Source organism: Teleopsis dalmanni, chromosome 1 (assembly GCF_002237135.1).
Source record: "Teleopsis dalmanni isolate 2A chromosome 1, ASM223713v2, whole genome shotgun sequence".
NCBI lineage: Eukaryota > Metazoa > Arthropoda > Insecta > Diptera > Diopsidae > Teleopsis > Teleopsis dalmanni.
Window position 1 is genome coordinate 172,652,473 of NC_051846.1, and position 144,179 is coordinate 172,796,651.

General features: G+C 27.2%; 8 protein-coding genes and 1 long non-coding RNA gene across 13 annotated transcripts in view; 5 read left to right on the top strand and 4 right to left on the bottom strand.

The window, feature by feature from the left end:
- Positions 1-10,378: 10,378 nt before the first annotated feature.
- LOC119670192 (roundabout homolog 3) lies at positions 10,379-67,766 on the top strand. The gene is made up of 9 exons (XM_038080356.1): positions 10,379-10,446; positions 33,827-33,936; positions 34,291-34,476; positions 39,572-39,672; positions 43,988-44,079; positions 44,208-44,336; positions 61,595-61,714; positions 66,590-66,760; positions 67,027-67,766. The coding sequence occupies exons 3-9, from the start codon at positions 34,441-34,443 to the stop codon at positions 67,569-67,571; spliced, it is 1,194 nt and encodes a 397-aa protein (XP_037936284.1). The 5' UTR covers positions 10,379-10,446; positions 33,827-33,936; positions 34,291-34,440; the 3' UTR covers positions 67,572-67,766.
- Positions 67,767-88,602: 20,836 nt separating this feature from the next.
- On the top strand, positions 88,603-99,622 carry LOC119670193 (dynein regulatory complex subunit 4). The gene is made up of 5 exons (XM_038080357.1): positions 88,603-88,769; positions 91,362-91,410; positions 96,335-96,499; positions 96,580-96,883; positions 98,598-99,622. The coding sequence occupies exons 1-5, from the start codon at positions 88,767-88,769 to the stop codon at positions 99,514-99,516; spliced, it is 1,440 nt and encodes a 479-aa protein (XP_037936285.1). The 5' UTR covers positions 88,603-88,766; the 3' UTR covers positions 99,517-99,622.
- Positions 99,623-102,598: 2,976 nt separating this feature from the next.
- Positions 102,599-104,820, top strand: LOC119670195. Its single transcript, XM_038080358.1, has 3 exons — positions 102,599-102,844; positions 102,905-103,660; positions 104,347-104,820. Exons 1-3 carry the CDS (start codon positions 102,640-102,642, stop codon positions 104,775-104,777), a joined length of 1,392 nt encoding a protein of 463 aa, XP_037936286.1. The 5' UTR covers positions 102,599-102,639; the 3' UTR covers positions 104,778-104,820.
- A 1,844-nt stretch (positions 104,821-106,664) lies between these two features.
- On the top strand, positions 106,665-108,075 carry LOC119670196. Its single transcript, XM_038080359.1, has 2 exons — positions 106,665-107,211; positions 107,700-108,075. The coding sequence occupies exons 1-2, from the start codon at positions 106,767-106,769 to the stop codon at positions 108,035-108,037; spliced, it is 783 nt and encodes a 260-aa protein (XP_037936287.1). The 5' UTR covers positions 106,665-106,766; the 3' UTR covers positions 108,038-108,075.
- A 1,121-nt stretch (positions 108,076-109,196) lies between these two features.
- On the top strand, positions 109,197-111,111 carry LOC119670197. Its single transcript, XM_038080360.1, has 3 exons — positions 109,197-109,475; positions 110,282-110,922; positions 111,031-111,111. Exons 1-2 carry the CDS (start codon positions 109,343-109,345, stop codon positions 110,917-110,919), a joined length of 771 nt encoding a protein of 256 aa, XP_037936288.1. The 5' UTR covers positions 109,197-109,342; the 3' UTR covers positions 110,920-110,922; positions 111,031-111,111.
- A 3,647-nt stretch (positions 111,112-114,758) lies between these two features.
- On the bottom strand, positions 114,759-117,905 carry LOC119670198 (60 kDa SS-A/Ro ribonucleoprotein). Its single transcript, XM_038080362.1, has 6 exons — positions 117,502-117,905; positions 116,709-117,434; positions 115,966-116,095; positions 115,714-115,901; positions 115,471-115,649; positions 114,759-115,347 (listed from the first exon to the last, which is right to left on the bottom strand). The coding sequence occupies exons 1-6, from the start codon at positions 117,712-117,714 to the stop codon at positions 115,206-115,208; spliced, it is 1,578 nt and encodes a 525-aa protein (XP_037936290.1). The 5' UTR covers positions 117,715-117,905; the 3' UTR covers positions 114,759-115,205.
- A 4,656-nt stretch (positions 117,906-122,561) lies between these two features.
- On the bottom strand, positions 122,562-128,113 carry LOC119670199. Of its 4 annotated transcripts, XR_005251694.1 has the most exons (5): positions 127,412-127,615; positions 127,046-127,252; positions 125,557-126,974; positions 124,416-124,825; positions 122,562-124,353 (listed from the first exon to the last, which is right to left on the bottom strand). It is a non-coding gene; the product is annotated as an uncharacterized LOC119670199 (long non-coding RNA). The 4 variants fall into 4 exon arrangements; XR_005251691.1 differs by lacking the exons at positions 122,562-124,353; positions 124,416-124,825 and adding an exon at positions 127,890-128,113 and having other exon boundaries at positions 125,569-126,974; positions 127,412-127,573; XR_005251692.1 differs by lacking the exons at positions 122,562-124,353; positions 124,416-124,825 and adding an exon at positions 127,890-128,112 and having other exon boundaries at positions 125,569-126,974; positions 127,412-127,561.
- Positions 128,114-133,897: 5,784 nt separating this feature from the next.
- On the bottom strand, positions 133,898-140,343 carry LOC119670202 (probable basic-leucine zipper transcription factor E). Its single transcript, XM_038080365.1, has 2 exons — positions 139,352-140,343; positions 133,898-134,238 (listed from the first exon to the last, which is right to left on the bottom strand). Exons 1-2 carry the CDS (start codon positions 140,340-140,342, stop codon positions 134,135-134,137), a joined length of 1,095 nt encoding a protein of 364 aa, XP_037936293.1. The 5' UTR covers position 140,343; the 3' UTR covers positions 133,898-134,134.
- A 193-nt stretch (positions 140,344-140,536) lies between these two features.
- The window catches only part of LOC119670200 (voltage-gated potassium channel subunit beta-2-like), a 10,758-nt gene continuing 7,115 nt past the window's right edge, over positions 140,537-144,179 (bottom strand). The window contains exons 3-7 of one of the 2 annotated variants that reach the window (XM_038080364.1): positions 143,763-144,081; positions 142,435-142,562; positions 141,984-142,327; positions 141,698-141,916; positions 140,537-140,663 (exon numbers count right to left, since the gene is read on the bottom strand). In XM_038080364.1, coding sequence (XP_037936292.1) covers positions 140,562-140,663; positions 141,698-141,916; positions 141,984-142,327; positions 142,435-142,562; positions 143,763-144,081 — 1,112 coding nt within the window. In that variant the 3' untranslated portion in view covers positions 140,537-140,561. Of the gene's footprint in view, positions 140,664-141,697; positions 141,917-141,983; positions 142,331-142,434; positions 142,563-143,762; positions 144,082-144,179 lie in introns of both variants that reach the window. The other variant, XM_038080363.1, reaches the window with a different exon arrangement.

The following is a 144,179-nucleotide window of genomic DNA, read 5'->3' on the forward strand; positions in this document are numbered from 1 at the left end:
ATTACTAACGTAAAGGAGCAACTCTTATCTTTGTGACTAAATTTGAATCGACACTTCTCTCTTTCTGAACTTTTTAATTTATAAAGAATACAACAACATTTTGTATTTGGCGTGACTAACTCTCAATAAATCAAGTCCTTAGTATAGTTTGTTTTCTAGGCAGATAGTTTTAATGATCATAACTACGTTGGTTGAGTATAACAAAATAATCAACTTAGTAAAGTATTTTTTTCTATACTGGTAAATTAATACATTCAAAAACCTAATTTACACTAGGTTCATTATTAGTTCATTTCTTTAATTTTACAATCTCATTTTATTAACAGAACTGTTATGTGATTATCTATGATGATAGTCGACAAACAAGTCACATGCTACAAAAATTTGAAGTTGTTGAATGTTTATCCATTCACTTGAATGGATTTATCAACCCTCTAATATTTATAAGTAAAGATTTTGACCTACCTCCTAAGCAGTTGACCGGGTTTGTATCTAATAACAGTGGAAAATTCTGTGAGCTTAAATATATAGATCAATGTAATATAACCATTGTCAGTTAGTGGATGTCTTGTGCGATAGTCACCAAAATGTTTAGTTATTAACGATTTTAGCGCAACTTCAAATATATTACCGCTATAGGCATTCCTATTAACTTTGACGCTAAAAACAGTAATGTAGTATAACCATTGTTCATCGGTGATATCTAAAATACAACATCTGGTTAAGGTTACACAAGAAGATCTCACTTTTAAGTAGACTCCATAAACTTTTTTGTTTACGAATTTCTCAAAATCGCAATTTTCCCAATAAAGTAGATGATATTCGGTAACTGGTCGCAAAGAATAGTAGATGTTTTGCTATATTGAATACAGCTTACTTTTAAACGTTAGCAAAATATTGATCTTCTGAATACTTGGAAGCTGTACTTTGTGTCAATTGTTGATAGAAATGACAGAAAAACATTTGTGTAAAACCACATAGAATTTCATATTAGATTATTTTGGAATATAATGCCAAGTTTTATATATTTGTAATTAACTTTTTAGTTATATTCTTAATAGTTTTTATCATACTTGTACATATTTAAAATATGCTAATATATATTTGAAGTAAATTATATAATATTTATAAACTACTAAGAATGTATAATTCACATTTTGTCTTGTTTCTTTAATAAACATATCTCTTCATATGGAAAAATGAAAAATATACAATTTTGTATCAAAAAAAAATTTATCTACTATAATTTAATAAATTATATCTGTCAAAACATAAGTAGCACATAAATAAGACATTGTAAATTTGTAATATTGTAGTGACAATAAAAATGAAATATTGTGTAAATCATTAAAATATTATTCTCTAAAATTATTTATAATCAAATTTTATAACATAAATGCAATATAAATTGCAATTGAAGGCTTCAATTGGACTTTTATCATATCACATATATGTATATACTTACATACTTGCGTTAATATATACAGCGCATGTAAATAACAAAAAAATGTTTTTAAGTATACTAATTTTATTTTAAAAGACAAACTGAAATTAATAACAAGAATAAGTAGAAAAATATATCTGAAATTCACAAAAAAAGACAACAAATGATAATGGTATACGGACTACTTACTCTCTGCCAAAATGGCCGGTTAACTTCTACTATCTTTGAAGAGAGATTATAAGTAACTCAAAAACGGCATATTTACTTCCATCTTAAGCTAAATAATCGGAACCAAATTCCGTCAAATATCACCAGTTGACTTCAAATAGTGATGAAGTGTAAGAACATACTTAACGAAAACATTCAGTTATAGATTTTTACATTTCAGAACAGATTGGATTTTCGGCAATAACCTTAGTTTATTTGATTTATTTATAAATTGAATTAAATTATTATTTTTAGAAAGCTAATAGTGCCAAATATATATAATATATTTTATTAAATTTACACTAAAATGCCAACTGTATTTTATTATATTTTTCTACAATAACCAGAATTTAAAACTTTCACTCAAATAATATGTAAACAAAAACTCGCATTTTAACCACAAAGTTGCCACAAAGTTGCAACTTGCGAAACAAGAAAAAACTGAAAAAACCTATGAAATATAAAGAAAAATTTGAAAAATATCTTCAGGTGAAAAGAGTAAAAATTTGATACATCCACACTTCATTTGAGATGCTGCTGCACTGAGCACAAATTGTTAAACATTAAAATAAATCTCAGGATGCTTTAAGTATAACAGCAACAAAAAACGTTGCATACATTGAAGCGCAAGATGAATGACGACGCAACAACGTCATTGTGAAAGTGTTGCAAACTCTAAGCAAAATTCCACAGCAGATAAAAACCTCACAACCATGTCGGACAGAAAAAATGGCCTTATCAGTGCTTCCTGTCGAAAGTTTTCATATTTTTGTATTCTTGCCACTTACAACAACAGCAACAGCAACACCAACAACTACACGGCAAATAATCAACAACAAAACGTTTGGCGCGCGTTTGAATGAATGGGAAAAATGCTTTTCACTTTTTTCCCAACAAAATTTTTTTGTGCGTCATTTTAAAATTTTCTTTTTTTTACGTTTTGTTTTGTTGTGTATTTTAGGAAAGTTTTTATTGTAGTTTTTCGTTCCTTTCGCTTTATTTGTGCACTTTTTACGCCACAATAAAAGGCAGGAAATGCTTAAACATTTTTCTTTTAGTTTTGCATAGTGCCGGGTAAAAAATTTTCACACTTATTGTGTCAGTAACTTTTTGTGTGCAGGCGAAATGACGCATATTGAGATAACAAGTCGAAGGATATTTCAAGTATGTGCAACAATTTAAATGAAACATGTTGCCAACCCACGTACGCTTTTATTATGTCTACGGAAGTGTGGGGAAGTACATATTAGAGAGGATGTGCAGATTTCGAGAAACTTTTATAAAAGCAAATTTTAAATTGATTAAAGTATTAATAATCTATTTATGTCATTCTAAAATCTGTCTTCTGAATGCCTTCGGAATGTAATTATATTATTATATGTATAATACACTAATATGTATATGTATAGAAATAGCAATAACAACATATATATATAAAATTTATAATAATATATATTACCATTGTACATTAGGACGAATGACATTCTCAGGGACCTCAAGATTGAACTAATCAAAAAATATATAAAGGATAGAGCCCTGAAATTATTTGCATAAAATTACAGGGCTACCAACACCGCTTTAACGAAACTCAGAATGGTTACAGGCTCCTCGGGGAGGTATGCAGATCTGAGGTCAATTATTGCTTAGTCTGATGAAGTGATAAACAATAATCCAGTCAAGGCGTAGAGAGGGGTTATGAAGAAGTGCCCAGGCGCACTGACTCAACTAGCGTCAATATAATAATAATAATGTACATTGACTATTTATATTAAAAAACATACATTAATAATATATAATATGTATTAATTATATATTATTTATATTAATAATGTAATATATGTCTGTTATCAATATATCTGTTATCGAAAAATATTTGACGTTATAATATTGTAGCTAATTTATATTGTTTTATTTATTCTCTTAAATAATCTCAGTAGTATTTCAAATCGCTGACTGATACCTACTATATTAGAAGATGTAAAAATGTTTATTAAATGACGCTAACAAATAATTTGATCATGTAGTTAGAGTAGCCAATTCGGTTTTCTTAACTAAATGATCCTAAAAACAAGCAAAAATAGATAAATAAAATTAAGCATTGATTGCTGACTGACTTCTACTAAATTTTCGAATAGTTAGTTTTTCTAGTTTTTGCTAGTATTTTAGATTTGTTTGTAAAATAAAGGCAGATTCAGATAACATAGAAATTAAGTTAATTTGAAGAATTAATAGTTTTGATATTGATTGATGCTTATTTAGTACTGATAAGTAATAAAACCTATAAAACATCTTTCATAACTTATCACAAATAATTTATTAAATATATGTGTTAAACTTTATTGCTAAAAAGATATCGGCTACCAAAGAAATCATATTACATCTTAATTAACTTAATGAAAGTTAAAACCAATCAACAGACTGAATAACCTGTTAATTAGATAATGGTTTCCTATGAACTGACTTTTTCGATAGAAATTCTGTATAGAAACTTTTGTGAGTCCAGACGGATTCAGTTCAAACACGAATTGAATTCAATGAATCTAATTTACAGCGATCTCTCAAAATAAATACTTGAATAAAGAACAAAGAATAAAACATCCACATCAAATTCAGAATAAATAATAACAAACAATAATAAGTAGATAATACTTTATATTATCAATTTAATAATTAAAATTAATATATAACGAAACAATATATACTCATTTAATTTCAGTAACTAAACTTATTTTTTTTATACAAATTTTCTTATTAATTAGATGAAGTCATTTAAGAACGAACTTGTTGAAATGCATAAGTATATTAAATTAACTCAAAACTATTTTCTTCCTCTTTTATCCGAATTATATTAGTGAAAAAGTTCGGATTAAATTTAATCAATTAAACAAATTTTACTTTCAAGGAACTTCTTTCTCCTACACTTTCCTTTATAAGTTTGAAATATTCGAATGCGTTCGTCACATATGTTTTGCATATTTTAAATAAAAATTTGGAAAATTCTAACAAATCCCACTCCATCCGTTTTTACTTTTATTCATACTGTACTCTACCACGAACTGTTGTTGTGACATTTTGTAAATTACACCAAGCTGTAGCAATAATAGAAGCACAATGTCCTTGCTACCTTGTCATTTATATATACCGACATATAATATATATGTCTGTGAATGTGGAGTCGTGTAAGTAACTATATGGGCGTTAAACTGCATTTGTGTTTAAGGACTCAAGTATTTGTAGTGAAGTCTTTGATAGCACGTGAAAGTTTGTCGTTTATACATGCAAATAAGGGGGACGAGTGTGCATGATACGTCAACTCACAACCAATTTCATTTTCTATATATTCTTAGGGTTGTCATAAGACAATAAATTATTAAATTAGATCATTTTATTAATTTTAATTAAATTTATTTAGTATGAGAAGATTAATAAAAAGTAAATTTATAGAAATTAATAAGATTTTTTTTTTCATTTTGTTGTTTTGAAAAAGCCAATTAACCGATGAGAAAAGAATCTGTAATACGCAAAACTTTCGCAGAACTGATGTTTATACTACTTAATGTGGTTGAATAAGAAATTAGTACCAAATATTTTAAAGTTAATATGATAACTTAAAAAGTTAATATATTTGTACTGATTGTACTGCATACAATCTCACGTAAACACGGATAAATAAAAATTGAACCGAGATAGCATCAGATGTTAGAAAAGAGCAGAGACTGCAATCGGACATGTCTAAGTTGGTAACTGATGTACCATGGTTTATAAAGAATATCATCCTTCTCAGAAATTTGGGCGTATCGTCAGCAACAGAAGAGACTACTTGATGTAACTGATAGTTTCTGTCAAAGAAGATCAACCAACAAACAGCGTTTATTAAATCTAAGATTTAAAATACTTATTGTTAGTTTCTATATTAAAGATACAGCAAAGGTACAAAAATGTGAAACACAAAAATGGAAGGGATCCCTCTATAGTGATGGCAGATGTTATTAGGAACTATTTTTCATTTGCTTCTTGGAGACAGAGTACAGTTCTTCTTTTTAATCAAACTATTCTTCAGTACTCTTCTGTAGTTAATGGATAATAACATTAACAAAGTTTACTGAACCTTAGCCACATAGGTTGGATCTAACTATAGTGTCTACATCAGTGTTTTGCAGTACGGAGCATGTTGACTATAAGGTGACAAATTGAATGTTAAGGGCGATTAATTAACTGAATAACATTAACATAAATTGTTTCTATAACCATATGGGTTGGGTAAAAGCATACTATCTATACCAGTTCCATTTGCAGGTAAGGGGTTAGAATATCACCTAGGTATGGCATAGCTTTCATGGAACCAAATTACGAGATAGCATGCAACAGAGTGAGATTTAGAAGAATTGTTGAGGCCCTAGTAAGGCATACCAGTCGTAAGAGACGATTAAAATCACGGTGCTATTCTGACACTCTTGAGAATGTGAATGGTAGTGAGTAACATTCACAAAGAAATGTAGTAGTGTACGCGCAAAAGAAAAAAACTTCTTAATAGAATAGGTGAATAAGGAAACAATGTTTCTTCCGTCGATAGAAGACAGATTGAAGCATTAAGAGTGGCATACCATAGATACAACACAACCAGTTGTCAATGATGAAATAAATCTAGTCTATAATAAAAGAAAACTACGTAAAAAATGGCAACAATCACGATTAATACAAGATAAAAGAAACCTTAATAATGCCACTCAAAAATTAAGAAGAGAAATCAGCAATTTTAAAAATGAAAATGTTAAGAAATATCTTACAAACTTGACTAACTATTCTCTCTGGAAAGCTATGAAAAAATATAAAAGACCGATCACACATAATCCTCCATTAAAAAAAAATAATAATGAATGGGCGAAAAGCAATATTGAAAAGGCACATGTTTTGGCTGAATATTTAAGTAATACCTTCAATCAAGAAGAAACCCATCATATAGAGCCAAATAACAACATAGATGATGAAGCTATTTCGCGGATAAAAAATAAAGAAGTAACTGGGGAAATCAAAAAATTGAAATTAAAGAAATCACCAGGATATGACCTCATAACTAGTGAAGTGTTGAAAAAGCTACCTCCAAAAGGAGTAGCCAAACTTGCACAGATATTTAATGCGAGTATAAAATTAAATCATGTCCCTAGCTATTGGAAAGTTGCTGAAGTTGTGATGGTACTAAAACCAGATAAGGACCAACATTCTCCAACTTCATATAGACCAATCTCTCTCCTGCCAACCATAGGAAAACTGTTCGAAAAGCTTATCTGTAAAAGACTTGAAAAAGTAGTTTGTCAAAGAAATCTTATCCCAAATCATCAGTTTGGATTTCGGAAAAAACACTCAACAATCGAACAAGTACACAGAGTTACGCACGAAATAGAAAAGGCATTTGAAAACAAAGAAACTTGTTCAGCTGTGTTTCTGGATATATCAAAGGCTTTTGATGGGGTTTGGCACTCTGGCCTGATATATAAGTTAAACACTATCCTGCCACAGCAATATTGTAAACTACTGGAATCGTATATTGGCGAAAGGTACTATCGAGTTAAACTACTTGACGCGTATTCGAAATTATATCCTATAAATCGCGGGGTCCCTCAGGGGAGTATACTAGGCCCATTGCTGTACCTGCTGTACACATATGATTTGCCAGTGAATCCAAGATGTATTGTTGGAACTTTTGCAGATGACACGGTATTAATGGCTACAGGTCCAAACAACAAGGTGTCTACCACTAAGCTTCAAATCGCTCTTCAAGAAATTGAACAATGGACAAATAAATGGAAGCTGATAGTAAACAGTTCAAAATCTAATCATGTAGACTTTACTAACAAAAGAGAAAATCAAATTTCATTATTTCTAAATAGCGTAAAAATTCCAGTTGCAAATTCTGCGAAATATCTAGGTATGACTCTAGATGCCAAACTGAGATGGAAGGTACACGTCAAGAAAAAATTAAATGAGCTAAAAATAAGATACAAAAAGTTAACTTGGCTTATTGGAAGGAGATCTAAATTATCTCAGCAAAATAAGCTTATGATCTATAAACAAGCCTTCAAGCCGGTCTGGCTCTATGGCGTCCAAATCTGGGGTTGTGCGAAGAAACATATAATAGATATGATGCAAAGATTTCAAAACAAAGCAATCAGAGATGCAGTTAACGCTCCGTGGTACGTGCGAAATTCTGATCTACATCGAGACCTAAAAATACCTACTGTCAAACAAGAAATTCAGAAGGCTGCTAAAAAACATTATGACAGGCTGAGACAACACTTAAACAGCACCATTCCAGCGCTACTTTGTGATGTCACTCACAGACGCTTATGCCGCTTCAAACCTAATGACCTTTTGAGGCGTTTCAACCAGCAAGGAGATGACTAGTTCGTATCTATATGCTCACCCTAGATAGACTTAGATAAATTTACTTGTAATAAAAAAAACCTCTTGTTAGTCAATATGACTAGTTGTTGTAAATTTAAACTCTTCATTTTGTTTAAATATAAATAATAATAAAAAATGATGAAATTGTTCGAAAAGGCTAATTTAACTCACTATTAATTGGTCTGACCACTTAACCCAATCAACCATACTGGTTTGATTTTGCATCCAAGTATATATATGTTCGACTGACTTACTATATACAATACATATTCAATATTAATAAAATGACAGAATTATCTACCCGACAACTTAAGATCAAAGTATATAAAATAAAAACTGTATCAAAACTATTTTTCCTTAAAATACCAACTAATTAATTTTTATAAACTCAAAACGTCATTACATAGACTTTTTGGATTTCTGCTCATATTTAAAATCTTAAATTCTGTACGTTTGCAAAGTTAAAGTTTTAAGAAATGGAGAATTGAATGGTGTCGGTTCTATAAAGATACTCCCTTACTTTAAAATTTTAAAATTCAAAACTTATGGCAACTCTAACCAAACTTTTAAAACATACCATATCACGTTACTCATACAGTGATCCACGCTGTTTGTTGTTTGCAACACGTTCATTTATGTTGCTGATAAAATTTGTAAAAAAAAAAATATTGTTGCCGCCAACAGCTGCAAACGTTTCATTACATACGTGAATGTTCTTTTCGACATGAGTTTGTCGTCAACATTTTCCCTCGTTTCCCACTTAAATTTCTTGGTGTTCGTATCGGTGTTGCTGTCAACACCTTACTTGTACACCTACGAGCACAACAATTGCTCACACCTTTCGCAATACTTACATATTCAGATTCAGATTCAGATTTGCCTGCGTACGTGTAAATTGAACATAAGTTTAGAAAGAAAAGTTTTAGTTTGTCAAACTTTTTGCTGCTGTTGCTTCTACCTCAGCAATTGCCACTGCTACAAAAATTACTGTTTCTGTTGTTGCATCCAGCATTGAGCATTGCTGAGTTTTTACTATTAACTACTTCCCGTTCTTGTCTTCGGTGCAAGTTGGAACAATGTAAAGTACCTACTTGTACTTCAAATCAAGGATATGATAATTGCCTCCTTGAAAACTACGTCTAACTTTTATTCTTGCATAATTGCGTATTAATTTGACAATATTTTTATGCTGTTCTGAATTTGAGTTAGTCAGCTAAACACAATTAAATTTTGGAATATAGATAATATTTCAAACATATTGGATTAGAGTCATTTTGTCAAATTAATGAAATTATTTTCTTTGGAAGATAGTTGTATTCCAGATAAAATTGAATTAGTACCTATACTAAATAAAGTAATAATTTATTTTATTATTGGAATCAAATTCACAAAAATTTAATATTAATTTATATTATATATTCAAATGGCACCAGGCTGAAGCTGTTAGTAATAGACAACTCCCTTCAAATTTCACTACTCCAAGTTTTCAGTCGTTTGTGGAGGATCATCGGCCTTTATACCGTGATCATATTGATGTTACACCCATTGATTAAGTGTCTTTGCTCTTTTTAAATGATTCCAAACTGTCATGTGATTGATATTAAGTACCTCCGCTATCTCTTGACAACTTGCGTCTATACCAGAAGTGTTGCTATGTTGCTATACCAGATCTGGCAAATATAGTGCCTGAGCGATGACAGTGGTGCCGTGTTTGGTCAAAAAATCGCGTACAACAAGAATTTTCCATAGTAAAAATCGCTAAATGCACTTGAGGTAGTCCCACATTAACAGCGGCTGTAAACAAACTAATTGACAGATGGCGCTCAAATTTGTACCATATGTCAAGAAAGGGTGTACAAATATAACAAAAAAAAATTTTAAAAAAGGTCTATTACTTAAGGAGTAGTTAACAAACAACAAAATACCGGATACTTTTTGAGCAGAAGGTACGGTATATTTTGCATTTATTTTATTTAAAATTATTTCTTTTTTGTGAGTACAGATGTTATTGCTTCGGCACTTAGTTTTACTAAGAGAAATGCTCAGTTTGATTTATTTATAAATGCATTTTCAATGGATTATCACATTCTTATCATTAATGATTAATATTTGTTTTAAAATATTTTTAATTTTTTAGCGAAATTATTCTCAAATTGTCTGAGATGGTAGTGTAGTGTTGAAAAGAATCTCCAACTAAGAAGATCTTTAAATTAATAGCTCGAAGCAAATCATATACAAGGAAATAGTAACAAACTTAAAGTTTCGAATAATATTTAATTAAACAACGAAAATGTCAAATTTCTTTATAAACTATTATATTTATAATTTTGCTTATTTGCTTATTTGCTCTCAAATATTATTCGGCAAAATAATACCGAATACAGTAGTGTTGGGTAAGTTTTTTAACGCATTATTAATTTCTATTATTTATTTAAACAAAAAAATTATGATTAGAAAGATATGAGTATGTATGTAATAATAAGGTTAGGTTAGGTTCGGAAGGCGCGTGCTGAAAGTTGCCAGCGCTTCCACTCGGAGGCATGTATTGCCAATTGTGATGTCCTCAGAAACATTTTGCCGGCAGAGGCGAGTTGCTAACCTTTGTAATCCTTGTTAAACCATTTGGTTTAATCTAATTTAATAACAAACTATGTGAGAAACCAATTTTGGTTTAATAAGATATATAATAAGATATATAAAATGATATATAAGTTATATCATACTATGTTTACATTAAGACTTATCCAACATTTTTATCATACTTTTATGTGGACTTTTTACGGACTTTTATGGATTAAGGAAAAATTTACTGAATATCTATTAAGTGAAATATTGAGTGAAATTTTCTAAATATAACATTAATTGCTTAATCAGTGAATTTGCAAAGGTTATCGTTGTTTTCAGTATATTTTTTTCCAAAGACACGACAAAGAGACTTTTAAATGGTGCAAATTTTAAATAAAAATCAAAATAAATTTACTGATAATTTTATTTTCATTGTAAATAATTTATTGCTTAACGCTTAAAAAAACAAAAAAATATGTTTTATAATTTAACTTCAAATTGTATTGTCTTGAAAGTGATTAAAATCTTTATTATAATTTGAATTAATTTGAATCAGTTGTACTGAGAGCCTTCATATTATTGATCACTTCGTCCATCCACTGAAGATGCGGACGTCTTCTGGCGCACTTTCCAAGAGTGAATATTGAATCAAGCACCTTTCTAGTCAGAATATTATCTTCCGGCTAACATATTATTAACATATTTGCACAATATGACCAAACTAGCGAAGCGGCTGGATGTTTATGTGCTTAACTATGTCAATGAAGCGATATAGCTCACGCAACTCATCGTATTATCTAATTTGATACTCGTTGTCAACGCATAAGGAACCATAGTTCTACCAAAGAATTATTCTCACGAATTCACCTAACGCATTTTTATAATTGCTGATAATTGTCCAAACTTCTGTATCATACAGAAGCTCAGCTCTTTATCACATGATAAGAGAGTTGTAGAGCATGATTTTTGTTTGTAGAAAAAGGGTTTTTTTCTCATAAAAAAATATTAGCCTTGAACTTAATCAAAATCTCATACCTTCTACATTATTAATATGTATTCACTGATGTGTAGTTTAAATTATCCGAAATAATTAATTAGTTAAACCGATACAGTTTTAAGTATTATTTATTACATAATTTCATTCACCATGTTTTTCTTAATAACTTCAATTTTATTTTTCTAAACAAAATCTACAATAATTACAAAAAATTTAGACATCGTCAAAAGTGTCCAAAAATTTAATCCACAAATTAAACGCCATTGTGTTCAATATTTACTTGTCATGTTGCTGACAAGTTTAAGCTGCCAGTAGATACTTAAGCATTAGAGTATTAGAAATTAAACCATTTTGCGGTAAATGACAGCATCGATTTGGCTGCTAACGTCTATAAGAGGAAACTAACTGAAGTGAAGTGAAGCAGCAATGAGACTTATATTGTGACATCTATGAGTAAAGTTCTTTAAATATTGTTGTCAAAAGTTCGTCCTGGTAGAATATGAAAAATTGAATACTCATTAACACAAATTGGAAATTAGTTGTATGCACTAATTACACAACTCAAGACCACATGATGTTGGTATTAACCAAAAATAGGTTGATTAAATTTCGCTACTCACAGTGTAAATTTTGTGACTTTAAAAACAAACAATAAATTTACCTAAGATACTTTAAAAAAAAGTTTATCGAAAACCAAGCAAAAGAAAATTCCTAAAAAGCACATTGAACCAAATACGTTCGCCTTCGGTTTCAAAAAAAAAAAAATATATGTAGGTATATATTTTTCTATTTTTATTTTATAATTGAATCTACTGTTAAAGTTATTGCCCTACGAAAATTGAATTAGAGCAAACCTTACTTAATACCTAACAAGGAAGACAACGTGGAACATCTAACACGACCTACACCATAAGCCGTTAATCAACCACTAAAATGACTCCTTAAATCTGACTTGATTAGATGTAAACTTTATTTCGTATACAGCACATTAACGTTGTAAAGATGCCCCCAGCCCACCAATGTTCCACACAAAAAATAAACATAAGCCACCAAATGCCACCACAGCAGTTGTAACAATTGTCATACCATTTGTCAAAAGAGCCGCGAATACTCCTCCTTCGACTTGCCATTGCGCATGTACTTTGTAAATAATTTAAATATAATTTTTTCTGCCCTATTGCAAAGTAGCAGATAAACTAAAACAGAATCCACCATGTGCTTCTTTCTTGGCACATGGTGGATTCCATCGAAAGTATGCAAAGTTAATGTTCGAATTTCGAACAATTTAAACGATGCTCCATTCGAAGTCGCATAGTTGGATGCTGCCGACCATAAACGAAGTGATAAATTTCGTTGGCGTTCGTTTGATTTTGTATCACTGCTGCTTGATTCCTTCTGAAGGATATGCTTCAGCTTCAGTTTTCAAACGTCGTTGCTAACATTTGGACGCGTTATGTGGGAATCTGTTATCAATCAAATTCACTGATAAAATAGTGATTTTTAACTAATTCTGTTGTGGTTCGATAAAATTAATTGAAATAAATTACTTAAATTAAATAAATAGAAAAATATTTAAAAAAAATAAATAAATAAGTAAATTAATTCTTTTATATACGAAACATTCGTATATTATTTATTAATTAATTAATGACAAATAGATATAATTTATAATTCTATTAAAATGAGTTTTTGTGTAAGATAACTCCAACTGCGGTATTAAAATGACAACTGCATAAATCAAAATATTTTATTTATAAGTGTTAAGTGATCTTCTTAATGAAATAGAAATGAAATTTATTTCAAAACTTAATTTATATCGATTTTTTCTGGGTTTAATTAATAAAAATGAAAAAATGATGATCGTCTTACTACTGATCCTTGCAATTGTTAGAGGTAATTTATTTTATACTATCTATTATATGTTATATATGTAATTTTATTTATAAATTAAATTTCTTATATAAATTAAATTTATTGTAAAAAAATATCTACAAAAAAAAAAAACAGAAAATTCTCTAAATAAAGATATCTTTAGGTTTCTAAATGTTAAATAATAAAATATTATTAATTTGTTTATTTAAGAATTTTAAACTAGTTGAAATTAAATTTTAATGTAATATAAAATACAGAAAAATATTCCATAACTATAAAAATTTAAAGATAGTATTATTTAATAAAATGTATTAATAAAATGAAATGAATGGAAATCATCATTTATTATTATAAATCATACATTTTTCGAAATGCTTTAATTATTAATAAAATAAAAAATATAAATATTAATTAATTATTTATTAAAGATATATATATTTATAAAAAACTTACTGCTAATAAAAATTAAATAATTTAAGAAAATTTTAGTTTGGGTAGATCTAGCAAGTAATTAATTAATTGATATATATATTTTTTATTTTCTTAACAACTTAAACTTTCCACTTCTATTAAGGTTTTAACCAGTTGAATTGCATCTTTCTACATAATTAACTACAAATTAATAGTAACAAAAAAAATTGAGAAAATTAATTAATTTATATATATTATTTTATGATATTGAATCAGGTAATATAATTTATTGAAAATTTAATAGTAATATTTTTAACTTTAATTTAAAAAAATATATAAATTAAGAAAATAAATTAAATAATTTTATTAAAAAATTAAATTTTTGAAATCAAATTTAATTATATCATTTAAGAAAATTCTAGTTTAATTTAGCACATAATTAATTAACAAATACGTATATCTTTTATTTTATCAACAACTAAAAGCTTCAAAATATATTATTAAGAGCAATGAAAAAAAGTATATAAAATAAAACTTCCTATAAATTTAAATATTAATGTAATATTAAGCAATTAAAAAAAAAAAATTAAAACTAAAAAATAAAATTGGAAATTTTTAAAAATAAATAATAATAAAATTAAAATTTAATATAACTTAATTTAATTTTAATTTAATTTTAAAATAAAACTAATTTTTAACCAAAATTATCAAATAGATTTAAAGTACAATTTTTAAATTTATTATATAGATGAAAATAAATATTAAACAAAAAATATTATAACTCAAAATAAAAAATAATTTTTAAAAGAAGTAACGAAAAATATCGGTACTATTATTTAGAAATATAATATATAACAAATAATAAAGAATTTCAAAAAATTATAAATTAAATTACTTCTGAGTAAATAACATTATATAAGTAAACAAACGTTACATACATTACATAATAAAATATTAAATATTTATATCTGAAAGTATCAAAAAGCACTTTTGAAAGTATTGTTTTAAGTCAAAGATTGTAATTAGAAAGGTTATTAGTATAATAAACTATTCTTTATAAAATAAAATTAATATACCATATATTCATTTATTATCTTACTAAGAATAAAAAATAATAGCAAATGTTAAAAATAATATTAAAAAATATTTAAATGTAATCTCTATATATGATATAACATAATAAAATATAATATATTATAATACAATATAATTGTTTCTCAGCCTTATGACTAAAATCAAAGTGTAGTATCTCTTCTTATTAGTTTAACATTATTAATATAATATAATAGATATGTTTTGCTTAAATATTTTATTTATTGGTTATATAAAAATGAATTTTATCTTAAATTAAAAACTACCAAATTTTAATGTTTTAATTTTCAGTTATAACAAATCAAATAACATAAAAATACATTATTTGTAATTAATAAATAAAATATAATATATAGATAATAAGTTTCATATAGAACTATGAAACAAAATAATTATTCCTAAAAATTTTGAAAAGTGTATAATGTTTATATTATTAAATTAATAAACGCAAATTATTATGTATATAAATATGGTATGATTTTTGTATGAGTTATGAGTTATTATATATTTAATTAATTTGAATTTTAGTTAAAGGTTTATTTAGTATGGTGTATTATAAATTCAATTTTATGTATTATATTTTATAAAATTTAATAATCTTTAATTTTAAAATTTTATTGTAACAAAATAATTAGTTAATATTGATAAATATTTTATGAACTTTATAGTTTATAACAATATAGAATTCAATGCAATAAATATTCATAATAAATATTTTTATTGTTATTAATTTAGAATTGCTTAAATCATATTTATTAATCATGACATTATTTTTAATATTTGTTTATTATTTTTTAATATTATTGACATATAAAAATATTTTTTATTATTAAAATTTTTACATTTAATATTAGTAAATATTTTTATTATTATAACTATCAACTTCAAAATAGTGATGATATAGTATTGTTAAGATCATCCATTTTTCTGAAATTAATTTTTTTAATTAAAAGAGTTTAAATGTCTATCAGAAAAGAGTAGCCCTTTTTCAGACGATTAATAGTAATTTTAGAAATTGTAAGTCATACATTGAATTTATAACCTATTATGAAATACAATAAATATATAATTTTATAATAGGTTAAAAAAGACAGTTAAAATGCAAAACTCGAAGAATATAAGTTTTCTACTTGCTGTCATTAAATAATTAAATTTTAATTAGTTGTTAATGCTTGAAGTCTACTCTTAACATCTATTTCAATGAAACATTGGTCTCCATATAAAAATAACTTACCACCACAATGTCAAAATTTTAAGGACATTTTTTACAAGGTTTTGCATCAATTTTGCAAACGAAATAGATGTTAGCACTAGGCTTAAGATAATAATAATTTAAAAAAAATTAATACTGTAAAAAATTGTTGCATTTAGTAAAAAAATTCAAAAATCGTTGTTAGAGTGTATGTACATTTATAAGATTATTGAAGATTATTATTATTATATTATTATTTAATAATAATATAATATATTATTATTATTTGGTTTAAATACATTATATTAAATACTTATAGGTATAGTTCGATTGGATAGTTCGGCTGTTGATGAATGTGAGTGAGAGTCGAACTCTATGTCAGTTGTAACTCTATGTGTGTTTGCTTTACTGACTGATTTACATTATTATATTAATATATAATTCTTATAATAAACATTTCTAATAATAAATAGTTCTAATAACAAATAAATCTAACAATAATTAATTCTAACAGGCGTATGCAATATATATTCCTTTGACTCATAGTTAGTATCGTAATTAGTACAAACTTCTCTGAATTTTTTACCATAATATATATTAGTGATTAATATAAAATTTTTTAAATTTATTATAAATATTACTTACATATTACTTACTTATAAATTATTGCTTATTACATAATTTATAGCAAATTTATTTTTTTTATTTATATATAAATAAAAATAAATATGTGTATAAAAATATTTAAAATTATACACATTAGTTTTATTAGTCATTTAAAATTTTGATGATAATTAAACAATATTTTACTGTACGAGTATTATGGCTTATAATATATCTATAATATTTAATATGATATATAACTGTGTATATTTTAAAAAAACTTAATTATTATATTAATATTAAATGTAACTATTAATTTTTAAATAAATTATGATAATTCTACATAAAGAATCGTTATATAAATTTTACAAACTTACTACTTAGTTGGCCATTACAAACGCGAATCGTCCTTGGCCGAGTCAAGTAGCCTCTGCCAGCTAGACCGATTAGTGGCTTACTATCGCCAATTGGCGATTTTATAAAAGTATTATATACATATGATTTTCATCAAATTTCTGAAAATATTATTAAAATTTATAATTTAATTTAGTTGAATCCTATTAAATTTTTAAATTAAAATATTAATTTAAAATATAAATTAAAATATTATAAAAAAATTTAAGATATAAGCTCATAAAAGAATGCACTTTTCTATATGTAAGTCTCAATTTTAATTACATATATTTAATTTTTTTAATTTTTAAATATAATTATTTAAGTACTTTTAAATTATTAATTTGATTGCCATTCAAATTTTCGTTACAATTAAACTGAAATGCTGTATTTGCCAATTACTAATAAACCAAAAATTAAAGCACAATGTTATTTAATAGATACAAAAGATAAGCATTAGTAAATATATTAATAGATGTTTTCATATTTGCAATAGTGAAATTAGTAAAGAGTTTTTACATTAAATCTTCATGGGCAAATATTTGCAAAATGTTCAGAATTTATTTCTCGATAATAACTGAAATTATTGAAATAATAAAATAAGCCTCAGTAATTATGTGAATATTCATGCAGGTATTTTAAATTATTAAATCAAACAAATAAACCTAAAGCATGGACAAATTCAGGTAATTAAATTAAAAAACAATAAATTTTTTTTTGAATTTTTTGTACGCAGCTTTTGCTGCGTCTGTTTTTAGTAGGTGTAGATAAATTATGCGATACGTATTGCATATTTGCGATAAAACAATTAACAACTGCTCAGCATCAGCCGACCAGATTCTTATCGAAAATATTAATTCCGAGCCTTAAATACTCGTAAACATGAACAGTTTTTGCTTCCTTTTTCCATGTTAATGAGCTTTTAGCATCGAAATTATGTTATATCCTTTTAACGATACTGCAACAAAATATGTTTTTATTAAATAAAATTTGAGTTAATTTAAAACAATAAAAATATAATTACGTTAAAGCGTGTATGACTATATCGTGTAGTGGAGTGTGTAGGTTTTAATATGCGGATTACATTAATATTATATTATTTTTTTAATTTATTATAGTACATTGAATACTGCGAATTCAGTCCCATTCGCGAAAATCGAACATATTTTCTCTGTTGTTTTCATTAATTTTTGCGTACGAATATTTCACTGTGACGTAGGCAACGGAAGGTTTGCTGTTGTTTTTTCAGTTGCAGTAGCAGTTGTACGAGGATAAACAATACAACCGCATAAATAACAAAAATGCTTTATTGAAAATGAAATACAATTGATTCCAACTTAAATTTGCAATATCAATCGAAAAATTTTATTTTCAGGCATTAATTTAATGTTTAGTCAAAATTTTCGGGAATCAACGAAAAGGTCAAGTTTACATATTTTTGTGGTTTATTTTTTGTCGACATTATTTTCAAAATAATAAATTATATATTTATATATCAGTATAAACAGGAGGGATATTTTTGTATATATATCTAAAAAACTTCTTCATATTATAGTAGAACAATGTTTACTGAACAAGTAGACCAGCAAGGTTCTACACTAGACTACCAAACAAACCGGTTGTCGTAAATACAGGCAACAACTGACATCGCGAAATTACGAGGACAGACCTAGGAATCACGTTTGATAAGCGGTTCACTTCAAAAGAAGTAGTTGCGCAAAAACACTGCAATGTTTACAACCATTTTTCAAACACAACAAACTTAGCGTGGAGAACAGAAAGCTGATCTACAGGCAGATAACAAGACCAGCAATACTTTATGGGTGTGTTGCGTATAACAAAGCCATAAGTTGTTCAAAGTGAATAAAATAGAATAGATCCGGTCAAAAAATACATAAGGGACAGAGCCTTGAAGCTATATGCGAAAACCGACAGGTTGCCTTACTCAGAATAATCACTAAACACACGGGGCGGTACGCAGATCTTAGATAAGTCATTGAATAATCACGAAGATTATAAGGAATACACAAATTAGTCAGTGAGATGGGTGGGACTCTGCAAAAACCCATCAGCTATCAAAGAGTAAAGTGTCCAGATGCACTAACTCGGTAAAGGCTCAACATTATTATAATTGAAATATTATTATTTTATATAAAAATACTTTTATCCTCTAAGAAGCTTAGAAGTTTTCAAAGATTCGAAAAGTAATCGTTCAATGAGCTATGAAATTTCTGAATTTAAAAAATATAGTTTGTAAATAATATTCAGAGGACTTTTTATTAATATGTGGTCAAATAATTTGTTTTTCCCTGAAGAGTTTATAGTTTCTCAGAAAAGATTTTACAAAAAACTAAAAGGCGTTATATATATATATACATATATATCACATTTTCTTTCAACTATTTCTAGCCTTAGACGAACTTAGAAATTCAAATACTAACATTCTTATGTTTAACCTCCTGATTACTAGAAAGCAATTTCATGCAGAATTATTTTACAGTCAAATGGCTGAGATCGTGTCAATTTGTTCCTAACACGTTTATAACACGTTGATTTAACTCTTATACTATTTGTTGACTTAGTCTTATATAATCGTATTAATATACGATATAATACTAATATTATATTCTTAATATAATTATTTATTATAGTTATTAATATAATGTTTATTATGATCAGAGATTTTGAAAAACTACCTGAAAATCATGATATTTTGATGAGAGTAATAAACGAAGAAATGTTTCAATTTGAGGTAATACTCACTTATAATTTATAACAAACTCTATGTGATATGTTGTTCTTTGCTGTTATAGTATAATTCATTCATTATGTCTATCATCAATCATCCAAGAAATTCATTTTGCGAACAGTGTCTACCCCTCGAACTAAAATTCACGTATTGGGTATATACGTTTCGGTACTATCCTGGTAATACAAAATACTTCTACCGATATATAATAACCACTTCCTGCTTATATACCTTAAAAAATCTCATTGAAAGTTTTCCAGACTATTTTGATCTGAAACAGGATTATTTTTACTTAACAATAAACATCAAAGATTAAGGACTTTCTGTTTATTTTGAATTTAGTTTAAGATGTTTCGGTATCTCTTGATAATTCCATAGCGTAATATGTTTATTTTCTGGACTTATTAAATGATTTTTTTTGTCAATATATTTTAGAGCTACCTACTCAAGTTCTATTTCACATAACTAAATAGATACTATTTAATATTATTAATTTTTTAGGAAATTATTTATTATTTTAAATACTCAGTTAGTTAACTATCACTCCTTAAAGTCTTATAAGCTGAATATAGAAGCTTTTTAAAATAAATTTCAGTACTACTTATAGAAAACTTGAATTGATTTCAATATATTCTACAAATATATTACATAAATGTAATGATTTAATTATGTCATAAAAATAATATAAAAGGAATAAAGTAAAATATTGTTGTTGGTAATTATATGTATCTATAAATAAGAATATAAATTTCAATTAGAAATTATTTTCACATGATTTATAATGAAAAATTATTAACAAAAAGGTAGATAATTAAAAACAAATCACAGCGGATTTATTTTAAATCCGCAATAAAATATTAAACGCAGTACTTAAAACTGAAATGAATTCCGCTTCGTGACTGCATATACAGAAATGTTAACAATAAATAATCACTAAAGTGTAAATAATTTTCAATTACGGCAGGAAAACATATAATGATAATAACACTAAACATATGTAATTAAATATAAAAATAATTATATATATATGTATATATGGGTATATATTAATTTGGCTAGCCATGAATATACAAATTTGTATCTGCAGCTGCGAAATATTGCACGTAGCATATAACTAAGCCATAGTGTGTCATTTCCACTAAATAAAATACAAAATTAATTGCTAAATTGTTTTCAGAATTACCAATGCCACCAGGCGGCATAAATGGCGAGATGCCACTTCGCAACAAATTGCAGCGCAAATAACTTCGAGTTTATAACATAGGAACTTAAATGAAGTTCAAAATAAAAAATTTATTTCTATATACGTACTCACATGTTGGAATACCTCGTACAAAACTAGCATAAAATCGAATGTGTAACACGCCCAACGCCCACTAAAGTATTTAATGCTAGTTTCGACTGTAATGGGACTTAGTAACTTAATTGAAATAAAAACATTTACGCACACATAAATGCACGTTTGTTTACTGCGAACTGAGCATTTGCTTTTACTAACTTACATATATGCAGAAGTGCTTTTCCGTTTCCCAGTACACAGAACATTCCACTTATTTAATGCATACAATTTTTTCTCCATACTCTATTTTACACATCAACTGTTGCCTGTGGTTATCATTGGTGGCAAGTTGCATTCGAGAACCATGGCGGGAACCTGGAACGAAATTGCTGTTACTAAACGTTAGTGTCCGGTTCGTCTACCGCTAGGCTAGACCGCAAGTCGCAACCGTTGACCAACACTTTTAACTAAATTTTTTTACTCTTTAATTAAACTATTTTAACGTTAGTCCTTTAGGTTCTATTCTGTATGCGAAATTTAACTAAACGTAATTTCAGATACAACAAAGTACCGAAAATAATAAAAAGAGCTCTGTGCAAAAGTATATTCCACAGAGTGATTATATTTTACTAAATATACTTCGTTAGATAAATTAAGGTGAATTATAATTTTTATGTGTATAAAGTTATAATTTATAAGTCCTTACTCTGTTTTTGTCTTATTATAACACGAATCCAGTTATAGTATTACGAATTGGATGATAGGCTAACTTACTAAGGACTATCTAATATCAGAAAAATCTCAGCCGCACGGGGTGGTACGCAGATCAAAGATCAGTCATCGAGTAATCACGAAGCTTTTGAAGAAAACATAAATTAGTCACTGAAAAGGGTGGAAAAAACCCTCCAGCTATCAAAGAGTTAAAGTGTCCAGATGAACTAACTCGAAATAGACTCAACTCAACAAATTAACGAATAACATGATTTATTTAAAATTGTTTAAAGAATATAGTTTTTAAAAAGATAAATAGAATTCATATATCTTATACTATGTTTACAAGATCGGACATATCACATTTTCGGATTTATGTCGATAAGTCTGCAAAGTTTTCCATACAAAATCCACACAAAATTCATCCAAAGAAATGCAAGATAAGCATGTACTTGTTTTTTAAGTTCATTAGCTTAGTAAAAGCTGCCTCGAAAATATGAAGTGGCAATTATGGGTGTTTTATTATCTCTTTGATAATATAAAGAAAAATTTTCCAAGCATCAAAAGAATTTGTAAATAAAAGAAAAACTAATTATTAATATAAATAAAGAAGAAAATAAATATAAAATTTTACATGTAAATGTTGTTATTTGAATGAAAATGCTATATTTTCTTATTATTAAACATTATTTATTAAACATTTATTATTAAACAATAAGAAGGTATACCAATGAATCAAATTTAAAAGCAATTTTCCAAAAAAAAAAATTGCTTCTATTTTTTTTTTGTTAACTTATCCGTTAAGCTTTAAAAGTTAAAGTGTAAACAGTTAAACTTTTCTTAGCAAAAACTGCTGACTCACATACCATAAACTGAGTTCTGATGATGCTTTAGTATTAATAAAGGGCCAAATTTTTTGTTTTATTCGCTCTATCTAAGTACCATATGTCAAATATAACTGTGATTCAAGGTTTCATAAGTTTAGTTCAAAGATTGCCATTCTATTAAATAAATTTTGAAACATCTATTCTCTAATCTCTCTTTATTCCCTCTTTTGAGTCTCTGTCTCATCTATTCTCTGTACGTGCTTGAAATTGAGAATCAACAAACTAAATTGATAAAATCCATCTCATCTCTTTCATCAATAAAATCATACCGTTTGCAAAAAATAATGTATTATGCGCTTAGCATTAGCAGTATTGTGACTTTTAAAGTATAGACATAATTATGAGTTTATACTATAAATTAGTATAATAAATAAGTATAATTTATACCATAATTAATAGTATAATTCTTAGAAATAAGTTGAGAAGATCTTAGAAATTAGACTGTGAAAAATTTTCGGCTGAAATTGCATTCCTGTAATCAGGAGGTATTATGCAAATGTTGTTAATTCTATAGTTCAATATCTTTATTCTGTGGACTTAATCTCTTGGTAGAATCTCTTATTATTTATTATAAATACATAAATACTATCTTATATTATTTATTTTATAAAACATTATTTAAGATTTTAAGTACCGAGATAGTCAATTTTGTCGGCTCATCAATTTGAGATCGTAATTGCATTTACAGTAAAGTTAAATCACTGAATTGAGAAGCAAAGATTTGGAAGAAGAAGACTTATCTTATCTTTGCTGAATTGAGAAGCAAAGATTTGGAAGAATAAGACTTATCTTATCTCATCTATCATTAGAATCACACTGTTTAGATAAAATAACTGTGGTTACTACACTGCACCACCTAAGTCGCGATGCAACAGTATCCCACACATTAATAGCAATAATTTTTTTTATAATTCTCATGATGTTTAGTTTTTAATAGAATTTCCTCATAACATATATATCGACTGTATTTTAATTACTTATAGTTTTCATTTGTTTTATTTGTAACTATTTATATAGCATCAAATTATGGAGATGATGTAATTGAAGTATTTATTAATATTAAATTTAATAATCCAAAGAATCATACTCATCAATAATATGGTGAAGAATTGATATTTATAATATTATCGCTAGTTGAAAAGTACAGTTATAACTATTGTATATATGTATTAAAACGAATTTATTGTTTCGTATTTGTTTATTTGAATAAATTATGCAATTTTTTTTAATATGAAAAAAATATACAAAAAATTTTGTTTTATTATGATTTGAAATCCATGATCATTGATTTCCCTTTATCATTACTCATTGCAATATTTTCATATTTTAGAGTTAATTTATAATTACAATTATTTATCTTATACGTTTAACAGGTATCTACCCACTTAGTTTCAAACGATGTTTATTTAACAAAAATTGTTTGAGGTTTCAAATAACGTGATACCTACCATAACGTGATAAATAACCATTCAATAAACTGATTTAAACTCAATAGATAATCTTCCTTATATAGATGTCGGTACTACTAGCAATTTTAAAATTTTTGTTTTGAAGCGCTATTGGTTTAATTTTATTTCAAAACAAAACACGTTTTTTTATATATCGATATCCAAGAGAGTAAAAGAGAAAATGATAACTACGATATCTCTAAAAAATATCTTCATATTTTCGTGATGAACTTCTGAAATTGATACAAAGTAGTATTTTTTTTTAATGACCAACTTTAAAAAGTTAATATTGGCACTTTAGGGTAGCAAGACTATTCCAAACATGCCTTTAAATGTTTAATTTGTTTATAGTTATTTAAATATAAAGCATATTATATTACATGTATTATTATTATCATAATTATTTATTTCATACTCCATTAGAAGGTTGGGGATACAACAAATAATTTCCATCTATCTCTATTCTGCGACAGTTGTCTGAGCTCGTTAAACGATTTGCCAGTTTCAGTGTTTATTGTTCTTTGCCATGTTGTAGTGGGCCTGCTTTAACGCCGGATTCCCTAGAGGTTCCACGTTAGCGCTGATGTGTGATATCATCATTCTATTTACGCAGTGTATGTTCTATACATTTGTATTTTACATTTGTATGTTCTATAAATTTGTATCTTCATTATGCTTCTACTATGCATATGCATATCTTATACATATTACTTACATACTACTATACTTCCTCCTAGTGGTGCATTATACATATTAGATTATATTAAATTGTGATTTAATGTCCTTTTTGACGAAAAAAACTTAATTTTAAATATAAACTATTGTTTTTAATAGAGTGGTGCGTATTCGATTATATTTTATTTGAAAATCTATCTCTATCACAATAAGCAAATGAAATTTAAACTAACCGACATAAAGGCATAAATAATCGGAAACTGAAGCTACCAGTTATTTCTTTTCTATTTAATTTCATCATAAATTGTACACGTCATCCTCAAGGGACTCTTTTCATTTCAATTTTATTTCATTTCTTAACTTCTTATTTAGTCCAAAGTCAATTTTTTTAGCCAGTTGTAATAAAGTCCATGCTTAATATACTGAACTCCGTTTTTAACGAGAATACCTTAAAATATTGTAAGCAAAACTTTAAATCACAGTACGACAAAGCGGATTTAGTGAACGAAATTTATTATCAAAGACAAAGGCATAAAGACAAGGAGGCAAAAGTTCAGCATTTCATGACCTGAGCCATAATAAAATCACACCGAAATGGCATAAAAATATTTACCGAAGAAGCTAAAAAAGAAACTAATCTGAAGAGGAAAGAATGAGAATGTATCCCAAAGATACAAATCTGCATGGCACCTTTTTTATGGCGATACACATCAACAGCAGGTAAAATTCAAAACACTACAAATCCCCTCGCAAAGTAGGAATGATATGTGATAATGGAAAATATCACGAAATCAGCAATGAGCAGCCATAAAGTTTTGAACAAACTAAAGACGGTCGCTGGTATTTAAAGAGCAGTCAGGACTAAACTTAAACTTAAAGAACTGAAATTATTTGCTGTAGCGAATGTTAACACCATTAAGCGCAACTATGAGATAAAAATTAAAGTTTATATTGAGCCTTGAGAGCATTAAAATGTCTCGTCATATTTGAAACTCGAAATAATTTCAGAAAATAATGTTCAAAAATTCAATTTCAAACTCAAGCAGCTAATCTATGAAGGAAAATAAACTCCAACTGCAACTTCTTCACACAACGGCGTTAAATGACTTCCGGCTTATATTGAAATATCCTCTCCTCTAAGAGTCGGCTCTGTTGCTTGTTGCTGGCGTTCGGAAGGAAGTAAAATGTGCGACAGAAAAATTTGAATTTTACGAATTTATTCGCCATTCCTTGCTCTTTCACGCCATAGTAGTGTTATGGGGAAAACCAGTGAAGTCATTGAAAAATATCTAGAGAAACTGGAAGAGGAAAAGTACACTTAAACAAATTTAATTCAATTTGTTTTTACAAATGACATACAATTAATTTTTATTCTTGTTTCAATTTCTGCACAAAACTTTTAGTAATTTTTTTGAGTTTTCTTTTTCGTTTTGTATTAAACCACAAAAAGGATTTAGTACTTTTCTTAAATTGATTTGTAATTGTAATTGATAAAGTTTCAACAATAAAATTATTTATTACAAGTTAAATTTAAAATAATTTGAAATAAATTTAATTTTTAAACTAGAGTTGACCACTAATAAATTGGATTGAAATATGTGTAATAAATTATAAACACAGAAAGTGAGAAATAACTAAATTTTGTTTTTAATTAAATAAAAACACATATTTAAATTAAATTAATCACTACAATAATTTAATATCAGTCTTTTACAAATCAATTCAAAGTACTTGAAACTTACTATTAAATGCATTCATAATTAACAAATAGGAGACAAATTTTATTCAAAACATTTTAAGGATATAGAAAATGTTTTCTACCTATAAGGTAACCAGAATTTAACGCTATTTTTACCAGAAACTTATAAAGTGAACATCGTTTGATTAGAATATCAAGAATAGGTTCTCGAAAATATGATTACCCTATTACATCTGCGAACATCAGTTTTATGAAAAGAATCGGAACTGACAATTAGACATTCATTTACAAGTAGAGCGGGCGAACAAGCCAGAAACCTTCAGTATGACGCATGAGACAAAACTTGACCAACAGCATTAAAGTCTTATGAAAATCAAAGCCAAACTGACAGTATTATCGATTCCTGTGATATGCAGAACTCCGAATTTCTCGCAGAGAGATAAACAATGACTAATATTATTTGAAGGCCGTGTGTACTTTCTTACAAAATCGTTAACAATATGCTAACAATATAACGAAAAAGTGATAAAAAGGTATATTTAGGAACAATTCAATTTTTTATAGCATCACAATAATAAAATATCATATTAAAGTATCATTTTAAGAACTATATCCTTTACTTACAAACATCAAACCAGAGTCTATTGATAATTTACGAAATTTTGTATCATGTTTCCACTGCTTACTTAGTAAGTTACTTAAGTAATTTGAAGACTTTTCGTTTCCATTAACATAAGTTACTTATTGCATGTGAAAGAGCTTTTATGTGCGAGAAAGTTTTTAAAAAGTTTTAAGACCCCTTCTGTTTATTTAAATAAACTTCAATTAGTAATATATCACACAAAAATTTAAATACATAACTGATGTACTAAATCATTTATATATATATTTTATATATCCATAACATATTCAATTATCAATAAAAACAAAAATTTTATTAAATACTTACTTTCTTACTGTGTTTCTTTACAGCTAAACTTATTTGTTTACATTTTACATATAAAACATATGACAAATATTAAAAATTTTGGTAATTTACCTTGCGGGAAATTTATTTTTAAGTGTTGCATTCGACATTTTTGGGACAGTTTTCTTTACTTTATTTTTAAGTAACTTAAAAAGCATGGAAGCGTAACGTGATAAAGTTAACATGATTTATTAAGTATATTATACTTACTAAGTAAGCAGTTGAAACATACTATTACTTTATTTTTAAGTAAGTTAAAAATCAGGTTTTGTATTGTTAACGAAATTTGGCAGTCGAAACAAACTATTAATGAATGATTATACTTACTAAATAAGCAGTTGAAACATACTATTACTTTATTTTTAAGTAAATTAAAAATCAGGTTTTGTATTGTTAACGAAATTTGGCAGTCGGGACAAACTATTAATCAATGATTAGAAAACTTGTATAGTTAACAGAAAGCTGTATTGTTTTCTATTTGAAACATTTTGATCCTGTAGTGATTATTCTTAATAGTGAAGGAATCGTAAAGAAACCATTGGCCAAGCTTGATTTTTGCTAATTAGAATCAGTAAAAGGTTTTTTTTAAAAAACTGCTATATGAAGCATAACTGAAATGGTAGTAGTTCTAGTTTGTCTGTAGTAAACTCTGATACTCTAAAAAGCGCCGAAACTTTCAACTATTTTATAATAATCTGGAAGTTGTTAGTATTTATAAATAACCATCTCATGTTATTATACCATTGGGAAATTTCTGTTGTTTCTTTACATATTAAAAATTTTATTGAACCAATTTTCAAGCGGTATTAAACTTCATACTCAAAACTTATCGATTTTAAATATTTTTTCTAAATTTATTATTAATACAAAGATTGTATTTGTATTCTTATAATATTACTAATATTTAAGTGTTGTAATTATGGTGTTTTTTATTTTACCTTTTTTTAATATTTAGAATACATTTCTCACTATCCATATCTTAATAGATTTTGAGAAATTGAAATGAATCCTGCACATTGCAGAGAACCATAAATTTTATTAAAACTTTTTACCATTTTATTGATTCTTCCTTTAAAATGCATAAGTAAAATAAAAACGTTGAATAATGTAAAAATACATTAAAAATGTCTACAATATAAAAAAATTGTGTGTTAAATGGACTCAAACGACCAAAAGTTTGATTTATCGCATAATTTTTATGAAAGCTGAAGTAAATTTCCCATGTCCTTAACTGATCATCCTTTATCCTTACTTTGTTTTTTAATTTTTCTACATTATTGAATACTGCATAATTTAAATTTAAATTGCTTAAATTTAAAAAACAAAATTTAAAGAATTTATTTGTATTATTTGTTTTTTAATTAAACTGCACTTAATTTATATATTTAAAATTTATTATACCATATTAAATATAGAATTAATATGTTGAAAATATTTTGTTAAAAATTAATATTTAAATTTTAAATGTACAGAATAATTTTTTAATGTAATGAACATATTAAATATATATATATATATATTTGATATGTATATTTATTGTTATTACTCTTTATAGGACAGTAATTCAGAAAGTGTCTAGGTTAGCTAACTATTCGTTTCTCTCTTCACTGTACCTAATTAATTAGAATATAGTTACTATTTATATATTTTATTTTATTAACAAAGTTATATTAATAAATTGTAAACGAAAGTAGTTACTATTACCGCGACATCACTTCCTTACAACTATAGTAAAGTATCACTTCCTGGTAAAATACTACTCAGACTGTTGACAGTTTTTCTGGTGGGTCACGTCAGCTTCTGTTACTACCTCAAAGAGATATGGTTATCTAAGGATGCAGAACATTAACTCCGATTGGAGCAGTTGAGTCCTTGAATCACATTTTTTTACGATTATGCAGCTTTAATCTGGGTCGGAAGAAAAATACTAAACTCGGAGCTCCTGCCTTCGTCTGATATTAGAAACTCTCGAATGGTAGACAATTTCAGTTGTATTTAAAGTGATTAGTGTCCTTTGTTTGGCAGGAGTAATTACTACCGAAAACAATGTACCATGGTCATCGCGCTCTGTTTTGTTGGCAACCTGTTAATTTCTTTTTTTATTAGAATCTATTTAAAAGTTGTAATATATATGATATATTTTAATTTAAAAATATCTCAAAATATTAGAATGGTCTCTTTTATAATTAATATGACATTTTTTTATTAAAATCCGATCAAGCTATGACAATCTCTCTTTAAAAATTAAAAATATTAAGTTTATAAATTTAAAATTTATAAGATAAACTAAATAATTATTTTTTTTACTGAAGTATTAAATTTTATTAAATTAATTTTACGAGTATACATTCTGTAAGTAAAAATATTAAGCAACTTCCGTACAGTCTAAAATATTTGTAGCTCTAATGCACTTGTAAGGAAGGATTGCATCATTTGTCTCACTTAACTAAACAGCTAAGAAAAGGACATTTCCGTTTTGTATGCTTAGTTTGCTTGTTCGTCAATCTGTTTACGAGTATTTGTCTTCGAAAGTAACTCGTGCCAAACTGTGCAGTTGTTATGTGCAGTTAATTTCAATGAAGTCAGTATAATCCTTGCTGAACTCTGTTGAGACTTGTACTGCTTATCTGAGACATGTCGTATAATGAAAAGGTCGAATGTCTTAACATTTGTTGCTTGATGTTGTATTTTTGAAATGTTTTCATTTATCTTTTACTAAACCCACAATAAAAGCAACCAAAGTACAAGGCAATCCTGCAGAGATTTAAGCTGTTGTAGCTAAACTTCGTCGGTCTTCAAACTACGAATTCCGAATTCACACTTGTCACCAAAATCAGCAAATTCTGTTCCACAATATATATTGAGGCAGCCACAAATATGTGTGCAGTAATGCGACTACTCAGTTCTGATGCACTGAGCCAACTGTGGTCAGTGGTGGGCAATGAATTCATTGTTATTATTGTTTAAGCAGCTGATAAATGCTTTGCGAAAATTCCCACGTTGGCGAAAATATGCTGCATAAATTGTAAACATTTTAAATTATTTTTAAATACACCACAAAAGTAATGCCAAAGGATGTGTTGTGAAAATATGAAAAATTCCAGAATAAGTACAATTTTATTATGAAAATTATCGAAAATTTTACAAATAAACAAAAAAATGTTTTAAATTCATTTTCGAATATTTGTTGCATTGTAATTTGCAAAGTAATAATAATTTTATGAAAAATTGTCAGTTGTTAAAAAATGAAAGAAAAGAGAATATTTTTGTATTAAAATTAACCATAAAAAAAAAACTTTATATTTTTAAAAAGTAGGTGCACATGGTTTTACATGATATTTATCTTTAACTAACGTATTTCACTTCCATATTTATTTTATAAAAGCATTTTCTGTAGCTACTGCAGTAAAAGAAAAGGCAATCAGGTATGAAAAACATCTGCTATGCGTACGGCCTGAATTCTTGTAGAAATCTATTATACATTCCTTATCTTTCGACACGAATTTATTTATTTTTGAAGAGTTGCAACAAGGCCTACAATAAAACTGTGCGAATAAAGTTTTAATTCATTAATTTAAAATCATTAAGTAGATTGTTTTCCCACGAAACAATCACTTAAAACGTTTGTAGGATGTTTTTTGTTATTTGTAGTGGTTAAGAGTCATATTGTCGTAACTTAACTTTATAAAAGAAAGAAAAATCTGGTTAAAATAATAACTGTTAATAGTTTAATCCCAAAATTGTAAAATAAATTATCAGTTAATATATATACCTTAACCGACTATTCATGTCAGTGATGTATATATATGAAAAGACTGAAAAAACAAATAACCTATGCTTAAAATTAAGGTAATTGACACCAGAAAGCATTAAACAGGTTAACGAAATCGTTTTGGCAAACCGTAAATTGTATTTGTAGAAGATAACTGACACCATTCAGGAGAACATGTCGGTTTTGTTTTGTATAAACAATTGTCTATGATAAAGGTCTTCGCGAAAAAATACAACAAAAACAACAAAGTGTAGATGATTCTGAAAACAGTTGAGTCGAGATAAAAAGTAAATTTGCATCAATGAAAGAAATTTGGATCCACAACTTCAAACCAAACTCAAATTAGCAGTCGGCTTAGTGGGCAGCAGTCGAGAAACCATGCCCAAAATGACTAGATATGCAACAGACAGTTGGCAACGTTATAACGTCCGTATTTTGTAGTGTCTAACTGGTCTAACTGGTGTGTGTTAGACAAAACAATGTGCCGTGGAGCAAGTCGTTGACTACCATAGCAAATTCCATGTATTACATCTCGAATTACTTTAGCACTCACCGGGATCGCCAGATTCGGCCCCTAGCGACTACTATCTGTACGTAGACACCAAAAAAAATTCTACAGAGAAAGATATTTGGCTCCTTGGATGTTAAAGTCATCGTTGAAATTGAGACATATTTTGGAGAAAAGATAAATCGGTTTTCAAAAGATATATTGAAAAAAACTATGTTGAGGAATAAAATCGAATTTTACTAAAAACTAGTTGTTATATTTGTTGTCAACAGAAGTGTTATGAGATATGTAAGACAGTTTGAATTACGTAGATTTTCAGCAAATTATTATTGTAATTTTATAAAAACAAAAAAAAAAACAAAAATGACTTTAAAATTATTATTGCTGATAAACAGAAATTGAAGGAATGTTTATAAACTAACAGCAGTCATCAACATCTTCAGGTTTTCTGGGGAGCAGCCAGTCAACATAAGAATTTCACACAATTGACATTGTATCATAACTGAAAACAAAATAAAGAAAAAAATATTTTAATTTTCTTATTCATTGGAGACAGACAGTAGCAACTTTGAGAGAGAACCACTCTCTCTCTCTCTCTTTCTATCAGTAATAGTTATTATTAATAATTAAGAGTGAGTGAGAGTGGGTGATATGGTGATAAACTGGGAGGATAGCGTTAAATATCTCGGCATCACGTTGGACAAATGATTCACATGGCTTAAAAATGTTCAACTGAAAAGAATTAGCTGCGCCAAAATTCTTCATTACCTCCAACCGCTATTTAGAAATGAAAACCTCAATGCTAAGAACAGGAAACTGATATATAACCAAATAATTTGTCCGTCACTTCTATATGGTTGTGTAGCGTTTAACAAAGCTTCAAAGACTACTATTCACCAGTTAGAAATTGCACAAAGCCAGGCTCTGAGAAGACTTTTCAAAGTTCCTTGGTACATTAGGACGAATGATATCCTCAGGGACCTCAAGATTGATCCCATCAAAAAATGCATAAATGATAAAGCCCTGAAATTATTTGCGAAATCTGACAGACTTACTAACACCGCGTTATCAAATCTCAGAATGGTTACAGGCTCCTCGGGGAGATATGCAGATCTGAGGTCAATTATTGCTTAGTCTAATGAAGTGATAAACAATAATCCAGGTAAGGCGCATAGAGGGGTTTTGTAGAAACCTCGCAGTTAATAGAGAGTAAAAATGCTCAGGTGCACTGACTCAACTCAACTAGCCTCAACATAGTATATAATATTAGAGTTTTCTTAACCAAACAGACTGGATATAACTGTCTTGTATATATAAAAAAATCTAATAACCAGTTGGTAACGATGATATAATAACAAAATGATACTAATTAAAATCATAGATCGGATCACTACTTAAACTTACTAACTAATCCATAGAAAAAATTACTAACTTAAAAAAACGAGTAGATAAAATTAGTTGTTGCATTCTTACCATTACTTACCTAAAAACCTGGTGGCGCCAGTTATATATAGAGAATGGGGTAGCTACCTACCTTACTTAAGATAACATATGCATGCTTGAATTTACTAAAAAGTACTTTGAAATATAAAAAATTGAAAGTCATGAATTCCTGAATTTGACTAGTTGCTGTGCTGGAAAATATTGTAAATATTGTATATATAATGTTTCAAAATACAAAAAAAAATTAATTCATATCAATTTAAATGAGAAAATACTTATCTTGAGAACATTTATTAAATTATATTACTTAATTTAAATTTTTTTATATAATTTAATCACTTTAAAATATAATTTCTATGTACCTATATACTCAAATAAACTCTTATAATAATAAGCTTCTAAAAAGTAAAATAGAAATAGTACTAATACCTAAATATTTAATGAATAAACACTTAATAATTAAACTCATAAAACTGAAAACAATTTCATAAAGTATTTATTGTATTTTAGAATCAACTGCATTTCAACCAGAATTTGTTGAGGGCATTGCAAATGTATCCGTGGCTGTGGGTCGTGATGCTACATTTACCTGTCAAGTACGCCATTTAGGCGGCTATAGAGTAAGTTTCAAAAATGCTATAAATTTAAGCACTACCTTGCGAATATGCAATTTTCAGTATTGAATAAAAATGTTAAATTTTATTTGAGCTATTGAAATAGTTAAATATATCACATTAATAACACTTGTCACAAAATATCACATAATCTATACACATTTAAACATATTTATATATTATACTATATATAATTTACCATTTTTCAATAATATTTTTGCTGCATTTCCTTCGAAATAGAATGTTTCCAAAAATTTAACAACTGTTTTGTGGTATGTTAACTTATGTTCTTTTTTTCACTATTTGCTACTCTTCCATGTTGCATGCCACTATCATTCATAAAATGGCTGCAACATTTAGGTTGGCTGGCTTAAAGCGGATACGAAAGCCATTCAGGCAATACATGAGAATGTCATAACACACAATCCACGTGTCGGCGTTAGTCATTTAGACCAAAACACATGGAATTTGCATATAAAAGCAGTAACGGAGGATGATCGGGGTGGTTATATGTGTCAACTAAATACTGATCCAATGAAAAGTCAGGTAATTACACACACTTCTAGTCAATTAAAACTATTGTAATGAAAGAAAGTAAGAATAATTTTAGACGAAAATCGATATTATATCGATATTATATCGATTTTGTCTACAAATCGATTTTAGTCGATTTTTTAACGTTGTCTACAAGAAAATTCAAAATTTTGTGTTATTATTTAAAATGTTGATTAGGGTTTTTAACTTATTTCTTTATATTTTTCTTTATTAATTAGTTTTTTAATTTGTAGTATTTGATAGAAAATTAAGTGCACCATGTTAGGCGTTCCCTGAAAGTCTTTACTCCTTTGGCTACCTAAACGTATAGTCGACACTGAAAACTTTCCATATTTGTTGTAAAGATACATTTTTCTTATATAATTTTAATTTTAAAATAATGATTTGTGTATTGTTCATTGATTTACCTATATAGTTTCACTAGAGATCTTACTTCCTTCTATGTCCTGAGCTTGTTTGAACCTTATATATTGGCATTACTTCTTTTCCAATTTATATCTATGTTTCTTTTAAATATCACTAGCAGTAATGTTTGCGGGAAAAGTAATGAAGCGGGTATCAAAGCAATCCTGTAACATCTCCTTTTTTTTTGGCTCTCTTAAAAACTTAAACAACATTATCTAGAGCAACTACCTTCAAGGGACTGAATTCGTTCACAAAGGTTTTAATTTGCAAATTAAGCGCATATTTTTAGCAATTTGTTTTGTGATTAATTACCGTAATCTGATATATCTAATTTAGTATCGCAACGAACATATAAGGTCTTTACATGGTGTCGGCCATCCAATACTAACTAACCTAACTTCTTCTATAAATATTCTGATGCTTCGATCTCTTTCTTCTTTGATTAAATTTCGTTATCTTCTTAGGCAGCTCAATGTTTGGTTGTTAATTTTCTCTATAGAAATTATTTTTAAGTCAATCGAGCCTTTTTTTTATTTATTATGCATGGTTTCGGCTATCTAAAACTATGTACTTTACTTTCTTCTATTAGTATTCTAATGCTTCGATCTCTTTCTTCTCTGATTAAATTTCATTGTCTTCTTAGGCAGCTCAATGTTAGGTTACTAATTTTCTCTATAGAAATTATAAAGCCAATCGAACAGTTTTATTTATTTATTATTTATTTATTATTTATTATTGATATCTTTATTTTCTGATTAGACTTCGTTGTTCTCTTAGTCGGTTTCATATTGACTTTTTGATTTTGTCTATAAATATTTATAAGCCAACTGGAGTCCATTTTATTTTATTTGTTTTTTGTTTTAATTTTACTGATGACTGAGTTGAGTTTGAGTTGAGAAACAACTTTGTTTAAAAATAGATTCCTATTAACTTAAATATATTTAGTTACTCTTTGCATTTTACTGTATAACCGCATAGTCGTCTGGAGATATCAGGCTTATAAGCTGCAAATATTTGTATAAACAACAGGTAGCCGAGAAGTTTTAGCTGTAAAATCAGACTCTCATACTTTTAATGTCCAATATATGATGAATAAATTATTATATATTATACGAGTATGTATGTTATAATGTAGTGGTAAACAATTTTTAGAACAGTAAAATTGACCATGATTGCCGATCTTTGTCTGATCATTGCGATCTTCAATCGGATACTTTTTCAATATAAAAATAATGTTTGCCAAAAATATTCTCTTAATTTATTTTCAATATATTAAAATCAGATCAGTACAATCTCCAAAAAGTGAATTTCTAAATACAAAAATAGCGTTCGTAAAAAATACACTTTAATTTTATTATAAATATGTTAAAATATTGATTCAGATAATCTTTATATCATAAAAATACATAAGTTACAAATATTTATTAGTATTGCTACAAAATTTAAAAGTGTATATTAAGAAAAACTTTGTTGGTCGTTCTTAACCAAGTATTATCATAATAATTTTAACTATATAAAAATAAAAATGAATAGAATAATAATATTCCTTAAGTATTTATAATTTTAATTTTTTAAAAGTAACAATAAAATAACTTAAATATTATTATAGCATATAAACAAATATTGCTCCATAATTCTTTTAATCCCTCTTAAGTAACTATAATCATAATTATTTGCATTAATTAAAAGTAAATATAAATAGATAAATAATATTATTTACGTATTATTACAGTATATAACCAAATTCATGTGAATATAACAAACAAAACCATGAATTATAATATTTATCTGCACTTTAAAAATCCCATACACTCGCATGAGTAACGTAATTTTCGAAGTGTCGAACTTATAGATCGAACGTATCTCATAGCATAAAACACACAATAGCACAAAATGTGTTAACAAGATATGTGCTGTAAGTATGCGAAAATGTGCAATACCAGATGCGCATACACAGACCCAGACCCAGCACATGATAGGTTCAGACCCCTCACTTACTTTTAATGCACATTTTCGCTATTCACACACTTCAGTGTCCAACCAAGTGAAGTTTATGGCGCCAATAAAATGTATTTCATGCTTCCTTAATTTTTATTTTAGTTCACAGCCATAATGGAATGAAATTTTTGCTTTGTACTACGAAAATGCACGACTGAATGAATTTTTGTTTTAAAGCAAAATCAGGCAAAAATAATCAAAATAAAGAAAATCTTCAGAGCATCAAATTTGCACAAACACACATGCAACAATCCTCCTTCCATATGTGAACAACGGAAACAGTCTAGCGGACATGTCAGCTGCCATTTTATTGCGGTTTGTATGAGTGTGTATGAGTATCTCGCCTTTGCGTCAACGTGTGTGTGTGTGTGTGTGTGTGTGTGTGAATTTGTATCTACAAATATGTGCAATAATAAAAGAAATATGTTAGCACGCTCAACTGCGGTGTTTCGTATTATCGAAGTAAAATTTGTGGTTTAGTCTCTACGAAGGTAAAACTCGTAAATTCTGTGCTTTGTCTTGGACAATTTGTGTGATATTTCTGCAACTACTTGGAGTTAGTGTCCTGATGTTTATTTAAAGGTAATTTCACTTTAACGACAATTCAAGAATGAGCAATACGGATTTACTTCTTAGACAAGACTCATGAATTTTGCCGTAATTTAGCTAATTGAATAAATTGCATTATAAATGCAATATAATATCTTAGATGATAAATATAAAAATTCTGTCATAAATGATTTAATGAGTTTTAGAGTGGTATAGAATGAGAAATTAGTTAAAGGTATAGTAGGTATGCGGTTGATTTATGGTAGAAATAGTTTAGCACACATTTATTTCATTTTTAAAGTTTTGGATTTTTATTATTAAATTTACCACACCCAATTATTCAAATTTGTGATATATATAGAGATTAAATTTCAATAACTTAAACTATTTAAAATCTATTAATTAATACTTTACCTATAGAATATAATACCCACAAACACACAATCTTTACTTTTATACTAACTAATTTATTATTGTACATTTAAAATATCTATTTGAGTAGTCTTAATTCAAAAAGATATTTTAAACTATGTTTACACTTAGACTAGACTTTTAGATTTTATGTGTTTTGTATGAAAAATGGCACACGTTGCTGAGTATATGTCGGGTTACCTACATAGTCATATATGTCGAATTATTTACTATAGTCTCAGTGATTCTTTTTATATTGTAGTAAACATTATATTTTTTCACCAATTTTATCTTGTTTTAATGAACATTTAAAAAAAAAATTAAATTATTTATCTAAATTTAATTTTAGTTCTAAATTGTAATATTCATTTTTAATATACTAATTCAACATCATCATTAACAACATGATGGTCCAAAAATATATCTTAGAACACAAAATATCAAATACGTGGCTTCTATATTAAAGATACAAGAGATTGATAAGAATAGAGCAAAGAGAAAATTTATTATTTTATAATTTTTTATTTTGAAATTTCTTTAAATGTTAATCCCAATATTATAACAACTAGATTTATTAAGGGTAAAAGTGGTTTTGGGTTGTATATTTGTTTATGGTTATATTTCTATATATATACTAAATTCAATCGCTATGTATAAATTTTTTATCTGTAAGAAAAGTTCAAAAAATGTAACACATCATCATCACAAAAATGGAAAACTTATTTCAGACAGTACAAAATACTTAACGCATCATCACAATGTTATGGTAAACTCGATTAGCAAGAACTAAAAAACGTTCCCCTCGTCATCCAACTTTTTCTAGTTTGAAATTATGAAAACATTACTTTAAAATAGGATCTCCAGATTGTTTTTCATTCGTTTCAGTCAATTTAATTATTATTAAAATAAGTTGGATTATAAAAGCTAGTTGTTACCTTATTTGACTAAATGAAAATAAGTTTGGTGAACATCAAACGGGCATATTTTCGTTGGAGGAAATTGAAGAGTAAAAATATCGTTTGGTTAGGCAAAGTTGGCTATATTTTGGGAGGATAACTCTAAAGGCTCAAGGTTCAGGTTATCGAACTTAAGCTAAAGTGAAATGCACAATCCACCATATCTGTGTATTTAGCTTTGACTTGAGTTTATACGGCACGTATCGATGAACTGAGCCTTAACTGAACTTTCAACTGAGCCTTAATTATCCCTTATCGTAAATATTCTTGATGACAGTAAGAATATGGTTCAATATGTTCATTTTTCTTAAGAACACACTAGTGTACAGAACGTATATTATTATAAGTTACAATAAATAGGTTAATATGATCGGTTTCCTTAAGAATGCATTAGCGTACAGAAAGAATATCATTGCAGAGCTTAACTGATTTAATACTTTTATTTTTTTTAATCATCACTAAATGTAATGGTTTATTTATTTGTTTTTTTTAACAAATGTAATTTAAAAAAAATTTAAATTTAATATGAAAAATAGAAATCACTGTTAAGAATAATAATATCAATGATAAATTAATTAGATTATTTTTCTAAAACTACTACTCTAATAGTATGTTTAATTAAATAATTGTTTATATTATTTTATAAACAAATTATTTAATATTATATATCAATCGGCTGTTAATTATTTATAAATAGTTAAAGTACTCATATTACATTAATCAATAAATAATATAATCTAATTTTGTCATTTAAAACTATATATTAGATTGGTTTTCTGGACGTTGTAATTCCACCTGATTTTGTAGCGGAAGAGACATCCTCAGACGTGGTAGTACCTGAGGGAAGCTCTGTAAAATTGACATGTCGGTAAGTAAGAAGAAAAATAATAAAATTATGATATATAAAATAAATTTGTTTTAAAAATATTTATATACTCAGATATATATTAAAAAACTCCTCAGATACTATTCGCCTATTTTAAATATTCTTTAAATAAATATTTTACTACTCCTGCAATAAACTCTTTGCAATGGACAGTTTTGTGACCCATAAAGTAAGACCACAAAATGAGAATTTAATTGGCAGACAAAACCATATAAAAACAACAATAATAATTTCAATTTCATGTCCGAACCGGTACGGTTTGGTACGTAAATATTTTTGTACAATTTCCAGACTAAAAGGACATAAAAACAGTAATAATTTCACACGCTTAAGATGCAGGATACAATTAAGTTACGTCCATGTTTATCACTGTGAACGGATGTTTAAGCTCTTAGCCGACAATAGACAAAAAGTACTTTGTTGTGTAAATGGAGTGGTGGAGTGATGGAGACCAGCATAAGTAATAATGTCAACAAATTAAACGACACTTCATTCATCTTGATTTACTGAGTAGTATCATTAACCCTCAACTTAACCACGGTCAATGAGATCAAGAAAAATGTGCTGCTTTGTGGTTACTTTAAATGCAAGTAAAAGGTTTTCGAATGTATTTGGCCATATACGTGTATGGCAAATGGTTTCACAAACTCTATGTAGAGTTTATTTATGGTTTTAACCATTATTGTTCCATTTTGGAAATTAAGGGAACATAAAAAATGATGCCACTAATTTTGTTTAAATTTGGTTGCAATATACGAATTACCAAACTCAACTTTCATATTAAAGATTTACATTAGGAGATTTTTAAAGAGTTAAATATTATTTATAATTGAATTCAAAGATATTAAAAATATAATTTGTATATAATATTTTTTTTTAAAAAAAAATTTATTTATAATATATTTTATTTAATAATTTTATTATTCATATTTTAAATATGTTTTAAACAAAAACTAAATTTTGACATAAAATTTATATTTTTATTTTTCGTATTCAGTTCACTTTAAAACTTTTCTTATAAAAAAAACAAAAATAGTAAAAAGTAGTAAAAATATTTGACTATGGGAAGTATGTAAACATGTTAGAAACACTCTAGTCACTGACACTTTAAATGGTCCAGCCAAACAGATTTTGTCTGCAACTGAGTTCATGCCCAACTACTTATTGTAGTTTCCGTATTTCATTTTTATGCAGCAGACATTTTCTTAAAATTCAAGAAAATAGTCAAGTCGCATACATTAACTGACATTAAACAAAAGCTGCACTAAAATATGACGATGAGAAGGTTTTCAAAGTTTTATTTTTTGCTTTTTTTTAGAGAAAATTTAACTACAGAGAATCTGAAAGCAAGAATTGCATCTACACTATTTTCACTAAATAAGCAAATGGAAGATAAGAATGATAAGTTCACCAAATGAAAAAATATGCACGTACCTATGTAGTCTCAACACTTTAGGCTATATATTTTAAATAAAGTATTTACCTTTGAAAAACTACGTAATCGTTCTGCAATGTAAGTATATTTAAATATAAGAGCAGTTGACCTATAATTTACTCTGGCTTCAATCGCGATATAAACGGCACAAAACGTTCCCTTCTTTTCAATAAACCGGTTAAAAATTTAACAAGTTTTTAAACAAATATATATAAGTACATTAAGACTGAAAAGTTTTCGGAAATTCTCATTTAAAATTCGCGCGCTGTATATTTTTCGATATTTTAAGTTTATGTAGTTTGGCAGCACTGTCCTTAATTCCTATGCCAAAAATGAGCGCGATCTGTCAGACAGTTCGTTTACGGCAGCTGTTGAAACCAGTTCACCTCAGTAGTGCGTTGCGAAATGTCTTCGACGGTCGTACGACCGTCCTGAAAGGCTTTGTACCACTCATAAACTTGAGTTTTCGATAAAACTGATTCCCCATAAGCCTTTTGTAGCATTCGCAACGATTCTGCACACGAAATTTCGTTCGAAACACAAAATTTGATGCAAACTCTTTGTTCAATATTTTTTTCCATTGTTTTTTTCGCAACGCACTACTGAGGTGAACTGGTTTCAACAGCTGCCGTAAACGAACTGTCTGACAGATCGCGCTCATTTTTGGCATAGTAATTAAGGACAGTGCTGCCAAACTACATAAACTTAAAATATCGAAAAATATACAGCGCGCGAATTTTAAATGAGAATTTCCGAAAACTTTTCGGTCTTAATGTATATATCAAAGCAACATATTTAAACTGTAAATCTTTTTTTCATAACTACAGTGAGCGACAAAACTCTACATACACCCCCCATTTCTGCTAGCTCGTAAATCCAAAGATATAATAGAAAAAAGTAATGATACAGTTTTGTTTAGAACTGTTTTTTAATAATAATAAACAAAAGAAAATTCATTCATCAATATAAATTAACGAAATTATTCGAAAAAAACCTAAAAAAATCATTGACAAAAGTCTACATACACTTCATTGATTGTTACATTTAGTCGACAGTAATTTAAATGTTAAACGGGAAAGTACCGTTTTTCATATTTCTTGCTTGTGCCATGAGTCATACACTTATATAATGTACTTAGTTGTGCTTTGTGAGTGGTATTTAATTGACACGATGGGTCCACGAAAAGAAATTTTAAGTGATATGCGAAATCTGGTTATTAAGCATAGAAATGCAAAAAACACCTTATGGTAAAAATATCAAAATTAGTCAATTTGACTCGATCAACAGTTCAGACGATAATAAGAAATTATAAAAATACTGGTTCTACTGAAAATAAGACTTGCAGTGGCCGCCCAAGGAAACTCACACGTAAGAATGTCAGTTTGGTTTTAAAAGAAGTTAACAAAAATCCGAAAGTAAGTGCCTTAACATTAGTCGAACATATTGCTAGTGCAACTGGAAAGCATGTCAATCCACGTATGAAGTTTTCGCATCTTAAAAAGCAGCTAAGAGAAGAAAACACAGTACCGACAAAAAAGCCGATGAGGAACTAATACCAGATCATGCCATCTGTTTCCGAAGCATATTGAAGGAAAGGAAAGCTCTTTGCGTTATGGGATTACAAAAAAAAAAAAATGAAGAAAGCGATTATGTATATGTATTCTTAACGATCTGTTGTGTTGTTTAAACCAAATACACAGACTATTTACAACTCGAAATTCAATCGAATTCAATGTCAAATTCAAAGTGAAATTATAGCATCTAAAAATCAACAAAAACTATCTCAACAGAAAGGTTTCAAATTTTGTGCAATCTAGTGTATATTTTTATCAAAATTCTATGAATTGTTAAAAAATGTTAACATTTGCAAAAGCTAAGCAGAACTTGAGAAACTTTAATAATAATGATCGATACATTAACAGTACACTAAGTTCTAAGAATACAAGATGAGTTTGGTGGATAACGACCATAATAGAAAGTACCACACACATAGAATAAAAAAGCATTTAGAACTCGTATTCGTCGTTACCAGAATCATCATTGAGCGGTTTGGAAATGATGCAATGACACGAACTTGGGTTCATAACTAAACAAAAAGTTATCATAACTGTTATAAGGAAGACAAAGAATTCAAGCCTAAGAAAGCAAAAACTCAGAAAAACTATTCTTTAATATTAAACCAAAAAAACACTGAAAGAATCTTAACAAGTAATGACCTTAGCAACAACAAGAACTCGCAATTTTTAATTCAATCAACTATGTCTCTGGCACTGGAATTCCTAAGGGCTCGAGGACTTATATATGATATATTGGTGGCAATCAGTTTATTTCTCCAAACTTTGTCTTTTCTCCAAACACTACTCTCAATAGTTCAATTCTATCAACCATGTCTCTGCCACTGGAAACACTAAGTGCTCAAGGACTTATATATGGTATATTGGTGTCAATCAGTTCATTTCTCCAAACTTTGTCCTTAAAAAATCAATATATACAGAAGGAGATTGCTGATTCCGCCTTCATTTCCTTATGTTAAAAAATTAGTATGATAAAGATAAAATTTAATTACCAATATAGTAAGGCCGAATATATTAAAAAACGAAAAAAAATAAAATTATTTTAAAATTATTTTTAAATTAAATTTAAAAATTAATTAAAAAATATTACAAGTTGAAGTGCTTTAACTGTTTCTTAAAGTGTCGCTAATTCATAATAGGCAAAATAAGATTTTTAAACATATACAATATTAAATTTCTTCTGCGCTTTTCTTCGCAGTGTAATCTAAATTTTTCTATTAGTTTTTTTTCACTAATTACTAAAATAAAACATACACTGGTAATTAAAATATATTTAATATATTTGCAGTGCACGTGGTTATCCTGATCCAATAGTAACATGGCGACGTGAAGATGGTAATGAGATCGTACTAAAGGATAGTACGGGCACAAAAACCTTAGGTAAATATTTAAATTTATACTAATTAATATATTCTTTATATATACGTCTTCTTTCTCTAAAAAGTATCCTAATGTATAACCTACATTAATTTAAAAAAAATAATTTCTTTCCTCTAACATATTTACAGTTTCATCGTATCGTGGCGAAGTTTTAAAATTAACAAAGATATCTCGCAATGAAATGGGTTCATATCTCTGCATTGCATCAAACGGTGTGCCACCATCGGTTTCGAAAAGGATACCCCTCTTCATACATTGTAAGTAAACAAATTAATTGTAATACTGAAAATAGTAAAAAGAAATGTAAGATATGTAGATACGTAAAAGATATATATAAAACAACAGAACTTACAAGCAAATTCTGAAATTTCCAACATCACATAAAGACGGTAGCTCATTAATTACCGCACTTGCACTACTTATTCTAAGCCATCATGTGGTCCATCCGTCACATTTGTGTATTCGACTCATTTGTGATGTTGTTGGGTTGTTAAAGTGGAACAATATGCCTTAAAAATTTTCAAATTTGCTAGAACTTGTGTCCGTGTTTACGCAAACTGTAATGCATTTAGTTTCTTACTTCACATTTTCCAGGTTTTGTGATAGTTTTTTTGGGAAACTCTTTTTACCTGCGCACTACTTCCTGCAAAACGTCGTTTTAGCTGCTGTCAACTTTATTGTGTTAGCTTTACTTAAGTCCTGTTAAACTGCTGCAGTGATTTTTGCCTTCTTTTGTTCTTATCGTAACTCAGCACTGCAATATGTACAAATAGCTCCACAGTGAAAGTATCACCAGGAGTAAGAGCAACGTAGATAGCAACAGTTTTTGTCAAAGTATCTGAAACAAATGTTGTTGCTTTTCTACTGTTACTCCTGCAACTCCAGCTTCTGCTGTTGATACTGCTACTCTGGCAACTCACTCAATCATCCGGCATAAAGCATACAAATGTTGCTCCGGTGCTGCGTTGCTGTAGATGCTTCAGGCATCCAACCAGCATTGTCATTAGGTTAACAGCTTAGGTGACAAACAATGCTTAAGCTGCTGTATTAACGTTAAGGTACTGATAGCTACTTATGACGACCATGTTAACTTTTAGCATTTTTTAGTTCTTTTCAATTTATGCATTCATTTGAAATTTTCAGTTTTATTCAATAAAAATAAATTTCTACTTCAAAAATCTTTATCGTTTAACCAGTTACTTAATGTTATATCTAATAAGACACATCCTTAAAACTAAGTATGTGACAACTGAAGAAACTGAATGAAGTAAAATTAGATATATCATATTGACGAAAAAAGTATTAGATAACTTAACAAATTATTTAGATGTAAAATAAATTATTTAATCATTTCTATATAATTATATATAATATAATATAATTCACTCGAAATAGCTGTATGGTCAACTAAAAACTCAATTAATTAAAATAATATAAAAAGAATTTTTGTTGTTGTAGCTTACTACTTTTTGAAACCTCTTTGTCATATATAATTTATGTAATATTTTGATTTAATATTTACTTTATATGTAATATAACAAATTATATATATATTATTTATATATAAAAATATATATATACATGTCAATTCAAAAACTCCAGAAAAATATGCGAACAAAAAAGTCAAGTACGGTTTTGGATCAGTTGGTTAAGGTGCGCTGACTCTGAGCTTCACATTTGGTAGGATCCGAGTTCAATTCCTGGTACTTGAAGTCTCAAAAATAATTATTTACGAATAATTAAATACAAGAATTATTTCCAAGACCACTGATGATGGGTATTTGGTAATACTCGAAACAGATGTATGGTTAGCCAAAAATTCAATTAATTAAAATAATATAAAAAAATAATTTTTGTTGTTGTAGTTCACTACTGTTCGAAAAACCTCTTTATAAAAATATATTTAAATAATTTAGAGCTGTGATAAAAAGGTATGGTTTGTTGTGATGGTAATACACAAAATTCACGGCTTCCATTCCGTGGCATATATTTTCTGTTTACCATGATTTTTAGTGTCCAATGCCAAAAGCAAACCTTGTAACTACAATAAACTTTTCCACACTGGTGAAAACAAAGACTAATATCTTGACGGAAAGGGAGGAAATGAGAAAGATGTTCTAATTTTTTGTAAAACAAATCATCGTAAACTATATTTAAATATCCGTATATGATTAACAATAATCATTTTAAAATAAAAATATTCAAATTAATAGAATGATCATTAATTTATACTTTTTAATATGGAATGTTTTTCATAAACGTTAAATTATATATATAAAATTTCTAACCATAATAAATTAAATTTTGTAATTAATAATTGTTAGCTTAAACTGTAAATTTTGTTAAAAAAATCTATAAGGAAAATTAGTAAAATGAAATAAATACTGAACTTATATATTATTATTAATGCTTTTTGATATGGAATATTTTTAATATATATATAAACGTCACATGATATATACCAAATTTCTAACCACAATAAATTAGATATTGTGATTTAAATTTTTAACTTTAAATAATTTATTCCGATAGCTTATATACTTTGTTTAAAAAATCAATTATTATTATTACTATGACAATAATTAAAATGAAATAAATAAGGAACATATGTATTATTATTATTAATGCTTTTTGATATGGAATATTTTTAATATATATAAACGTCACATGATATATATAAAATTTCTAACCACAATAAATTAGATTTTGGGATTTAAATTTTTAATTTCACATAATTTATTCCGATAGCTTACATAAACTTTTTTTAAAAAATCAATTGTTAAAATAATTAAAATGAAATAAATAAGGAACATATGTATTATTATTAATGCTTTTTGATATGGAATATTTTATGTTAGAAAATGTTAGAATATTATAAATAATAATATTATACCGTTAAAGGATATAAAGGATCGAGATCTATACCACTAATGATATCACTGTTATTATCCAATTGCATTAGAATCTGATTTATGATATCAACGGATTCATCGCTATCGTCAATTTTATCCAAGTACATTTGACTTGTATTTAAACTATTATAATTCATTTCATCACTCTCGGGTTGACTTGTTGTAGTAGATTGGATCATAGAATTAGAGGAATTTTCTGAAACATCAACATCAGAAAATTCAGCTTTAATTTGTGACGATTTATCATCTGATTGTTGTACCACGATGTGTTCTGTTGAAATTAAACGTGAGTTGAAATGTGGACAAGATGATTTATAGGGTCTTTCTGTTTCTAATTTAAAGTACTTATTAAATTCCATTTGAAAATCATTTCGAAGTGATTTCATAAGTCTTTTAGAAGTTAACACTATGAAAAAAGATTTAAAAAAAATTAATTATTAACTAAATGATACGCATTTATTATTAAAAAAAAATACATAATTATTCTTTAAGGAAGTACTTACTTATTACTTATGTATTTGTTTAATAGATTATATTAGATTTTCGTTAATTACAGCAGAGATAACTAAATCATATTGATTTCTAAACCACCAAAAAAATTTTTTGATTTTTTCTATACAAAAATTATTTGATTTTTTTTAACAAAAATTATTTGATTTATTGTGCTTTGAAAATATATTCAGGTAAAAGTCTTTCTCAGCTATAAAATTTTCACTAAAGTAAATGTTCGCTTTCTCTTTCGTATTCAAATATGTGAGAGAAAGTTCTTCGAGCCAGAAAAAGCTTTCTTCAAATTGTAAACTATTTGCAATGAACTATCATTAATACAAGATATGAAAAGTGATGTAAAATATATAACTAGACATAACTCTTAGCGAACATGACGTCACTGATCAAATAGTTATGCTAATTTTTGGAAAATATTTTACTGTAAAGACGACAATGTAAATTAAGCCTAACTGCTTAGTTTTACTTAAAGTCAGATATGTTATTTTATTAGCGAATATCAATATGAATATATACAGACATGTTCTAGATTATGAAGATAATTTCTATTGATTAAGATCTTAATCTAATATACATTTTACTTACCTTCATGTTTATTTTGCTGAAAATCTTCGAGGTTAACTTGTGTCTTTTTATCGTTTTCTACCACCAATTCAATTTCGACTTTGTTTGCTTGAATATTATTCTTCTGAATAAGTTCAACTAATTCAGTTTCATCAACTTCAATGACTTTATCTGATGGAACCCATAACTTAATTTGAATTTCATCGATTTCACCTACTTGGTTTAATTCTGTTTTTATTGGATCTATTGGATTTATTGAAGCTATTTTCTCTGAATCAGAAGAACCTGGAATTACTTTACCGAATTCATTTTCATCGATTTGAGTAAACTGATCAGTTTGCCCCACTACACGAATTTGAATCAATATGTTGGATTCAATCTTATTGGCCTGAATCACATTGTTCGATTCGTTTGCATTTGATTCAGTTTCATTCAATAACATTTCAACATCCGAAATAAATTCATTATCTTCCATAATTTCATGTGCTTCAGCTTCAGATACTTCAATTATTTTTTCAACATCAAATTCGTTCTCCGTATCACTTTCATTCATTTGAATTACTGTTTTAAATGCAATTCCATTCGATACACCATTCGATTGATATGATTCATTTTCAAACCGGATTTCTACATTATCATCATATCTCAGACGTTCGGTAACTATCTTTTCACCATTTCTCTCTTGTAGTCTTTTCAGACGCTGTTGTGCCTTCAAATCAAAATCTTTTTTGAAACATGGTATAGCTCCATATTTTAAACGCTGCATTCTACTTAATCCTATTATTTCAGAATGTTTAATTAATATATAATATAACCAAAACCACTTGTCTTTCTTACCCATTTGATATCTTATGCTCACATGAATATCTTCTTTTTGGAAATGATCACTGCACATTCTCCAAGTATTTTCATTAAATTGTTTTGGCGACTGGCAAAAATTTAACCACTTTTGCAAAAGATATTGATCTTTAGGAAAGCTGAAAAACGAACATTGTTTGGATTTTCTGGTATAATTATAACAGTTCCAGACAGCGCACTTCATTTTTATGTCTTATTATTACTGTAATTTAAACGCCTTTTAAAAAAAATATTTTATTGCAATTTTGCGAAGCAATCTATGATACTATTCTCCGTTGTTTTCTCCGTTTTCACGAGCACCAGTGACGTAGCAGACGCAACAATTTCGTTTTTGACGCTCAACACATGCGATATATGCAATGTAACGCTTATGAAATTCTTATATGTACAATAACATAGATTCTATGTTTACACTGTCAATTTATTTTTATATTGTTACTTTTGCACAAATTGTACGATTTTTATATAATTATCATATAATCCATGCACTTAGGAACACAAACTTTTGTTTTTCTACACGGATCCGTGTAAAATAAAATGGACGCTTATTTTTCAATTTGCTTTCACCGTTTTTTCTTATTAATACAATTTTGTAAAAACCACAACTTCGTAAATATTTTCTCAATAATTTATTTTTCTTTTTTATATATATTTTCAGTATTTTTATATATTAATATTTTTATAGTGATATCAAAAATCGTAGCTTCTCAACTTATTTGTGCTCCGCTGAAACGTCTTTCCTAAAGTTAGTTCTCTACTGTAGTGATCTCTAGTTTGTATGCCATTAAGGTGCCTTGCATTTTAGAGAGTTTATAAAATTCCCGGAAATCATCACTGACTGCTTAAAAACTTCTGAGAAAATTTCCATTAGGCTTTCTGATGCAATGAAACAGATCCCAGTAGGGTTGTTGTTGTTGGTGATACTTAAATGTACCGATCGTTGGTACACTTAGAAAAATAAACGGATTTGTGAAATTAAATTTAAGGACTTTATTATTTCTGCTGTAAGAAATTAGCACAACTGACTAATCCAAAGACTAACACAAAATAATTGCAATGCATAACTTTGTGTGGGAATTATTTGGTGATCTTATTGAGTTTCACAGAAGTCCAAATTGTTTTCTATGGCATTCTGTATTTGCAAATTTCTGTGATCATTATAAGTTTTAAGTTTTAACATTTAGACAATAAATAAGATATCACGTTTTCTTTTAGGGAAAGGAATTTGGAAGAGAAAGAAAAGAAAACTTTAGAAGTGCATATCAGTAATTGAAAGTGAATGTTCTCTAAGACAGTTTAACCAATCGGTCATTAAATATAATTTACTCATGTGTTCGAAAATGTTTTGAATGACTTCAATGACTTTTAAATGACCAATCGATTCAACACATTTGGATTGATTGGTTGTCATGTATATATCCATGTCTGGCAGATGTCTTCGTTGACGAATTGATCCGTTTTGAACTGTCATACATCAAAATAAACCTAGCTTTTGATAGCATTGATAAATCCAACATACGTATATTTACTTCATATGTTTACTAGGTGATTAGAACTCAAGTGTTTTAAATTTGGGAGGTGATCCTTTTTCCAATAAATATGTCATATTTTATTTGTGGTGTCAGTGTTCAATATAAACCGAGATACAGGTTATCCAATAAAACTACCCAAAAAAATGCAGTGAAAAGACTCCTAATATCATAAAATTGTTTCCCATAATTTTTTCAATGGTGTATTTGGGGTAAGCAGGGGGCTTAAGAGATAGTTTAACCCACATACCTCTAGCAATATAATACATACTACAAATTTTTAATGAATTACAAAAACAATGTTGAAAAAAATATTGTGTGATATATATAATCCCCTCTGGCTATGCTGTTGAATTGTTTGATACTTATAAGTAGAAAAACGGAAAAAACCTCAGAGAGAAAAAAAATAAGAAGAGCAGAGAGTACAGAAAAAAAATATTTTGTCCGGAACGAAAATTGAAAACGAATCGAAAAAAATATATCCGAATTGAAACTATGTATATAAATACAATTGGGGCATAATCATTAATATGAATTCCGTTTCAGTTGAGAAATTATTTATAGAAAAAAAATATTTTTATTAAAGGAATTCGTTAATTATGCTCTCGAAAAGAAATGAACAAAATGATTGCAATTATAAAAAAACTGGTTTGTAAGAGAATTTAATCGGAACTAAAGTTAACCCCGAAAAAAATATCAAAACACTAACGAAACAGCTTCCGTCTCGAAGTCCAGCTTATTAGTGTAAACATACCTAAAATATAGAGTTTAACTCAAAAGTTTATAGTAAATGCAAAACTTTTTTAAATTATGAATAAATAATTTATTCGAATTAATAGTTTTAGAATAACTAATGATTATCTGAGCTATTTGATTAGCTTATATTGAAAATAATAAAGACATTTTAATCATATTTTGCTTTCTCCAGTACTTTAATAGTTTTTTATTTTTTTTTTCATTTTATACAAATATGGGGTGTTTTAGATTGCAGTTTTGTGCTTTATCATTGGGACCGTTAATTATTAAAGAAATAAATTTTAAACTAAACGGTATATGTTAGGTTTATTACAATTTACACTTAGTAATTTGTGAAATTTTTTTCCAATTACTACCAGTTTTGTTGTAATGTGCTATACAATACTATCAGAAATGATTACAGTTTTTTCACGACTATCTCCAGTCGTTTTGCAACACTGTCCGTTTTGTTACATTGTAGTATGATTTGAAATAAGAAAGTAAAAAAAAAATGTGTTCGTTTTTAGTTTTCTGTTCATATATATTGCTAATTATTTTGAATTTCGTCAATGACAGGATAGATTTCAGAAATATTTCAGATAGATAAAATGAAGAAAATCAAATAAAAATACTAACTATCCAAAATCTTTACAGTTATAATTATATAATTAAAGCGCTTGAGTCTTATTTTTATTTAAATAATTAAACAATTATATGGTCGAATTAAATGTAAAATTATTCATGTTTATAAAGTATCGTCAAAAATTACACTGCATATATACTAGCGATAAGATATCCAGAGATGGTAGCGGACCTTTTATGAGAAATAAAAAAAGCTTTTACTCTTTTCCCTTTTAGGTATTTAATTTTTTAAAAGAAATAAAAAAAAAACTTTTGATTATAACTTCGGTATTAAGCTATTTACTTAAATGGAAGAGTGTTAAAATGATCTAATAATGTCGTAGTGTGTACATATCTTAAACTGTAATAAAAAAATTAATTTATTTATTAAAAAAATAAATTAAATAGATAAAATACATTTTTATTTATTTGTCCAATATAACTTTTAACCTATAAGTAAAATAAATCATTATTTTCTCCAAATCAAAATTAATACATTAAATATGAAATTCAATGTATTTCAAATATATATCACGTGTGTTTCTCGTATTTTTTTATATCTGTCATAGAAAGAAGGGATCTTCAAAAGCCATAAACAGTTCATAATTCTAAATGTGATGGACTCTCATTGACCAAATATCTCCCTCTTTCGCTTTCACATGTGCTTATACATGACTATGTAAACATGTAAACCTTATGGATATGTGTACTGTTATTGTATATCAAAAAATCTTAGATATTCTGATTTCCTTGCTTTTGTCGTATTTTTACGATATATTCATCAATTCATCAATTGCTTTAAATGCCTTTATTATATCCTATTCTCTAAACTAAAGACCTCATAATCTTTATAAGTTTTAAAATATTTTTGATATCTAATGAGTATATTTTTAAGTTCCTTTAGTATAATTATTTAGATGCTTTTAATATAATTAGATGCTACATAACATATTGTATATAAAAATAATGTATATTGTGATTTAGTTTGCGTTTTTTGGGTTAAACTTTTAAATTTAATTTCAAAGCTAATGTAGCAAAACAAAAACTGGATGATGTTATACAAATTTAATCCAGAAAACTCTTAAACAACAATACTAAAAACAAAAACTAATTTAATTTTTATTAATATTTTTACTTAAAAGAATAAAAGCCTTCCTGCATGTGGAAACAGACGAAAGTGATGCAAAATTTTTTAGAATTAAAAGTGAAAATAATGCAAAATTGAAATAAAAAATCATTCCATTTCCCAGTAAAAGCAAGGAACAATTCAGCATATGTTTCCTGTCAAGAAATTTAAATGAAAATGCAGCCTAGCTAAATAAAGGATGAAACTTAAATTGTGATTGCACATAAGGAACGGATGTGCCAGGAAACCATTTTGTTTTATTTAATTTTTTTTTGTCTTAAACTGATTAATTACAACATGTTAAGCAATTGTGTGGTCTTGAAGAATTCCGTAGCCAGACCAAGTTGTCGTTTCCAACACAACATTCAGAATTCATATATACATAAATGCATATTTTCCGCTTCTCATTTTTCCGTTCATAGTTGAGATATATTTTACTGGAAATAAGTGCATACATATGTTTTGAGGTTACACGCAAATGTGTCGTCACATCCGACACAAAATATACAGGAAATAATTAGTACAATTTTTAGTTAATATAAATTTAAAATATTTGTTCAACAGAACATTATTCTTTGCATTTTCATATTTATTTTATAAATTTATTTTAAAATATTTTTATATAAATAAATGCTTTAAAAGATATAAACGGAATTCTGCTACGATAATTTTAAAAATATCGAAACATCACGTTCGAAGTGATAAATATAACGATTTTTATAGATGCATCCGAGTATAAGCCTTTTGTCAGTCGTATAATACTGTACGTATTTGCAGTATTTATATATTCAGAAAATGCTATGGTATGTCATGTTTACTTTTAGCTAGGATTACGCATTTGCTGCATGAGGTTTACGTGTTGCTCATTCATTTCCTCACCTGAAATGTTGCTATGATATTTACTAAAGCCGTCATCACACCATTTCAATCATAAAATTACCTTTTCTGATTAATGCTTCACTGAACAATTACACGAAACTGAATACGTCAAAGATACACTAGCTTTAGCCACATTTGGTTTGGTGACCGACAAATTTCAGACCAAAAGCGTTTCAATAAGCCTACAAAACCTATTGTTGCCATATGAGAAATACATGTCATAAATATGCGCTATGAAGTTTAAATTTATTGATACTTTTGTTTTTAACAGTGAAAAAAAGTAGTATTGTTTAAAGATTTTTAGACAATCTTCAATTTCTAACAAAATATGATTTTAGGTATATTACTCTCACAAAAGAACGAGAATTGTGTATTATGTCACTCCTTCCGCGACTGAATTATTAATAACTTAATTAAATCATATTAATAAACTATGAATGTATAATTATTAAGTTAGAAAAATATACTTGAAATTTATATTTCATTTCCACTTTCACACATCCTCTTCCACTTCCACATCATCACAGTTATATCGACCTCTGCGCTCTTGCAAAGGTATCATCTGCTGCTCCCAGCGTAATGATAGAACTTTTCGATTTGAATATAAGTTTCCGCAGTAAATAATATGCCGACAATATTTTGAAGACATGGCCTTTAGCCTCAGAAATGGTTATGGGTCCATGGTGGTAACAAAGATCCAGTATCTTAACTTCAGTTTGTTAAGTTTTATTAGTAACTGAAAGTCTGGGCAAAATAATCAAGATTAATCATAACATCTCTTTTAAAATTATCCATTAAATATTATAGAAGTTCATTTAATCATGTATCGCTGATTGTTTCATCTCAAACAATTTTTGTAATTTATAAGCTATATGAATAAATCTTAATACATATATATTTTTCGGGACTGGACTCTGATCATTTATTGTTTGACCAAATAAACTAAATAATTTTTTAATAAAGATATTGAAATTAAATTTAGTACAGAATGTACTTATATCCATATGAAAGAGTATATAAAATTTTATTTATATCAGTTAAGATTTAGACATAGGAACTATATAAACTGCCAAATCAGGCAAAAGAAAAAGTTCTCGAATGTGTGTACTTGAGCATAATTTATAGAACGTTGTCTTGAGTCTTTTTCCAGTTAGCGCATCAGGGCACTTTTACTCTTTGATAGCTGGGAAGTTTCTGCAGACTCCCACCTATCTCACTGACTAACTTTTGTATTCCTCAAAAGCTTCGTGATTATTCGATGACTGATGTAAGATTTAAGTTAGTGCACTTGAAAAGAATATAAGGGAGGTTACTGACTGTTTGAATTTAATAGAAGTGCCGGAAAAACAAGTCTTTTATATTTTCATGCTAAGTACTTAATGATTTTAACCGTTTATTGTTACAAAAACAATTTTTTTAGTTCTATCAACTATGCATGACAACAGTCATATTTAAATGGAATTATAGCTAAGATATAAAAAGGCAGATATTGTATTATTCTACAACATCTTTAGAAAACAAAAAAAAATATATATATATTATGGAGTATATAAAGTATATTAACACTTTTTTTATTAATACAGAGAGAGTTCTTAGAAATAATACCACAAACAATCCAAACAAAATAATTAGATGTGTTGTAATTATCTAAATATTCACTCTAGATCTTATATGATAGATAGATAGATGTCTCTTTGATTCCTAAAGATAAGAAGGGAATATTTCTTAGAATTAATGCGCTAGTATTTTATTAAAAACCTAAGCAATTTGAAGTCATTAACTTTACATTCGGTTTCTTATTGATTTAAGATCTTTGAAACCGCTCTTTTCTAACCCAGTTGCCTAATGTAATTATTTAAAAATTAAAGTTACTATAATATGTAAAAAAAACAATAATTTTAAACAGTTTCATGCCGCAACATTTTTGTGCACTCAATTCCCTTACACCGCAAACGGTTCCAATTGCAATCTCCTTAAAATTATGTACTCGTATTGTCAAAAACAAAAAACAGTCTGCAGTGCAATACAATACAATGCAAATTATTAAGAGTACAGTTGCAGGTATAAAAGTATGTCCTTGTGTATAAATTCAAGCACATATGTATTTAAGCATACTAAGTCAATAATGTTGCTGAAAGTACATTAGAGTTGGTGCTAACTAAATTCGCAACATCTTTTTGCATGCAACGGCATAGATACAAACATTTGATAACACATCCAAAAACTCCATTGAGACATCACATGCCACAAAGTAGAAGTACCAGTGAACACGTAGTCATGCAAAATTACATACACACCGGCGACTACATCATTCTGTGCAACATCGTCCATACAGTGTGCAACAACGTCATTAGTGCATATTTGTAGCTTTGTTTGCCACAACTCAGCCACGTCGAGTAATCATCCTAAAAATTGAAAGCGAAAAAGAGAGAAGTGGTCTCCTCTGCATGGCATCAATAAAAACATCCAAAACATTCATTTGAATTTTCCAAAATTTAAATTCAAAAGATTTAAAGTGACCAAACTGTATAATGAATGGCAATTTTATAAAACCCAAAAAAATTTTAAAGGAACGGTATACAGACTTATAAACAAATATATAGAAACGAACTATAGAAACTGGTTTGAATTATACACATAAAAAAATTATTTATAAATATGACGATTTCTTAACTAAATTTATGCGATAGACAGATGTATTAACTTTATCCGTATACATCCATCTATACTATCAGCCAACAATAAAGGCTTTCAGTTCTTACTAGATGACATAAAGACTAGTGGTAAGCTGAGTTTTCTTGACCAAAATAAGTGCACATGGATTCTATGGGTTCAGGGTCACGCTGGAATTTGTGACAAGGAAATTGCAGTTAATCTTGCCAGAAAAACAGCAACCTTTTTGCTTGTAGATCCTCAACTAGAAGAGGTTATTTCTTCTAAATCAATCTGAAAGAATATAGGAAAAAGATGTTTTAGGTCTGTCAACCTAAAACAATTAAAGAACTACATGAAACTAAACAAAATCCACCTAAAAATTGTTAAGAGAGTTCTACCAAGATGCTGTAGACCATTCACTTACGTTGGGCCCAGGAATCTAAATCAGTTTTAAGGATGTTCAACTTAAAACAATTAAAGAACTACATGAAACTAAATAACAGCGTTGTTTGGTCAGTCAAATTTCAATAAATTAAAAATAAAAAATTTTTGTCTTTGTCCTTTCTGTGCTATTCGAATCCGTCTAAATAAAATCAAATTGAAAATTATTACAGGCGTTGTACCAAGATATGGTGGGTTATTTTATCACCTTACAAAACCATAAAAACATTACCATACACCTTCAAAACTAACTCTAATTGAACTTAACCGTTTTGTAGAAGAGAGGAAAAGACCTCAGCCCGGCATGTATGCATAAATTCAAGAAATGTCTAGGTGGCCATCTTAGTACTTAGTACCAACCATAGTACCGATTTATCAAGAAAATCGCATTTAAATTTTCTGCATCTTCTCGAAAGAATTATCTCAAGGCATAGATCTTTAATCAAATAATTTAGTTCTCCTTTTGATTCTATTTTTATCTTTTTATAGTATCTCTTTTTCTTCATTGATGCGTTAAGCACAACTAAATTTGTATTAAGCTCTGTCCAATTGATTTTTGGTATGCTCCGATAGCACCAAAATTCGAAGGGTTCGATTTAATTCATTAATCTTGTTCAGGTGAACAATTTAAGAATTAAGATATTATAATGTATCAAAAATTTACAAAAACACATTTTTGTTCTTCAATGAAGTGGACTGTTGTTTCTAATGTTTCTTATTGAAAATCTAATACGACAGTATAATTCAGCGAGATATCTTGAAATACCTGAATTCATAGACTTACTTGGAGAAGACAAGTAAATGTAAACTATAGATATATAAAAAAATATCTAAACGCATTTTTCTCAGTGTTTACAACTATAAAAAAACTAAAATTTAAAAGAAGATTCTATTTATATATAAACTATATATTTACTAAATGTTAAAGGGCTTCCTTTTTTGTCATAACGTTTACGAGGTATGTGCACTTTTAATACCTTATGAAAATAAATTTGAAACTGATTTTGTTAATACATTTCTAAGAAACATGTAGTCGTAGTTTTAAAACAAGCATTGACCTTTCTCCACAAAGAGCTCTATAAATTCTAATCCAATTTTGAACGGCTTTGAGTATCTTAAATTGTCAATTAAATTTACATATTACCAAAGTTTCCAACAGAAACCAACCACTTGCCACATGTAAAGGCACAAACTCGTGCACTCACATACCGTGACGTCAAAGTAGACATGTCCTATTTTCTGTTGAACACAAGCTTCAATATATTTAGACACATGCAGTTGAGCAGAGAAATCAATTAAAATCACTTCTATATAATTTAAATAAAATATCTCTGCACAACAAAATTTTTATTGATACAAAAATTCCCCTTTCGGGTTGAGATGTTGATATACAGAGAATAAGGAGATGCGGAGATGCTGCAGTGATCAAATGTCATTTTGTACTACATATTTTAACTAACCACAAATTTAAAGTCTTAACTATGCACGAAAATGTTTTCGTCGTCATTCATAAACCATTCTAAGTGACAATAAATTGCTCAATAACCACGTTCTTCGTCCGACTGTTTAGTTGGTTGGTTGGTCTGATAGTTACTTTACTATGCTATTTAACCAACGCAATTTTAAGTTGAACGTGTGCAACAAAATGTCACATACAAACTACCTTCTTTGGGCACTCACCTTTATATATTGAGTGACCATAAAAAAAATTTATCGAAACGTGCTACTCGCATACTGCATCATTATTAAGTTGTTACTATTTTATGCCGACAATGTCCTTACTAGTCCTTATGCGTTTTCATGCTGTCCTTTATAACAATAATAACACAATGTCAATCGCTTCACTTGCTGAGGTCAAGCTTCAGTACCGACTCGTATTTTGCGACAAAATATCTTCGAATTTGCAACGAGTTCAATAGGTTTCGTTGCATCCATTGATGAAGAACCACTAAATCCAACATAGTTTGATGTTCTAGTTAATGTAGATGCATAGAATTGCGGCATGTAAAGAAATTTTCTATTCAAAATAAAGCGAATTTAAAGTGAAATTTGTTTTGATCATTTAAACTTGTAGATTCAAAGTCTCGCAACAAATAATTAAAACCACAAAATGTCACCATGTCAATTTGAAAGATCAAAAGGATATCAAAGATGGTCGAAAACTATATTATTATACTGAATAAATTAAAAAGGTTTATTAGCAAAAGTAATTTTTTGTAGTATGTGACAAATGTTGAAAAATAAATTTGTTTCTAATAAGTAGCTTAAGATGAAATTGAAAAGAAATATTCTTTTAATAATGATATTGAAAAAAATTTATTGTTAAAAATCCGAGATTGAAGATATATATATTTTATGCGAAGTTTTGCTATAATATATTGGTGAATACATTGTAAAATTTATAAGAATTATTGTACGCATTAAAAAAGTGTATAGAAGAACTCATATCATTTTTATCTTTCGTGCCAATAAATTTGAATAATCGCTATATTTCCAAACATCATGGACGCACAACCTATAAGATTCAATTTAAGAACCATCAGAGATAAGCCTGCCATAAAAATTCTAGTCTCTACATACAACTTCAATTCGCAAAACAACTGAGTTGATTAGCTTTAAATAGGCTGCGAATAAATGTGCAAATATTTGATTTACTGCTAGATCAAGAGTTGATCAATACTGCTAGGCTAATTGCAGTTCTGTCAAAAACACTGGTGTTAAATTCATCTAACATACCACTCAACGTTAAAACAAACAATTGAGCATACGTTGATGATTTTATATATGTCTATCTAGTAAACATTTCTCTGAAGATAGCTAAAATAAATACCTACTATTACTTTCTTCAGCAAGCTAGCACTATATAGTAGTAACTCACTATATGTATACAATCCCGGTCAATCTGACTTCTGTACAGTCCTGGAAACTTATTAACAGGGACAGAAAGCCGAAAAGTTTTCACTGAAGATCATTACCTATATTTTATTCAACGAGCTAACAGTGTTTAAAAGTAATTCATAGTAACATATATATAATATCCCATTAAACGTGGTACGAGTATTTGTATGATAAAATTAGAACTTGGGGAATTATTAATGGAAATAATGTCAATATTGCTAGGTTTATTGCAGTTTCTTCATAACTTTGGTGTAGAAATACATGTAGAGAACCCTCATATTAGTTTCTATACTTCCATAAGTTGTGAAAACTAAGACGGGAATAAAACAATTATGCAACTTCTCTATGATTCTCCAGCTTTAGTTAACAGAAAACAGAAGTTTTAGGAACATAGTTTTTTGATAGCATATCAGAAAGCCTATCTATAAAAATAGGTTATGTTAGGCTAAAGTAGCAACCTTGTCCATTCAAACTCAAATAATGGCCTGTCGTAACACCACGAGTTAGCGTTGTTCATACACAGACTAGAGGTCAGCGTACAACAAAGCCGAAAGGCACGATTTTCCCATTCAGAAAAAATTGTGCCCAACTTACAATTTTATAAACTTATTTTTGGCGGGATGACATCTCTGAAAAGTTTGTAAAAAGAGGGTCCTCGAATATTTCAGATATTTTTTAGTCAATGCTGGACATTGACACATGTAGAGCACAGTTTTTTTTACATGTGCTAAAATTTTTTTGTTTGATTGCTAGTTAAGCAATTCCAAATGGGATACAAATATCTAACAAATGAATGTGAGGGACCAGAATATCTACAAGCTCATCCGCCCTATAGTTACCCGAAATGTCCCTGAGTCCAGGTACATATGTAAGCCAGGTACATTGATACGCATAGCTAACTCTTTAAGAGAAATCCGACATTCCCTAATTGTTAAGGATATGGCTGCAGTGCTTACCAGATATTTAATGGCAACTTAGATGTTCAAAAAGATTACGATATTTACATCGAGACTCAGATGTTGCCTAGAAATTCTGTAAAAATAAAAAAGCTGATTAATTACAAGACGTCTACTTATAACGATAGGATTTTTGTTTTCGATTAAGTCTAAAGCATTAAAAGTCTTAGTCAGCAAGGTTATAATATTCGCTGCCGCCGATTTAACTTCTTACCATTTGGTGTATGTTTCGCACATATGTGAAACTAGATTGACTATAATTATTATACTTCAATAAATCAGAATGTGTCTAGCATCTTCAACATCTTCTGAGCATATAGGGTAGTAGAGATCATTTTCTTTTTTAAAGCAATTACGGTATTGTTTAAAGCAACCACATCCTGTAATTATCTGGAGATGAAAGTAAAAATCGCCATGTTGACGATTCATCCACATGTTTTGATCTTTAAGCAGAGCGTATTTCCAATCGACCAAACAGTTGCTCCTTCAGTGCTACTATTTAGTAATAGTTTGTTATCGTGTAGTTTCTCTTAATTTTGGCTCTCTGGATAAAATCCTATTTAACCAAAATTTCTACTCCGTGTTTTGTATTAATTTTATTTTATGTCTTAATTGTTTCTTTTTTTGGTGAATTATTGGCAGACATTTACGAGCTTTTAAATGATTTAAAATTAAATACAAATGTCTATACGATTTTTAAAAAAGTGAACAACTACTAGTATCTTATAACGGACACACATTCATTATCGAAGTACGAGTATACGAGTATCTAACTTATTTTTGATATAATTCCTTTGATTTATGATTCAAATTCTTTTTCTCTTTGTGTTGCAGTTCATCCAGTTATTCAAGTACCGAATCAATTAGTTGGCGCACCGCTTGGCACTGATGTTCAAATTGAGTGTCACGTAGAAGCCTTTCCAAAATCAATTAACTACTGGATAAAGGACACTGGTAAGTTCAACGAGTGAATGAATCATTTGTTTTGCATTTTATAGACATTCTGTGCAAGTGCTGCCATGGCCATTAGTCAGGTCATTTATTCTACCTTCAACTATAGAAACACGCCATTTAGTCTTGCTCTCTATGTATATGAAATATACATACATATATATATATATAGTGCGTATGGTTGGGTGTACGAATGTGATGCGATACCACATTTGCATAGTACTTACACTCAGTGATAATCAACTCACTTTAGGATTATCTTTAAAAAAGTTTCCACGAAGGTCAAATAAAACTTTTTATAAAACTAAAAGAGCCAACATTTTTGTGGCCAAAAATAAAACAATTAATTAAAATTAAAACTCAAAATTCAGAATTTTATGAAATTTATGAAATTTACTTGCCTAACAAAATTTTATTGAAACGTGCAAAATATTTTACTGAAGCAATTTAAATATTCCCATGAAGACTGCTTAACTTTTATGACTTTTTAATTAATTTTTAATGTTTGCTTGTGGAAAACCACAGAAAACACTTAAAGATAAACACTGATAATATCATAACGAAATTTTAATTTAATTATTGGGGTTGATATACAAAACCACTCTAGTAATCAAAACCCGATGTACGGATATATCTGTGTGGCTTTGCAACGGAAGCAGTACGAAAACTAACACTTCAGCAGACATAAACAATTAAATTTGTTTTTCTATTTGCATAAAAAAATAAAAACTAAAATAAAATCAAAAACAAACAAACCGAGTACGAAAGATATTTGTCTATGAAATATTCTAAAATCGACTCGATTTTTATACGATTTTGTTACAAATGCCGGCTTCTGAATCGAATGGAGTTACTACGATAAAACTCTCTTGCAGTTCATGCACTTAACTTGCATTTACTTTTATCTGTGAGTTCGTTTTCTATTTAGTTTATTTAGGCATTTACACTTATACTTAAAATAACATTTACTTCAACTGGTTTATTTTAATGTACCCAGAATCTATAAACAACAATGGGCATAATAAAATTGTCAATAAATAGTCGTCTTCGTCTATTTTGTGGCAAAATCCTAAATATCCTGCCATTTATAAGTGAATATCTGCAATGTTTACTATTTCTCACTTTTGTGATTGTATTTAATTTTCATTTGAGTTGAGTCCTATAACGTTTATTGTTTACTTCGAATCATTATCCACTTTCACATATGTAAGTTTTCTGCAACTTCATTGTAATCCCAATATAATCCCACATTTAGTTCGGCTAGAGAATGGTATCCACTAAATCGTTTAATGTATGGAAGTTGACATTGTTATTCAATTGGAAATACTGTTTTGTTGTTTGTGTGTAAAGATATCATCAACATATTTGCAACAATATTTGTTTTATGGCTTAAGAAATGAATAAGAAGTGTTGTGTAAATTATTTGTAGAAGAAAATAGAAAACAAAAAATTTATAGCAACTTAAATTTCTATTTTTTGCAACTAAAAGATAGTATTGTCTTATACACATTTGCTTGAAAATAATTAAAAATTAAAATAAAGATATATATAATACTATCTTCAAAGTCTAAATAGTAGTCTCAACATTAACCACAATTAGAAGTATTTTAAATAACCAACTGCTACTAAAGGTTGTAGAATAGACCTACAGTGAGGAAGTGATAAAAATTAATATTTGTTTAAAACAAAAATAACACAATTTACCACTAACGAAAAATCGGTCAGTTGTTTTTCGTTTGCGGGAATTAAAGTTTAGTCACCTCAACCGAAGAAACTTTTTCGGTATACATTCACTTCGTTACCTGATAACGTTTTGGAATTTAATTACATTTATAAATAAATAAATCGTTTACAGAAGATAAATTTCGTGTGACGGTCCTTGGCAGTAGCATGACTGGTACATAAAAGAATATATTGTACATTGAATATATATGTATATTAGGGTGGCCGTTATTTACGAATGTGTTCAAATTCTAGATGTCACCCCCTAAATTTATTCGAATACTCGAAAAACTTCTAAATGTGAAGTTTTAGACTAATCGGATAATGTTTAGAGGTCGCTCATCGACCTTAAACTTCGGAAAAATGCAATTTTTTCACTTTTTTCAAATTTCTTCGCTCCCATCTCGCGTCTTTTTAATTTTTTTAATATTATTCTTTAACATAGCTTTCAAATAAGGTAAAAATCAATCAATTTCGTCCACAATTAACTAAATTATTACTAAAATAAGAAATCATACTCGACGTTTATTGAAGCTTTCAAGAGCAGCATAAATAACATTTGGGAGTAAATACGAGTACGTATGAGCGAAAGCACAGTTTCTTGGACACAAAATGGTACAATATAATATTTGAAGACAATCAAATACTTCCTCACTATATATAATTGTCCACACTTGATTTGAATAATATGCACAAAATAGATTAATAAATATAATAAAAGGAAAGGAGTCCTTAAGTAATTTATTTAAAAAAAATATTAAATTTATTTATTATTTGACAAAACTGTTTTAGTATATTTTTTAAAAGTCTTTCTATAATCTGTTATTACTTGCAATAAATATTGTTTATCTCGCTCATTTTTACCAAGGACTCTATTAAATTCTTCGAAAAGTTTTACTCCTCGCTCTGCCGTATCATTAACAGGTCTTATACTGTGAACAATTTTTAACCCGTGTACATAATCTGTATGTTGGTTCCATTTTTCTGGTTTTAGGTTTAAGAAATCTGTAGATATATTGAATCGCTTAAAAAAGTTAATGGTATTGGCTGTCACAAAATCCTCTAGTGATTTCGATAAAAAATCGGTTACATTCTCCGTCTTCAAAAGAATTCGTTTTTCTCCGTCTTTTTTAATATCGTCCACATTGTCGTGGCTTTCATTGTTATCACCACTATCTACTTCAACATTCATTGATATAATTTTTTTTAACTTATCTGCCATTCTTTTTTTAATTTTAATTGGAATGTTGTCATCAAAAAATGATAGACCAAATGCATTCATCGGATAAACCCCATAAATGGTTACACATCTTCTTAATAGCAGCCTCAGATATTGTCTTATCAATACATCTATAATTATACATTTCTTTTATAAAACAAAAATCTTGGTAAGCTGCTTCTGATGCTATAAGACATTTGAACCAATATTTTACGTAAACATGTATTATGAACAAACAGATTTCTTTTAGCTTTTGCTCTTCGAAAGATGAACTCATTTCGAAATAAATATATCTTTAAACAGTAAAGGGCTTTGGACATCCAACGAGCATGCTGCATTGGTCCAGGGTCACGGAATATTGGTGATGAACTTTCTCCCAAAGAGATGATAACTAGTTCCAATAGTTCTTTATAGTCATCTCTGCAAATTGATTTTTGTAGTTCCTTGTAACAAAAAGTTGTTATTTCATCCTTAACACCTAAGAGAATTTCTTTTGTTTACTTAAGGACTCCTTTCCTTTTGTTATATTTATTAATCTATTTTGTGCATATTATTTAAATCAAGTGTGGACAATTATATATAGTGAGGAAGTATTTGATTGTCTTCAAATATTATATTGTACCATTTTGTGTCTCATATCTGGCTATTTAAACTATCTAACTAAATTCTTAAATCTTAAATTCAATGAATTAACTTAGAGCCATATTATGCAAAAAGTCATTGGCGCGTCAAAATTGGCTCCTTCAGTCCAATTTTTCTCAATGCATGATATGCAGAGTATCACAGAAATTGTAATCATTTGCTCTTAAAAGACATATATGTTGGCATTCATGTTAAGTAATTGAAGAACACTGCTTTGAATAAGTGACAAAGTACAGATAGTCTCGTCTCTCACAAACTAATATGAACCGACATTTTGTTTTTTTCTCACTTTCAACAACAATAACAACAATTTTGATTTTGATGAGCCCATGACTTTTTGTATAGTATGACTCTTCCGAACTAAACTTGACTTAACCAGCGTAATATATAGCTTAATATAACTTATATGTACTTTATTCTATATCTGAAAAAAATTTAGAATGGAAAATTGTAATACAAATAGATGAGTACATATAAAAGATATGATATAAAAGATGGCAGATGTTCTTACAACATTATTAATGAATCGTTTAAGATTTATCAATATCAATATAGATATTGAGCTCTAGATTAGTGAAAAGGTGTTCAATAAAGCAACTACCAGGAACCTTATTGAAACATTGCACAAAATTTTTATTTTATAAATCGGTGAGGATGCATCTTGTTTTGACAAAATATTAAAAGAAATACCTACATTTTAAATGCTTAACGTTGCAAACAAATAACTGAAAGAAGAAGGTCTATATAATTTTGCAAGAACTACATTGCACAATACCTAGTAACAGAAAACTATAACCATCCTGAAGTTACTAGTTTTTTGTAAGACCATTTAAAATCGTTACCTCGAAGATATTTGAGGTAATGATATCGAAGATGTCATATATCGAATATAATTGTTGTCATGAAAAAAAAATTGGTGATATTCTATGTTCGTTAATTACATACCTACGTTTAATCACAAATAGAAAACTTCAAATTTTGGAAAGTTTCCAGATTCAGTTCTGTACTATAAGAAATCACGATTAGTTTAGTGTATATAACATAGTTAATACAATTCAAAAGAAATATCAAAAGAAGCTTTGAAGGTGATTTGAAGGCTTTAAAGGATAACAAGTTACTACCAATTTATGAAAATACACATTGAAATATAAGAACAGGCGTATTAGAAAGTTTGATTTCAAATTCTTATGGATCTTATGACTTTTGAAAATTAATAATATATATTCAAAAATAGTATTCATTATGTTACTTCTACAATACATTTCATCTTGTTAAACTTTAAACATTTTCAACAGGTGAAATAATTGTGTCAACAACAAAATATCACATCCAGGAATCTTCGAAATCAATGTATGAAACGAAAATGACAATGATAGTGCGTAAATTCCAAAAGGACGATGTCGGTTCATATCGTTGCATTGCCAAAAACTCAATTGGTGAAGTTGATAGCAGTATAAGGCTTTACGGTAAGCTGATGCAATACAATCCTGAAAATTGGAATAAAAAGAAAAAAAAGAAAACAAAATTATATTTTTAACAACAGATTGAATTATAAATCCCATTTCCTACCATGCTACTCATTTTTATTTCAATTACCAACGCCTGGCATTTTACACATTTTTTTACAACTCCATTTGTTTTCTTATTTAATTTTATTTTTTGGTTGATTCCCTTGTTCAACGTGCACATTTTCCACTTTTCTTATTTGTTTCACTTTGGTGCATTTTTACAGAAATCCCTGGGCCAAATCGTAAAAATCCTTCAATTAAACATGGCGTCAACGATGCCGACGCAAATGATGTTTTAAAAATGAAACAAGTCAAAGTCACATATCAGCCCGACGATGAGGACCTCTATGGTTCTGCTGAGGATTTTGATGACAGCGACTTACCATTGCCACCGTTATCAACGAATGTATTTTATCCGACTGGCAATAAGCCGCCAACACATAAAGCAACAGCACCTGGTATGAGTGGCATTGGTGGTCATGGTGTGAACACTGGTACTGGTACTGATTTTGGCAACAACGGTGGTATTGGTATATCATCAAACAGTGGGATCGGAGGCGGTGCAGGCGGTGGTAATGGCATTACACGTAAACCACCATTTTATAGCAAAACGGAAGTACGTGGCGCAATGGACAATAATGAACTGACAGCTGCCGGAGGCCAAGTGTCGATATGGCGTTGTTATAACCATCGGCACAGTCAGTGGCAAGTTTTAATAGTTTTGTTGGTTCCTAGTTTAATCACTTCATTTTGTTGGAATTTATTATAATACGCGGTTTTTTAATTCACACATACACAAACACACAATGACACACATACTGAAAGAAACAGTGACACTGAATAGTCAGTGTGAACACCAAAAATTACAAGCCATCATTGTGGAAAAATTCTGTTTTTTCCGGACAATGATGATGTGTTACGAGAATTTTTAAGTTGAAAATTAAATTGTTAATATATTTATATATAAAACAAGCATATATACAAATATTTAAAAATTCAGCAATTGATACATATATATATATATAGAAATACATATATCTATATAGCATACCATATATAAAAATATGATAACGTTAATGTTAAATTTAGTGTAGCGCTCAATTAAATTAAAATTGTTAGTTTAGTTTTTAAACATATATATAATACCAAAACATATATATATGTATATATATATATACATAAAATTATTAAAAATTGTTAAATAAAATGTATTGACTTAAGGTAAGTTAATGAAATATATGTATAATGTATAATTCTTAAGTTTTCAAAGTAACAATCATTTATGCTTTAGATATATATTTGGATTCTATGTAAATAATAAACTAGTATACATACTTCTGATTAAGAACTTACTATTAGTTTGTATATAACACATTTCTTTCAACATTACTATACCTATATATCAAAAAAAAAATTTATATTTTATATAAATTTTTCTTTGTAATAAATTTGGCTTTTTTTTCGTTTATTTAATTTTTTTTCCATATATATTTTTATAATTTTTTTTTTTTCTAAAAATCAAATCAAAAAAATTTTAATAATAATGACTTTTGTTCAACACTTCTATCTTTCTATTAATCAACTTCAAATTATCAATGATTTTTGCATGGTACGGAAATATCACATTATACTAAATAAATAAAAAAAAAATATAATAAAGGATAATAAAAACTTTGGGTGTGCTTCTTTACAAAAACTTTTGATGAAGGTTTTCAATTCTTTGAAAATAAAATTTTAACCAAAAATAGACAAAAAAGTTAAGTTCAAATTTGATTTTTTGTTTCTATATTTTTTTTCAGCTTTTGTAATTTATTTAATTTATTGATTTGATTTGGATGTGACAATTTTCTATTTGTTATTAATTACATTTTAGGGTTAAAAAACAAAAAATAATAAAAAAGGTATTCGCTTATGATTTAAATTAAACAAAACTTCTGCTTCAATAGACAAAAGTTTCATTTCATTTTAATTTCTTTTAATTTCGTGAGATCCTTTTTCCTACTTATTTAATGAAACAAAACAGTTTCATTTTCCTTTGAAAGGACCTGTTCGCACTTCTTTACTGTTTCATAAAAAATTTATCATTCTATATTTGTACTATACTTATTTTATTTTATTAATTTTTTATAAAAATTGTTCATATAAATTTTGTATGTTTCTTAAGTAAGCAGCTGTCGTATATGAAGAAAAGATGTCAAAATTTTTAATTTATGCAAATTAAATGTTGTTGTCATTCAACTTGACATTTCAATGCAAAATATGTGTAACGCATATGAAAATATTTATATACACCTTAATGTATATACTTTATACTATAGCACATACAGCAATATATACTTTTTCACATATACAATATATAAGAAAAAGTTTGTAAAGAAATAAACCTTAAAACTTAAACGAAAAAGAAAAAAATGATTGCATACTTCTGAGGACTTAGGCAAGCTTAACACTGCTTTCGATGTATTCTAGTAAGAAAAACGAATGCATTGCATTTTATCTGCTGCACAGTAACTCAACAAAGATCAACCCAAATGAAGATAAATATACTTTATAATCTTCTGCATGTTTATTTATGATATTGTCTTCTTTCATCAACTAACGTCTTTGGTTCACTTAATTCTTTTACTTTATTTAAATATTTATTTATTATTTTAATTTTGTTTTTGTTCTTTAACAAAAGTTGTTGATTTTTGATGAATTACAAACTTTTACAAAAAAATGTTAGTTAAATAACACGTTGCTTCTGTGGCAAAACTGTACAGTAGCGCATTTTAAATAAGGCGCATTTCGTTATGAAAAGCCAATAAAATCCTATTTGTGTAAGAGATTATTAACAGGCATTTATAAATTAATGATACAAAAAATTACGGCTAACTTCAATCCTGTATATCTAATATGTATAAAATATTATTTACAGGTATTTATAAAATAATGATTCAGTGAAGTGAAGAAATTGTTTTTAATATAAGGTTATAGTTTCAACAAACGCTACATATGTTTCCAATGAACAGAAAACAATAGCAGTCGTTCTAACATTTATTTTCTTAGTTCTTAATAAAATAATTATTTAAAACTGATTAAATATACTTATTTCGAAGCGTGAAAATGGCCAAATCTATATTCCACCAATGCATCAAACCAAATCTAATACAAAAATTAGAGCAATTCAATATCCTTACAGACAGTAAAAACTTGATCAGAAGTAATTAAATAAAACTCTTTCGTAACAGAATGTTTCAAATATAAATATACAATCAATTCAATCAAATTAGTGTGAGACTTTGCCAAGATAAGAAAAAACTTTATTGTGATAGAAAAGATTTCAAATATGTGCCCATGATTCATTAAAGCGCTTCACTCTCTGGAACGTACCTGCAGCCGGTACTGTAATCAAAAGAGTCCTATTGTACCAAATTCATTTTTAATTACATAAATCCCTTTAAAGCTTTATGAACAAAATCCAGAACGAAACCTGGAGAAAAGGTCCAGGTGACAAAAATTTCACATTAAACTTTTAAAAGTCTCAAAATATTTTATATTTCAAGACAAAGGTTTGATATGCAATTCATCCATTTTCATTTTAAATAAATACTTTCATCCATTTTAAATAAAAACTTATTAGCTTAACTTATTACATGTTATACCGTATATATCTCATCTAAATTTCTACATTGACATGCCTAGAAGCGAAAACCATTTCAAACGTATGGTCTCTCGGGACTTACACAGGTGGATCGAAACTTAACAAAAAGGTGGCGGTTTTTCTTCTAATTGCTTCTGGCTAGTTAAGCTGTAATTTCTTTTCTTTCTTTTTGAGTTCTCTAGTACCATAAGACTCAAACTTATGAAATGCAACACTTAAATAAATTTAATGTGTTGTATAAGTGGACAGAACAGCACTACTGCCCGAAAAGATCACATTCCGCTGAGTATTAATTCATCTTTAAAATAAGCCCCCATTTATTTATGATACCAAAGATTACAATTTACAAGATAAAAAACGACTTTACCAACTTTAAAGCTAAATATATTTCAACAACCCTTTTCCAACATCTCCTCTTTTGAATGGGGTGGAATTTCGTGGAAATTCGATTTGATAATACTAAATGCTTTCCTCAATCGTATCTCATAGATTCGGCTCAATAAATTTTAAAAATAGCCTTGCCTATGTTTTCTAATAATTTACTAATATATAAATAATTTACTAATAAAACTTCTTTAATTTTTAATGATTTATCTGTGAATATCACACGATAAATACTATATAAACTTATAAATATATGTGCTATATGGGTTTAACTGTTCTACAACAACTTAAGTATTTTCTTTTAATCTAATGTTGAGCCTAATGTTAGTGTTTCTGGGCACTTTTACTCTTTGATAGCTGAGGGGTTTCTGCAGAGTGCCACCCATCTTACTGAATAATTTGTGTATTCCTCATTAGCTTCGTGATTATTCAATGACTGATCTAAGATCTGCATACCGCCCCGTTCAGTTAGTGATTACTCTGAGATTAGATAGTGCTATGTAGGGCATAGCATATAGCTTCAGAGCTCTGTCGTCTATGTATTTTTTAACCGGATCTATTCTAAGGTCTCTTAGCATGTCATTCATCAGGATGTACCATGGCACTTTGAAGAGTCTTCGAAGAACCTGACTTTGAGCAACTTGCAGCTTCGGGATAGTAGAGTCGGGAGCTTTACTATACGCGACAAACCCATAAAGTAGTGCTGGTCTAATTATCTGGCTGTAGATCTATTAACAATAAAAATAATATGTTAATAGTATAATTAAGTTCAGCAAATCCTAATCATAATGAAAAGAAAGGAAGAATAATAAAAAAATAAAGAAAGATTTAACAATTTCAAAATAGAGCCTGAGCTCTATGAGTCGATATTCGCAAAATAAACAAAGAACTATAAGATAAAATAAGAAGAAATAACAATCCCATAAAAGTTCATAAGCTTGTTGAAAATATTAATAAGTCAATATTTGAGCAAACTAAAGCATTTGAACTATTATTATCTTGGCTTTGTCTTACAATACAAACATATCTGAAATATAAATGAAAAGAAAATACTAAATTTAAAAAAAAATTACTAAATTCACTAATTAATTCTACAAATCCGCTACTTAACTACCACATACATGCCTGTAAATTTAGTTTGTCACAGATACTATCGCATATGCATATAATTTTTAATGAATTAAAAACTTTTGGAAAAACTTTTACAGTAAAGGACACACACATGCATTCAACCAGCAACAACAACAACACTTTACAAATTTTAAAGACACACTAAACTAAACCGCCAAAGGACGCCACTTCTTAACTAATGCTGTGGATGCATTGCTTAAGCTGATGTTGATGTTTATGTTGATATGTTAAGATGAAGTTGACACAAGTGTTTCGAATTACAATACAAAACACATACACACACACACACACAAGTTCTTGTACGCCGAAAAGTGTGCAAAGTTATTTTGCGTTTCAATTATTTGTATTCCATTCTACTCACAATGTGCGTTGTGAGGCAAGTTGTTACTCATGCGTTTGATATTCTGTTGTTCATTTTAACTAAGCGTGTTACTGTTATATTTTATTACATTTTTTTGCACTGTTATTACATGTTGGGTGGCACTGTTGTTGCGGCTGTTTTCATAATGTTAATGTTAAAATGTTACTGTTGCTTTTACTATTGCTGTTGGTGTTATTGCCATTAAAAGAATACAAATTACTCGCTTGTTTGAAAGAAGAAATCCTTAATTACTTTGTTTTGTACTTTAAAATTGTTATTTAATTTCATCCCTTTTTTAACATAATTTTTACTATATCATTTCTTTATTTTTTTTTTTTTTGAAATTGTTTCGAGTTCCTTTTGTATTTACTCCACCATTTATATTGTATTTTATGAGGAACGTCTTGTTTTTTTACTTTTTGAAAAATACTTTTGCTTTTACTTTTATATTATTTATATTTTTTTTCTTTTGTGTAAGAAAATGTTGTGGTTTATTGTTTTGTGGCTCAAAAGCTTGTTTCTATTTAAATTTCTGTGTGGCAACATGTTTATTTTATACCCTCAAGGCGAGATATTCATACAAGAAGAGAGCTACTGAGCAAATGCGTTTCAAACTTCATGTCGGAAGTTTAATTGAATGAATACTTTACTTAAAACTTCTTAAAGATAAATTAAGAAAAAGTAATACTTTACAAGTGTGTTACATCTAAATTTTTAAAAATTTACAAAGATTTTGATACAGATTTAGTTGTTGATGATATTGTATTTTGTTTAAATCGAATTTATTTTTTTATTTATTTTGAGTTTACGAAACTAAAATAATTTATTTGATGCTAAAAATATTCAACTTTTGTGGTTAACAAAATTTTTTGAATGTAAATATTTCAAAAATATAGTATGCTGTTTAAATATTATTTTATTATTATTATTATATTTATAAGTATAAGGTATAAAGGTTATAAAGAAATGATACAATTATTTATGTATATTTATTATCGTCAACATTTTTGAGCTTTACTTCTACTCTACTCTTCTCTGCTCATTATATTTGTTCAGTTTCTCAATCCAAAAGATCTCACATTCTCTTCAATGTAGTCAATAAGTATTTACTTAGATGTCTTGCTTCATAAAGTATTCTTAAAATCTATTTTGACTTAAACATTGAGCTTTTATGAATTGAAAAATATTTTTGCCTTTAGTATACTTGTCTTTTATTAACAAATAATATTATTTTGGAATCAATTAAGAAACGTGCCAAAAATATCCCTTGTTCTTGAAATTTCAAATTGTTAAAGATTCCTTTTCTATGCCAGTAGTTTTACACACTTTAGAGTTACACGTTTCTACTGATCCTATGTATTTCTAGCTTCAGATATTACTAGTTTCAACTTTCTGTTCTATCGTACGTCTACTATAACTTTTTTAACTCCTTCTACACTCTGCACGTATGCTGTATTCATGGTCGGTGGATGCTCGCAAGTTCCCATTAAACTACTCAACTTGCAACCTTGACTACATTACTTATAGAATCATTTGAAGGCTTTATTAATGTGGGATGTTTTTATTCTTATGCCGGATACCTCTGTGGGAAAACTAAACACATGCTTGTCTAAAAAATTTGACCTTATTGTAGCTAAATCCGGGCAACTACAAAAACAATATTCCACTGCTTTTTCTTCCACCTCATCTTTATAGCTTTTGTATTATTTTTTGGAGTAGGCTCTGAGCCTAACAGCATATCTCTGAGTAATAGCCAGTGACTACTTATACAAACATTTACCGGTCTCACCAATTCATCAGTTCTGCAATTTTCTTAAATCTCATTGTATGCTGAAACCCATATTAAGCGTATTTTGAAAATGGTTTACGTTTGCTTTAAAGCTACCAGTCAATCCAAAGCATCAAATACTTTTTAGTGTATCAAGTGCATTAATTTGATGTCAATGGCCAATATATACTTGATGCCAAGTATATATTTATTGCAATATTAGTCCATATGTTTACTTCGATAGCAGCTATTTCTTTAATTACTAAGACGTCCGTTTAGAAAATACTACACTGGTTAGATGAAAAACTAGGCAGGTTCAATCCTAGATCTAACTGTTCTGAACTTGTGTACATTTTGTGCATATTTGTCCTTTTGGAATTCTAGTTTTGGAATTCCTTATTAAATTATTATTTTAAATACATTTTATTCCAAAAATTTAAACCTGAAGTAATTAATACTTTTTGTCCCTAAGGCAAAATATGTTTATTTATTTATTTATTCACAATTTTTGAAGTAGTGCTCTCATAGGCTTTTTGCTCAATATTTTATTATTGTTAAGAATAAAAATTAAAAAAAAATAACGAATTATTTTGAAATAATATTTTTTTAATTAATATTTCGACTTTAGTCTAAAGTCATCATCAGGACATTTTAGGTATTTTATTACAATACTGTTTATTATTTATAACTAACTTAAACAAAATAAAAACATATACTGTGACATAAGTTTTAACACAATTATAACGTAGTATATTAAAGTTTTAATGAAATTTCTAATGCATTTAATTAAAATCTACTTTTAGTAAAACTGCATAATTAAAAGCAACGTATCAGTTACACACATCACAAAAACTAAAGTAAAATTAAAGAAGAAGTAATTTATCATTAAAATTTAAATATGCAAGCAAATCCTTAAGCATATATTATTTCAAATTTTCAAAAAGTTATCACATAACATATTAAATCATAATAAATCAATTTTCAATATTCAATTTCAAAATCAAATCCGAATGTAATTTGAACTCTTTAACAAATATTCTTCATCAAGCCTCATTTACTTACCTTTCATTTTGTATTATTATTTAAATTATAAGTATTCTCGTTACTTATATTTAATATAATGAATTTAATTGTGAAATGCTCTAGATGTTTACATACAGGATATCTTCATTAACGCCAGCCTCGTCTATTGAAATTGTTTTATGAAAATATTTCAAATTGTGCTGTAAATACTTGCCTTCACTTGAAAAACGAATTTAATTGTAATTAAAATAGTAATTCTTATCTCCTTGCCAGTATCCTTTTGTTGTACATTTTATTGTGGCACAAAAATTTAAATGATTTTCCTGTTGAGTTTTGTGAGATTTATGCATTCAATTGCTATTACATTGATGTCCATATATATATGTATCTGCATGTAATATATACATGTGTAAAGCATCATTTACATTAAAATCAGTAAAATATTTTGTAATTGAGTTGTCTTCATTTCATTTTATTTAATTGTCTTAAAGAACTTAACTTTTACCTTAACACTTGCATTCTCATGTATTTTAATCCTTCTGATTGAAAAATAAATACTATTGGGTTTTATTTTTAAGAATTTCTAATTTTCTAATTTTACAATTCACTTATATACTATTTAAGTTGTATTGTCCATTAGAAAGTTATTTAAAAATATTAACATAAATATATAATATTTATTTGCATTTCATTTATTATATTTTATAATTAAACATATCTACAAAGATTGTACTTCATTTATAAAATATTGTCAATTAGTGTAATTAAATTTTATTTTAAGCTTCCACAATAAAATTTTTGAGTTTTATGAGCATTTTAGATATATGAGTTCCTAATTAATTACTGATAATTATTTATACACATACCATATGCCATACACAACCAGACAAATTTTATTTGTAAAAAATTTCTACGATATTGATTTTTTTTAAATTCAATACTTTGTAAATATTTATTCTCATCACAAAGAATGAGTTAGTGCATTTGTGCATCTATGATAGCTAGGGGGAATCTGCAGAGTCCCGCCCATCTCACTGAATAATTTGTGTATTCCTCATAAGTTTCGTGATTATTCAATGATTGATCTAAGATCTGCGTACCGTCCCGTGCGGTTAGTGATTACTCTGAGATTAGATAGTGCTTAGTAGGGCAACCTGTCGGTTTTCGCATATAGCTTCAGAGCTCTGTCTCTTATGTATTTTTTGACCGGATCTATTCTTAGGTCTCTTAGCATGAAATTCGTGCAGATGTACCATGGCACTTTGAAGAGCCTGACTTTGAGCAACTTGTAGCTTTTGGATAGTAGAGTCGGCAGCTTTGCTATACGCGACACACCCATAAAGTAGTGCTGGTCTAATTATCTGGCTGTAGATCAGCTTTCTGTTCTTCACGCTAAGGTTGTTGTGTTTGAAAAGTTATATATCACATATAAATTTTGCATGAATATCTTATATCATATAAGTTTACTTATGTATGGAAATCATTTATTAAAAATAAGATGAGTTTAAAAGTTAGACGGATTCGAATAGCAAAGAAAAGACAAAGACAAAAATTTTTTATTTTTAATTTATTGAAATTTGGCTGACCATACAACGCTGTTTCGAGTATTGCCAAGTACTCTTCATCAGTGGTCTTTGGAAATAATCGAATTTTATTTAATTAGTTTATAGTCCGTATATAATTTGTTTGGACTGCAAAAAAGTTATTTTTGTTGCAAAAATGTAGACGCGTTTCCGATTTATTGATTTATTGATCAAGGACTTTAGTACAGTCGATTTTATTCAATAAACTATTTAACATTTAATACGCTATATACCGACTCATTTCTTTATATTCGAGGCTTTCAAGTTGTAATCAATTAACATTGATTGCACGTACAAAAATCCGGGATCGAGAACTAGTTTACAATATATTGACATTAAGCCAAGTGGACAAAGTTGCTCAAAATACCTGTCTTTACTAAAATCTGTTGTTAAGTAGGCGTTCCCACGAAATCGGAATAATGTCAAAATTTCTATATAGCTTTATTTTATATTATGACTAATGATTTATTATATATTTTTTTATATCTTTTTTTGAAACAAAATCACGAACAATTCACTTTAAAAATAAAATGAGATTAAACAAAATTAAATAGAATGAAATAAAATATAAAAATATAAAAAAATATACAATAAAATAAAATAATATAAAGTGAAATAAAAATTTTAAATTTGTTTAATTTAATTTAATTAAAATAAATGAAATGAAATTAAATTATACTACATTAAATTAAATTAAATATAATAAAATATAATAAAACAAAATAAATAAATAAAATGAAATAATAAAAAATTTAATAAATTAAATAAAAAACATAAATAAAAAAAATCAAAAAACAAAAAAATCTTTTATCTGGCTATAGGTAACTTTTTGTTAAAATTAAAATTCAATATTTGTTCAATATTTTTTAATGTATTCTATATTTCAACTCTCCTTGAGAGTCATCATCACGATAAGGATCTCACATAAATTAATATTAATGAAATCTTTATCTAAGATCATCTTTATCATCCTCTTTATTATTAGATATAGATATGATTAAATTCATCGTCATCCACTTTATTCTATTGTCTATATGTGCAATATGGGCAATGGAATAAAGAGAATATCGCTTACATATAGTTATCATTAATATAAATTTATTTTAGATTTTTATTTTAATGATTTAATTTTATCTTTTATTAATATTTAATCTTTTATTTAAATAATGATTTTGTATTTACTGTATATTTTTATTTATAATAATATATAAATTAAATTAAAACTTGAAGAAGGATAGTCAGATGAAAATATTTATAGACGGAATTGGCATAAAAACCAAATAGGGCAAAGGCTTAGCCGCTAAGCTCCTTCAAAATGAATTTAGAAAACAGTTTAAAAATAAAAGAAAATTATATATAAAAAGAAAAAAAATGACATAGTAAATGAATAAAATTTAGATATTTTAAAAATTTAAAAAAAAAACATTTAATAAAATTAAATGTAAATATAAAAATAAAATCGGTAAAAAATAAAAATAAATAGAATGAAGTCAAAGTAAATAAAATTAAATTAATTTAAAAACAAAACAAATTAAAATAAATAAAATGAAATGAAAAGTTCGTCACCTTTTTTCTTTAGTAAATTAAGAAAAAGTAAAATAAAAATATACTCCTCAGTAAGAAAGAAAAAAATGAAATAAAATAGTTAATAAACTAAAATATATTAATAAAAATATAAAACAATTCAGAGTTATGAAAATAAAATAACGATAAAAAAATGAATTTAATAAAATTTATAAGTAATTATATTTTTTATTTTGAGTTTATATTTATATGTATAGAATATGTATACCGTAATATTAATTTAAAAAATTTCACAATGTCATATGAATAAGTTCATTGCTTTATTTAAAAAAAAAATTAGAAGTTGTTAATTTTTCGAACACAAAGTTATCTAACAAAAGTATATAAAAGTTCTTTTTTTTTTAATTAAAATAATCTTTTATACATACTATTTATCTAAATTAACAGAATATAATAAAAAAATGTATTTTAATTAATTAATTATAAAACAACTAAGAGTTTAAAAACAATAAAAATATGTGCCATTATTAGGAAAAATCAAATTACAAAAAGTTAAAATTTAGATGAAATATATAATAAATGTACATGTTTTTAATTAAATATAAATATATAAGTTGCGAAATTGAAATTAATTTCAAATAAAATGTATCAAATAAATATTTCTTTTAAATAAATAAGAATCATCTACATAAGAGACAAAGTATTTAGTGTAAAAATATAAATCAAGTAAAAATAATTTAATAATTAATAATATTATTAAATTAATTTAAATAATTTAATAATTAATAATATTATTTATATGAAAAATGGTAACCAATTAATTTAGTTAAAAATTCTTCACATGGTTAAAATAAATTATAAGTGTAATAGTTTATTATTTTTGCTATAAGAAATTATAAATTATTTTAATTTCATTTTTAATTAGAGATTGCCAACATTGTTTAATATCATTGGTTAATCTGATTAATGTATAACACCCGAGATTAATCTATAACTCTCTAGATATTTTGCAAGTGTAACAAGATTACCTTAAAATTACTCGTAATAGCTGTTTTATATGATTTATATAATATTTTTATTTAAAATATTTTTGTTCAAAATATTTATATTTATTTTATATTTTCCAAGAATATATAAATAATTTATATGTTGTTTTATTATTCAAACAATATGGCTTAAGAGCATCTTTCTTAAGAGAGAATAAAATTATTTTAGCATTATTGAAATCTTTTATATATCAAAGTAAAAAATAATAATTGCAGCATATAAAAAGTAAATAATTTATAAAAATCAGTTTTATGTATAAGCCCAATACAAACCCAAGAGGTCCTCATGTTACCATAAACTCCTTACATAGAGAAAGCATTTACTGCATTTAAAGATAATTATATAAAATTTCGTATAATAATTTTTATATGTATATAATTAAAATAAAAATATGAAATAACAAAATTATGAAACAAAGCCTTTTTAAAAAAGAAATAACTTGTGTAAAATTTAATTTGTATAATATTACTAAATATTGTAAAAAAGTACATCAAATGTTTCATACTGCAGTATTTAAAATATAGAATTCGATTTCAATGGTTGAAAATACAAATATATATATATAAATAAATATATAGCTAAATATATACTAAATTATACATAATTCTGTATATGTATATATACTTAAATATATATATATATATATAAACATTATATACCATAATGTATTAAATATAAAAATATTATATTAAAAATTACAAATAAAGGACAAATATATTTATTAATGTAAAACATAAACTTTTTTTATTTATGATATAATAAATTTCAAAAAAAAATTTAAGATTAAATATAATAGCACTGTAAAGATAACAGATTAAACTAATAGATAATAGTATAAAAATTGGTGATTGATAAATTAAAATTATTTATAAAAAATATTTAAGAAATATATGAATTTGTTGATAAAGAAATTTGTTGAACAGCCTGTCATCTCTAAAATAACTACATATCTAGTATTGTTTCTCCGGAAATAGTGTTCTACCATATGTTATAATAAAAATTAATTGAGAATTATTTAGGATAACATAAATTTCACGCAACAGATATTTCTTCATTTTTCTCTATATTTATTTTACTTATATCTTTACATAACAACAATTAAGGAAGGAGAAGAAGAATTGTCTGTTCCATTAGTTTTTCATCTGTTATATTCGTAATTTAATTTATAGTAAATTTTAATAATATTTATATCTTTAAACATAACAACAATTAAGGACACAGCACACATTCCAATGGAAACCACAAATATTCCTGACAATGTGTTGACATTATTACAATTCTTAACAATTACTTGAAATGTCCTTTTTTGCTTCAAATGATTTATGTTATTTTAACCTTTACAAGATATTTGGATTATTTGCATAATTTCAAATTAAATAACTTTGATGCAATAATCTTTGAATTTCCGCAAATATGTTGGTCTCTTTGTAAAACAAATGTGTGGAGGTTATTATTGAAATATAATTATTAAAAAATTATTATTTGTTGTTCATTAAAATTTTTAAATTACTTATAATCAAGTAATAGTTGGTGAATTCAAGAACTTCAATCAGAGCACGTTGATCAAAAAGTTTCAGGAATTTATTCAGAAAATTAAAAATACAATTTTATTATTGATAATCGATATTGTTTCCTTCGAAGTACTCCACCCATTGACAGAAATGTGCATATAATCGGATTTCTATATAGCCATCAAAGGTGGTGTATTTCAGAAGAGCCTATAATTTTTATATTAATTAAATTTAGTTTACCTGTGCGCTTAAATAAATGAAACATACATAAATATATAAATATAAACAATTTAATAAAAAATTACCGGCTATATTTCTTAAAACACTTTGGAAATAACATATTAATTATTTAAAAAAAAAAAAAGAATTTAAAACTATAAATTTTTTAATATATTTTTCAATATTAGAAACTTTGAAAATTACTAAATAATTAAATTACTAAATAAAATGAGTAAATAATTAAATTCACATTAATTAAATATACAGAACTACAAATCCTGATCTCTTAAATATCTTCTTGATCTAAAAGCCCAACTAAACTATGAGCGCAAGTGAAGGTTATGAAGTTTTCTATCACAAAACCTAATTATTAAATACATAAATAAATAAATAATTTCTAATATAAATAAATTAATATTAATATAATGTAATATAATATAATATAATAAAATTAATAACTTAATTATTGTAATTAATATAAATTATGCATAACAATTTTTTTGACAATATTCTTCAACCAAAGATCTTCTCCCGTATTTATGACGTAATAGTCAAAAACACCCATCTATTCCTTCAGCCATATTTCTAAATTATTTTAATAAACTCTCTAGAGACTATATGTATCATATGGGTATGAAAAAAATGTTTACTAGATAGAATATATGTATATTGAATAATCTATAATTTTTTTAGTTTAGAAATGAATTCAGTATAAAATGAGAACGGATAAAAATATGAAAGTGAACCCTTTGCAAGTCTTCATGCAAATAGTGTATGATAGTGATTATATGTAAGTATAAGTTTAAAAAGTTATTAAATCAAAAAATAATTTCGAAAGGATTACAGTTCCATATTTCTGTTGATTGTATAATTATACAATTTAGTTCAATTACTCAAAATAAACCATTTAATTATTCAATGTTATCTTTTGAATAAAGATCACAATATATTTGTTGGTAAAATTTCAATTTCTTAATAAGGATAACAGCTATTTCCCCAGATTTTAGTATCACTCCTATAAGGATCAATTCACTGTATGCTAAACTATAACCTTATAAAACTTTCAAGTTACTTTAATGGCACTTGTGAGTTAATAGGGATGAGAATAAAATCATAAAATATGTGCTAAGAGGTTGTCAGAATTGATTCTTAAATGACGACAGGCCTCTTCTATCGAATAAAAAAATAAAACCAAGAAACTGAAAATTAAAGAAAACAATTGGGTTTAGAGTATTAATTTTTCATTTTATGAAGGTAGAGCAATAGATTTTTATAAGGTTGTGCGCCCTCAATAACAATACTGATTTAGCACTGATTTAGTTAGTGTCTCATTTGACACTTTTTTTTTGCTCTCCTTACGGAAGCTGTAACCAATCTTGTATATAGGCAAATAATCTAGTTAAATTCATCTTGCCGAACTGTTTAAGTTAATTAAGACTGTAAATTTTGAATTTTCCTCAATAACTAAACTAATTAACTAGCCTCTTGCACAAAATACATTATCTGTCTTTATGATATGTGTGGACAAAAAATAAATCCTTCTCATTTTTAAGTTTTTAAAAATAGTAGTTTAATTAGTGTCCCCTAAGTTCAAATTTGTAGCCAATTTTTCTCATACACATCTGAATCTCTGGTAAATAATAGACTAAAAGTTTATAATTGGCGTCTTGGTTTCTTAATTTCTGAGTCTATAGCAACAATAGGTTAAAATTCTAAACTTGGGTTTTAAAGGTTAATAAAAAATTTTTATTTTAAGATATATGATTTCTTAATATCAGTAGACTTGCTACGAATGAATAGATAAACATTTTTAACATAGACATTTTCCCCAAATTTTCTTGCATGCTTGAGACACAGTTTAAGGGGTTTTTTTTAAAATCAACTTATAGCAAAAATATCGTTTTTCTTAAAACCAATCTGTAGAAAAACGACCGTTTTAAAAAATATATAAAAAATCCTTTTTTTTCTTTATAGGAAAGAGAGAGGGGAAGATGTTTATCTAATATTTATGTAAAATTTATTATCTAAAATGTTTATCTATTTATTCGCGATAGGCTTACTAACAACACAAAATTTTATTAACCCTTTTAAACCTTAATTTTTGAACTTTAATCGATCCGATTATGCTCAGTAACCAGATTATAGAATTGAGTTTAACTATCCTTATTTAATCTATTACCATTAAAAAATTGTAGAAGAGAATTTATTGTCGTACATCTTAATATTTTTGTAATAAGCTATAGAATGTTGTTAACAACTATTAATTAATAAATGTGTAAGAGTGTGTCACTCTTACACATTATTGATTGGCCACAATTATTTAATTATTTTTAGATACATATTTGAAATGCATTAATAACTAAAAATTGGAAAAAATTAAATTTAATAAATTAAAAATTTAATAAAATTTCGAAGTCAATTAGGGCAGTTTCAGCTGTTAGCTGTTAGCCCCATCAAAATTTTATAGCCGTTGACTTGCTAAGAGCAAAACAAAAACAAAATCAAATTATGCGGTTGAATTCAGAAACCGAAAAGTGTTTTTTAATTGAAACAATTTAAAATTCAATGTTATTAATTTCAATTAAAGCAGTTTAACTGTGCTCATTGCCGTTCACCCTTCGTTTTCTCCAACCACTCGATAGCTCTGGTATCACTTGTACTTGTACCAAGTATCCTGGCTTGTGCAAGGATACGAAAAACGTGCGCGATATTGGCCATTTGTTTATGTAGGCCCTGTAAAGTTGCTTTATAATTGCTGTGTCGGATAAATTTCATGCCAGCGAATTTTTGCTCCTTTCAGTGGGCATAAATTAAGGCGTGAGAAGTTATGCCAGAAAGTATGGCGCAAAATTATGCTTTCAGATTTTTTCTTCCGAACACTCGACGCGCCCACTTCTTACAAAGTTAACTGCCATTAAATGAAGGCCTTTTTAATTTTGCTGCTGTTTAAAGTTCTGAAATTATTAACCGCCTCGTTGGCTTTGTGGTTTCAAGCTGAGAACTTTTCACACGCTTCCATGTTTAGGTTATGGTTTCCTTTTAACCAAGTCAATTGCCTGCTTCTTAGGCTGATTAAGAAATTCCAACTGTTTTACACGATTGCACATAAAACAACTGTCTTATGATGAAATTTGCCTGGACTTGGTAGCTGGAGGATATATTGATTTGTTTATCTTCCGTTGTGGAAGTCGCTGTATAGTCGCAAATAACTGCGGGATAAAATATTGTTTACTAGTGAAATTATTGTTGTTCTTGCATATATTTTAGAGTCAAATTTGAATTTTGATTAAAATAATTGATTTAAAATTGTGAAATTGTATCTGCTACTTAATTATGAGTAAGTAAAATCATTTAAAACATTTTTATATTGTACAGTTTTTAATGGTAATATTGTATAATATTATAAAAATTCTAAAATCAAATGCCTAAAATCAAAGCATTCATTTTACAGCATTAAAGCACATTGATGAAAATAAGCCAATTACTTTGGCACTAATTAAATTTTAATTTTTGAATTTCAAGGAGTAGCAACGCCTTCACCTAAACGCGCACTAAATAAAGTTAATTAAATTTGCTCTAGGAACTCATTAAACACTGAGCAGACAAAAGTGCAGAAGCGCACAAAGCCAAGTTAGTCCCGAGAAAAATTCCAAATCCAAAACAACACAGCTGGACACTGGCAGGAACATTGCCAAATAAAGAATGAAAGTAAATAAGGAAGTTGACGGAAAAGATTATGAAGCTATCAAGCAAATGCTAAAGCACGAAATTATGATATAAAGGCAGGAACTTTGCCAAAATACACAAAAAAAAAAATTATAAAATTAAAAGCAAAATTGTTTAAGTCAATAGGAAATGTTGTAAGGAATGTCGTGGAATGCCAAAAATATTTGCACTAAATATTTTGACTATACATACTTTCATACATTCACAGCTCTCTACTTTAAAACTAAATTGATAATGATGAGAGCAGCAATTTAATGAAATTAAATTAGCATTTCTTTTGATAAAAATGTAGGCGGACATTCTAAACGACAAGAAAAATTACTCATAGTTTACTTGGCCAAAAGCAGTTTAGGACCACTTTGGCTGCAACTCAATAAAACTGCCGCATATCGTCTTCTAGGTTGGCACTTGGTGTGCCAATTGCAGCTCAAACCTATGGTAACTTCTGTTTCTGGCTATTTTATCAAAGCACTCCAGCAATAATTTTTTTAATTTATATTTTGTTTTAGAAAAGTTCTTTTTATTTTATAAATAATTGTGTTTGCATGTTACATATTTTTTATTTTATACTGGAAGCACTGTTATCACACTTACTGCTCTCAAAAATATTTTTTCTATTGGCTCTTGTATTGCAATGAACTTGGTTTTGCATTTTGAGATAAAATATGAAACCAGAAACAGACAAAGCTGTTGGCGGTTAGAGTGCTGGCCACAGAAATGCCATCAAAGCAAATGTGCAGTTGGAAGCTTTCTTCCAAATGCGTACTCTGCAACTCCAATTGCTGTTCTGACAACAACAACAAATGCAGTTGCAACAACATCAACATCTGCTGATTGTTTAACTAAATTTGTTTACATACCGCCAAATTTGTACAGGCTGCAGTGAAGAATGCGGATTGCAGTTCCTCCAAGTTGAATGTGTGTTGTGTGCACAGCCAAAATAGTTGAAGATGCTTTAACACTTTCTTAGTAGTTGCTTCAAAATAAATATACTTAATATTGAGTCAGAAACAGTTGAACGGACTGACAGTTAGACAATCACTTGTCCAAAACAAAAGTGTTTGTGCAACTCAGATTGCCCTGGGTTTTTGCCCAAATTTAATATTAACTGCCTCATGCTTGGGTATTTAATTTTAGATATATTTTCACTTACGAGAATTTTAATATTAGAACAAATTTTTTAATTAAATATGTTATTGGAATGATACATAACTCACTATCTTAATAGCAAACACTTGAGAAGTTGGGTTGTGTTTTTGACGAGAAATTTGTTAACAATGATAGCCTTGGGAGAAGGTGCGCTATCGCTATATAAAATCCTCGAGTTTTCTTACCAAATCTGATCATTTTCGAGAAATTGTTTCCCTTCGAACGCAGCATTATAAACTGATAATATTCCTTATTTATTCTTTTACCATCTGGTGAGAATTGCGAGAACACAAACACGAGAATACAACACCTTCACTTTTGATTGACTTTTACGTGCTTTTTTCGGTTACGACTTAGTAATAGGACACCCAGGCTTGCTAGCACACCAAACTCAATATCTCAATACAACAAAATAATTAGAGTTAATTATTTTATTATTATTAATTATTTATTAATTGAATGAAATTCATTTATTCTATAACGTCTTTAGCGACCTTCAAGCGATGGAATTTTTGCAGACTATTCCGTTCTTTTGACAATATTCGAACGATAACGCATTATATGCTCAAAAAATAGATTAAAATTGTACAAATTGATTCGTGTGAAACTGAAATTGGTTTAATAGTTGAAGTAATTCAATTTTCACTAAATGTTAGTTAATCATTTACTTTTCATAAATAGCTTTAAACTAAAAGAACAGTGGTTGGAGATTCTTCTTCTTGCGGATATTCGAGTACCTGCCAATAAATCATATTTCTCCTATCATTAGAAGAGTGAAATATCTTACTTACGGTTAAATTCAATTTTAAATATAAAATATATAAAAAATTATGTACTATATATTATGTGATATATAAATTATATTTAAATTTCAGAACTTTACTTCATTGGCAGATAATGCCTATTATTGACAGTTTATTTTTCTTATTCCATGTACTCTCCATGTATTTTCTTATTTTCCTTTCACTATTTCTCCAGTCTTTTCAATTATCCACAATTATTTGCAAATACTTGACTTGAAGTCGACCTTAAATCAGTGATCACCATTACCCAACGAAATCGAAGCTACTCACCAGCTTTTTATGTTATGGGTTTTTGAATCACAGTTTAAGTAGTACCCATGCATTGACACTTTGGATACTTTGGATGATGCATTGATACTTTGGAACGAACCATCGATACCAGTACTATACCAAGTAAATGTATTTTTGTGCATTTTATGTCATAGGAAAACCATCGGTGTTTTATTGATACCTCGTCGTACTTAAACGCATCATTGCGGTGGTGATATGAAAGAAGGTGTGGGGAATCAATACGATTATGTGGTCCAATCGATATAATTTTATGTGGGAATCGTTATCGCTGCCACAAAGCATCTAAGAGCAACAACAAAGAATCAACAAATTGAAATAAAAGCCATTTATATATGTGAATATAAATAAATAAATATATATTCCATTTATTTAAAAATAATAACTGTATTAATATTACATATAATATAAAAAACAGATACAAGGAATTTATATATAAAGAAACACTTAAAATTTTTACAAAATAATGAGATGAAATATAGCATTAAACAATATATTTTGCACATTGAATCATCGAAGCTGCTTAAAGCATCATTAAAGCGTCGATGCCATTGTGATTCTTCTGGCATCGATGCCACTATAAGCTGCTGGGTACTGATTGGGGTAGTGTTTGTACTACTTGACCAAAATTTTTGGTTTTATAAGGCTTTATCTAGCTTGCCAAACAAGTTTTTTTTTAGGAAACGATAACGATAAATTCGGTCTCATGGTGGTCTTTCAATATATTATTATAATATTAAAAAACATTAATTTACTTTAGTTCCATAATAGACACATTACTAATTTGGCTTATACTATGTTCAGACAGTCAAATTTCCTTAATTTCGTAAAAATGAAATTAAGTTAATTTTTTAAGTGTTCATACTGCCCCAAATTAGGGAAATCATATGTTTTTTGTTTACAAATCGAATGTTGAAGATTACATGCTCCAAACACCATTTGTATCTGGGCAATTTTAAAAGTTGATTATAATAACTATAAAGGATGACATTCAGTAGTTTTATTAGCTTTGGGGGATTTCAAGTATGTGAATTATTATTTTTTACTATATTTTAAATAAATAATAGTTACAGTTTTTTCTCTATATTCAAATTTAAAAATTTGTTCTAATTTCAAAATATCTACCGGTTTTATTAAAGTCAACTGTCATTGACATGTATTTTAAAAAAATATCCCTTTTTCGTTATCTGAAATTTATCTTACACTTAGTTGCATTCGAAATGTACCTTAAGGGCATTTTACTTAATTTCGTTCTAATTTCCCTGAAATAAAGTAGAAATTAAGGACGTGTGCGAGTTAGGCTAAGTTGATGCTAAACCAAATGGGAGATTTTTTGGGATTTTTTGCACTGCACACATTTCGCCATTTATCAACACGTATCGACACATCACTACATTATCGGCACAACTTTGAATTTCCCTCATTTAGAACGCAACTTAGCCTAACTCGCACACGACCTTAAAACGCAATTTAGCCTAACTCGCATGTCTGAAGGCGTGTCTGAACATAGTATAAGAAAGAAGGCAATAATATATTTGGTTTGGCATTGCTGAGCAATTGAACATAGCAACTGTTAGAATTTATAAATAAAAAAAAACTATTTATTTCTATCACTAAGGAAACCATTTTATTTGCTTCTAGTAAAGTATTTTCATCAGTTAATTTATAGCAATAATATTATTTTACACAAAATTACCGAAATTAAAGTTTTCAGCGTGAAATATTTGAGACCACGTGATATATTTTTGATAATTAATATAAAGAGTTAAGGCGGAGGACTGCGAATCTAACAAACGGAATCAAAATGGTAAGTAAAAAATATTTGAAGACTTTTAATAAAACTAGTTAAGGAAAAATGTAAGCGGAAATAGTTTAATATAAATAGTGCAGTGTACGATACATATTTATTTAATTTTTTAAATAAAATCCTTAAATAAAATCCTTAAAGAAACTTCGGTATAATAGCAGAAAGCAGAAAATTTGCGAAGAATTGAAACTCTTTAGCGCTTGAAGCCAAGCGTTTAGTGATAAAGTGAATATTTTTATCAGCTCCAAACAAAAATCATCATCATTTGCTTACGCTTTCACTGACGACGGTACGAGAACCGCCACAGCAACAACAGACGTACTCCGTTCCATAGCTGGCAACGTTGCCAAAGCCACCATTGCCAAAGCCAACGTTGCGTTGCAGCCATTTTGCATGCCAACACTTGCACTCGGAGCTGCGATAAGAAGCCACGCGGCATAAGCTGCATGCGCTGCACTGCAATTTTTCATATGACACGAACTGCTGTGCAGTAAAAAATTTTATATTTTTATGAATTTATGAAAAATCTCGCTTTTGTAAAAATGATGCAGCGAACGTATTGTTGTAGTTTGTTTTTATTTGAATTTTCACTCCTTTAGCGCCAAAATATTATATACACAAATCGATGGAGTTGTCGGTGGGGGCGTTGTGCGGCGTTCTGTGGCGTTCTGTGGCGTTATGCGGCGGCGACTTGTAGGCAACGAGGATATTTTTGAATAATTTGCAATCATAAAATATGCAATAAGCCAACATCTGTTACGAAATTGTTTTGAAAGCCGCGCCATCACAATATTTAAAACATTATGTCTGTCCGCCCAATCTTTTCACTCCCCCGTACTTTCCTTTCATTGCTTCGTTCATTAATTCTTAAATTTTTAAGGAATATGCAATTTCAAGCAAATAATAAACATAACAAAGTTAAATGTGAGGAATTTTTGGATTTATTTTTCATGGGATAATAGTTTGAGGATTAAATTGCAGAACAATTCAAAAGATTAAAGCGCTAAAGGCAGAACAAAATCATTGTAATGAGAATTTAACTTGTCTATGAATTTGAAACTAACTCAAGATATTGCCTAGTGCCATTTTTTTGTAGAGCTAAGTCCTGCAGTTAAACGTTCAGTCTCCTAAAAGTACTTACTTCATTTTCAGAAATTTTTACAACCTCTTGAGAACTGGTTCAACTTTAAAGATCATTCTCCATAAATACCTCACCACTTTATGAGAGTGCAGAGCATACAAGTTATATACGAAAACTGACAGGCTGCCCTACTTAACACTATCTAATCTCTGAATAATCACTAAACGCACGGGACGGTACGCAGATCTTAGATCAGTCATTGAATAATCACGAAGTTTATAGGGAATACACAAATTAATCAGTGAGTTGGGTGGGACTCTGCAGAAACCCTCCAGTTACCAAAGAGTAAAAGTGATCAGATACACTAACTCAGAAAAGGCTCAACTCAGAACAAGAAGCGTACAATAATTCTCCTTTTACTAAATTTTTTTAAATAAACTAAAAAAATAATCCATGCTGCTACTTATACTCCTAGAATACTCCAATACTCCGAAAACAGAAACTATATATATCAGTGGATCCCAACTTTTTTTAATCAAGGACCTTTATGATATTTTTATTTTTAGTAGAAACCACAAAGTTTAAGAATAATAAACTGTATAATTATATTAGTTAATATGTTTCATGCATCTCTGGTATAATGTATAGTTAATTGTACAAGTGCATAGGTACATTATATAGGCTATAAAATTATTATTATTATGGATAGACTGTGCATGCACTAAGACCTGAGAGATCTTTAGAGCTGCTTTTCACTCAACTAGTCTAATTCCAAACTTTTAAAGAATTTTGTCAGAATCATAAGCCGTATTTTAATTAGGTGTTCAGGACTCAAAAGCCTAGATAGTTAAGTCTGCGTCTCGGCACGGCTTCCTGTTGCTCTTAACAGAGTCGGCAAGAATCGTTTACTGCAAGACCAATATTATTCAGGTAGTATCGCAGTCTACATCGGCCTGTATGCAATTCCATGTAGAGTTTGATATCTGTTCTGCTTAAGTTCAGAAAGCTTCAGCCTTTATATGTTCAAGAATAATAAGCCGATTTGACTGCTGCATGCTTATTTAGATTCTGCTAAAGTCAGTTAGGTTTTGTTTTTCCTTTTCGTTTACTAGGCAGTTGACAAACCTTGCCCAAAGTGGCCAGATACGACAGATAGCTGGTGAAATTATGGCATGCATAATAGGATGTCCGTGGAACTTTGTTCATCAACTGCATTGAAAAAGGCCAGACGATGAATAATGATGGCGATATGATTTAACTGGTTTGAAAGAGGAAATCTATTAAACATGGGATTCGCTTTGGAAAGCAGAGACTTAGGAATTGGAGAATTTCATATTATATTTCCGTCGAGTTTTAATTGCTTATTGTCGATAGATATAGATAGTTCCCTTGCATGAGACTACATTATAACGATAAGTGCCTATCTATAACTTAATTTTTTTTTAAATTTATAAAATTTTTTAAAAATATTTAAAGTGTTAACTAATATTGTTCTTATTTACTTTTCACAGCCGCCAAAAAAGAAGGGAAAAGGAAAAGGAAAAGGGAAAAAGGGGCCCAGTAAGTTATTTTTATTATTTTTAGTATTATTATATTATATTATATATTATAATTTTATAGTATTTGATTAATAATACGTATTAGATTCGCAATAATTTTCAAGAAATTATTTGCTTATTGAGATAAATGTTGAAAATTGTTTACCTTTACAATTATTTTTCAAATTAATAAGAGTTGGTTTCTCATAAGTTGCTAGGTAGATTTGAAACACATATTTTATCTAATAATCTTATGAACGTTATGTTAGAAATATTGCACTTAGCTTAAACAACAAACTAAGTACTAAGGATTACACATCTATTACTCCACAGCTTAGCAACCAATATTGTCAAAAAAACATAAATGCGCATAAAAAGTTTTGATTAGATAACAAATAATGTTTTTTGATAAAATAATGATAAACAATACATAAGTACCCCGATAATATTCTACATGGATCTGCGAAACAAATGACTGAATAATTTCAAGTATTCCTGGATTATATTTCCTAAACAGCAAAAGTTTCAACAACAAGGTCGAGCATGTCTTGAAACAAAACTAGAACATAGTTAAAAAAAGTTAAATAAAATGTTTCTGCCTTGAAAGAAAATAGTTTGGCAATACTCGCTGTACCTGGCAACAGCTGTGTTGTCAGCCAATCAATTAATTAAGAATAATGTAAAAAAAATTTTGTTGTTATAGCTCACTAGTTTTCGAAACCTCTCTATTAATAATATTTTTATTAATATATACGTAAGTGCACCCTTGTCACCTCAACAGTCAGGTCTAGCGCTACATAGACAACCTATTTCTAATGTAGAACCTCTGACTTAATACACAGAAGCAAATCTTAGGTATCTAGGTTAATATCTGCCTTTACAGGGCATTGAACCATAGTATGGTATCTCCTGTAATGTGTGTCTGCCAGCTCTCGAAGAAAGGACACTAGAACACCTGATGTGTCTATGTCCAGGTTTAGCCAGAACTAGGCTTAAGTTTCTGGGGTCTCCCTTCTTTAACACACACGGCAATATCTCTAGCATTAGCATTGACCAGATTCTTGCATTTATAAATGTCTATAACTGGTTCTAGCTTAACCTTCTCTCTACTACCTACTATTTTGAACCTTTGTGGATTTAAAATGGTTTTTTTAGCTAATTGAGGAGGATTCGTTCCTTCCTCCATCAAAATTAACTAACTAACTATGAATACATATAAATATTATTAATAATATTAATGTGTATTGTTTTAAAATAAAAATAAGATTGACCTAATATCTCAAAGCAAAAACTAAAATCTATGCAATTAATTAATTTTAACAAAGAAGTAAAAGTTTTCTTACAGCAAACAAATTCTTTTCCATATAAATTTATGATTAAATAAATCTTAAAAATTCTGAAAATATTGGAAAAAATGCATTCAATGATTTTCAGCCACAAAAAAAAAAATATTAACAAAAATTAATATAAATAATTTTCATTGTCAATGCAGAGATTCGGAAATATTCGCGAACAAAAAGAGCAATAACAATGGCAAAATAAGAATGCATCGACGACTGCAACGAAGGGATTAAGCGGCTAACAAAACGGCGAAAGGATAAACCCCAAGGCGCTGTTTCGCTGTATGATAAATGAAATATATTAGCTGTGCATATAAATTATTGAGTTTTTAGCCGAATTTGTGCTGAGCTGTCAAGCGATTCTTTTGTTTAGTTTTGCAAGATTTGCAACCATTTTATATGGTTTAGCGACTTTTTTGAGTCCTTAAAATAACATATTTTGCATATTTTTGTATTAAGCGGATTTTTATTCAACACTTCAGTCCACTGCCTATCCAGCCTATGCATGGCAAATAGATGGGGAATTCAGCACTAAATTTTGTTTACTTATTTTAGACGCATTGACGTTGTGTCGGGATTTTATGCTTACAATTGCAGTTTCCGTTGTCTTTGTTACCATAAAAGCGGATATTGTTGCAATCAAGTGCATTGAAAAAAGTTTATCGACATTTTAAAAGCCTTGGAGGATATGTGCAATGCGTTTCATACATATTAACTCACCAAAAGAGTAAAAAGGACCTCTTATAAATATTAAATATTGCACATAAAACTGCACAATGTGAGCGCCTTTATTTGTGTTGCATAAAATATGGTGACATATCCGCTTAGATCCTTTTTTAAAATTGCACTTAAAAATATTTTTAATATTAATGTCAAAATACGAAATTCGTAAAAATTATTTGGCGGTAGTAAATTATGCGAAGCTGCATTATAACTTGCAGCATTTACCAGGCATCATGCTGCCATATTGTTGCAAAACACATTAAATTTTGAGCAATTTTTAATTGTTTTTTTTTTTTGTTTTTGTTTTTGTTTTTGTTGTTTTTTGCTTTGTAATGAACTCTTACCAAGTCCAATACAAAAACAATTAAGTCATAATAATTATGTTGCAACCAACGACCATTGCACGCATAGTTACGAGTCCAGAGGTCCATACCCGCACTTCACATTTACTCATCCGTATGAATTTATTTATTCCACTCACAACAAATAAAAGAAACCATATGCAACAAATGTTGCATGCTGCATGCTTAAATTGCGTACTGCGAATGCTGCTTAATTGCCTGCTGCCATTACTGCTACTGTGTCCACTCTATGCGCTCTAAGCCAGCAATTTTAGTTGACTTCATTTTAAAAACCCACAGAATAATAAAAAAAAAACCAAAAAAAAAGAAGAAGAAAGAAATTGTTGCAATTTTCTGAAAAGTTTTCCGGCAAGCCGTTCGGTCCCAAGCTCGTTTTACGTTTGCTCTGCCCATTTCATTGCTGTCAAGTGGAAATTTTCATTATCCTTGAAAGTATTGTTGCATTTTAGTCTTCAACAACACAATTAATTAATAAAATATTTTTTAAAGTAATTAACTCATTTACTTAAGTAAATATTCTTTATTAATTTTTTTTATACTTAATTCCTTTTCCTTCTCCTAATTGAAATAATTAGTTTAGAGTTCTATTTCCTATGACAAGAAATCTATTCCGAATGGAAGAGACGTAGCTATAGTGAGGAAATTTTAAAATTCACAGTTTTGATTTACAAATAATTACTACTATCTAGTGATACACTGAGGACTTGGATGTGCAACCCGTAAGAATGTTGCAGAGGCAAGACAAGTGATAAATCTCTGATAACGATACACTGTGGACTTTGATGATATTGCATAAGCAAGACAAGTGATAAATCTTTGATAGCACTGTAGCTGTGAGAGGTTTGGTCACAAACAATAATACTGTACTCGAAAATAGTGGGTATATAACAATTAATCTCTCTCGAAAAGAAAGGAGGTGCTAATGATGATGAATTTAAACTCACCATTTGGGTTTGCGAATTAATTAAACTAGATGAAATTAATTGTAAATACAAAATGGTGAACATTTATAGCTTCAGTGGAGTTTTGGAAGATAGATTCTTCCTTCCTGACAATATAATATATAATACAAGCATGTAATGAACTGCAAAATCACTCCCAAAAAAGTTTTTTTCTAGTATATCTGCCCCTTCACAAAATCCTGACTAAACTACTGCACTCAGAAAAATAATTTGGTTGATTTAACCAGATATGAACTCAACAAACAAATCTCCCGAGCGACTTGGGACCTATCTCTATGTTGACAATTATAAATTCCAAGTTATAAAAGAATTTATTTTTTTGGGAACCAGTGTAAGCATCAAAAATGATGTCAACCTAAATATTCAATGAAGAGTCACGCTTGTCAAAAGATGTTACTTCGGGCTTATTAGGTAATTGAGAAATAAAGCCCTCTCTCGACAAACAAAGACTATGCTCTACATTCTCTTATCACACCTGTCCTACTCTATGGTGTAGTGGCCTGGACAGGTACCAATAGTGATGAGAAGGCATTATGAGCATTCGAGAGAAACAGTTTGGGAAGATCTATGGTCTGTTATTACGATTTGGGTTGGCAAACCACTAATCCGACTAGCTGGCGGAAGGTATTGGACGCGACCAAGGACGGCTTACGTCTTTGATGGTCAAACTAAGTAAGCTATTACCTAGTTCGTATGAGACTTTCAACTGAGTTAATTTCAATCGATTTAGTTACGCAAGCAGTGCTTTTTTGTGGAACGACGCACTCATGGATTCCAAGAATAACTCAAATCATATACGATGACCATTTGGAAATTATAAGTGAATCAGTCAAATGTTATCTTTTTTCTTACAACTCACGACTTTTTATAGTTTTTGCATCAACAAAAATAGAGCTCTGAAATTGTTTGATACTGTGAATGCCCATGCTTAAAACTGTACTCTCTCAAAATATCAGGAAGATATACTCGGCTTAAAACTATGCTTGTATGAAATCAGCTGAGTAACTTATTATCATAATTCAATGAAGATCTTGTTATAGTGAATTATCCAAGAAGTAAGATACCTTATTCAGTAAATATGATTTAGACACTAACTCACATTAAGAACATAAGAAGAAGATGAACAAAAACTTAACGGGTAATTTTCATTTAAATTCCGTTGCCCTGATATTGGGTACAAATTTCAAACTGTTCTTTTTTAATATAACATAAATTATAATACTCATAAAATGTATTCATTTGATAACATAAATAAAGGTATGAACGAGAAGTTTCTTTATTCATTTCATCTATAAGTCCAAGAATATGTGTTCTGCTTTCTAACATTGTTCGACAATAGCAGTTGTTATTGTTCACAACAAAAATATATTTACAATAAATTATTTATGTATGTTCTTAGTAAAACGAAATCCATATGCTATAGAAATTAATAGATGCTATAGAATCCTGATGTGTAAAAATTTGAGTTCAAAAGTTAATCCAAAAGTGAATCAAATAATTGAATACTGAGCATGAGTATTTTAACTACTGACATTATTGTTTGTTTTTTTACTTCATAGTCCTTATCGATGGCGTCGATACATCGAAAATGGATCGAAATGATCTTGAAGCTTTTGCTTTACGCCTCAAGGCTGAGCTGGATCGTGAAAGGGAGGAACGTAACTACTTCCAATTGGAAAGAGATAAAATTCGTACATTTTGGGAAATAACAAGAGGTCATTTAGGTGAGTATATAATTTGTAAAATATATTTTTATTCTTCCACATGATTAGATCATCTTATTCCATAAACTAAATACCTGTAGATGAAACATATACTGAATTACGTGAAAAGGATCGCGAAATTGAGATGGCAAATGAATTGGCTGAAAGAGAAACAAAACATGCTTTGCAACAGATGAAACATTTGCAATATGAAAGCCAAAATAAAATTGGGGAAGTCCGAGCAGAGGCCATGACACAATTAAAATTAGCTCAGGAAGAACATGCCAAACAAGAAATGGAATTGTTGAAAGACAAACGAGAATTTGAACGCTTTTTACGTGAACGTGATGAGTTACATGAACTTCAAATTCAACAATTAAAAGTGGCTCATATTTCTGATGCAGCGTGAGTAGTAATTTTTTTTTTTTTGTTGACATAAGAGCACTACCATTGAACGACCGCTTATATCAAGTTTTAAGCTTACTTAGGCTAAATATATAATTTTACAAAATTCTGATATACTTTAGTTCGATAGAATTATACTTAAATGTCGGAGGCACTGGTACAAAACCAACTCGATTCTAAATTGAAAAATCTGGGTTCGAAATATCTAGATTGAAGTTCAGAAGCCTAGTTTAACCCTCAATAACAGAGAATTTCATAAGATAGCTGTATCCCAATGTTTCGTAACCTTTTTGAGGTACACTCCATTCAAGAGTTTAAAAACATTTTAATATTCCCCATATATAGCATAAACTATTACTGTACGGAAATGCAAGCAGTTCAGTTGATTACTTATCCCTTTTATAACGAAGAAAGATCAACAGTAAAAGATGACAGAGCACTGTTTTATTTACATATCCACAAGATGTTATATTTGATACTTTTGATAGTATAACTACATATTATTATATATAATTCATCTACATGATCCAATCAGATTAGTTAAAACTTTTTATTTATTTACTTCAATTTCTTCTATTACAACTATTTAATGATATGTGATTAGATATATTAGATAAAAGAGAAGTATAAATTATATATTTCTATTTGTGCTGGATAATCACCTTGTAGATTGTGCAATATATTCTTCCTAACTTTCAATGTCAGATGACTAATAGTTTTTCAAGGAAATCATGCACGGTTTCCTATTCGTCCTATTAAATCCATAATATTACCTAAGTAAATTTTTAAAAACTAAACTTTATTTCACATATGTACCTATCTTCATTATTAGATCAGTCAGTATTTTTTTTTTTAAACTTTATTTCACATATGTACCTATCTTCATTATTAGATCAGTCAGTATTTTTTTTTTTAAAAACCCATTACCAATTGTTCCCTTAATTGATATCTAACTAATGATATTATTTTATAATATAACATCCTTTCTCATGCTTTCTAAATACAGCTATACTGTTTTTGGACATCCTCACCTTCATTCCCAGAGTTTTTCAGGAGAACCTTCCAAAGGTGTTCCCTTAGATGGAAATTATATTTATACATGCTAAATAAAAGAGGTGTTATATATTCCCTTCTATCTTTTTTTCCTATTTAATCTATTGTAAGTCAAAAATAATTTAAGGGAACGATGCCTTTTTTAAGACATCCTTACTATAAGTGTCAAATAAATCAATACATTTTAAGACAATTATTTAAACGTGTTCCCATAGACATTATGTATAAACTGCAATTTTTTTAGCTATCATTATAATCTTTGATATTAGATTACTAAATCTTTGAAGAAATCAAGAGAAATATTATTACATTCTATCTCATAATGAACTCATGATTTATATCATTATGCTATTAGCCTATTAAACTTTACGAATAAGGCACCAGCACAAACATCGATTACATTTCAATTAATTTTTCGTTAAAAGATTCAATATACTACGCTATAACATATTGGAAAGAGTTTGAGTTACTAAATTTTATCATGCACGTCATTTCCAAATTGAATACTTAATATATCAAAGGTTAGTTTTCAATCATAGTAACAGCGAATAGATATCAAAAGACCCTTTCACCAAAGCACCTTTCTAAAAAATTTTTTATGGAAAATAAATTTGTAAATTTCTAAAATTCTCATCTTGCTTCACTCTCTTTGTGTTTCCAGTGAAAGAAAATTGGACTTTCAAAGAGAAGCTAAAGATTTAAATTTATTGCATGAGCAAAAAATGCAGCAATTGAAAAGGGATCTCGAGCTTAGTTATGAGGTACAAATGTCTGAAGTGCAGGAACGTAAAAATACACAACTTGCTAGGTTAATTGAGAGCCATGAAATAGCGTTTAATGATATGAAAAACTACTACAACGACATCACATTGAACAATTTAGGTCTAATCAGCAGCTTGAAAGAACAAATGGAAACGCTACGTAAACAAGCCGAACGTAGCGAACGTGTGACTTCGGAAACATTAACTGAAAATCGCAAACTTAAGGAACCGCTCGAAGAAGCTAGAGCTGAACTGTCTATTTTACGACGCAAATTAGAACATTTCAATCGAAACGCTAGTCATCTGAAACGTCTACAGGTACGAAATGAACAAATCGAAAAGGATTTGACGTCTATCAATTGGGAAAATGAAGCTTTACTAATGCGAAATGAAACATTAGTAAAGGAGCGAGAAGAGTTGAAGCTGAGATTTAATGATGTTGTGACGGAACTACAACAGAAAACAGGACTCAATAATGTTTTACTTGAACGTAAGATATCAGTACTGAAGCGTGATGCTGAGAAACGTGATGTCATGCTACGTGAGTTAGTATCCAAATGTACTGTTAACGGAGAAGTACCACCCCATCTGGAAGAAACTGTTTCGAAAATGTTAGATTACAAGAACAAATTGATTGAAACTATGCGCTATGAACTAACGCGCACTACAAAGGCTCACGATGATTTACTGGCAACATATGAAGCAAAACTTAAAGAATTTGGTATACCGAAAGAAGAATTAGGTTTCGAACCATTGCAGTTCACAACTAAACGAAAATATTTATGTGGACCAGCCGGCTTAGTGACAAAGAATCAGTAAATTTTGTAGATTATATAAATAGTGTTATTTGATTTGTGGGGTCAAGAAAATTATTATTTTTCCTTATTTGAAAGCAATATATAAACATTAGATATATAATGAAATAAACCTCTATTTAAATAACATTTATTTATTCATGTATTAAAACTAAAAGATATATTATTTAATTATAATAATGTACTCTGTAAATGGCGGATAAGATTTTAATTTAAAAAGTAAAAATCTTTTTCTAAGAATTATAATCCCTATACCATATACCTACTTTAGAAATATAGCAGATGCTATAAAGTGTTTACATTATTACTATATAAGTAAAATTTATTTTCTAATTTTTATATGTCGAATTAGAATGTACGAGAACATTCTAAAATAGCAACAATGTTGTTTGCATATACTATATTTATTATTAATATAATCAATAAATAAATTTCAAACATAAATAAACAAAACATGGGTTGGTATGACATTTTCCGTTTATTATATATTTTTAATCGTTTTTTCAGATATATAGGAAAAAATAATTTTAAATTATGATTAAATTTTACATAATACATAAATTCAATAATTAAATAATTCTAAATTTTTTTTTAATATAATATTTGCAACTCTATTTTGTTTTATTGATCTATTCGTTGAATCGTTTAAGTGTGAACACTTAATTTAATTAAGCACTTTTCACTAATTACTAAGTGTAAACTGTAATAAATCTTACACGTATCGTTTAGTTTAAAGTTTATTTTTTTAATATGAAAATTAACGGTTCCAATGATAAAGCACATAACTGCAATCTAAAACACCCCATATTCGTATAAAGTAAAAAAAAATATAAAAAACTATTAAAGTACTGGATAAAGCAAAATATGATTAAAATGTCTTTATTATTTTCAATATAAGCTAATCAAATAGCTCAGATAATCATTAGTTATTGTAAAACTATTAATTCGAATAAATTATTTATTCATAATTTAAAAAAGTTTTGCATTTACTATGAACTTCTGAGTTAAACACTATATTTTAGCTGTGTTTACACTAATAAGCTGGACTTCGAGACGGAAGCTATTTCGTTAGTGTTTTGATATTTTTATCGAGGTTAGCTTTAGTTCCGAGTAAATTCTCTTACAAACCAGTTTTTTTTATAATTGCAATCATTTTGTTCATTTCTTTTAGAGAGCATAACTAACGAATACCTTTAATAAAAATATTTTTTTTCTATAAATAATTTGTCAACTGAAGCGGAATGCATATTAATGATTATGCCCCAATTGTATTTGTATACATAGTTTCAATTCGGATATATTTTTTTCGATTCGTTTTCAATTTTCGTTCCGGACAAAATATTTTTTTTCTGTACTCTCTGCTCTTCTTATTTTTTTTCTCTCTGAGGTTTTTTCCGTTTTTCTACTTATAAGTATCAAACAATTCAACAGCATAGCCAGAGGGGATTATATATATCACACAATATTTTTTTCAACATTGTTTTTGTAATTCATTAAAAATTTGTAGTATGTATTATATTGCTAGAGGTATGTGGGTTAAACTATCTCTTAAGCCCCCTGCTTACCCCAAATACACCATTGAAAAAATTATGGGAAACAATTTTATGATATTAGGAGTCTTTTCACTGCATTTTTTTGGGTAGTTTTATTGGATAACCTGTATCTCGGTTTATATTGAACACTGACACCACAAATAAAATATGACATATTTATTGGAAAAAGGATCACCTCCCAAATTTAAAACACTTGAGTTCTAATCACCTAGTAAACATATGAAGTAAATATACGTATGTTGGATTTATCAATGCTATCAAAAGCTAGGTTTATTTTGATGTATGACAGTTCAAAACGGATCAATTCGTCAACGAAGACATCTGCCAGACATGGATATATACATGACAACCAATCAATCCAAATGTGTTGAATCGATTGGTCATTGAAAAGTCATTGAAGTCATTCAAAACATTTTCGAACACATGAGTAAATTATATTTAATGACCGATTGGTTAAACTGTCTTAGAGAACATTCACTTTCAATTACAGATATGCACTTCTAAAGTTTTCTTTTCTTTCTCTTCCAAATTCCTTTTCCTAAAAGAAAACGTGATATCTTATTTCTTGTCTAAATGTTAAAACTTGAAACTTATAATGATCACAGAAATTTACAAATACAGAATGCCATAGAAAACAATTTGGACTTCTGTGAAACTCAATAAGATCACCAAATAGTTCTCACACAAAGTTATGCATTGCAATTATTTTGTGTTAGTCTTTGGATTAGTCAGTTGTGCTAAGTTCTTACAGCAGAAATAATAAAGTCCTTAAATTTAATTTCACAAATCCGTTTATTTTTCTAAGTGTACCAACGATCGGTACATTTAAGTATCACCAACAACAACAACCCTACTGGGATCTGTTTCATTGCATCAGAAAGCCTAATGGAAATTTTCTCAGAAGTTTTTAAGCAGTCAGTGATGATTTCCGGGAATTTTATAAACTCTCTAAAATGCAAGGCACCTTAATGGCATACAAACTAGAGATCACTACAGTAGAGAACTAACTTTAGGAAAGACGTTTCAGCGGAGCACAAATAAGTTGAGAAGCTACGATTTTTGATATCACTATAAAAATATTAATATATAAAAATACTGAAAATATATATAAAAAAGAAAAATAAATTATTGAGAAAATATTTACGAAGTTGTGGTTTTTACAAAATTGTATTAATAAGAAAAAACGGTGAAAGCAAATTGAAAAAGAAGCGTCCATTTTATTTTATGCGGATCCGTGTAGAAAAATAAAAGTTTGTGTTCCTAAATGTATGGATTATACGATTATTATTTAAAAATCGTACAATTTGTGCAAAAGTAACAATATAAAAATAAATTGATAGTGTAAACATAGAATCTATGTTATTGTACATATAAGAATTTCATAAACGTTACAAAAGATTGCATATATCGCATGTGTTGAGCGTCAAAAACGAAATTGTTGCGTCTGCTACGTCACTGGTGCTCGTGAAAACGGCGAAAATAACGGAGAATCATAGTATAGATTGCTTCGCAAAATTGCAATAAAATATTTTTTTTAAAAGGCGTTTAAATTACAGAAATAATAAGACATAAAAATGAAGTGCGCTGTCTGGAACTGTTACAATTATACCAGAAAATCCAAACAGTGTTCATTTTTCAGCTTTCCAAAAGATCGATATCTTTTGCGAAAGTGGTTAAATTTTTGCCAGTCGCCAAAACAATTTAATGAAAATACTTGGAGAATGTGCAGTGATCATTTCCAAAAAGAAGATATTCATGTGAGCATAAGATATCAAATGGGTAAGAAAGACAAGTGGTTTTGGTTATATTATGTATTAATTAAACATTCTGAAATAATAGGATTAAGTAGAATGCAGCGTTTAAAATATGGAGCTATACCATGTTTCAAAAAAGATTTTGATTTGAAGGCACAAAAGCGTCTGAAAAGACTACAAGAGAGAAATGGTGAAAAGATAGTTACCGAACGTCTGAGATATGATGATAATGTAGAAATCCGGTTTGAAAATGAATCATATCAATCGAATGGTGTATCGAATGGAATTGCATTTAAAACAGTAATTCAAATGAATGAAAGTGATACGGAGAACGAATTTGATGTTGAAAAAATAATTGAAGTATCTGAAGCTGAAGCACATGAAATTACGGAAGATAATGAATTTATTTCGGATGTTGAAATGTTATTGAATGAAACTGAATCAAATGCAAACGAATCGAACAATGTGATTCAGGCCAATAAGATTGAATCCAACATATTGATTCAAATTCGTGTAGTGGGGCAAACTGATCAGTTTACTCAAATCGATGAAAATGAATTCGGTAAAGTAATTCCAGGTTCTTCTGATTCAGAGAAAATAGCTTCAATAAATCCAATAGATCCAATAAAAACAGAATTAAACCAAGTAGGTGAAATCGATGAAATTCAAATTAAGTTATGGGTTCCATCAGATAAAGTCATTGAAGTTGATGAAACTGAATTAGTTGAACTTATTCAGAAGAATAATATTCAAGCAAACAAAGTCGAAATTGAATTGGTGGTAGAAAACGATAAAAAGACACAAGTTAACCTCGAAGATTTTCAGCAAAATAAACATGAAGGTAAGTAAAATGTATATTAGATTAAGATCTTAATCAATAGAAATTATCTTCATAATCTAGAACATGTCTGTATATATTCATATTGATATTCGCTAATAAAATAACATATCTGACTTTAAGTAAAACTAAGCAGTTAGGCTTAATTTACATTGTCGTCTTTACAGTAAAATATTTTCCAAAAATTAGCATAACTATTTGATCAGTGACGTCATGTTCGCTGGGAGTTATTTCTAGTTATATATTTTACATCACTTTTCATATCTTGTATTAATGATAGTTCATTGCAAATAGTTTACAATTTGAAGAAAGCTTTTTCTGGCTCGAAGAACTTTCTCTCACATATTTGAATACGAAAGAGAAAGCGAACATTTACTTTAGTGAAAATTTTATAGCTGAAAAAGACTTTTACCTGAATATATTTTTAAAACACAATAAATCAAATAATTTTTGTTAAAAAAAATCAAATAATTTTTGTACAGAAAATATTAAAAAATTTTTTGGTGGTTTAGATATCAATATGATTTAGTTATCTCTGCTATTATGAAGTGAAATCTAATATAATCTATTAAATATATACATAAGTAATAAGTAAGTATTTCCTTAAAGAATAATTGTGTATTTTTTTTTAAATAATAAATGCGTATCATTTAAGTAATAATTAATTTTTTTTAAATATTTTTTCATAGTGTTAACTTCTAAAAGACTTATGAAATCACTTCGAAATGATTTTCAAATGGAATTTTATAAGTACTTTAAATTAGAAACAGAAAAACCCTATAAATCATCTTGTCCACATTTCAACTCACGTTTAATTTCAACGGAACACATCGTGGTACAACAATCAGATGATAAATCGTCACAAATTCAAGCTGAATTTTCTGATGTTGATGTTTCAGAAAATTCCTCTAATTCTATGATCCAATCTACTACAACAAGTCAACCCGAGAGTGATGAAATGAATTATAATAGTTTAAATACAAGTCAAATGTATTTGGATAAAATTGACGATAGCGATGAATCCGTTGATATCATAAATCAGATTCTAATGCAATTGGATAATAACAGTGATGCCATTAGTGATATAGATCTCGATCCTTTATATCCTTTAACGGTATAATATTATTATTTATAATATTCTAACATTTTCTAACATAAAATATTCCACATCAAAAAGCATTAATAATAATAATACATATGTTCCTTATTTATTTCATTTTAATTATTTTAACAATTGATTTTTTAAACAAAATTTTTATAAGTAAATTATCGAAATAAATTATGTGAAATTAAAAATTTAAATCACAAAATCTAATTTATTATGATTTGAAATTTTATATATATAATGTGACGTTTATATATATATTAAAAATATTCCATATCAAAAAGTATTAATAATAATAATACATATGTTCCTTATCTATCTCATTTTAATTATTTTTATAATAATAATAATAATTGATTTTTTAAACAAAGTATATAAGCTATCCAAATAAATTATGTGAAATTAAAAATTTAAATCACAAAATCTAATTTATTATGATTTGAAATTTTATATATATCATGTGACGTATATATGTATATTAAAAATATTCCATATCAAAAAGCATTAATAATAATACATATCTTCCTCATTTATTTCATTTTAATTATTTTCATAATAATAATAATAATAATTGATTTTTTAAAAAAGTTTATAAGCTATCGGAATAAATTATGTGAAATTAAAAATTTAAATCACAAAATCTAATTTATTGTGGTTAGAAATTTGGTATATATCATGTGACGTTTATATATATATTAAAAATATTCCATATCAAAAAGCATTAATAATAATACATATGTTCCTTATTTATTTCATTTTAATTATTTTAACAATTGATTTTTTAAACAAAATTTTTATAAGTAAATTATCGGAATAAATTATGTGAAATTAAAAATTTAAATCACAAAATATAATTTATTATGATTTAAAATTTTATATATATCATGTGACGTTTATATATATATTAAAAATACTCCATATCAAAAAGCATTAATAATATTAATACATAGGTTCCTCATTTATTTCATTTTAATTATTTTCATAATAATAATAATAATTGATTTTTTAAACAAAGTATATAAGCTATCGGAATAAATTATGTGAAATTAAAAATTTAAATTACAAAATCTTATTTATTGTGGTTAGAAATTTTATATATATCATGTGACGTTTATATATATATTAAAAATATTCCATATCAATAAGCATTAATAATAATACATGAGTTCATTATTTATTTCATTTTAATTATATTCCCAATAGATTTTTTGAACAAAATATATATATATATATATATATATAATTTAACGTTTATGAAAAATATTCCATAATAAAAAGTATAAATTATAATTTATATGTTATGATCATTCTATCAATTCAAATATTTTGATTTTGAAATGATTATTTTTAATCATGTTCGGATACTTAAATATAGTTTACGATAATGATTTGTTTTACAAAATAATAAAATATCTATAACATCTGCTCTCTTTTCATCCCAAATATTTAGTTTTTCGTTTAGTTGATTTTCGTTTAGTGCGCACAACATCCTGTTGTTTAAAACTAACACCAAACTTTCAATTGTCTCATTTAGGTAGTTTTGGTCATAAATAATTCAACTGATTTAAGGCGAAGAACGTCGAATCAGAGCTTTATAAATGAATTTTCCTAAATGGAAGTCAACAAAATTAAAAATTTATGACATTTGCTTTTTATGTAAAATGTAAACAAACAAATTATTTCAGATGCATAAATCAGTTTATGACAATGGAAACAATTAAATCTTGATTTTATTAACATAAGCATTATTACCAGTGGTGGAAATATGTTATAATACTATTAATGCATTAAAATTCAATTTTACCACAAATCCTAAGAATTTATTTACACAGCAATATTGTTTTTTCTACTGGGATCTTCTTTGGACTGAAATGACGTTTCATTAATAATTCATTGTGTCGCTACCTTTATTATATGAAGTATTTGTGTTTTTCTCTTATTTTGAACTGCTCAGTAAAATATTATTAATCATTTTGTGTTGAATCATAACAATTATTCTATTCAATGACTAAAATACGAAGATGTTCTATAAAGAATTGCTATACAATGGAGGGAAAGTTCTTTAAGTTTCCTAAGCCAGGAACTATGAAATATGACAGATGGTTGGAGAAATGCAGTTCTTCATATCGTACAATATCAACACTGAAAAAACCACTTATTTGTGCCAAACATTTTGAAAAAAATTGTTTTGGGAAAACAAGATTATTATTTGATGCAGAGCCTTCACTTTTTCTCTCTGAAATTGGAGTTAAAGTAGAGAATGAATCTAATATTCAATGTATGCAGAGTGATTTTTTGAATGAAGATGTTGAGGAAAGGATTCAATTTGAAAACAAGGAATTACATATGAATATAAAAAAATTAAAAGCCCAAAATATGTCATATCAAAGGAAAGTGGAACGTTTATATAAACGAAATAAACAATTGAATAAAAAACGTTTAAAACTTGGTAAGATAATAAAATGTATGATTTTGCATGCAAAAGTAAACAAACGTTTTTACATTTCTTCAGTTTTTAACTGCAACATGTTTGTTATGAATGGTTTATAAAGGAATGTCAAAAAAATTACACTGCAAAAAAAATTTAAGCATATAAGTGAATGTTCAAAAAAAGTATGTTTTATATGTACACAATTTATTTAATTAGATCATTAATTATAATAAACAAATATTCATAATTCGTGATAACATATATATAATGGTATTGAGATTATAAACGATTTTGAGTAGATTGAGTAGAGTAATTGCTTTCTAATTTTCTTTATGCTTATATAAAAAAAATAATTATTAATATTTAAAATCCTGTTGAATTAAACTGAAAACTCTTTACAATAAAGTAATTATATAATACTAACCAAAAAAAAAAAAAAATTACACAGTATTAAAAATCTTTACATAAAAGTAAATTATATAAATTATTGTTTTTTTACATTTTAGTGTTTAAAAGTGAAAAACACTCCAAAGAACAAGAAGCAGCTGAACAACACAGCATGTCTTATCAAAATGAATTGGAAAAACTATCTGAAGTATCTGAAGAAGAAGTCAATCAAGATATTAAACTAAAGCAAGAAAAATTTAATATTTTGCAATCTCAACTCAGTAATCAATATGATGACGATTATCATTTTTTAATGAGTTTTCGACATCCATTAAAAATTATGCGACCACAAACTAAAAGTATGTTTTGTACAAAATTAAAAGCACTTTTAAACAGTTTTACACTTGGAATTAATTCTATGAGTAACGAAAATGGAAATAATTCAATAAATTTATAGAATTAGATTAACACTAATTGAGTAAAGAAAACAGAATATGAACACAAAAAAAATTGTTTGTAATATTTTTATATACATAGTTATATACATAATAAAATATTGACTAAATTTTTTTATTTATATTGTACAGAATTTATGGTTGATTTTATTGAAGTATAGATTTTTCGATTTACTTTCAAATATATAGTTTCAAAATGTTAAAGAAGAAATTATAATTGTACTGTAGGTTAAATTATATACATCCTCAATGAAAACTTTTCTAACACACCTTTATTAAGCCGATACTGCTTTTGAGGAAATAATTTTTTATAATCAAATATATCCATAGAAAAATCCGTAAACTATTACAATACAAATTTAAAATCTTCACTTACTCCGTCATATTTCTCTCACCCATTTATGTATATTTAAAAAGTTCTTGATAATTCAATTATAATTATTTCAATATCGTTAAAAAAAATTACGATATATTACGATATTTGCAGTGTTGCATATAGGCAGATTCTAAATTTGCATAGGCAAATCTATAATTTTGTAACTAGTTTAGAGAGACAACGTACATGACTGATTTAATCTACTTTAAGTCTCATAATATAAAATTACTGTAATTTTCATAAACTAGAGCAAAATAAAAATTAGATGCAACGTTCAGCATTTTTATTTGAGGGATCAAATACGAAAACAAAATTTAAATTAATTTATGAGTTGTGTGTAAATGATTTTCTTAAAAGTATCTTACAAACAAAATCTTAATGTAGCTTAATGTATGCGGTGTAAATAGGTTATTAATCATTATACGACAATACTTATTCAGCTTAACCAAGAACATCTTAAACGAACAAAAATCAGAGTTTTCACTGTATTTTGTTTTTTGTAGCTATAGTAATGGTAAAATATTTGCATATATATTTAGAAACTGGTTTATTTTAGTGCACACGTACATTTTTATGTATACGCACAATATATTAAATTTTTTTTCATAAAGAAAGTTGAAAATATGAAAAGGAAAATTATAATAATTAAATGGTGATTAATTAATTTGCAATAAAACTATTTCTGTGAAGGTAAAGTATACCATTAATTTCTGTCTATTAAAGTTTTTTAAATTTTTTGAATTATTTTTTTAAGTGTACGCTCGCAACTGTCAAATGAATGTCACGTAAATAAAACAAAACAAAAATTCGGATGTCGTATTGGGAGCGTAAACTGTTTAAAACAGTAAATTAAACGGTAAATTTTGCTGCAAACAAGCGTTAATGAATTGTTAAATGTTAAATAATAATTGCTTTAACCGAACGTTCTGCTATGAATATTGAAAAATTGATTACAAACGTCCGCAATGAAAGTTGTTTATGGGATCAAAAACATAAAGACTTTTACAATCCTTTGATAAGGGATAGACTATGGGAATCCATTGCGATGGAGTTGAATGTAAATAGTAAGTACGATCTATAATCGAAAACTGAGTTTCAATCAATTGCACCGAATTCTTAGTGTCTCAATTTAGTGAGAAATTTTTTTTTAATTTTGCTATTTTGTGCAGTTTTTTTTCAACAACCTTTGTATCATTGTAGCTTATATATCGTGATATCGTGTTTTAAAACTATAAAACTCAATTTTCAATTTAGTTATGTCAAATTTTTACATTGATTATACAAACAACGATTAACAACCTATAGTAATTTTAGAAGCAGGCGGATCTACTTACTGAAGCCTCAGGTGACTAATTGCCTTTCATCTCTACTAACAGGAAAACTATTAGGACGTATCCTCGCATTGTGATAAGAATAATGTATAGTTATTGTTTGTAATGTTAATGTAATAACTTGTAACTTCAACGGTTAATATCTTTAGAAACAGTATATAGCAATATAGTGTATGAAAAAGATGTTCCGTATATTTAGTACTAAAATCCATTTTGTATGAAATATCATAAAACTGCATATAAATAAAATTTTTACAATATTCAAATTTTGTGAAACCCTTTATTTAAATGTAGTCGTACATACATTTTTCGAAATGGTTGTTAGGACTAGTATTAATGGCACATTGTACAAAACCAGGCGTATACCCTATTTACTTTTTTGCAATAAAACTGCGTACCAAGTAAATCTTGCTTAATTAATAATGACAATGAAGATTAAAAACTAATTAATTTTTATAACATATATTATTTATTACTCAAAGGCTTGTTTTTTTCAAAAACAAAAACATTGTAATGGTTTATTTTATTTAATTTCATAGAATTTATTGCTAAAGACCGTTGGAACAGACTACGATATAAATATCGCGTACTATTGAAACAACTCAAAGAAGCAGAAGAAGCTGGGAAACCCTTTACATGTACTTGGAAATATTTTGAGGATATGTCATTTATAAAAGATAAAGTAATATTAACAATAAAATATAATTTAACAGAAGAACAACCTACTAGCCACCACAACCACCAACTAAACGATAGTGTAAATGGTACTCATAGCGAAAAACTTAAAGAATACATGGAGCACACAAATGAGAACTTAATCCAAATAAAAGTTGAACCTAATGAAGAAGAGTTTCTATCGAATTCGGAGTCACAAACGGATATTGAAGAAAATGAAAGAGAAGATAATATTACAATGCAATCAAAGGGATCTAAGCATGAAACGAACAGAAAAGAATGTGTGAATAGTGAAAAGGATAGCCTTTTGGTATTGGAGCGAGAAAAACATGAGCTTTTAGAATCTCAAACGGATAAGAACAAAGATGAAGACTATGAATTTCTAATGAGTTTTCATCAACCATTAAAACATATGAATTTAAAAGATAAATTGTTATTCCGTTGTGCCATGCAAAAACTTTTATATAGTTGTTTGGTTGACGATGGATATTGCAGATCGTGAAATGTGAGTATAAATTAAAAAGTAGAAATTACCTAAACAATAAAACTGTTTAAATAATTATTAAAGTAACTAATAAATAATTGTAATTATATACAATAAATTTTGTTTAAGATATTTATCAAGAATCTAAATCGGAGAAGAATCGAAACCCTTATATATAAAGTATTATCGCTTTTCTTCCTGTATTAATAGTTAGTAATTTTATAAATGTTCTTCTTGATTGATATCATTTTTAATATTATATATAAATAAAGAAAAAAGTTTTTGGAAAAAAATTTGTTAATAGCAATAATTCCACTAAATAATTAATTAAAATAAAAAAAAATTATGTATTTTATAATTGAGAAAAAGGCTGAAGTGAAGAAAATAATTATTTTTTTGTTTTGATTTGGGAGTTGACCCCATTTTTATTTAGAATTCATTTTATATTTTATTTATTTAAATTATTCGTTTATATTGATATAATAAAATTCAATGTTAAATAAACATATAGTCGGTTTATATTTATATTTGAAATGTATACATGTTTCGTATTAATTTAATTTTTTTTAATTATCAATTTGTGGAAAAATTAAATTTTTAATTGATTTTATAAAATGTGATAAAATAACGATAAATATAATTAATATGTTTAAATAAATTGGTTTTTTTTATAACATAATAATAATTTACTGTAAATATTTTATATTTCTTAACATAAATTATTTGCTCATATTTAATTTTTTTATTATTGTGAAAAAATTTATATGGAAAAGAAAATTACTTTAATAATTAAATAATTACTTTTAAAAATATCACATGACACATCGGTTTCAAACTATTTTTGTTTTTTGTTTGCAATTAAATATAATACTTTTATTTTTATTTCAAAATTAAGAAAATTAAATTTTTTGGACTGTTGACTTCTTAAAATAAATTATTGTATATTTTTATTTTCGAATTTTCATGTTTGCAGTTAGTCGATTTTAGGCTGAACTATTCGCAAATTATTAATTTGATATATATTATTTAATTATGCTATATTAAATATATAACAGATTGTTATACAATAGTTTATAATACAATAACTGCATATATATTTATAATAATTTATATATAAAATATAAAAAAATATTTTGGAACAATTTAATTTAAAGAAAAAATGCATTTATTGTAATAAAAAAATAATAATCATTCTATTTATTTATAATTATAAGTAAATAAATAAATTATTTATAATATATTTTAAAAAATTAATTTACTGTGCTTTTAGTTAATCTATGTTCGAATTCGAACCTAAATTCAAATTATTTAAAAGTGTTCTATATTAATTAATATATAAATTATTTACGTTTAAATTTAAAATATGAAATTTATGGAAAAAATTTTTATATTATAAATTAAACAAATTTATAAATTCGTGCAAAAAAATTACTTTTTCTGATTTAAATTTTATAATTTCACAATGTCTCACACTATAAACAATAAAAACATTATTTAAATTTATTTAAAAAATTAATAATTTTTCTTTAACATTTTGATGTAATATAACTATTATATTAAAAAAAAACAACAAATTTAACATAAAAGAGCAACTATAAATAAATTGACCTGAACTATATTTCCTTACAAAAACATTTAATAAATTAATTTATTAAGTCATTCATTTTAAAATTTCTAAATTAAATTTCTTTTAGCAATTACCACATATAAAAATAATTGTTTAAAACAATAACTTATAGTTAAACAAAAATATTTTGTTTTTTTTTTAATGTTATTAAAATATAAATTATTTCAGAAATAAGTATTTTTAAAAACTTTAGTGTTTATCATATTTATTTGGAGTCTAAAAACATTATTAAAAAAACAAAATAATACCTAGTTTTTGAAACATGGAAATATTCTACACATTTTTAATTTGAATATGAAGTGTAAAGAGGATTGAGTTTATGTGGAATTAAAAGTAAAATAAAAAATAAAAAAGTATTCCCTTTAAATTAACAATAATAATGTATGCATAAATTATATTATATTAAATATGAAAAATATAATCTAATTTATAATACAATTCTTGGGGCATATAATAAAATTTATGTAATAAACATATATATATATATATTTAAATAATATAAATATATAAAAAAAATATATGTATAAACAAAATAATATATAATATAAAATAATATATAATATAAAATAATATATAATATAAAAAAATATGTAACGTAGATAATATATCATAATATTATATTATATAAAATAATATATAATAAATTGTTTTTAGAAGTTAGTCCGAAATATCTCTAATAAAAATATTTTTTTATAAAAATGTGTAATATTTTATTCAAAAAACATTAATAATAAAAAAAACGTAAAAAAATATATAATATAAAATAACTACTTCATCATCATTTAAAATAAAATTAAGAATAAATAAAATTACACGAAAACTACTTTGTAAACAAAATTACACATACAATTTTAAACGAAATAATTTAATGAAACATTTTAACATTTTTCATGTGATTAAAATTAAATGTATTAATGTATAAAATAATATAATAAATGTAAAATAAAAATACGTATATATCTTCAGAAAATTTTTAAAAAAAAATCAACATAAGCAATTAAAATAATAAATAAAATATAGTAATATTTAAAATTATAATTATTAATTATTTAAAAGTAAATTGATTAAATAAATATGTATGCATTATAAAATTAAAAAATAAATAAAAAAAATTTTGTCATTTTAAATTCGAAATATCAATATCGTTAAAGTTCAGCATGTTTTTGTGTTTTAATAGATAAACTAAAAGTCTTTACCAAATATATCATATTTCTGTTTTAATAATAATTTCATTATTTCATTTCATTTTGCTATATTTCTTTAGTATTGCTTTGTAGGTACAATTTGGTTTCTTTTGTTTAAGCAATCAGTTGCAATATTTAAATTTGTAAGTTTCTTAAGTATAAATATTTCATTTCAAAATTATTTATATATATATATGTATATATATGTTTCGTACTATTTTTGAATTTCTTTAGCATTTTTCCATAAAGAAAATAAAAATAAATTTCATTAATTTTTCTATAATTTTTGCTTATTGATCACAACGTTTGATTTACATTTTTCACAGATTTTCGGAAATTTCTGATAAAAATTTCTACATTCATTTTTGTTTCGTAATTTTCATATTAACTTAAATATATATTTAAAAAATTTATTGTTCGTTCTATTTGTTTTTGTAAATACAATAATAAAGAAATTTTAAATATTTGTTATTTTTTAATGGCACCGTAAATGTAAATTTCATTTGCCAAATTTTAGTTACTGAAAAGGCAGTCATGGATAATAATTGAACTATTTTTTTCTGTTTCTGTTTTTGTTTTGTTTTGAATCAGATTCATTATTGCAAAATATTTTTAAAAATTTTACTATTTTTTGTTTATTTTATTTTAGTTAAGTTTAGTCTAAAATGCTGTATAGTGTATTCTTAATAATGTGTTGTGTGTTGGCAGCATTGTAAAGATATTCGAGTTATCACTGATTAGTTCGAAAATTATATCGAAATTTTTTAATAAATACAAAATACAATTTGCCTAATTCTAAGTTTTAGTTTGCAGTACATTTATTTTATTTTTGATATCAATTTTAATTTGTTCAATTTTAATTGTTCGATATTTCACATACATAAAATAAATAAATAATTTCGCATAAATTCGCACATGAAAAGTAAGGCATTCGACTTGGTTTTTTGTATATTTCAAAAACCCAATAGAGATTACATTTTAATAAAATTAATAATAATATAATTAATTTATTTATTATAAGTATTACTTTATATTCCAATCGCTTAAATAATATGAAAAAAAAATGCATGTCTTTGATAAAAGCACTGTGCTCATGCTCATGATATGAATATATAGAATTAGCTTCTTAATATCTTATAATTTGGAAAAGGGTAATAATGATGGACTAGTTTATTGAATACTCAACAATTTCACAATTAAAATAAAATAAAAAAAAATTAATTAATGAGGTTTCTATAACTATTGTAGGTTTTGTTATAAGTAATAATACAAAAATTCCTGTGTAAAAGCTGTAAATCCATAATTTATAAAAATCAATAGATATCCTTTAATAATAATAAATACTTAGCTATATATAATCTTCTATAAAAACAAAATTAAATGCTTAACAAAATTAGTAATACAATTGAATAAGTATTTTAAAATTTCTTAAGCACTACAGATTAAATACTTTTTTTTTTAAATTTTTTTAACTAAATTATCTTTTGTTTTTTCTATTGAAATCTATTTAATGCAAAATTATTGATTACATCCACTGAGTGCATATTAACGCCACAAATTTCCAAGATATTCTCCACATGTGTTTCCGAATACTGCATTGACTTTTTCCTTTTGTGTAAGTCTAATAAAACGTACCTATAAGTATATAGCATATAATTATCTATGCAGTAAATAATATATGACTATAAGCTATTTAAATATTATTATATTTTTTAAATGAATTAAATGTTAAAGTTTTTCATTATATGCAATACTCACTTTGCTCTTTCATTGCGTTTCTGTCGGTATGCATTTAACCTCGACATTAGGAAGTCCGATTTGTTTTTTGGATTACTCAACGCACCTGTTGGTACAATAACTAGAAATAGATCGTATGTATTTTTTGCTTGCAAGGCGTGTGTAATTGGTGCAATCAGAGGTTGTTTAACTTTTATTCTCTATTAAGAAAAAATAAATATAAATAAATATTTTAACAACGCTATATAGAAATTTAGTAACTACATTTATTTTTCTGCAAAATTTAGTAGCATCCTCTATGTTCATATCTTTTGTCCATCTCAATGTCTCCAATTGTAGAGCATTTTCACCATAATAGCAAACATCAACATTATGCTCTGTTTTAAAGAAACCAAAGGCAATCGCAATAGCAGCATCGTATTCTGTCAGATTCTTGAGATAAAGTATTTTTCCTAATTAATAAGAAAAGAAAGAAAATAGTAATAAAATCTGTGCATATATGGAATTTAAACTTACTAGATCTATTTAATTTATTCAAACTAATCGTGATATGAATGCGTAAACCAGTAGCTTGATTTGCTCCAAAGGATTTCCTATAAATCGTTTTGATGAAATCCGTTTTTATGAAATCAATCTTCGATTCCTCCTAAAGAGCATTGAGAAAAAATTATGTTTATTAAAAATGTTTATTTATTTATAATTAAATAAAATAAAATTTTTATGTATTAGCATCGATCTTATTTGTTTGTATGTATTTTTTTTTTGTGGAGCTTGATGTTGTTTCTTTTTTAATATTATATATTATCATTTTCATATTATTTAAAGTTATAAAAAACGACTAACAAAGAAGGAATGCATATTAATTTATATAGAACTATATATATAACTATATATATAACTATATACATAACTATATATATAACTATATATAAACTATATATGAACTACATATCTCGAAGTACCATTTTATAAAGAAATAGTTCGACTTGTGGAGACTTATTTTGGTAATTGTATGTGCTATGATCTCTAAACCTCTATGGAAGTTTGATTATTTATATACATACATATTTCACATTCCCTTCTCGTTTAGGTGATTTATTTTTAAATTATTGGGACCAATTTTCCATTATTCGACCTTATACCTTTTTGTCGGATTCGAACGAACAAAAGTAGACTACTTCCAGTCCTATTCGATCAGTCCAATTTTCACTAATAATTTTATATAAATCCAAATCAAGTCACCTGTTTACAAAACAAACCTTGTCTACGTCCTTCAGAAAGCCTGATTTATCCAACTCTATCAACAGCATAATGGGATGTATGTCATACTGATGTATCAATTTCTTATTTTCCAACAATTCTTTGCATATTTTAATTGAAGGTTTATACTTCACGTCCTTATTACGAATTAATGTGGCCAAACATTTGATCAGTTCTATATAAGGCATACTCTTCAATAAAACTTGCAAAACTTCGGTATGCTGCAAAAATGTGCTGGGAATATTTTCATAACTGAAGTTAGCTTTCTGTATAATTTCTGCAGCCTCCTCTGGGTTTCGTGTGGTGCGTAATTTTGCCATTAGCATAATGTTTTCAGGATATAACACTTGGTTATCACTATCAGCAGTCTCTTTATTTATATCGGCAGAACTTTTGAAGAAAATTTTATATGAGCGGAACTCATCGTCTGTGACGTTGCACAATTTGATTAACACACTATGCGTGAAGCCACAATATTTCCTATGATGAAACCACATATTATTAAGTGATTCCTGCGTCTGTTGACGGTACCAAAATGCTATGGCTTTACGATGTGTTGTAGAGAATATTTTTCTTCCATTTAACTTTTGTATGAGAAAAGAATATTTGACAAATGTGAATAAATCCTCATCGGCTGTTATAAGTTCAGCAATTGATGTACGTAATGTTGTTTTCCATTTGATATCAACTTCAGAACTCAAATATGTGGCAAATGCAAATAACGGCTGAAAGTATACACAACACCACAAAATTGTATGTATGCATAAATGTATATAATTTATTAACAGTTACCTCATCGCGACGCACTAATTTCTTTCCAACAAGTACAGACTTCAATATTTGTAAAACTATTTTGTCATTCAGTTTTTCACAAATTTCTTTTAATTTGGGATAATACAGTTCTACCTCCACGTCTTTATTTCTCTTGTGTACACATACTGCCTCAAACGAGCCAAGGTAGCAAAATCTTCGGAACAATATATTTTCGGTTAGTTCCACATTCATCTTGTTGTATTAAAAAACAACTGCGACACCAAAAAATATTAAAATTATAATTATAAAAACAAAATTGATTGGAATCCTAATAAATACTATGGTCACCGCCTTTTGCAATGCGAAAAGTACGAAATGACTTCAATTTTGTTTTCTATACTTTTTCAGTGTTTAGCTTTTTTGACATTTCGCGCAAGTTTGTTTTTGTCGTTAGTGCTTGAATTGCGTTCAATGAACACAGCTCACACAATATACACTGAAAAAAAATTTATGTTTATTTTAGTTAAGTAACAAAGTTTTCACTAAATCGTAAGTAAATTGTTTATATGATATATTAAAATTTTATGTATTAAGTAAGTATTAAATATTCTAAAAATAAATATATGCTAATTTATAATAATTTCATTTTTTTTATTTAAGTATAAACACAATAATATCATGTAAGGAGTGTGCGGTTTAATAATTGGTTATATTACTAGTAAGGTTCAAGAAGTAAAATAAATTATTTAGGCTGTGTGCGAGTTCGAGTAAATTGAGGTAAATTAAAATTTCTTAAGAATTTTTTGCACTGCAGTTATTTACACTTATTTATTTCACTTATTTATTATTTTTCTATTAAAAGTTTTCAAATTTATATATTTATTTATTAAACATCTTATAAAATTTTTCCAATGGTAACAACTAATTTACCCTACTCGAAATTCTGGTAAATACCAACTTTCGCTGTCATACCGTCATAATTTACTATTTCCTATCAATTTACGATCAATTTATTCGAACTCGCTTACGGCCATAAGAAATTTATGAATAAATAATATGAGTATATAATATAAATATGAATAAATCATTATCACAATAAAGTATTAATATGAGGAGTATGCCTTATAATATTGGAATTATATTAACGTTCAAGAAATAAAATGCGTTGCAAAGAAAAAAAAATACTATGCGAATGTACAAATGTGTATAAACGAAAATATCTCACGTTTTTAACAAAACATTAAGATTAACATTAAGATTAAATACCAATTAAATCATATAAAATCTAATAATTCAAGCTTGAGCCTACATACACTCATGTATGTAGAAGCATTTTTCAGACAGTCATGCTTAAGCTTTTTTTTTTTGTAGTGTAAATTCGCAATTTTGACTTTGTATAAAAAAAAATTTATGAGTACTTTCAAAATTGAACAAATGAAGGTAAGTCATTGTTGTTGCTTAAAATAAACAAAAAAACACGTTTCAATTTCAAATCGTTCTTGTTTGTAAGCTCGCGTTTATTTTTCTAACTGCACTTACTGTGATTGATCAGTTCGATTTCAGTTATAATGCAATCAGTGAGTTTGACGCGTGTTATTCTTAAATTAAATACAGTTTTTATGTAAAATTTATTTTATTAATAATAATAAGTAATTAATTAAATTATTGCAAAAGAAAGTGTGAGTTAGATATAAATATAATTAAAGTGTGTAAATATATGTGAAGTCTTTATAAAAAAAAAATATTGTTAAAAATTCAAAATTCAAAGGAATTAAATGTGAAATAAATTATTATTTTAATATTAGTATTATAAAATTAGTGAAATATAATAATATATTTATATAAAAAGAAATAATATGTGATTAATAAAAGTGAATAATATTTAAAAAATAATTTATCGGCGGCAAATAAATACAAATATTTGTATGCATATACAGTGAAAACTCTCTAGAGCGGATATTCATTGTTTACGAAATTTTATTCATTCAAGAAAAAAGTGTTCGATAAAAAGTTAAATTGTTTTAAATAATAAAAAAAATATAATTTGTTTTAGCGAAATTGTTTACACAAATAGAATATCCGTTAGTAGAGCTTTCATTGCTTATGTTTACTAAATATAATATAAAGTAAGTAAGTAAACATATACACATACCTATATACATCTGTAAACAAATACGTTATTATACGTTATAACATCTGCATATTAAATTGGGAGTTATATTAAAAATAAGGTAAGTGAATAAATATATTTTGTTTTTTAAATATAGTGTATATGTTATTATACAATAAAATAATATGTTCTTTATGTATGTTTCTCTATGTATATTTAAACGTACGAAATAAATTTAACGGCTTTGTTTACCTTGCCCTTGCCTTTCATATATGACAGTACAAAAAAAAAACAGCGATAAAAGCAAGTTCGGGCAAGGAAAAGTGAAACAACAACAAAGCAGCTGCATTTCTTACTGTAAAATTATGGAAAGCTTGTTCTTTAAAACAACAACAAAACTGTTGCACTTCTTATGGTACAATTCTTTGTTGTTTTTTGTTTTTTGCTTAAAACAATAACAAAACTGACAATTCTTACTGTACGATTATGGAAATCTATTTATTTAAAATAACAACAAAGCCTTTACTGTAAACAGTAAAAAAATTTTTTATTATTTAAATTTAATATCTAATATATAATAATATTTAATTTAATTAATATACAATATATATTATTTAAATCTAAAAATTGAACACATATTTGTTATAAATTGTGTACCTATATCAATTCAATATGGCTAAGGGTCAGTTTTAAATTGCACATTTAGGTTAAGTAACTCTTAAGTGTTCGATATTAAACACTTAAGTAATACTTAAAATTCAAACATACATGTTATTTAAGTTTCAAATCGACACTTAAGTGTGCATTGTAAAGTTGTGGCCTAAATTTAATTTGGTTTTAACTTGTATTCTACAAGTTTAATATCAAAATATGGTTTCACTTCATATCATTAACCTTGTCAGTACCAACTTTGGGCCTTCAGTATTAAGGTGACACTAGACAGAAATGAATAAATAATTTTCCATTAAGTCTCAGTACTTCCAATGACACTCAAACTGTAAAGCTTATTGAATATCCTTTTAACTGTACATTAATAGTAAGCTTTTAAGTTGTTATAAACATAAGAATATATTAATAATCTAATAATAACCAGTTGTGCGGCTGCGATTACTTGCAAATATTTTTCATAGTTATTCGGCTAAGAACCAGCCCCAGCGCTGTCCATATAAGTCTCTATAGTAGACGGGTGAACCCTACTAATTACGCCTCGAGTGTTGATAACACTGGCACTGGGACTTATAAGAAGGATTTTATTAGGAGTACATACTAGTAGTTTTAAAAATACTAAAAAGTTGTAGTCGGGCGTTATTATAACGAAATGATCGGGTCCGCCAAACGTTCCGTTATAAAGTATCTGTTATAAAATTTTTTTTTGTTGGAACTACGTGTGGATATGTGTTTGGAACTACGTGTGGATTTTCATGTTGGAAACTATTGCAAAAACATTGGCCACGTATGTTGTTAGGCTTCAGTCTCTCATTAGGAAAAAGTTTAAGTTTGTTTTCATTATGAAAACCTTTGAAAAAATGGTTGTTTGACTATATTGATATTAAATTACATATATTTATATAGAGAATATTAAAAATTATTTAAAAAAACATATAAACGAATTAGTGGACATTGAATACATTATCGGATTTCAGTCTTTTATTAAATTTGACACGTCAATTTTGACCCAATTGTCTCTATATTCTCGTTGTTTTTTTTTTTTCATTTGTACAACCATTCATAACCCGTAGCAGTTTTGTAATATAATTAGCAACAAGTATCTAGATACTGTAAGTAGGTACATATTGCTGTACCAAGCGAACAAATTTCCATTCCTGTATCTTGTGTCTGTATCCAGACAAAAAATTATGTTTCTTTATCTTTTATGAATTGGTACAGTTACTTCTAAGGCAGAAAAAAATATTTTAAAGTTATAGTCATATTTCTAACTGAGAGCAACATCTTTTAGTTTGCTATGAGTTAAGGATGTTAATCGAAAATTCGAAAGGTAATAATAATTTAATTTGTAATTCATCTATTGAATGAGGCGCTTACAATTTTTTCATGGATCTTCTTACCTGATGAGTTACTTTAATAGTCGGGCAACTTCTTTATCATTAGAAATATATCTAAAAATCCTATCTAAAGAATGATATTCATTAAAATATATATAATAAAAAAATAAAAACGATTTTACGAAATTTATTTTTCCTCAAATTATTTTTTGTTTTAAATAGAAGACACTTATCTTAGTTTCATTCACTTCTTGATTCTGATATATCCCATAATTTGGACTTATACTATGTAAACGAATAAATTAGAATTTGTAAATAGCATCATAAATACATCTCATCATAAATAGTTCAGGTTGTAGAACAAAAATATATGTGTTCTCCAGTTAAGTAAATTATTTTAAAGTATTTGCAATTACTTTCGATCTATTCATTCTAAAAACAGGTCGAAATAATAAAGATAATATCCAATAAAAATATATTCCTTGGTTATCTCTGTGTAGTTTTTTTGTGACGCCATTTATAAAAATGAATGAGTATATTTAATTAGTCAAAATCTATAATAAAATGTCTAATAATAATAATGTTTAATATACTCTCATCGAACCTCCATTATTCTACCTATATACGCGGCTCTTCTTCTTACGCTTACAAGCCTCTTTGCAAATCTAGGAATTTTCGCGACGATAAATCCTTTTTTTATGTCCTTAGTTATCTGCACATCTGTTTTATAATAAGAAAACATTAAGTATGTGTTTGTATCTAATAGAGAAAAGGTTTATGATGACAACTTATTCAATAATAAGGTCGAGTTTATTGAAAATATTCTTATATAGTTGCTATTATAGTTGCTATTGAGCAGTGGCGTTGCTTCAGCTTTTTGGTAGGGTGTTCACAATTTGATCAAAACGGAATTCTAATTAAAACGTGCTCCTCCACTTTTTAAATGCAATTTCCACACCACCTTTGAGGTATGCATGCGGTGCGTTACCTTTTTTAAGGATGTGGTTCCCCTAGAGGCCTATTAACATCCATTTTCACTGTCGATCTCAATTACTTATATGTGAACTTCAGTCGTCTAAAAATTTTCAATAACATTATTATAAAAATATTCTTTTAGTATTAGTTTTTTCAGCAAACCCTTTTCTATTGAAATAAGTGCTAAACTGAAAAGCCTTTATTGTCCCAACGAATTTCTCAAATATGATTTTATTCTTTTCATTGCGGAAAAACTACACTCTACACTAGGAGTACTAACTGGCATTATTAGAATCCGAGAATGCTCCTTTGAAATCATTATTCAAAATATGTTCAAGTATCTTGTACACCTGAAGATACTTGAATGTACTATTGTTATTAACTCAATTTTGAGTATAGTTAGATCAAAAAATGTGCCGCATCGGTCTTTTAAATAACTGAATTGAGTAGTAGGAAAAACTTTTACATATTTTTTTTGAACTTTTAATAAATCCACAAAAAGAAGTTTATTAAAACTTCTAAATGGTACTTCCAATTGGGATATAATTGTATCTATATAATTGTATCTATTGATGAAACAGAAATTCAAAATGACTGTGAAGACTTGTACCATCTAAACGACGAGTTTTATTTGGAGGTTTTATAACGGCCACCGTCTCGTCATAAATACTTTTAAAATCTTCTTAAAAAGGATATCTGTAAAAGCTAAATTTTTTGCAAACAGTAATAATAAAAAATGGGTGTCGCATTTTTCTAAAAAAATGAACAACTAACACACAGAATACTTTTTTTATCCCATTGATTTGGTTCCGCCGAAATTCTCTCAAAAAAGCTATAAAAAAAAATTTACTGTTCTGGAGTTTGAAGACCAATGTCGCTGCAATATGAGGAAATTTTCATTTCACATGTTCAAAAAAAGCTTGTGTTCTTTTTGTGGAAAGTGAAAAGTAGTATAAAATACTGACCATGATACAAAAAAATAGTTTACACGCTCCTATGAACTCTACAGATTTCGACCAAGTTCAAGCTATGGGCGGAACAGTGAATAAAAACGGCATTTGGGTAAGTCTCTTTAACTTTGGCTTGTGTTCCATTTAAACATCCTGACATAACTGCTGCGCCATCATACCCTTGTGCCACTAGATTTTTGCCAAAATTGTAGGAAGTTGCTAAGTTAATTACATGAGTTGAGATCGTGGCAGCTGATCTATCCCTGCTGACATCGCTAAAATTCACAAAACGTTTCTGCACTTGGCCTATTTTGTGAATTAGTCTTATTACAATAGACAGCTGGGATTGTGATGATATATTTGAGGACTCATTCTTGTGCAACTAGTTTTTTGCCAAAATCGTAGAAAGTTGCTAGGTTATGTACATGAGTTGAGATCGCGGCAGCTGATCTATCTCTAAAATTCCAAAAACGTTTCTGCTCTTGGCCTATTTTGCGAACTAGTCTTATTACAGTAGACAGCTGGGATTGTGATGACATGTCTGATGACTCAACCTTGTGCAACTAGTTTTTTGCCAAAATCGTAGGAAGTTGCTAGGTAAAGTATATGTGTTAAGATTTGAGGACTGTCCACTTTTGGACCAACTTGGCTTCGGGATCGCGAGTTTCCATACAATTGTTAAGTGCTGAAGTCTTGTTATGGAATTCAATAAATTTCGCTAAAACTAATAGCTTGTTTCGGACCTTCAAGTCTTTTAGTGGTAATAAAATCAGCACCGGGTGCTTTCCCTTTGTTTTGTTTAATAGTGTTTTCGATCTAGGTAGATGTTAATAGTGGTATGTATATCAACTACCTACAAAAAAATATTTTTTTAAGTTAATGAAAGCTTAGAAATTGATTTTTGTAGATCCATACAGTTGTTACGTCCAAAATAACGCAAATAGTTCCATATTAGATCCACTTTATTTGAAAGCGATTCAGTTTTGCAGTATTTTCTCTTCTTAGGCACATAAGTTTTTTTTAGGAAAGGCAACTTTTTCTCTTCGGGGAAGTTTTGTTTTGCTCTTTTGGACACCCCGTTTTAATGGGGGACAATTTTTTTTCCTTTTTTAAATGAATGTTCGTAGTTATGAGATAAATGGTTTTTTTTTCTCTTTAGATTTTTTTAGTATAGGCAGCCTTTTCTCTTTAGGCAACCTTTTTTTTCAATTTTTTTTTATGAAAGAATGTTTGTAGTTGCGTTTTCTTTTTTGTTTATGAATACGAGAGTCTTTTAAGGTGTTATTAGGTTTTTTAGTACATGGAGACTTTTCTCTTCGGGCAACCTCTTTTTTTAAATTTTTTTTTTTTATTTGAATGTTCGCAATTATAATAGGATAAATGATTTATTTATCTTTTTTTGGTCTTCTTAGCTTTTTTAGAATAGGCAGCTTTTTCTCTTCGGGCAACTGGTTTTTTTTTATGAAAGAATGTTCGTAGTTTCGTTTTCTTTTTTTATGATTTCGAGCGTCTTTTTAGTTGTTATTAGGTACATGGAAACTTTTCTCTTCGGGCAACCTTTTTTTTTAATTTTTTTTTTATAAAAGATGTTGTTAGGTTTTTTAGTACATGCAGCTTTTTCTCTTCGGGCAACCTGTTTTTCAAATTTTTTTTATATGAAAGAACGTTCTTAGTTATAACGGATTAAATGAGTTCTTTTTCTTTTCTTTTACGATTACGAGCGCTTTTGTAAATCTCAGTATTTTTGGAACGATAAGATTTTAAAATTTTACAGGCCCGTCTAATAAACATTTAATATAAATATTATTTCATGTACTTACAAATCTTTTTTTTATATGTTTTTCAAACGAAATTTTTGTTTTAGGTTACATGGGTTTTTCATTTTCTTTTTCTTTTTCGGACACTTCGTTTTATTGGGGAACAATTTTTTTCTTTTTTTAAATGAATGTTCTTAGTTATTATGGGATGAATGGTTTAATTTTTTTTTATGATTTCGAGCGTCTTTTTAGGTGTTATTAGATTTTTTAGTACATGGAGACTTTTCTCTTCGGGCAACCTCTTTTTTAAATTTTTTTATGAAAGATGTTATTAGGTTTTTTAGTACATGGAGACTTTTCTCTTCGGGCAACCTGTTTTTCAAATTTTCTTTTATATGAAAGAAGGTTCTTAGTTATAATGGATTAAATGAGTTCTTTTTCCTTTTTTTATGAGTATGAGCGTTTTTGCAAATCGCGTCATTTTTGGGACTATAAGATTTTAAAATTTTACAGGCCCGTCCAATAAACATTTAATATAAATATTATTTCATATATTTCATGTATTTAGGGCGTATGAGTTTTTCTTCTTTTTCGGACACTTCGTTTTATTGGGAAACAATTTTATTTCTTTTTTTGAAATGAATGTTCTTAGTTATTATAAAATAAATGGTTTCGTATTTTTTTATGATTTCGAGCGTCTTTTTAGGTGTTATTAGGTTTTTTAGTACATGGAGACTTTTCTCTTTGGGCAACCTTTTTTTAAATTTTTTTTTTATGAAAGATGTTATTAGGTTTTTTAGTACATGGAGACTTTTCTCTTCGGGCAACCTGTTTTTCAAATTTTCTTTTATATGAAAGAAGGTTCTTAGTTATAATGGATTAATTGAGTTCTTTTTCTTTTTTTTACGATTACGAGCGCTTTTGCAAATCTCGGTATTTTTGGGACGATAAGATTTTAAAATTTTACAGGCTCGTCCAATAAACATTTAATATAAATATTATTTCATGTACTTACAAATTTTTTTTTTATAAACCTGTTTTTCAAGCGGAATCGTGTTTTAGGGCATATGGGTTTTTCATTTTCTTTTTTTTTCGGACACTTCGTTTTATTGGGGAACAATTTTTTTCTTTTTTTAAATGAATGTTCTTAGTTATTATGGGATAAATAGTTTCACTTTTTTTTATGATTTCGAGCGTGTTTTTAGGTGTTATTCGGTTTTTTAGTACATGGAGACTTTTCTCTTCGGGCAACCTTTTTTTTTAATTTTTTTTTTTTATGAAAGATGTTATTAGGTTTTTTTAGTACATGCAGCTTTTTCGCTTGTTTTTCAAATTTTCTTTTATATGAAAGAAGGTTCTTAGTTATAATGGATTAATTGAGTTCTTTTTCTTTTTTTTACGATTACGAGCGTTTTGCAAATCTCGTTATTTTTGGGACGATAAGATTTTAAAATTTTACAGGCCCGTCCAATAAACATTTAATATAAATATTATTTCATGTACTTACAAATATTTTTTTTATAAACCTGTTTTTCAAGCGGAATCGTGTTTTAGGGCATATGGGTTTTTCATTCTCTTTTTCTTTTTCGGACACTTCGTTTTATTGGGGAACAATTTTTTTCTTTTTTTAAATGAATGTTCTTAGTTATTATGGGATAAATAGTTTCACTTTTTTTTATGATTGCGAGCGTCTTTGCGAATCTCGGTATTTTTGCGACTATAAGATTTTTAAATTTTACAGTCTCTTTAGATAAACATTTGATTATAAATACTGTTTTATGTACTTACAAATATTTTTTTTATGAATCTTTTCTTCAAAGCGTATTCATCGTGAATTACCGTATTAGGGCTTTTAGTAATTATATAGAGACTTGTTGCTGCATATAGCTGCATTATTCAGTTGATTTTTGAGAAAAAAATATTATAAATCAATGAAGCTTAACAATTTGCTTGGAGAAAACTTGTAACCAACTTCAAAATATGGATCTAATATCTCTGGAAAAACATTTTTATGAAAAAAACTAAATGAATCATTTTAAAATTTTTGTTCGATATATCAATGCTAACTATGTAAAACATATATCTGTCAAGAATATAATAAAAATAGCTTTGTCATTTATGTAATTAGGGTTTTTAATACACAATACTACTTACCATTGAGAACAGCATATTTGCCCAAAATTCTTAACTTGAAATAGTCTTCTTATCCGATCCGAAATTGTAATCAAAAGGTGTTGGATAGCTTTATCCGCCCAGAGCAATATATCAAAACTTGTGAGATGGCTTTATTTTTCCAGAATACTTCTGTTGAAAACACTAGTAAATTATTGTGTGAGAAATATATAACTAATTATATAAAATTATAATAAATAAAATATTACAAATTAATTTTGCTCAAAAAATTATTTTTAGGAGAAAATTTGAAACTAACTTCACACAAAAATAAATGAAACTAGTTTTTACAAATGTTTATTTAATAAAGAAAAACTAATTGACAAATTTAAAATTTTTTTCAATGATTACTTAAATATTATTAAAGATACTTCAATAATCAAATTTTTTATTTAATTAGGTTTTTTAATACACAAACCGTTTGTCCATTCTAAAAACCTATCTAAAAGTTGGGTGTTACCTTTGTCCAATCAGAATACTAAGAACTTGAAATAGCCTTTTCTCAACAGAGCACTTTATTAAAGGTCGTAGTATAACTTAATCTGTCCAGAGCATCTAAACAAAAGTTGAAAGATAGCTTTATTTGTCTAGTACACTTCTTTTGCAAACTTTAGTTGGTTATGGAATGTGGAATATATAACTGATAATATTTAAAATATTATGTATAGTAATAGTTTTGTTTAAAAACTTTCTAGAACAAAATTTGAAACCAACTTCACACAAAAATATACAAAACTAATTTCCACAAAATTTTATTTAACAAAGAAACACTGAATGACAAATTTCAAAATTTTTTCAGTGATATATTGATTAGTAATATTTAGAATATTTGGATATTTATTAGCAACAAGAATTCTAATTCTAATTATCTAATTAGAGTCCTTAATACACTCTCTTGAAATAAATCCAATATATATTCCACCAGGAAGATATGCTTCCTAAATCATCTGAATAACTCATTATCATATTTTTATGAAACACTTGTTTTATCATGTACTGAATCAAGTGCTTTAGTGTTTAGATTAGGCTTTAGTCACTAATATGCATTTCAACAAGCAAAAAAGGAAGAATAATATAAAGACATCCTTACTCCTATATATACTGATATATACTTTATGGTATTTTCGACGTTTCTTTTAATGCGTTAAAAAAAATCTTGACAAGTCTAATATACTCTTTTAACACTCTTTTAACGTGTAAAGGGTATAAAAAGATGTTAGTAGGAGGCCCTTAGTTAGAATTTGCTTATGGGCCTAAAAAATGTAGTTACGCCACTGGTCCAGAGCACAAAATCAAGCATTTATAAATGATTCACACTTACTGATTTTTTTATTCAAATAATAAATATTTGAATATCAAGGTAATTATAGAATTTTATAAGTGTTAACCCAGACATAAGTTATATTTCTGTTACTGCTGTTGTTTGGTTAAAAGTTATTTCTCTACATCCCACTATATTTTTCTCTATTGTTGTCAAAAATTTTATGTATGATTTTCATATTAGAATGTTTTGTGGCACTATTCTCAAATATAAGTAATATTCCCTGTTATCTGAATATTCTCTAAAAATCGCATATTAATGACTTCCACTATTAGGTCATGAGGTTGCTTCCTGATCACTTACTATCAAAACAAATTTTCTTGACTTGGTGCAACATAGAGAATCATTCAAGTGTTGCAATTTTATGTAGAATTGCTTTCTCTCTCCCTCTCGCTCTCTTTCTCTCACTCTCTCTCTCTCTCTCTCTCACTCTCTTTCTCACTCTCTCTCTCTCTCTCTCTTTCTCTCTCTTTCTCGGTAGAAGCTTCTACAAGATTGGAGTTAGCAAAATATGAGTTCAATACTATTGAGAAAACAATATAGGTATTGACCTTATTAAATATGTAGCCAAAAACGTATATATGTATATGTATAATAATATATATGTTTAATAATTTAGTATTATTTCCTTAATAAAACAAAGTTCCAAGATAATTATTCTGGCTATTATTTTACGGTAACCACTTAGTATTATTTCCTAACCTAAACGAAGTCCCGAGACAATTATTTCGAGAAAGAATATACTACACCTACTACCCGATAGAAGAAAATTGATTTTTTTGTTTGCTATACAAAATCGTTTATTGCTTTTCCGATTCATTATCAATAGTAAGTAATTGTATATTACTTATTATATTAGCTCAAGTGGGCAAATAAGAAACAAGTTCGCCAGTCCAGCCTCTGTACCTAATAGTATATAAGTAAATAAATAAAACACCAACTTGAAAGTGAAAGATAATAAGTTTATTATAATTGTTTTTATGTTTGTTATATTAAATATAATTAATTGATGATAAAATTTATTTAAATATATGTTTCATATATTATACCATTTCTTTTAAATATTTTTGTCAATTATTTACTTTGGCATTCCATAATTTAGGTGTTAAAATTATGATTAAATTAATAAAAAAATAATATTAAAAATTAAGCAATTTTAATTCTTTGTATCGAAAATTTAAGTTCTTTACAGACCTAAGTCGAGACGAGTTAAATTGTTAATTAAATTTTATAATTATTATTTTTAATGCCAAAACTGCTTAATACTGTTTTCATATATATTAAATAAATATTATAGCAAGTAGTTACGCAATTAACTAAAAAATTATTGAATATAAAAGCAAAATATTTTATATTGAGCAAAATTGTCAGATTTGTATATTGCTTTCATATTATTTAATTTTATTAAGTCAAAAATTTTTACTTTTTTTTATATATATTTTTATATATGGTTTCTTAAGCATTTATTAATTTATTATTTTGTGTTAATTGAATTTTTAATAATGCAGCATTTTTTTTAATTTATCGAATTGAAAAATAATTTTTTATAAGTTTTTAATATAACTTATTCAGCTAATTTCCTAATTAATTATTAAATAATTATTACATAATTTCATTACTTATAATATTTGATTTAAATATTAGGTAAAAATGTTTTTAAATTTTTAATTATATTATAATGTGTACTATTTTAAAATGTACACATATTAATATATATAGAGTTATATATATTTTTGAAATATATGTTTAAATCTACAATTATTATTGCCAGCTTCGATAAGAAAATACTATCGTACTCATAAATTATATGTATATATGACATATAATTATATATGTGTATATTTTTAATTTACTGTCATCATTTCATAAGAGTATATGTTTTCTTTTAAGTGTTAATTCATTTAATTTAAGTTCTCAAAGAAATATTCGATTTTAGTTATAATTTTTTTTTGAATAATATATTATAATAATAGAAAATGCGCTTTCAGGACATAAGGTTTGGTGTATGATTTGCTTTGTTTGAGTAAATGGCAAGGACAAATTGGCTATACTCGACTCCATTAGCACTTTAATTTATTTCTTCATTTTTGCTCTTTTAATTATTTTAATAGCTATAAAATTTTTTATTTATAAATATAAGTATATTTACTTAATTTTGTTTATATCTTTTTCAATTGCTTGTTACTTGCTTCTGTATCGGTTTCATTTTGTATCCTTAATTATAAAGTAAATATGCGTTTTAGCATTTTGCCGATTTAAATTTTATATATATGTATTTATATATATATAGTATTCATTTATTATATATAAAAATTGAAAATTGCTTATATTAGTTTCATTTGAGGTTTTTAGTTTTTAGTTCAGTTTAGTTAAGCTATATGTAATTTTAAATATTATTAGCTAAAATAAAAATTAATTATTTTATGACTTCGTGCTCTGTAATAAATTTGTCTATTTGAGTTGTACATAAGTATTTGAAATATTTTTGGCTAAAATGGTTTAATTAATATGTTTTATATATACTAATATATCTAAATATATAAACTTCAGTTTTATGTTCTTCATAAATAGTAAGAATCAAGTTTACCCGAAGAATAATGAAATAGAAAGAAAATCAATAAATTATTTTAAAAAAAGTTGAAAAAGAATTAAATAACTGAATATATTTATAAATAAGTATATAATATTTTTATAAATTTATAAAAAATATAAGTAAAATAAAATAAAATAAATTTATAATAAATTGTTATAAAATCACTCATCGCAATAATACTTTTAATATAAACTGCGATTCCTCTTGATGTATAAACTAAAATATGTGTTTATATATAACTATTAACAAATTGCTATTATTCAGAATTTTTTATAATATTAACAAATTCTTTACTTAATTAATGTTTGAGATTTTTTAATTATTATAAGCATTTTTTTTCATTTAAAATATTCAGCCGCTTAAGCTACTCTCGATAATAAGTTCGCATTGATCTTTTCCTCTGCCTGCATTTTTTATTATAATCTTCACTTATTTATTTGTATTTACCCTAGCTCTTCCTTTTGAGAACAGTTTGTAGTACAACAGTTCTATAAAGGTCGGAGTACTTTACCCCACGTGGACGCCACATTTTCATATTATTACATATTTTTTAATATGTTATGATATATATATATATTATAATATTAATTTATATATATTATTATTTTATGTATTATAATATATATATATTATGTATTATATTAATATATTATACTATAATAGTATAATCTGACTTTTGTTAGGTAAATGATATTCGTTTTGTTTTTTTAAGAAATTTATGTGCGATACAAATGAGTCGTGGTACTAAACTTCTCTCACTTTAAGATCCAGAAAATGATACCGAGATGATTTCTTAAAAGAACAAGACCGATAATCTAAAAGTAAATAAATTATAAAATCTAAAAAAAATGTTTATTTATTTAATTTTCTCTAATAAACTAGAAAATTCTGTTTCTTCTTAATCTTCTGCTAACCAGAAGATTAAGTTAGATCGTCCTATTAAATACAAGGCAACTTCCCAAACTTCCACAACGAACTATCATTAACTAATAATTACCATCCATGCAATAATAACGAAATAGCTTCTCAAAAGAACGCGATCGATGGGCAAAGTGAATAAGTTAAAAAATAAAAAATAAACATTTTATTTATGTATTTATTTTCCTAATAAACTAAGAAAAAAATTTAACGTTCCTGCTTAGTCGAATAAAGTTTCTTTGGATTATCTATCTATCGGGCCATCTTATCTTGTCTTCGCAACTCAATAAGATTGATTTATGTGAGTTGATAGAATGGCGTTTTTAATTAAAAATAAAAGCGATATCTAGTCACTATTTTTCTATGTTTGATTTTAATCAGGGTTTAGATAGTACTAGGTCAAAAACTTTTTTCCAATAAGACATTGGGAAGTCCTTACCAAAAGAAATACTGACTTTTGTTCGAAAAATAAAAGTATTTTCTGTTCGGTTAGCGTTAGTTATAGCATTAAAGATCTACCATAGTACTTTATTTTACTAGAAACCTAGAATTTGTTAACTTCTGTTCTGTTCTGTTCTATTTCAACACACTATAGCATCGTCAATAGTTTGTCAACTTCTATATTGTATTATTTCTTACAATATATTATTGTTTAAAGGAGAGGGCTAATTTTTTATATATACTTAGACGGGCAAATTTTTTGATATATACTTAGAGGGGCTAATTTTTTATATATACTTCGAGGGGCATCACTAGCAGAAAATGATCATAATTAGTTAATGATAGCCCTAAGACATTATGAAAAAATAAAAAATCTTAATTGATAAATAAATGTCAGTCATTTAAGTAATTAAAACAAAAAAATTAAATATTGATAGTCCTAAGACATAATAAGAAATGTAAGTATCTAACTTTGATATATTTAATGGCTAAATAAAATAATTTTAAAAAGAGTTGGTAAAGCCAATATTTTTAGTAAAGTAAATAGTTATTTGAGTTAGTTTAATGAATTTTAAAACTAATTTAAATTTCTTAAAATCAGGATTTTTATTTTTTAATTAAATTACCTTATATCAAAGCTTTACTGAGCATATACTAAATAGAAAGAAAGTAGTACTTAGTAGTATACTAAGTAGAAAGTTCTACGAATGTTTATAGGTCCATTTTAAATCTGGGTTAAGAAATTTTTAGCAGATATTACTTAAAAATATTCAATGAAAATATTTTTAAGTTTTTATAGATACAATTAAAGAAAATAAATCCACGTTGAAAATGAAATAATAAAAAAAAATTAATGTGTAACCAAAGTGCTTGGTTGCTGCACTAAAAAAGAGGTAATATTTTTAGCAAATATTTTTGTAATAAAAGTTTTTACAATAAATTTGGATATAATATAAAAAATAAATATTTTCAAAACCTTCGGGTATACTTCTAATATAGATGATAGCCTCTTTTGACAATTTTTCATATTTAAATATACAATTTTTATTTACCTTGTTTAATTGTTATATATGGTTATATTTGTATTTCTTATAGTGATCGTTCTAATTATAAAAAATTTATTGCACGTAATATTTTACAAGTTTTAATTAAAAAAAAACATAAAATATAGTATAATTAAACGAAATTTATTTAATATTATATAAAATAATTTATAATTTGTATATTTGAACTGATTTAATTTTAATGGCTCTACGTTTACCATCACTCATTAATACCTCAGTTAGGTTCACCTATTATTTCGCTAAAATTTTTCTGTGTTTTGACATTTTGTTATGGGATATATCTTTTTTTAGTAATTTATTTGACAATAGTGCTATAAATCATATAGTTTACGTAGACCACGTTGAAGATAGTCTATGTTGTAAAATATTCATCGGACTTGTATGTTTTCAAAAATCATTCGATTTCGGTAAGCAAATTCGTTGACTACAATTTGGGACGGATTAATAATTAAAAAAGTAAATTTAATTTGAACTGAAAGAAAAGATAAAGAATTTAATAAGATTAATTTAAGTTTATATAATTAAACAAATAATTTTAATTTTTAATTACTCATTACAATTTAACTATATAAGGCAGAGTAGCTCTAAATGTTTACTTAATTATTATATATATATATATAATTCATTACTTTACAAGTTTACCTTCTTTACTACGATTTATTGTAATAATTGTAATAGTTAATGTAACTATATATTAAACTAGCTATATGTACTATACCTCTTTACGCAAATTTGTTTACATTGTTTTATATCATATAAGTTTATTTATAAAGTTTATTTAACTAATTAATAGTATTCGCTAAATATTTCATAATTATAATTATTATTAATTTTTTACATGAAATCACAGTCCGTATGTGAGAAAGAATATTTTCTTTTTTAATTATTTTTTACAATTGAAATAAATTTTCTTATTAATTTTTTTTTTTGCTTTAAATTTATTTAATTTATATATAATTATATTTCATGTTTTTTTTTGCATATGCTTTTTATATAAATTTATTATTTTCATATTTCCTTTTCTTTTGTATATTGTGTACGTATATGTATTTGGAGCAAAAATGTATCTTAATTATATTAAATAATTATTTTATTTAAATTTTAATTTACTATGCTAATTTTTTCTAATCTTCAAAAAAAGGCAATTTTTCACAATTTTATTGTTTAATTAATTAAGTTCATAATAAAATCATATACTATGCGTCATTAATATTATTAATTTAATATTTTGATATTAGATTTTTTCAAACTACTAACTATGCGTATATGTTTGTATATAATTAAATGATTTTACTTGATATGAGAATTCTAAGAAAAAATTCTAATATTGCTGTAACGGTGTTCTTTAATATAAATTTTTTTCCATCTGTTGTTTTAAATAATTAAAGAAAATATTTTAATTGTTTATTATGTTATTAAGCCAAAGTTCTTAGACAGTCTGTATGGTAACGTGTAATGTTGTCTTTTAGAACAAATTTATTATTACATTTCAAAACATTTTCCTATAACAAATAAATAATAACGAACAGATCTTGAGGCTATGTTAAGACCTGATATATTAATGAATAAAACCTACAAACATATCGATCAAAACTTCAACATTTTTTTTAAAAATAAGAATCTTTTTATTGGCGTTACATATTTAGTAAGGAATCGACATGGAAAAGTTTTTAGACGCTCTTTAGATTTTGTTATATTATATGTAAATTTCATATATTAAAAATTCTCATTCCCAATAATATTAATACTAATACTAATAATACTAATAATATTAATACGTCATCCTCTTTATTCTATCGTCTATATTGCAATATAAAAAATTAACATTATTTTTCCATTTTTTAAACAAAAATAAATAAACTTCTCTTGTTTAAATATTTTTTTAAACAGTCATTATCTTCAATATTTCATTGACACTGTTTTAAATGCTTTATGAGGTTTTACGTATTTGAATCTCTTCAAAACGTTGAACTAATATAAACTGTCAATTACATCCATAGACTGCTACAGAGCGTTGTAAAATGTATATTATTATTGTGTTTTTCTTCTTTTGCCGACTCCATGGTAAACATTATCTTAAATCAGTATTTAAGAAAATTTTAAATTCTGTTCAGTAGTTTTTATATATTATATATATTATGATTTTTATATATTTTTTAATTCGGCTATAGGTCCCTTTTTTTTTTAAATAATTCAACGTTTAATATTTTCAGGATCACGATCTAACGTAAATTAATATTTCTAAAACTATATCTACGTCATTCTTTTTATTCTATCGTCTATATTGGAATATAGACGATATGTCATCTTATTTATTCTATATATATAGCAATATAACAATATAGACGATAGAATAAAGAGGATGTCGTAGATATAGTTTCAGTAATATTAAACTTGGGAGTTTGCCGAATTTTTACTAAATAAATAGATTATGTTAATAGTATATTTAAATAATAAATAAAAATGAGTTAATAATCATAATATTCAAAAATAATTCATTTGTAGGTAGCTTGTTCTTAGCCTCACTGAACAATGTATCACTTTAAATTCTAGAATGCAAAAAAAGATTAGATAGATTCTGAAACTAACAAATTGTTGGTTGTTTCGGGAGGAGAGCAGGAATATTCAACGAAAGCAGTTAATTTTTAGCGAACTGAAATGTTTTTAAAAATACTTTTTCTAACATTTATTGTTTTTCATTTAAATATATAAAAAAAATATTATGTCGTTACCAGACATTAACAAACTCCTCTCCACCTCACTACGTCATTATTCGTATTATTAAATATTATAGGAAAATGTGATTTAATTTATTTTTTTTTCTATTATAAATACTAATTCTTAAATTTAAAAATTATTGTAATGCAATTTTAATTCGTAAAATTTCATGTTTTGTTTTTTTAAGTTCTTATTAATTATGGCAAGATTATAAAATAATTTCTAAACCCATATAAGCCATATCATATTTTTGAAGATTTTTTTAGTATAAAATTTTTAATTACACGTTTTGTAATTTTAAAATGAAAATAAAATTATATTTTTTTTTCAAATATTTGAATCAAATATTTGAATATTTGAATATTTGAATAATATTTATTAAAAGCATAATATTTTGTTGGGACAATTATTTTTATATATAAACTTTTTAGTGATAAATATAAAAAAGATAAAGGTTTTTATGTGTAAAATATAAGAGTATCGAAACAAATTTTAATATAAAACTTATAAAATTTTTTTATTTATATATTTTTTATTTTTTTCAAAAGACTTATTGCTACAGATTTTAATTTTAAAGTAGAAATCAGAATTACATTTTTATTTATTATATCTAGTTTCATAAAATCATGAGATTGCTGTTAAAAATCTAGTTTTGAAATAAAATAAAAATTTTTAAAATAATTTTAATTTTTAGAAATAAAAACATAAACATAAGGTACTGGACTTAACGAATATATTATTTATTATTGTAAATTTTTTTTTCTTAATGTTTTTTATTTATTATTGTTATTTATTTAGTATTGTTATTTATTTATTATTTTACAATCATAATCATGAGATTGTTGTTAAATTTCTAGCTTAAAATAAAATACAAAATGTTAATAAACATTTTAATTTTTTATAAATCAGAGCACCTATAGGGTTTTATGAAATTAGATATTAAATTTATATAAGTACTAGACCAAACAAATTTAATATTTATTTATTCTTTTAATAAATTTAAAACAACACCCGAATTTTGAAAATTTAGTGTACTTAGTGGCGTCTTCAGGTCAATATATATATTTGTATATATATACATAAATAATTAAAAATAAATTCTGTACCAATAAATCTTTTAACAATAATTGATAATAAATAAAAATAGTTTTGTAAAATAAAAAAATTTTTGAATAAAATTTTATTTGAATTCTAAATTAAAGTGAACTAATTCATATTAATCATATAAGCAAAACGTATTAGTATACAAAATTTAATAGACAACTTACAGACAACTTATATATATGGCTTAGTAATGAATTTAATTAATTTTATTTTTGTACTAAAGAAATCAATTAATGCACCAAAAGTCTTTTATTTAAATAAATATTAGCTAAATTTGACTATCTGCATTTAAATATTTTATATCAGCAATTAAATTCAAATATTATTTTAAGAACTCTTAGTAGTGTATATTAGTAATACCCAAAACTATTACATGGTTACCCAAAAAAAATTTAATAATAAATTAAATAAAATTTTTTTGTTTTTATATTTATTTAAATGTCGTATTTATATTTAAAATAATATCTTTATCACGTTAGAACTTGAATAAATTTCTGTATTTCATTTCAACGTATAAAATAATTAATAAATTTTATGTTGAATATCCAATATCTATAATATGAATACGAACGTACTAATATATTATCTATACATTATTTTATACTGTATACTATATACCTATATAGTACATATTATATTTAAATAATTTGAATATATATTTTAAAAGAATAACTGTCATACACTCGTACTCGTAATATTGATAATAATAAATTTTGGCAGTGTAGAAATACTAAACCGAAGTAGATACATACCTTGTGAACAAAAAAGAACTTTAATTTTTGATTTTTGAATTCCCGTGTTTATCCAATCGGTAAATTATTTTTATTTTCACGCTGGTAACACTATTATACACATTCTGTCAAAGTTTAACGCATATCGTACGATTAGTTTTTGTTTGGTGTCTATACAAAGAAGTCGAAATATTTTCGTGTGGCTAAAATTTACCGATTGGATAAGCGCGGGAATTCGAAAATAGGCCTCTCGTTCTTTTTTGATCAGAAGGTACGTATGTAATTATTATTATTGAATGACCTATTTATATACAAATACATACTTTTAAAAAGTCGTGAATAAAGTATTCAAAAAATATTTGCAAAAAATCAAAAAATAAAACACTTAAATGTATGTAATTAAATACTCGCAATTATATTATTTAATAGTGTTATTATTTAAAAAGTCATAAAAAATGAAATTACAAGAGTAAATCAGTTGCCAAGATTATAGCAGTGTGACAGGATTGTATTCCCAAATGTATAATTTTTAACTTTCCCTAATTTATTTCATTTAAACAAATAGTATTGTTCATTATAGGAGAAAATAATTTAAAAAAAATTCAACTATATAAATAATTGCCCAACTATAATTATAACACTTCATAATAAACAATAACAAACTACTTATGAACAAATTATATAGTTAATAATAGAACAAAATTATATTAAAAAAAATTTAACAATATAAATAATTTTCCAACTAATAAGCACAATTTTTAATAAACAATCACTAACTACTTATAAATTTAAAATATTTATATATTCAAAATACAATAAATTTTAGTGACTTTAATACTCAAAAAACCATAAATCCAATTAAAACCATAAGCTTTCAAAAATTTTCAATCTACTAAAAAAATCTTCAAATAAATCTTTACTTCAAGCCCAAATATTACTAGGATTTTCAAAAATATTTATTGTAAAATAGATTATTTTTTATTTAGCATTAACTACAATTAACTTAAAAAGCCATACTCTTACGTCTCCCACCTGCTGGTACATGACTAAATGCACCGCGTGGCAAACCTGCATGTGAAACGCTACGACCCATACGAGCTTCGCTACCACGACGTTCACGTGCCTTTCTTAACAGATCCGAAGTACTCGGACGTCGACTATCACTGCCACTTGAAGAACCGCTGCGTTTACACTGTATGTCTGAAGTAGAGGAACGTCTTATATTACCACCAGTTGCCATATCATAAACATATGGAGAAAGAAAATATGGTGAAGGCGAACTAGCCTGTGAACGTGACATATCTTCCATACGATGACTTATATGCAACAGCTGTGTACTAGAGCGATTCTCTTGTGAGCTATTGCGTCTTGATGAGTAGGGCGATTGCGGATAATCTAAAAGTAAATTCTCCGATTCTTCAGTGTCGACAGCTTCGATTTTTAAATATGGCGGCATACGATTATTAACGGCTGGTGTACGTTGACCGGTCGGTGTATCTGTTATCAGACCGCTACTGCCATTTGCATTACCCGCTATTGTTGTTGTTGATTGCGTTTGTGAGGTTTTATTGCTACTACGTAATCCCGAATATAAAGATTTAATATTAAAGTCGAAAGATTTAAAATTAAGTAATGAACAACGCTTTTGTGTTTTCGTTTGAGCAGTGCTGGAGATATCGATTGATGTATCGATTGTTGTGGTATCGATAGTGCCATTATTATTATTAATTGCAATGGTAGTGGATTCATTTGCTGCTAACGTAGTCGAAACAAGTGAATTTGTATTATTATTTAACGAATCTATTTGTATGAAAGTAGCATTATCGGTACCGCTTGTTATATATGTTGTCGCTGAAGTTGTTGGTGTGGCTAATGTTGTTTTATTAATATTATTAATTGTATAACTTGTATTAGTAAAATTTTTATATAATAATGAAGAACGTTGTTGTTGTTGCTGCTGGTTTGTTTGTTGCTGTTGTTGTTGTTGTAATTGTAGATCATGTTTACTTATTGTTGTTGTCATAGTCGTACTACTTAAACTAGTTTTACTACTAATCGGTTTCAAAAATTTATTATCGTTATCTAAGGACTCCTTTCGTCACTGAATAACACAGAAACCTTGCTTTGAAGCATCCTTTGCATCGGTATCTTCACAGAAGGCCTCCTCTTCATTTTTTGGTGATTCCGCCCCGCAGGGACCGCCACCACTAAGGCTCGGTGGGCCCTGGGGGAACGCTGATTGTCACCGAAGGGCCAACGTTGATATCATTGGCGGTCGTACCGGTTTATTTTCGAGTATGCGTTCAAGTTCCAACATAACGCTTGTCGAAAGGCGTGGCAGTAGCTAAAAATTAAAGTTAATAAAAATTATTACAAGTAGCCATTTTCATTATATTCATCATATTTCATCATATTGTTAAAAATTATGATTTTAATAATAGTATCTATGCATAATATGAAATTTTATAATTCGGAGAATGTTTTTTATTTGGTCTAAATTCTAAAATTTGCTTGCAAAATGATACCAATTAATTTTTTGAAGAAACTTTCTTAAACGTTGTCAAGAAAAATGACATTTTCGAAGAGATGACGTTAATATTTGAATATGATTCAGAGAAGAGCCGTAGCTACCTAATATATCCCTATAGAAAACAAAGTCAGAGGGTTGAGATCACATAATTGTGAATATTTATTCACAGGATCATTACCTGAAATAATGATCTCTTCCAATATTTTATTTCAATATTGTGATAATGATTCAATGTTGTCAATGAAAAGCAACTGGAAGTGCATACCTTACACACTTCGAGCAGCTGAGACCGTATAAAGGCATACGGTCTCTGTATATCCCCAGAGACAATGCGATCTCAACCCTCCGACTTTGAGGGTTGAGATCACATGGTTGTAAAGGTTCATTCACAGGAGCATTATGTGGATCTCTTCCAATATATAATGTTATATATAATTATATAATGATCTCTTCAAACATTTTATTTTTAAACGTTGCACATAAGCAGTATTTAATTCGAGAATAAAAAAATTTTTAATTATAGAATTTTAGTATTATCCAATAGCCGTAATGATCCGATTAGTAATATCTCTGAAAAAATATTAGTCAATCAGTTCTTCAGTCTCTAAAGTACATCAAAATTTAGCCATGTCATAGTGCCGAAACGTACTGAACTTAAAATAGTAAACCAGTCAATTGTTATGGTTCTCACTGAAAACAGTGTTACAAATTTAAAAATTAAACCTCTAAACTATAACTAAATATATACATATTTCTATGTAGAGCATCTGTGTAGATATATGTACATGTTTAAATTATTTAAATTAAAAAGAATGTTTATAAATTTCTTATTATAAAGAGAATATTACCTGCAGAGACTGCAAACTCTGATGCAATTGCTCTGCTGATGTAGCACCCAAAAGTAAGCATTGCACTGGTTCATGTTTAAGTGACCAAGCAATAGAGAGCTGCGCGGGGCTACAGCCTAATTTCTCTGCTAAAGCAGCAAGATCTCTTAATCGATCACAATGTCTACGACCTTCCTCGATGCGATCCTTGCCCCAACTACCTTGAGGTGATAATGCGGCCTAAGTTATATGTAAAAGATACGTAAATAAATATTTTTAAAAAATTAAACTGATGAAATAAACTCACATTACGATTAACTTCATCTTCAGTCCAGGAATAGCTTTGACTTTTTGTTTTAAATGAACCTTTTGGCAAAAATATTTTCTCACCATTTTGTGTATCACTTAAAGCCATTGATAGTGGTCCCCAAGCCATTAGACCCACACCAATTTTATTATACATTTCTGGTAAATATAGTTCACATTTCTCACGACAGAACATATGATATTCAGATTGTTCGACAATTGGCGTAATGCAATTGAACTGACGGCAGTTGGTATATGCTTCCATAATTTCAACTTGTGACCAACGTGCCGTACCCCAGTACATAGCCCAACCTTGTTGTATAACGTAGTTCATGGCACGTACAACTTCTGATTAAAATACAAACAAAAAGTTTTACGAAAAAAAAAAAATATTTTTCATATTAAAAAAATTTATTTGATATATAAAATTTTATTTTCTTATTTTGAATTACCTTCCATGGGGCACATGGCATCGGCTTTATGTATAATAACAATATCGATGTATTGCAGTTGTAAGCGCTGTAGACTAGCCTTTACGCATTCAATTATATGTTTACGGGAAAGACCACGTTCATCGGATCTAAAATAAATCAACAATGAAAAGAAAAAATACTTCTCAAACTCGTGTTAAGTAATTATGTATATAATATGTATATTAAAAATGTTCTATAACAATTAAATTGTGCTAGTCAATTTAAATTTTACACTTCACTAGACCATTCATGGAATATTCAATATAGCTCAAATATGTCATTAAAATAAACAATAGTTAAAGTACCAGTTCATAGCACTGTAAGAGCATTGAAACAGAGGTGAATAAAAGTTAAAACAATGCTTGTTATCTACACCAAAAAACCCGGAATAATATTTAAAAAATTCTCTGCAGAGAACGTCTTTGTAAAAAGATTTTTAATTTTTAAGATATTAATTTTTGTGAGACCCTCCATTAGCACGTATATGAGATAGACCTCATATTGATGTGTTGTTGAAAATTTATAATATTTGAATGATTTCGCATACATATAGCAGTGAAGTTATTGTGTCTCAAGTGATAGTAGGAGCAAGCCTTTTGAATAGCTTCTATGTACACGGAATGTTATTCTTACATCGCTTTACGCATTAAAAGTATATTGGTTAGGAACTACATAACAGACACATGTAATTATCGGTAGAGGGCCTTGTTACAATAAAAATAATAAAAATTAACACCAATGGTTACCAATGGAGTGGAGCATTTCAAAATCTTTTATGCTACAAACCGACCCTAACTAAATAGAAAGCACTCAGTTCTTCAAATGAAAACCAAAATTTCACTTGTTAAGGATTTTCTAATATTAGATCAATTTCAATTTCCTGCTTTTGATTTAAGAGCGAAATGTCACCTAATGGTATATGAGATTTAAGACCAGACAGAGATTTAATCTGCATCTTAGATTCTTCTAATTCACCAGATCAATGCTAGAGAATCACACAAAATATGTTTAGAGGCATCATCTGATTTTAAGAAGAGCCACAGTAGAATCTTCTCAGAGAGATCCATCATTTCGATATAACTACAAATATTCTTAGGTTTATTCTATGAAGGAAGTAAAATGCGGTCAGCCAAATTTCAATAACCAAATTGAACTAAATTTATTGTTCTTGTCTTTTCTTTGCTATTCGAATCTTTCAAACTTTTAAAAAAATAGCTTCTTTGTCGTTAAAAGAAACGTATCTTTCCGTAAAAATAATTGACTCTAAAAATTAAAAATAATTAATTTTTATTGAAAATTAAACTTACTTTGTGCTCCAATAAACTTTTGTTGTAATAACATAAGCTGTACGCTTCCAACCCGTGCGTTGTAGTATTTTACCAATTTCGGTCTCCGAGTGCGCTTCCGATATATCAAACAGATTAATACCACTCTCAATGGCCAATTTGAGTATTGCTTCTGCTTGCTCATCGCTGACACCCGGCGAAAAAACAGGCCATGTACCTAAGCCAACATTTGATACACGTAAACCACTTTTGCCTAGATTCTTATAACGTAAGCCCGGCGTAGGCGTTGAACCATGCCTCAGCGGTAGCGCCGGATTGGAGCCGAGGCTTATAGAGCGGCCTTCAGGATTGTTCGTTTGTTTTAATAAAGGAATTGCCAAGAACATTTTCATTAGTTTTATGCGTTAATTTCATAAGCAAGATTTATATATCACGTTT

What these genes read in the sequence shown, in the direction of transcription:
- LOC119670195 (XM_038080358.1), top strand. Translation starts at nt 102,640, where the DNA reads ATGAAGTGCGCTGTCTGGAACTGTTACAATTATACCAGAAAATCCAAA. An exon ending in GAGCATAAGATATCAAATGG is followed by an intron (nt 102,845 to 102,904) that starts GTAAGAAAGACA and finishes CTGAAATAATAG; the next exon opens with GATTAAGTAGAATGCAGCGT. An exon ending in TCAGCAAAATAAACATGAAG is followed by an intron (nt 103,661 to 104,346) that starts GTAAGTAAAATG and finishes ATTTTTTCATAG; the next exon opens with TGTTAACTTCTAAAAGACTT.
- LOC119670193 (XM_038080357.1), top strand. An exon ending in AAAAGGGAAAAAGGGGCCCA is followed by an intron (nt 91,411 to 96,334) that starts GTAAGTTATTTT and finishes TTTACTTCATAG; the next exon opens with TCCTTATCGATGGCGTCGAT. An exon ending in GCTCATATTTCTGATGCAGC is followed by an intron (nt 96,884 to 98,597) that starts GTGAGTAGTAAT and finishes TTGTGTTTCCAG; the next exon opens with TGAAAGAAAATTGGACTTTC.
- LOC119670192 (XM_038080356.1), top strand. Translation starts at nt 34,441, where the DNA reads ATGTGTCAACTAAATACTGATCCAATGAAAAGTCAG. An exon ending in CTACTGGATAAAGGACACTG is followed by an intron (nt 61,715 to 66,589) that starts GTAAGTTCAACG and finishes CATTTTCAACAG; the next exon opens with GTGAAATAATTGTGTCAACA. An exon ending in TAGCAGTATAAGGCTTTACG is followed by an intron (nt 66,761 to 67,026) that starts GTAAGCTGATGC and finishes GCATTTTTACAG; the next exon opens with AAATCCCTGGGCCAAATCGT.
- LOC119670202 (XM_038080365.1), bottom strand. Translation starts at nt 140,342, where the DNA reads ATGACAACAACAATAAGTAAACATGATCTACAATTACAACAACAACAA. An exon ending in ATTTAGTCATGTACCAGCAG is followed by an intron (nt 134,239 to 139,351) that starts GTGGGAGACGTA and finishes CTTTTCTTTCAG; the next exon opens with TTCAAATTAAATTTACTTTT.
- LOC119670196 (XM_038080359.1), top strand. Translation starts at nt 106,767, where the DNA reads ATGACTAAAATACGAAGATGTTCTATAAAGAATTGCTATACAATGGAG. An exon ending in TAAAAAACGTTTAAAACTTG is followed by an intron (nt 107,212 to 107,699) that starts GTAAGATAATAA and finishes TTTACATTTTAG; the next exon opens with TGTTTAAAAGTGAAAAACAC.
- LOC119670197 (XM_038080360.1), top strand. Translation starts at nt 109,343, where the DNA reads ATGAATATTGAAAAATTGATTACAAACGTCCGCAATGAAAGTTGTTTA. An exon ending in GATGGAGTTGAATGTAAATA is followed by an intron (nt 109,476 to 110,281) that starts GTAAGTACGATC and finishes TTAATTTCATAG; the next exon opens with AATTTATTGCTAAAGACCGT.
- LOC119670198 (XM_038080362.1), bottom strand. Translation starts at nt 117,714, where the DNA reads ATGAATGTGGAACTAACCGAAAATATATTGTTCCGAAGATTTTGCTAC. An exon ending in GAATAAATTAAATAGATCTA is followed by an intron (nt 115,902 to 115,965) that starts GTAAGTTTAAAT and finishes CTTATTAATTAG; the next exon opens with GAAAAATACTTTATCTCAAG. An exon ending in AATTTTGCAGAAAAATAAAT is followed by an intron (nt 115,650 to 115,713) that starts GTAGTTACTAAA and finishes TTTTCTTAATAG; the next exon opens with AGAATAAAAGTTAAACAACC.